At 39.2% G+C, this 103,300-nt stretch overlaps 3 protein-coding genes across 10 annotated transcripts; 2 read left to right on the forward strand and 1 right to left on the reverse strand.

The window, feature by feature from the left end:
* Positions 1 to 341: 341 nt before the first annotated feature.
* RCBTB2 (RCC1 and BTB domain containing protein 2) lies at positions 342 to 27,833 on the forward strand. 3 transcript variants are annotated; one of them, XM_053936675.1, is made up of 13 exons: positions 342 to 551; positions 6,684 to 6,744; positions 8,675 to 8,833; positions 9,319 to 9,469; positions 10,990 to 11,156; positions 11,862 to 12,020; positions 12,970 to 13,077; positions 15,186 to 15,328; positions 17,046 to 17,236; positions 20,125 to 20,251; positions 23,254 to 23,390; positions 24,002 to 24,132; positions 27,403 to 27,833. In XM_053936675.1, the coding sequence occupies exons 2-13, from the start codon at positions 6,706 to 6,708 to the stop codon at positions 27,541 to 27,543; spliced, it is 1,653 nt and encodes a 550-aa protein (XP_053792650.1). In that variant the 5' UTR covers positions 342 to 551; positions 6,684 to 6,705; the 3' UTR covers positions 27,544 to 27,833. The 3 variants fall into 3 exon arrangements, with proteins under 3 accessions (XP_053792650.1, XP_053792649.1, XP_053792648.1); XM_053936674.1 differs by lacking the exon at positions 342 to 551 and adding an exon at positions 3,225 to 3,385; XM_053936673.1 differs by lacking the exon at positions 342 to 551 and adding an exon at positions 5,249 to 5,266.
* A 4,763-nt stretch (positions 27,834 to 32,596) lies between these two features.
* RB1 (RB transcriptional corepressor 1) lies at positions 32,597 to 101,391 on the reverse strand. 5 transcript variants are annotated; one of them, XM_053936676.1, is made up of 27 exons: positions 101,303 to 101,391; positions 101,014 to 101,131; positions 91,075 to 91,187; positions 89,000 to 89,134; positions 88,059 to 88,097; positions 87,182 to 87,249; positions 85,603 to 85,713; positions 83,290 to 83,438; positions 82,460 to 82,537; positions 78,705 to 78,814; positions 77,715 to 77,792; positions 74,934 to 75,021; positions 74,365 to 74,481; positions 73,608 to 73,664; positions 73,488 to 73,519; positions 73,334 to 73,410; positions 72,917 to 73,119; positions 40,682 to 40,800; positions 40,141 to 40,286; positions 39,326 to 39,471; positions 38,673 to 38,777; positions 37,534 to 37,647; positions 37,283 to 37,449; positions 36,390 to 36,420; positions 35,922 to 36,067; positions 35,618 to 35,667; positions 32,597 to 34,653 (listed from the first exon to the last, which is right to left on the reverse strand). In XM_053936676.1, the coding sequence occupies exons 1-27, from the start codon at positions 101,389 to 101,391 to the stop codon at positions 34,580 to 34,582; spliced, it is 2,760 nt and encodes a 919-aa protein (XP_053792651.1). In that variant the 3' UTR covers positions 32,597 to 34,579. The 5 variants fall into 5 exon arrangements, with proteins under 5 accessions (XP_053792651.1, XP_053792655.1, XP_053792656.1 ...); XM_053936678.1 differs by lacking the exons at positions 32,597 to 34,653; positions 35,618 to 35,667; positions 35,922 to 36,067; ... (6 more) ...; positions 40,682 to 40,800; positions 101,303 to 101,391 and adding an exon at positions 61,079 to 61,293 and having other exon boundaries at positions 101,014 to 101,151; XM_053936679.1 differs by lacking the exons at positions 32,597 to 34,653; positions 35,618 to 35,667; positions 35,922 to 36,067; ... (6 more) ...; positions 40,682 to 40,800; positions 101,303 to 101,391 and adding an exon at positions 66,415 to 67,115 and having other exon boundaries at positions 101,014 to 101,151.
* LPAR6 (lysophosphatidic acid receptor 6) lies at positions 56,661 to 59,015 on the forward strand. Of its 2 annotated transcripts, none has more exons than XM_053936683.1 (2): positions 56,661 to 56,959; positions 57,055 to 59,015. In XM_053936683.1, the coding sequence occupies exon 2, from the start codon at positions 57,277 to 57,279 to the stop codon at positions 58,297 to 58,299; it is 1,023 nt and encodes a 340-aa protein (XP_053792658.1). In that variant the 5' UTR covers positions 56,661 to 56,959; positions 57,055 to 57,276; the 3' UTR covers positions 58,300 to 59,015. The 2 variants fall into 2 exon arrangements, with proteins under 2 accessions (XP_053792658.1, XP_053792657.1); XM_053936682.1 differs by having other exon boundaries at positions 56,661 to 56,919; positions 57,032 to 59,015.
* Positions 101,392 to 103,300: the final 1,909 nt, after the last annotated feature.

The following is a 103,300-nucleotide window of genomic DNA, read 5'->3' on the forward strand; positions in this document are numbered from 1 at the left end:
CATAGCAATGTTTGACACTCCCCTTTGACCATGTGTCTCCCAGTGTGTGGTTGACACGTGTATTTTGGCCCAGGCAACAGCCTGGAACGGAATCACCGTCCCTGGAGGTGTTTAAGGAAAGACTGGATGTGGCACTCAGTGCCCCGGTCTAGCTGTCACAGGTTGGGCTCGGGACCTCAGAGGTCTTTTCCAAGCTAATCGATTCTGTGATTCGGAGGCGGGAAGGGGTGGCGTCTCCCGCGACACCGAGCTCGCTCCGGGCATGACTCTTCCCAAAGCAGCCCTGGGAGAGCTCCAGCCTCTCCCGCAGCTCTCCCCGGCAGCCAGCACTGCCCCTGTGCCGCAGGACCCTATCCCGCGGGCTCCGAGAACAGCGACCGCCGCTCTCCAGGCGCCTGCTGCAGTGGGTGGATCCTGGGAGGCGCCAGCCGCTTCCCTCCCCTTCCCCTCTCCCTGCGGGCTCGGCGGTGAGGAGGCGCCTGAGCGCGACCGCATCTTCCCTTGGCTCTCCGGGGCGGGAGGAGGAGCCGCCGCCGCCTCGGAGAAGGAAGGTAAGCGGGGGAGCACGGGGTGGGAAGGGGAGGGAAGGGGCTTGGCTCCCCCCCCCTTCCCTGTGCTTCCCCTCCCTGGGCTGGCCGGCGGTGGGGAGCGGGGCCGGGGCCGGGCGCGGCCGCCCGCGCTGCGTGTGCTGGGCCGGGCTGGGGCTGCGCTCCCCGGGGCCTCGATTCTCAGGCACCCTGTCTGTAAATGGCCGATAACGGGGATGGCGGTGTGTGTGTCTGTCTGTCTGTGTATGTGTCTGTGTCTGTGAGTCTGTCTGCGTGTGCTCCGCTTCCGTCAGGAGTCACGTCTGTGTGGTGCCGGTGCGCGCTGCCCGCAGGTGCGCAGAGTTGTGATGGTGGCGGCGGCACTACAGGCGAGCTCAGCTTGGCGGCCCGGTTATGGCTTTAAGGAAAGAAGGGATACTTTGGAAACCAATCACCGTTTGTTTATTGTGTGGGAGATGGGAGGATTTCATGGTGTTTCTTTGGGCAAGTGAAATTGCTAGTATCAGGCACAGTCAGCAAAGAGGTTTTACTCAGGTTACGAATGGGGTAAGGTCTGTAGGGAGTGATGCTTGTGCACCATCAGAAATTATTTGGGCTGATGAACCGATGTGCTTTCCAGTACATGAAGGGAACTCACAGGAAAAAATGGGGCAAGACTGTTTACAAGAGAATGTAGTGAGAGGACAAGGGGGAACAGGTTCAAATTGAAAGGGAGTGTATTTAGGTTAGATGTTAGGAAAAAATCTTCACTGTGGTTGGTGAGGTACTGGAACAGGTTGCCCAGAGAGCTGTGGATGCCCCATCCCTGGAGGTATTCAAGGCCAAGTTGATATACAATATTACACAAGGAAGTGTAAATATGTGTGAGGATCGATTGTAGGAGAATAGAGATAGTGCTGAAGGCAATCTCGCCCCTGAGGAGTTGCAGCTGGACTAATTACCAAAGAGTAGGAACAGCCTTGCCTTTAATAGGTCACAGCTGTGTCCAATAGGATGGGCCGGTAAGGATGGGTGTTGTAAAAGAGTGGGTCAGCTGGCTGAGTTGGAGTCGGTTGGCTGTGCTGCTGTGAGGAGTAAGGGTTGTGCAAGGGACAGTAAGGGTTAGTATGTCTGTAAGGGACAGAAAGGGTCGGGTGTTCATGTTAGGGACAGTAAGGGTTACTATGTACTACTAGGGACAGGAAGGTTTAGGTGGTTGTGACAGGGACAGGTAGAAGTCAGCTGGCCGTGTGGAAGAAAGAGAATAGGAGTCAGTGCTGTGAGGAGTTGCCCATGAGAATTCACAGAGCGAAGGCATGAAAGTCTTAGAGTAAGATAATAAACTAACAGTGACAGTCAGTTCCCATGCTTGGCACCATCGATTGGTCCCAAGCACTGATGCCAACAATTGGTGGCCCATATGGGAATGGATCCTGACATAAATACTTCTAAGTGAAAATGTATTTTGATTGACATTTTCTTATCAGGCTTTTTTAGCTGTTGACTTTGACATTTCAGTAAGTCTACTTGGAGGCTTGTTTTTTTTCATAAGCATTACTGTTTTCATGTCTTTGTATTTCTGTCTTTTATTTGTTTGTTACATAGCTTCTCTTTGTTAGTAGTTACCAGCCTCTTTCTTCAAATCTTTTTTTAAAGTCAAGTAGATAGATAGCCAGAGGTGTGTAATTATTTTTTCCAGATTGACTCTAGAGTTTGTAGAATGAGAAAGGAAGTTTGGATTATTTTTTATTTCTGCTTTAAATATATTCTTTCTGGTAAGTGATGATGATTTTTTCCAGTTGCTTCCTCCCTTGTTGCTGGCTGGTTGGCAATCCACCATTCCGCATCAGTGATGGTGATAGACATTTCTCCACCATTCCGCATCAGTGATGGTGATAGACATTTCTAAAGGGGGAGAAGCAACTGGAATAAGAATGAGAAAAATGAAAAAACTTAATATGAGCAGTTGTTTTACCACCACTTAGAATATGCATATTCTGCATGTGAACCTCTGGAAACTTCAGTGGGGTCATGCTGGAGGTCCCTGGAGCCAAAGGTGGAACTGGATGTCATGCCAAAAGACAGATGGTGTCTGACAAGATGCTTTTGGCTGAAGTTTTGCCTCTAGAGATAGAGCCAATAATGAGTTTCTTAGATCTAGCCTCTAAACTGTGTGTTGATTTGCTTGAGTAATGAGTAGGCACACAGTGGGACTTGTGTCAGGAGCAAACAATTCACAGTGTGGTGTCATGAAGCAGGATAGGAAGGAGAGAAGATTATACTTCAGTTGGAGTTAGAAGTTTTTCAAACAAACACTCACTGTTAAGGTCTGCAATTTCTTGGTAATGGAAAATGCCACATCAGTGGAAGAATGAATGACAAGCTGAGTTCTGTTCACTTTATTGTCAGCACTGGGTGTAGTAGTGGTATTTCACTGTACATGAAGAAGATAATTTTGGAAATAGTCTTCCTAGAAAGGAATGTGACCTGTTCAGTTGGAGTCCATGTAGGCAATATTGCTGATCTGATCTCTCCTGCAAAATTGCTTGGACAAGTTAGCATCATGTAATGACTACTCTGCTAGGAAACTGCTGAGAAATCAGGAATATCAGAGAAGATTAGGTTCCTTTTCTAAAAGTCTTATCAAGTCCCTTTTCTCTGTGACTTTTTCTTTGTAATCTTACCTAAGCCTGTGGTTAGAGTCCTTGGGGAAGGAGCTGCAGACAGACCTTTGAATCAGCAGATGAGGTTCATAAATGCTCAAGTTAAGTGTGTGGAAATACTAAGTGGAGTTCTGAAAATTTTTGTTTGCTTGCCAAGTTCCTAGAGAGAGAATCTACAAGAATGTTTACATTCAGGTGAGTCAGTGAACCTGTTTAAATATGTAGAGTTAAATGGTCTTGGACTGCTAATGAAGCTTGGCTACCAAATTTAGTATTTATGTTCCTTAACTCAATCTTATGTGTACTGCAGAAACACGTGTGTCTTGCCCAAAGATCTGTCGTGGCTGGACCAGAAGGAGGGTCAAAGCTTCTGGTTTCCAAGACATAAACTCAGTCTGCCAGAATGTGCTGTCCAGATTATTAATTGTACTTGGATTCCAGATACGAGATTTGTGGAAGTTTAATATAAATACTTTTGCATCAAAAGGCTGTGCACGTCCTCAAGAAATGGATGTTTACAATAATGATGTTTTCTCCTTTAGATTTGCACTTCAGAATTTTTTTTTTGGAAAATATATATAGATAGTGAAAATTATAAAAAGGTTTCAGGCATGAGAAATATTTCTGGCTTACCTTTTTACTTTCTAAAATAAGTATTGCATTCTTTTTAAATGAAGTGGCTAGCTATTTTAAAGTAATGGGTTTTAGCAGTTGTGCACGTATTATAAGATTTTGTAGACAAACAATCTCAGTAACTTGTCTGAAATAGCTAAGATATGTTTTTCTCCTGTACCTACTTTACTCAAATATACAGGTTTTTCTCTTTTCATTTTTGATGAAAATACTGTTTATTCTTTGCTTGGCTGCCTTCACAATGGTTATTTTTCTGGAGGAAAATTTGTGCAAGTAGGCAAATATGAACCATTGCTAATATTTTAAAGGTATATGGATAGGAATGGTTCTTAAACAGGCTTAATTTTTTACTGACTTTATTTTTGGGATCCCCAAGTGGATATATACTCTTAAGTCAATGACAGGTTTTTAAAAAAAAACAACTTTGCAGATAGAGATATGTGGCACTCAGTATGTACTTTTATTTGAAGACATGAATTTGAATAAAAGAATAAACTGGCATAATTTGAGTCACCCCGTGTACTCCTGTGGGGTTGCTCAGAAATAAGGTGTCTATGTTTGCAGAGCAAACTGAAAATGGAGTTGCAGGGTAATTTTCTGATAGTTATATATAAGATAAAACATATTCTGAGTTGGGAGGGCATGGAACTGCTCTTTCTTATTGAAGAGTCAAGGGAAAGCTGTTGGGAGTCTGAAAAGTAATGAAGTGGAGCATTTTTTATTAACTGACTGAGGTGGTTAGATCCTTATGTATCTTTATACTAACAAATTAACTGCTTTTAAGTGAAACTATGCTTTTGTCTGAACAGCTGCAATTGAAATGAAATACTGGAACCTGAAGAATCATGGGTATCAGTTTCGTATCAAATGGCTTGAGGAAGGCAATATGGAATTCTGCATTTGTTTGAGCTAGAAAATTCAGTCAGTAATTATTCCCTTCAGATCTGAGTGTAGGCCAAAGATGGTCAAGAAGTGGATTACATGTCACCATTGCTAGGGAGTGCTGGAAATTGGTGCTGCAAAATATCGGATAGCCTTGACCATCAGTTTCACAGCAGGACTACTGGCATACTTGAAATTAAATGTTTCAGAACAGTTCAGTAGTATAGGCAAAGGCCTTGACTAGGGGAGTTGTTTTTATTTTAAATAGAGGTCATGCACAAAAAATCAACTGATTGCATTCCTGTTGTTTGAACAAGTATGTTGAAGAAAATAAGCAATTGCTTAACTGCAAGAGCTCAGCAAGTTCCCCCATTTCCATGAAGGTATAAAGCTTGGTAAAAGGCTCTGTGTGCTTATTCAGGGCTCTGCTCAGCTGCACAGACAGAACTGCCTGGTGCCTTTTAGTTCCTGGCTGCTGCTCCAGCTTGGCATGGATGTGTGGATAGCCCGTGGGTCCTGTATCGTATCTGCCAGCACCGTTCGGTGTCAGGGATCCCCAAGGTCTTCTAAAATACCTGGAGGTGCTGATGTGTAGGTGACTGAGTCAGCCCTTCAGTCTGTTCTAGTTGAAGGGGGCTTCCAGTTGTTTCAGTTTGGTTGTGTGTTTGAGCCTTAAGCTCAAAGTCACCGTGGACTTTCAAATATGAGCTGAATTCTTCATGTAATGTGTCAAACTAGCTGTATAAAATACACTGTGTGTGTAGATTTGTGGGTTTTATTAAAGCTTAAGCTTAACAGTTGTGCATATTTAGTATGGTTGAGCCAGAGCAGTTGTTCAGGTTTTTATTTGCTTCAAGAAAATATTTTTTGTTTGTTTATTCAGTAGATTACATGTTGACTTATTAACATTTATCATACTTAAGTCATACTCATTTCATTTATTTTGTGTAATTGGATTAGGTCTTATGGCATGAAGTCTTACATATGAGACATCTTTAGTAGTAAGTTAGGTAGTTTCATGCAGTTACATCTAATACTAATTTTAATGTGGTATTAGTCTGAAAATTAACTCAGTAAAATGATAACTTGTTTGTTGGATGCTATTCTGCCTGTCAGAATTTTATAGACATGTGATTTTATGGGAGAAGTAAACAGATTTTTAGCTATGTCTGAACCAATGTACTGCAAAGAAAATGATGTGTACAGCTTTCATCACTGTTCAGTGAGAGAGGCTTGTACTGTTCAGTGAAAGAGGCTCTTGCATAAAAACGAGAGCTGCTTCTCTCATTTTTATAGTTTTACTGAAAACAAGTGTTGCATGGCTTTGTTAGGAAATAATTTTAGGATAGTAGAGTTGTGCATATTTGTAAAGAAATATCTAGTCTGAAGATCTGTTTCTATTGATAATGTACTTCATAGAAATTATACAGGTAATTTACAGGGCTGACAATACTTTCTGAAGCAGAATGAGTTTTTAGCAGCTCTCAGTAAACCTGAAAAGACACAAATGATTTTCTAACATTGGTTTCAGAATGGAACTGGAATAAGGAAATTTGAAGGCTTAAGCCAGAAATTGAATTCTCTGAGCAGTGTGCTTTTTCTTTGCTGAAAGAAATGTCTTAAAGCATTATGTCAGGAAGGTTCTCAATTTATTTCTACTGCAATGAAAAGATATTGCAGTATGGTGCTCATAAAACATCCTTCTTTCCAGTCACAATCTGATTAATTTTCCTACTGTTTTAAAAAAATGTTTTGTCCAAGAATTAATATTTTAGGTAAGAATACAGAAGAGCAGAATCTGCCTAATTGATCATTGTACAGTTGTATGTAAAAGCAAAACTGAGAGAGCTTTGCATTTCTTGTTTTCTCACCCCACAGAAGAAGATAGTACTGGCTTAATATTAAGTGTGCATAGTTTCAGAAATTATTGTTGCAGCAATATGATATGATGATTTTAACAATGTCTCTCTCTCTGCAGGGGGACAGAAGCACAAATCCATATGGAGGATGAACCTCCTCCTCACGGAGTCAGCGCCAAGGTCAGAGTGTCGATTTGTATTGGGAATTCTGTACTGCTCTGCTTGAAAGTCTCCATTTGGCAGTAGCTCAGTACATGCAAGTACTTTTCAAGGTAGACAGAAAACAAAAACTATGGTTAGAAGAAATGATACTAGCAGAAGAAATCTTGCTTAAGTCATCCACAAAATATTAGAAGAACAATATATTCATATAACACCTGAAATTCATGTCTAAGTCTGCCTTTTATGACTTCGTGCAATATAATGAGGGAACTGATAACTTATGGGTTATAAATGTTGGTAGGCTAAGAGTTGAAGCTGGTTTTCATATTTTTGAAACAAAATATAATGTGGAACTGTGTGAGGGGAGAAAGTCTTGAAAAATGGAAGAGTATCTTTTACTGAGTTGAGTGTAACTAATAATTCCAGAGACAGGATTTAGATTATGGATTTTTTTTGTCTGATAAAGTTTTGGTTCTTTCTTTTATTTCTTTTTTTGAACATCAGTATAATAAGTATTTCCTTGGGTGCTTTTTATAGGAGTAATTAGGGATTTTTTCTTTCAGTGTTATTATTTTAGTGTTAAGAAATGCTACAGTTTGGAGGTTTTTTTAACCTGTTAATTATGAGGGGAGAACATGATTGCTTTGTAGAACAAGGTTACAGAAAAAACTTTTCTATATAAGCTGAATGGCTTCTGACCCACTGAGCACTTGGAATTTAGAGCCCACATTATAAAAAAACCAATATGTTATTCCAATAAAAGAGTCTGTAACATTGAAGGACGCCCTGAGTGTCCTTTTGAATTTCAGACTTCTTCAGTCTTGAGCAAAAGTGGGATGCAGTTTTGCTGATGTAGTTGGAAGAATAGTCTGTGATGCTTTCAGTATTTATTATCATATCTTAGGAGGGCCTAAAATTCTGTGTTGAATAAATGGTGACCTGTTGACATAAAAGAAATTATTCTGCAAGCAGCAGATGACCGAAGACTGATTCCATATGGATTCTGGTCCTTCGTCCCTGATAACCCTGCTATGTGTCACAGGGTAGGATTAGCTTGGACCTACTTGCTCACTGACTTATTTCATAACATAGTGTCTGTTTGTCCAGCTGCCTGCCAAGCTGATTGTGTCAGCAGAATCCTACTTCCCTTTCACTTGCAAATTTGGCTGAAATTGGTCAGTTATTTGCTGCAAGGAGATGGGGAAAGAACTGGTGTGATCAGAACTGCAACTTTTTTTCCTGTGAAGATGGCCAATCCTTCTTTCCCCTCCTGTGAAGTACATAATAAAGACATGTGTGATTAGCTGGTATTTGTCTAAAGAATTTAATTTAGGACTAATTTAGGATGTTGGTTTTGATTTTCTAATGTTACGTATATTTTGTCATAGTCAGTGATACTAATTGAAAAGTCAGTATTCTTATGGCTGATATACCATGCTTCAGACTCCAAACTAGAATTTATTCACATCTTTGTATAATTTGGAGGGCATATATGAAAACAAATATATATATTTCTCAAAGATAAGTGTATTCTTGGACAGAGTTCTTTTATGGTTTCTTTTTTTAACAGCAATTTTAGCACCAAGGGAAAATACACAGATTTCAAATTTTGAATATATACTTTACACTTTATATTGGATGCTGTCTTGCAGAGTTCAATGTACATTGAATTCTGTAAGACAGCACTTATGTTGTATGAATATAGTGAAAATACAACCTTACCGTTTAACCTCCTACATGGTACTTTTCTCCATTAATATAGATCCTTTATTTCTAGATCATGATATATTTTATGTGTTTATTTAATGTCTTCCTTTCAAGTATTGTTGTAGAATTAAAATACTGGTTTGTGGGTAAAAAAGGAGATGGTGGTGTTTATCTGTTTTTTAATATGCAAAGGCATATATTTTTCTGTGCAGGTATTTGATAGCTTTTTTTATAATACCAGGCCTTGGAGGCAACACTTTTGTCAGCCCTGAAGATGCTGGATGTTGGGAAATGGCCGATTTTTTCTCTCTGCTCCCCAGAAGAGATCAAATTAATTCGTCAAGCCTGTGTATTTGGCAGTGCTGGTAATGAAGTGTTGTATGCAACTGAAAATGATGAGGTAATTGTCCAAGAGTGTGCATGAACGTGACCTGTTTAGTCAGTTATGTATGAAGTTATTCTGAAGGCCAGTAGTATAATAGTACACCTAGAGAAAGTTGCATGCAAAAATGTCTGATTGTTTTGCTTGCTACTGAAACATTTTTGGTTTAAATTAAAGGCTTCTTACCACAATCAGAGAAGAAAGAGAAGGTGTAGTTAGGCATTTGTTGCAAGTGCATAGTGATAGGATGAGAGGTAGTGGGCACAAACTGTAAGATGGCATGTTCTGATCCAGTACTAGGAAAAATTGCCAAAAGAGGGGTTAAATCCCTAAAGCAGTTGTGAGATTTGTTTTCCTTGGACATGTTCAAGAATCTTTTGGACATGGCCTTGAGTCAACTGATCTGTTTAGATCTCTGTTGAGCACTAGTGGGGACTAGTTGACCTTTGGAGGAGGCTCTCCATTGCAACCTAACTTATGAGTCTGTGATTCTTTTGTAACAGGTTTTTGTGCTTGGCATGAACTGCAATGGCTGTTTGGGAACAGGAGATATGCAGAGCACTATAGTACCAAGGAGGTTAGATTCACTGTGTGGAAAAAAGATAGCCTGCCTGAGTTATGGAAGTGGCCCTCATGTCGTTCTTGCTACAGAAGGTAAAGTATGATCTGAATATTGCTTTTTCAGAGAGTCCACTTAAATTCATCCAGCAGGTGTGAAAGGTCTGGGCTGGTAACATAAGAGAGAGAGCTGAGTATTCTGGGCTGTTAAATCAAAAGTATTTTAATTGGCAAATATGATGTGTCAGCCAGCTTGTTATTTTCAAGAGTTTTTCAAGCCCTACTTTGATCTTGTTACTACTTTTGGAAGGTTTTTTTCTTTCACTTCTCAGTGAAGTTTGAAACTTCTGATTGCTCTTTAAATGCATTAGTAGCTACATTATGCCCCTATGTTCTTGTGCCAACGCTGTCGTTCAGCTAAAATGCATCTTTTCCCTCCAGTGCATACTTTTGGATGTGCTTTAAAGACCTATTATATTGCCTTCCAGCCTTCATGCTTCCTGCACTGACACTCTATTATCCACATTGTGGTGGTGGCTTTTATGTTCATAATTAAGTATGTTACTCTTGAGGAAAAATTAATATTGTGTTCCCAGTGAGGTTCTGTTAGAGCCTAATTGATGATATTCACACTTACCTGTCTCCATTAATGAGAGGAAATGTTTCTCAGTGTTCTAGATTATGACTAAAAGTAGGTGAGGGGAATTATGTTGTAAATGTGTTCTTTTACATTCAGTTGTGTTCCATGATTTTCTCCAGTCTTCGTGGTAGACTGTTCTGCATGCTTTTTTATGTATGCATCTGTATTCCTCTGAGCTTTGTTACTGGCAGATCCCACTGACACACTCATACTCCTTAACCTGATGATGAAGTACTGCCAAGGAACAGTTCAAGAACTGCTCTTTGATTTTTACTCATAACTCCATTTGCATTAATAGCTTTTCTTCAGCACAGCCTTTTTTAACTTACCTTTTAGAGGGCTGTTATATGTTACACAATTCTTGTGTTAATTATTGTCATTGCCACTTTGCTGTATGTTTCACATGTTTACTGAAATTTGTATTCACATGTTGGTGAGCTGGGGAAGAGGTTGTTCACTTAGGATAAAGTAATTAGATTTAACCAGTTATTATAGAGAAGTATTGATTTAGTGTAGCATATTTTGCCTTTGTAGTTCTGAGGGAATCCTCCTTAGGGAATATGCATATTGTAAGGGAATGAAAGCTTATATTTTGAATTTTCCAAAGTGGGAAACAGTGCCAGGGCATAGACAAGAAATTCTGATTCATTGTCAGTAACAAAGAAATTGAAGTGAGGACTCTGACTGTCATTTCATCCTTTTCTCTTCTGTATTACACCATCCCTTTCTTGCAGCAGTATGTTTTCCTTTGCTATGATTATGCTGATACTATCAGTTTGGATTTGTGGTCAACACTATGTGAGCCTGGTAGCATTGGTACATCCATGAGCTGAACAGCCCCATCGGTCATATATGCATTTATACATTTAAGTATGCATATTGTTACTGAATTTGACTTTTTAGTGTGTAATTTTATGTTGTGTACTCATTGGAAAAGTAGAGATTTTTCAACCAGCTCTTTACATTTTTCTTGTAGAAGGAGAAGTGTATGCATGGGGTCATAACGCTTACAGTCAGCTTGGCAATGGTACAACAAATCATGGCTTCATTCCCTGTCGAGTCTCTACTAACTTGGTGAACAAGAAAGTCATTGAAGTTGCCTGTGGCTCTCACCACTCCATGGTGTTAACCTCTGACGGAGAGGTGAGTAAGAGTGGGAACCAGTGTCTGTTTTCTCATAATGAAACTCACAGTGAAATTCTCTCAAATGTGAGAAACAGGAAAACACTCTGCACCTCTAGCATTAGACCTTGCTTCCTGCAGTCCTTACAATGCTGATGTGATACAAATGTTTCATAAAAATTGAAACTTCTGAGGGTGTAGCTGTTTTGAAGTATGTACAGAACACTGATTTTGTGCTACATCTGCTTGTAATAATAAATTATGCAGCCAATTCCTTCCTATGCTATACTCTACTTTAAATGCTTAGTGGCATTAAAGCTGAATGTTAATGTAAATCACATTCACTGTAAGGAATTTTACCTGCCAGAGTAAAAAGTTTCCTGGAATTCACCTTGAGGTGCCCTTGTGCCACTTAGATATTCTAGTTTGAGTTCTGGAAAAGTAGCAATGGATTCTTCCAGCATTAACTGCAGCCATCATGTTTCCTCTTACCTTTGAATAGAGGATCATAAAAGAATGGACTATATAAATTCTTAGGTTGGCGTATTTTTGTTAGAAACAGTTCACTTGTAAACCTATGTGTCTTCCTAGGTCTATAAAACAATACAGCCACTTTCACATAAAAAATGATTTTTTTTTTTATTCATACAGCTTTTTCCTCTCTTGAATATGTAATTTGAACTGTATATTATAAAGCCATCTTTGATGACAATTCTTTTGCAATAGGTATACACATGGGGTTATAATAACTCGGGCCAGGTTGGATCTGGTTCAACAGCAAATCAACCAATTCCTCAAAGAGTTACCAGCTGCCTACAAAATAAAATAGTCATTAATATAGCTTGTGGACAGATGTGCTCTATGGCTGTGGTGGAAAATGGAGAGGTAAGAAATTTCAAGTGAATATTTGGACTGAATTTTACTTCATGTAATAACTTGGCATGTAGATAATTTCAAACCTGGTAGTAATGAGCTATTATTCAGAAAGGAAGTTTACCTTTCCAAACTCCCTTGAGTCTAGCTGCTTATACTGCCTATAACAACCTTTGTTATTATACCACTGCTGTCTTTAGCATTCATAGACAAATAAATTATTGTCTATACTAGAATCTGAAGTATTCTATGTGAGATGTGTAATCAGTGAATGTGAGAATAACCACTGAATGATACTTTAATTTTCAATGCTCATATTCACACATCTTAAGAGAAAACAAAAGTACATTGCATATATTTTTGTATTGGAGTACCTCTTAAATCTCTCTCATACTTTTTTATCCTCTTTGCAAAGATACAAGGAGATTGTAGAGTTCTAGATTTTGTTCATATGAGGTGATGATGAGTTTAGAACTAAGTAGCTATTATAGTAGCTACTTAGTAAAATATAATGTCACTGAAATTATCAGAGATCAGTATTTTCCCTTTTTCTTATGTTTGGCATGAAGCTGCCTACTCAAACTGTTGTGCACAGCTTCCATTTTATAATTGTCCTAGTGTGTTTTCTGTTAGAAGATTTTGGAATGAGAAATCAGCTCTTTGAAGAAGGGAAGTATTGTGCTGGATTTATTCTGTGCTGGCAAGCAGCCATATGAGTCACTGATTTTCTGTTCTTCCTATTAAAATATTGTAGTCCTACATAATTTAACTCCTAAAGAGCATGAATGTGGAAGTTAAGAATTCTAGATGAGTATGTAACTGGCATTTTAAAGAAAAACGTGTATATATATATGTGTTTATATAGGTAGGTATATGTGTGAATATGTTTGTGTTTACCTAAAACAAAAAAAAAAGAAGTGAAAAATAGCAAACAGCTAAAAGTCCCTGTCTCTGTTTCAAGGTCTATGTCTGGGGGTACAATGGGAATGGCCAACTGGGGCTGGGCAGCAGCAGCAACCAGCCCACGCCGTGCCGGATCGCAGCCCTGCAGGGCGTTCGTGTGCAGCGGGTACGTCTGTGCTGCTCCTCCTCAAACCCTCCAGGAACCTCTGCAAGAGTCCTATAGGCAGCATTTGCTGCCTTTGAAGGAGATAGCCCTTTGTTTAAAGTGGCATCAGAATAAAACACATGTGTCCTAAAGTGGAACTCTCCCAACAGAGGAGAAACTGTCACCCTGTGGAGTTCGGTGGAAATTTTACCATTGACTTCAGTGAGGTCAGGATTTTATTTAGAGGGCTAGACCATTAAAAAGGTTTGTTTTGTTTTCTTCTTTTTTTCTGTGAAAGTTAATTTAAAAATATTGCTGTTATTTTAGTAAATAACAGAGTCTTTCGAAGATATTCCATTTTTCATTAACATCTACCTTTTTTTCTGGAAAAATGCTGCAGTTCAGCATTTTGTCTGTCTTGTGGACTGAATTTTGTTTTAGAACTGCACTCCAGCCACAGTGGCTTACTGGTGTTTGGAGTCTGAATAAATTGCCTCCACTGCGTTTGGCTAACATTTGGTATGATTCCACAGTTAGTCTTGCCCTTTGGAGGTTATTGCACTTTACCAAATAGCAGGGCTGCCACCAGTGTAACTAGCAAACTGATAACTTCTTTTGGCTAATAAGAAATATTTACAGTGACTGCAGACTGATACTGCAAGTTTTTTTTATTGATTCATGTGAAATAGAGGATACTGACAGGAAAATGATACAAACTGTTAGAAGACATCGATTTTGTAACTAGTGAGAATTTGCAAGAGCATTTTGAACTTTGGATCCTATTTATTGCATTTATTCAGGAAAGCTATGGATTTTTTAAATCTTTTAAAAGAAACTCATTTAATGACATCATTTTATATTCAGTGCCTGGAATGTAGACAGTAGCTTTGCTGGTAGCAACTACTGTTGGATAGTAACTTAATAAAGTGAGTATTATGTTCCCTTCTATTTATTCTTCTGTTTAGAGGGTGAATGCACCAGCAACTTTGGCTTAGATTCTATTTCCATCCACTTCATTTACTTGATATTGATTAATACCATGTTGTAGATCTCCATTCAGTAAATAACTTATGGTTTATTTCACTTAAGTTCATCACATGCTTCATGGATGTCAGTGGAGTATATGTGTTTGTGGTGTATCTTTGCAGATCATGTAAAGATAGGTGAGCTAGTTATGAGCAATGTAAATTGTTTTTGGTAGATGTCTATTTCTACCAAATTACACAAACCCCTGCAGAGCAAGACTGCTGCTGTTAGTGTTGCCACTGTGTATCTGTCTGTATGTGGGGCATGTGCTGCATATGTGAAGTGGATTTTTTGAACAATCTGATGTGAGGAGGCAGCTCAGCAGGACCAAGGGGGTTTCCATGAGAAGTTGTGAGTTGATACAGTTGTGTGCTGCCATCAAAATGGAGAGTTTTGTCTCTTCCCTCTCTTTCCTGGCTGTTTGCTCTTGTTGCTTATCTTGTGTGGTTCTTGGACTGTACTGTGAGAGTTTTCTTCCAGTGATGTAAGTTTAGGGAATGACAGAATGGCCTGGGTTGAAAGGGACCCTAAAAACCATCCAGTTCCATCCCCTGCCATGGGCAGGGACACGTTCCACTAGATGGGGTTCCTCAGAGCCCCAACAAACCTGGCCTTGAACACTTCCAGGGATGGGGTCTTACCTCAGCAGAGGATCCTCTGAGCACAAGAGCTGGCACAGGGAGGGGACAGTTTTGTGTGGCTGTCTCTCAGGGATGAGATCAGACAGGGAGACCTTAGCTGTTTTTCCAGTGCTGAAGCTATTCATATTGGAGCAGTTGTCCATGGAGCAAGGTCAATGCAAGACAGATAATCTTCACTTTTCTGCATATTGTTCAAATTTGTCATATAGATTTCCTTCTTTCTCAGTTTCTAGCTATTCTTTTTTCTCTGCTCTTGAAATTATCTGTCAGAGTTTCTCATTGGTAAATGTTTTTCCTCAAAATCAGCTCATCTACCTTCCTTCCATTTTTAATAAACTTACCTGTATTTTTAATTTTTACATGAGTATAGAATCAATGGCAGTAACCTATAGCATAAGCATCTATCTGTATTAACTTACTATTACATAAATTGAGATTTATTTTTTTTATTATTCCTTACAGGTTGCCTGTGGCTATGCACATACGTTAGTGCTAACAGATGAAGGTCAGATATATGCCTGGGGAGCCAATTCATATGGCCAGTTAGGTACTGGGAATAAAAGTAACCAGTCTTACCCTACAACAGTTATTGTGGATGAGGACAGGTAATACTTACAGTCTTGCAATCAGACATTGGTTGACATACTCACAGAAGAACTACATAAAATCATGGTATTTTTAATCTGTTTTTTTGGGGGAGAAGGAGCCTATAATTTTTGCAATGGTTCATCTGCTAAATGTGAACAGAATTTTCACTGAAAGTGCTTGAATCTGTCCCATAACCATCACTGTGAAAGAGAAACTGAACATTCTGAGCCTGAATATGCTATTTTCTGCTTCAGCTCACACTGTACTTTACAGGCCTTAATTGCAGTTTCCCTCCAATAGTATAGTTTCATTGCTTGAAATCAACAATAAAGACTTTATTGTCTGTGAATATAAATTGTATTTTAATATGCTACTTTTGACAAGAAGTGTACTCAGAAAAACTGAAGGGCGGACATCGGCAATTTGTGTTATATCTGCTATTAAATCTGGCTCATAATCCAGGAGAGAAAGGGAGGAGTTCTTTCTTGGTATTGTTGCCTAAAAATAAAGCTTTGATTTTTGCAAGTTAAATATTTTCCTCTAGGTCCTTGAGAGACACTGGGGCAGTTGTTTCTGTTGCTGTTGTAAAGCCATGTATGTACATGATCGGAAATCTTGATTTTGGGCTCCTGTTGTGAATAAGAAGGAAAGTGAGATGTCCCCCTTAACCCTGTGTCTGAGTACATCATTGTGAGGAAGTGTAATCTCTGCTGTGGTGATGAGACATGGCCTGATCTTGAACATTGCTATTTCTATGTGTTTACTTGTGGTTTTGCTTCAAATGTTACTGATTTTTTTTCCAGACACTTTTAAAATGTTACAATAAGAATTTAATACAAGTTTTAATTTGCATGATGCCTTTGGCTTTTGTTGGTCAGAATATGAATTCTTGGTGTCAGTGAAAATATTGCCTCACTAAAGCCTGCAAGATTTATGCATACAGCTTTAAACAAATTCTTTCCCTGCCATTATCCCCAGGCAGCTGAGAACACAAGTAAACAAGCAGTAGTTCAGACTGTAAAACAGTGGATTGTGTAATGCTGTACACAGTGGGAGTTCTGAAGTCCTAATCAGTCTTGGGATTAGAGACATAGCCTAGCTAAAGGACACTTAGAAACAGCTTTAAGTCCTGTTTGGTTCTAAATTTTAGTTTTCAAAATGAAAGTCCTTTAAACATAAGTAATAACAATTATATGAGTAAGAAGAAGTATGTTTAACTTGTTGGTTATAACTGTTACAAATAAGCAAACAGAAAAAAAGACTTTCATTGTCTTTCAATTATAAGCCAAAATGCAATTTTAATTTTTTTTAAATGCCTCCTTATTTCCTTCTTCATCGCTTCCAAGTATTTGTTCTCTACATCTTAATACAGCTACTCACCTGACTGCCCAACACTACCAAGGGCTGGTGGTGACTTGGAACTCATCATAGCTTTGCTTGAGAGAGCTGAGAGGTCAGCAGAGCACATGCTGCAGCAGATACAGGGCTCTGCTGCAGCTCTGGCTGCTCTCTCCCAAGATGCTTTTCCAAAGAGAAACCTGGAGTGCACGCTGTTTGCAGAAGCACTGCCAGCCCTTTTACTTTTGCTATGTATGACCAGAAAGCATTCTTGCTTACATGCATGCTTAAAAGTATGTCTTGCACTAGAGAAAGACAGGAGGCAGTGAGCTTATTCACTGCATTCTGCTCTTAAAAGTGACTTGCTTTTCTCCTTTTGTTTGCTCGTAAATTCAGGGTTGTGGAGATCGCCGCCTGCCACTCTGCGCACACGTCGGCGGCCAAGACGCAGAGTGGCCAGGTGTACATGTGGGGCCAGTGCCGGGGGCAGTCCGTCACCTTCCCCCACCTCACCCACTTTGCCTGCACGGACGATGTGTTCGCCTGCTTCGCCACCCCTGCTGTCATGTGGCGCCTGCTCTCCGTAGGTGAGCTTCAGTGGTTTTTATTCTGACACCTTCTAAGTGGAACTGTTAGCTCATAAAACAGTTGCCTGTATTTGAAGCCTAAACATAGTTCCTCACAAAAATTTACACTGGGAAGTGTAGTCATAATGACATGCTATGCATGTGTAAGTGGTAATATGGAATGGTAAAAAAAAAAAATTGCTAAAGCCTGAGGGCAGGGCTAAATAATTGTCTGTTTTATTGATGTGACTCATTTCTATGGAGAAGTGCCTTAGGTTTGGGGAGGGGTTTTTTGTGTAACTTCTGTATGTGACTGTCCAGTGGCTCTGGGTGGAAAATCTGAGTTTGAATTTGGAGATTTGAGTTGAGGAGCTCTGAAGCTTTCTTTCATGCCCTTAAGTAGACTACTAAGAATTGAGTTATCCAAATTCCCATGTTCTGAATTGGCCACAAGGACTCAGTCTCATCACAAGTGATTGTGACCTGTCTTCTGAAGAGACGAGTTGCTGGATCTCAGATGTTTGATTAGCATTAAGATCTGTCTTGCTGGCCTTGACTAGAAAGAGTTAACTATACAGCATTGGCTACCAGAGAGCTCATTCTTTAGCCACAATTTAATCCCATAATGGTTTCTAATGAAGTTGCTGGAGTGTTGTTGGATTTTTTGTTTGGTTTCTTGGGTTTTTTTAAATTTTTGTAGTGGGGTTTTTTTTGTGTGTTTGTTTTGACTTGTTGTGGGTTTTGGGGTTTTGTTTGTTGTTGTTCTTGGCGGGGGGGGGTGTGTGTATTTGTTTGTGTTGTTTTTTGGGAGGTTTGGGATTTTTTGACCTCGACTTCTGGGTCCCTTTGGAAATAGAGCTACAACACTGTAGCAGTGTTGTACCAAAGCACAAGGTGAAGCCTTACAGGAGGAAAAGGTTACTTTACTTTTAAACAAAACAAATTTCAGGTGCACTTTCAAAGCTACTTATTCATATGTGCCAAATAGTCTCTCCAGCATCCTGGCCCTATTCAGGAGGTCTGAGCAGGGTTCCTTGTGATGACACAGGAAGATGAATGCTGGCTGTCAGACCCTTGTCATGTCTCCTGAGTTGTTCTTAGTTAGGTGACTCTGTGCTGGTGTCAGTTGTGCCTTTTTACACACTCCAGGAGCTGAGGGTGCCTGGCCTCTTCATCCTGTCCCTCCCTGGCAAGCTCTCAGGACTGACTCACTGCTGTTTGTCATCTGATGTTTGCGTGGTGAGAATCCTCAGGCAGCTGTGTCCTGGGATCTTGCATCTGCTGACCTATATGCCATGGACATCTGCCATGCTTACAGTCCTTCTCTGCCCTTTTTATTCTGGTGCTTCCACAGCCAGGCATTCTCATTCTCTCCATGTTTGTGGCAGTTCTAACATTTCTTAGTACTGGCTGCTAAGGAGTTTTCTTGGCTTTGTGCCTTGTCAGTGGGAACAGCCTCTTAACTTCCTTCCTCAGGTTCCCCTTTCACTGCTGTAACAAATAGAAGCATCTGGTTTCCCTCTAAGAGTTTCAAAGCTGAATCCCACTATGTTCAGTTTTCCTCTGATGGCTCTAGAAGTCAACTAGTGATGTGTCTTGATGGACATCTGGGTTGCCAGTTAACTTTGAAGAAGAGTTTCACCTTTGCATTAGTTGCTAAAATCCTTACTTGTTTAACTAGCAGAGGTCTGAATAAATAAACCACACATTGTACAAAATAAGAACTAACAAGTATTTTACAGTATCATTGTTTCAGAAATATTTTTTTTTATCATCACTGTATTGGATTTCTTTCCCCCATCCATTTTACCTGTACCTACCCAAATTCTGTATACCTGACATTCTCTAAATGAAGTGCAAAATGACTGTGCTAAACAAAGTGTAACAGTATCAAAGTGTATGTGTGTGTTAAGCTTTTTTAGAGCTTGTGGAGATGGTCTTTCCATTTCCAGCAGAATACTATTCTAATTTCTAGCTTGATAGGTTACAGGACCTAGCATTTATGTGATTTTCTGTAGAGAACAGCTAATTACTTACCCACAAGATCTGTGTAAACCCCTGATGGGTATTTATATGATAAGAAGACAAAATGTTGTCACAGTTAAGAATGAGATTTGGGGGTAGAGTGGGTTGTTGATTTTTTTAGTAGTATTAAAGGAGACAGTTCTCTGAGACTTTGTGATGGAGATTTGGATGAGTTCAGGAGGTAAAAATTCTGTATGCAGATAATGGGTGACTTTTCAAAGCTGTTTAGTAACTTTATAATGCAAATATCATGTGCACTGTGGGATATACAGACATCTGACACAAACATGAATATGCAGACCTTGACACACTGTGCTTCTAACACCATTAAGTCCAAGGAAAGCTGTTCTTTTAGAATAAACCTGAAAGTGTTGGTATTTACTTTTAGGGACATTGCTCTGGGCAGTTTCACTGCCAACCAATATGTTGTTTCTGTAATAGATTCATTTTTGCTGTAATATAATGTCTCCTTATGGAAGCATTTCAGAAAATTTTATTATGATTTTTTAAATGAGCTTTTGAGATTCTTATAATAACTAACAGTTTTAATGTGATATAATTTACTCACTAATGGTTGATAGCATTTTCTATCATATGGAGCAGTAAACTTCTGAGACTTAACTTTTTTTTTCTGGCCTTCTATAGGTGAGTTAGAGGAGTGGAATTCACAGGTTTTTTAATAGGGATATTTGCTTGCAGCAGGAAACTAGAAAGGACTAAAGAAAGCTGTCCTTTCTTGGCTTTTCTGGCCCAGACAGAGCACATGGGCTGCTGGAGGAGATGTATTTATTAAGAGTGTTAATTGCTGACAGATACCCAGAATGTTGTAGTGGGAAATATTTGTATTGCTTATTACTTTGTATAAAGTCCCCTATTTATTCTAGAGCCTGATGACCATCTAACAGTAGCCCAGTCACTAGAGAAGGAATTTGACAACCCTGAAACTGCAGACCTGAAGTTCCTAGTGGATGGAAAACACATTCATGTTCATAAAGTTCTTCTTAAAATTAGGTAAGAAACAAACAGTATAAATTGTATAAACTAAACTGTGTAGTGTAGTCCACTGTGCTGAGTCATCACTGCAAAAAATTTCTTGACTTATTCTTACAAATTCCCTTTTCCCCGAGTCAGGGACTCATCTGCTGTTCTTCCCTGTTACTCTCTTTGTAATTATCAAACATGTTGCTCTACTACCTGCCTTTCCATCGCTGCCCTCCATCTGACATTTATCCTCCTTTGTGCTCCTAAATGGCCTTGTCCTTGATTTCCAATAGCCTTTTTCTGCCCACTTCCTTCTGCTGTCTTCTCAGTAGTAAGAATCACTTTTTTCCTCCTTTATATGCTTGACTTCCTCCACCAGAATTATTTGAGGAGGTTGTGTTTATTCTTGGCACTCCTTCCACAGGACCCTTCAGTTGTTCCAGCAACTGAAGGTGCTAACTGTAGGTGCTAACCAGATGATCTTTTTCCCCTTGTATGACAGATTTCCTGTTCTACATGTTTTAAACATTCTTATCAGCGAGTTTGACTTTTAAGGTGTTTTTTTTTTCTGTTTTTACAACTTTTTTGCAAGTTAAGACCACTTTATGGTGAGGTTTTACGTAAGCAGATCTACAGAATGATCTTATTATTATTAACATGCAGAGAGATTAATTTGTTACTGCTAATGTGGTTTCTCCTGTGATATTCTAGAGATGCTGCTTAAGATCACTTCTGCCTTGCTAACTGCTTCTGCTTCATCCTCCTCATTGTTATCATATTTTTTTCTCTTTGCTATTTTTTTTCTCAAAATGCTTGGCTATCTCACTCAGTTTATCACCACTTTGATCTTCCTACTTTTGCTCCTGAGTACTGTTAGTGATTTCTTGTATATTACTGTATAAAATTAAAATTCCCTGTTGAGTCTTGCCTGTCCTTGTTTTGTTGGGGCTTTTTTCTGCTCTCCTCTTACTGCTGTGATTACCTGTATTACTTTTCTCTTCCCTTTACTGGTTTCATTGCTTGTACATTACACTCATGCCTATAGTCCACCCTCTTCATTTGGAATGCCATGTGTTCTCCATCAGATACTGCATCAAATCTTGTGTATGCCCAAAATGTTCCTGAAGTTCATTTTCCTGATAATCAGACTATATGTAGCTTTCGCTTATTTCCTTTTTCTTGCTCTACTTTCCTCACATTACATGGCATTCTGTGAAGGAAATACATCTAATTCTAAAATGGATTTACATATATGGTGTTACCAAAATACTGTGAAGGAATAATAAAGCATCAGGCACAGACTGTAAAATTAATATTTTCTTTAATCTCATGCTGCAACTGGATCAAAGTATTTAAAAATGTGTTTTGCAACATTTGGCTTGGAGCATTATCATGAAAGCAGTGCTGGTAAAAGTTCCTAATTTTTTTTTGTTTTGTCATTTCTTTACTGCTCATGAGGACTTCTTTCCATCTTGTTTCATTCCTGTTCTTGAACTGGATCCCATTGTTGGTGGTTACAGGCTGGCAGTGGTGGAGGAATGTCAGGGAACACCCGGCTCTGTGAGAGCAGCCCAAGGCCAGCGCTGCCTGCAGGAGCAGAGACGTCCCAGTGCGCGGGTGGGATTTACCAGCTCTGCATTCAGCCAGCCAGAGCTGGGGGTCTGGGCTGTGTCTGCTCAGGGATACTGCCAGGGAGAGAGACACTCCAAAGGAGGAGTCACTCCAAGATACTTTGCAGACTGGAGGATATGTGCTAACCAATTTTTATTTTCATTTACTTATTAATTTTTCAGGGATCAGTGTGTGTGCCGCCTTCTCTCTGACTTTTGTGCGGTGCCATTGGAGCACAGACCATTCCCAAGGTCTGATCCATGCTGGATGGATAGCATGGTCACCACTACTTAACATGGGGCTCTGGGAAGCAAAACAATGAGGTTTTGTCTGCTTCTCCCAATGCCAGAATGTGGTAAAACATGTAGCAGAAGCTAGATAATGACTTTATATCTTTATGAATTTGACAAGAGGTTTCATTCTTTTATTAAAATCCCCCAAATACTAAGATAAAATTCTTTCATTAACAAGTAAAATGTGAAGAATTTAAGTCGTTAGTTAAATAATTATTTTTCATTTGGATTTAAGTGATACTGTGTTTAAGTTGTAGTTTTGTCTCAAAGACATTAAAAGGAAGCCATCTTACTTTTTACAGGAAAGTTGGAGTAAAAGAAGAGAAAATTCAGATGTGGGAGAGTTACAAATTAGTGTAGTACAAAGAAGTATGATTAAACTGTGGCTGTAGGAAAAGTTATTAGAAGTGGAGATGTTCATTTTTATCAACAAAAATTTTGAAAACAATGCTCATGTTAGGATGCTTTTTAGGGAACAGTAAGTTACAGTGCATTGTAAATTACTGTGAACTGGAAGTTGCAGATTACAGCTACCAAAGGCAGTGCTTTGTCCTTGTTTGTATCTGTCACAAAAGTATTCAGACTTGTAAGGAAAAGATGATGAAAGATCTGAGTGAGTGTGTCTTCATTTTCAATAATTTAATCCTTGAATGTAGTGATGAATGCTAAATTGTGTGTGGACTCAGACACTGGAATAAATGATATCTGAAATTATTAATGAATTCCCTCTTCATTAGGAAATGCTGGGGAAATCAGGGTCAAATCTCATAAATGTCTAAGTTGATTGTAAACTTTGTGCTACAAGACAGGTAGTAAAATCGATTGTTAATGTATAATGTATTTAAGAAAATGGCATCAAAACCAGATGGATAATCCTTGTAGATATTGTAAGTAAAAATGGAGCCTGCCATAAAATATTAACAACAGGAATAAAATTCTGAATTATATATATCAGGCTTATGAGGCTTAAAGAAATGAACATGTTCAAAGCAAGAAATCATGTAGCTAGAGGTTCTGCTTTTGTATTTAGTTTGTAGAACTGACTTTTTTTTTTTACCAACTTCTTGCTGCAGCTCATCTTTCAAGCTTAACTCTTTGCAGTGTACAATCTTTGTTCATGTTTTGTAGGTGTGAACATTTTCGCTCCATACTCAATAATGATGATGAAATTATAGAAATGAGTGAATTTTCTTATCCTGTTTACCGAGCCTTCCTGGAATATCTGTATACAGACAACATTAGGCTCCCTCCTGAAGATGCAATAGGTATTTGCCATAAATGGAAATTACTCCAGATTGTTGTTTTTGAAAAGTTCAATCAATGTGTCATTACAGAGTAAGGAAAGCAGGGCTTGTTGGTTTTAGTTTCATTAGCACTTTAATCCTGAGTTTGGCAGGTGTCAGGAAGAAAGGATGCTGTAGCAGGAAACATGCCCAAGGAGAATGAGTGGTGGGCATGCAATGAGATCAAAGGTGAAAAGTTTTCAGAAAGAACTCATTGCTGCTCTTATTAAGAACTTCCTTTTATTTAGGGAGGCACTAATGCCATCCTGAAAGTTTACTTGTTTGAGTAGCTGTAGCAGTTTTTGATCTTGAATGAAAAGGAAGCTCTTCCCTGCATGAATTTAAGAGGCTGTAAGTCAGTGATTGATGTCCAGAATGAGAACAAGAGAACAAGACTTGCATAATAATAATAAAATGGTTCCTTTTTTGATAGATCTGTAGGGGATCTTAAAAAATGCACACATCATCTATGGAAAAAAAGCCAGAGCAAGTCTTTGATTAATTCAGCCTAAAACAAAAGCGTGATTGATTAATTTGAAAAGACGTGAATATATTTTCCACCAGAATAGTTAAAACTGTATAAATTTTCACAGGGCTGCTAGATTTGGCAACGCTGTATAGAGAAAACAGACTGAAAAAGCTTTGCCAGCAAACGATCAAACAAGGCATTTCTGAAGAGAATGCCATTGCTCTCCTTTCTGCCACTGTCAAGTACGAAGCTCAGGTAAGAATTTCTCTTCAGGTAGGCAGTTGTTTTCTGAGAAATGAAGCTGCCTAATGTAAACATGACTGTATTTAACTGATGAGGCATGATTACTGTGTGTGGACTCAGTTAACAAGTGTTTTTTTTCCCCGTTTTAAGTTGTTAAATAAAAATTTTAAAACGCCCAGTTTAGTGTTTTCTTCCTGCCCTTTTGGCTTGTGCTTGTCAGGGTTCTTAATCTGCTTCTTTCCTTGTCATGTGGCATTGCAGGGCATGGCATGCAGATTTCTCACTGCCATTTACATCTCTGCCTTTGGATTTTGCCCTTTCACTTCCTCAGTTCTCCACCTGGTAATTTTGTCTGCTGGTGTCTGGTACAATCATTCTGGTGCTGATTTTACAGGTAGTGGGAGCAGTTTCCTGTGTAAAGTCCCTGCATATTTACACTTTTATTTAGAAAATCCACTTTTGCAGTACTGTTTACAATGAGTTATGCTGACATACAACAAATTATGTATTGTTAATAGTTCCCCCATATTCTGTCATCTGGTCTGCCCTTGGTTCTGGAATGAGTCACTAGCACTCAACCTGTTATCTGTGCTTTTTTTTGGCAAACAGGTACTTTCAAAGGTATTTTCCCTTTCTCATCTTCTTAATGCTGTGATGATTGTGAGAATAACTGTGTGGGGGGTTTTATTATTCAAAAAATATGCTTATGTATTTCAGATGTAGTGAACATTGTTATAAATACCTTTCAGGTACGGGAGGCAAGTAGAAGAGACTGAAACAAACACCGAATTAAAAATGTTGCAGTAGTCAGTGCTGTATGGAGACAGCAAACTGCAGGAGATGAATTTGTGTAGGAGTTGCAAAGAGGAGGCTGGAAGTCAGTGAGTTCTGTGCATTGAAAGAGGAGGATGACAAGAGATCAGTAGAGAGTAAGAGTGCCAGCTGCCAGTTACAAGGCATTTGTAACCCAGGTATCAGAAACAGGGGGCATGGAGGGCTGGGTCAAAAAGGACTTGTGCTTTCAGTGTGCTGTGCTGCTACAAGCCCAGCATAGCAGGGAAAACTCTACAGGAAGGCATGACCCAATGGTTTTGTTCTCTTAACAGCAGATTTTCCATTAAATTTTTTTTCTTTAGTTTCTCCTCTTACAAGCTTTCCAAAATTTTTGAACATTCAAAGCAGAAGTATTTTTGGTTGGTCTGTATCTGGTGAAGTAGTTAAAGATATGTTTAGGTGTGTTGTGAAGTAGTAAAACTAGCCTGAACAAAGTAGCAGAGTTCGTAAGGCCTGAGACGCAATAAAAGGGATTGGCTGGATAACTAAATACATGTTATCCTCCTCTTCCTTCTATGATTCAGTGTTTTGCTCTTTCAAAACATGTAACACTTTAACACAGTTGTCAGTTGATGAACTGTTTGACTTGCCCTGGCTGCAGCATGTGCCAAACTCAGGACTGTATTGTTGCCCTCCTCTCTACACCCACAGCGCAGAAAGGGGTGGAAGTGCAGCAAGGATTTCTTTATCAAAGACATGGGGATAACCTCTGTCTAAGGAATCATGGAATAAACCAGGATCTTCTGATGTACTACATTAATACAGTAACTCCTGGTTTCAGAACCATGTGCACTGTGTCAGGACTTCAGTAGAAAACTGCCAAAAGGAGGATTATGAAATGGGCCTCATATTTTGGAAGTTTGAAAAGATGAATTCCATTGTTTTGTCATTAAATGTAAACACTGAAAGTGAAAGATTACAGTGGTGTGTGACATGCCATTCACATTGCAAATTAAATGAAGACTGACTTGACTACTGTATACATCTGTTAGAATTCAAGATGTATGAAAATATTTTTTCCTATCCTCAGAAAATAGTTTCTGCTACAAGTTACTTTAAAGTGTATTTCTCATACACACTGTAGCAAAGTTTAGACTAATCATCTTCTATAAAACAGAATTAAAAAGACAGTATTTCTTGAAACTGCAAAATGAATGACTGGGATTCTCTATAATCTATGGTCCTCTTCATACCAGCACCAGAAAAATTAGCTGCTGATAGTTTTAGCTGGCATAAAAATTCACACATTGACTGTAAAGCAGCTCAGGTTCTGACAGTACCATTTCAGAAGTCTGCTGGAACTTAAGGTGTCGCTGTCTTTGATTGTTTATGTTTTTTATTTCCTTTGATTTTTTTTTTTTGCTGCTTCTGTTGTCAATCCTTTTCTGCTTTACTTTCCCAGTAGTTTTTGATGAGGGATACTTGGTATACCATATTTCTTCTTTAAGGATATCTTGTGCTTCAATTTACGCTTTAGTTACATCTTGAAACATAGAATTTAAGGAAAAAAATTTAAAAAGAAATGCACAGCTAGTCTGCTGAGTATCTTTCTACTATTAATCCCAAGCTGCAATGTTTGTACAGTTAACACAGAATCAAATTGGCATGGGTTACTCTTTTTACTGTAACCCTTGAAGATTTTTATAGTTTATGGATCAATTCTGACTTCCTTGCTGCTGGCTTCAGCTCTGGCTGCAGAAGGTAATAAATTTTTCTTCACAGCAAGTTGTTGCATAGGAGCCAAGTAAAGGAGACTGAGCCAGTGCACGGAGAGAAGGATTGCCACTGTTGAGTTTGAGTGGGAAGAATTTGCTGTGTGCAATCCTGGTTGTTTGGCTTGATGGCTTGTACCCATCCTGTGCTGAACATCCTCTTACAGTGAGACCAGGACAAGACAGAACCTTTTGTGCTATCTGGGAATCCCACAAGACAGAGGGATTCATTTCCTAGGTTTGCCGTGAAAGACACGTGTGTCCTAACATGCAGTTTGTGTTCAGCAAGCATCATCCCCTTTTTCATCATCTTTTGCTTTTATTTCCAGCATCACTAGCAGACCTGCTGTTTGTCACAGGAGCACTACTGAATGCAGTGCAGGGAGGACAAGAAATGAGTTATTGATGCTCTAGTAGTTCTCTTTGGGGCAATTTGATGGTTTCACCTGTTGGTAACTTTTTTAATGAATGTGTAGTAAATTCTAGTAAATGTGATGGAGTTCTAGAGTTGATTTAGGGGGCTACTCCTGTTTTCTCAAAGTGGGTTTATTGAATAGTTTGTATGAAAAAATGTCATCCTATCATTTGTGATCTCATCAAAAGGATCAGAAAAGGTATTGATAATGGACACAATGTGGTATATTCTCTGCTAATTAAATGACAGATTTAAAACAAAGTAATAATGTTAAAATTTTATCAGTCATTCATATTACAAATTACTCAAATTTGTTCCCAGGACTTGGAAGAATTTTGCTTCAGATTTTGCATAAACCATTTGACTGCTGTTACACAAACTCAAGGCTTTGCAGACATGGACCATGACCTCCTAAAAAACTTCATTAGCAGAGCCAGCAGAGTGGGAGCATTCCGAAATTGAGATCTGACTACTACCAAGCTGAAGAGCACATCCTCTTCCCTTCTGGAAATACTTTTCCTTTGGAGAACTCCTCCATGGTCAGAATGTGCAGTGGTTTGGAAGGACAGTCTCGGTGCCCATCACCTTAGGGAGTGTGTAGAAGTCCACTAACATGTAGGCTTTGTTCTAAGGATGGCTGCAGTGTGGGTGTGTGGTGACTGTTCATTGCCAAAAGCCAGAATTTAACACAAAAATCTAATGTAATAACTACCCCTTCCTACTCAAAGTCAAGTAAACCAAGCTTGTCATTATCTAGTCTAATTTTTAATGTTTTTTTAAACTGTGGATGTTATGGGACAGTGACCTGTTTGCAGCTAAAACTTTCACAGAGTATTTTTGTCTCAAAAGTCAGTTAATATGCTGTAGTGGGCTCCTTTTTATGGTCCAGTGTCACAGTGCGCTGTCGTATCGTGCTGGGCAGCGACAGCAGGGGCGCGACCTTCCCCCCGTGAGCTCTGCTAGTCCCAGTTACTGCTTGGTCTGGCACAGGAACAGAAAACGATGACACGGGGTAAAACTGGATGGATTTATTAGGTCCATGACCTGGGACCCCAAGACAAAGCCCAGGGGGGGTCTGCAGAGGTTTTTATAGGGGAGTGGTATAGGGCAAGCAAGCAATGAGGGCATGGCAGGGGAGGAATCTAGGGTAGGACTAACATTCTATAAACCTATCAGGGAGAGCAGGGGAGAGGGATAATACAAAGTAACAAATGGGGTATCAAATACTACAAGGTAGACAAGGAACACTCTGGAAAAAGGGGTAAGGATAAGGGAGGATTGAGAACTTGGAAGGGAGGAAGTTAGGGAAGGGCTTGGGGAGATTGGGGAGGAGATTAGGGAGGAGAATAGTGGGCAAACACATACTTAAAGCAAAAACCACACCACAGCAGTCCAGTGAAGATACAAACTTGTTTTTCTGGACATATGGTAAAATACTATAACTTCTTTAGGATGAGAGGCTTTCTGATTTGTAGGAGGGTATGTCTCACTTGGTATTTATTCGGAGTTAATTTATGAGAAGCTTCAGCAGGATATTACAGTTTTGAGTTCCCAGCACTTTTCTCATTGTTTAGCCAGAATTAAAAGGATCTCCCTTTCCATTACACCAGGTATGTCCCCGGCACCCCAATGGAAGCACTCACCAAGTTTGTCTGGATGTGAATTGTCAGGCTGTGAGTTTAACTACTAAGAAAACCACCTAGTTACAAACCTAAACAAGCTTTCAAGAAAAGGAAGTTCTGCTTGAGGCTTATTTATTCCTGTTTTACTATTTTTCCTCAGACAGATCAACTTCAGAAAAATGGAGAAAAAGGTGATTTTTGAACTTCAAATTAATTAAAATTTAAGAGTGAACGGACACTATATTCCAAATGGTGATACAGGTATCTTGTCCAAATATGGCATTTCACATTCTCCTGTGGTCAGAGCTGAGAGGTGACCACTCCACTTTCCTTTCAGAGCTGTTCAGGAGAAAGGAGATGCCCTCTGGCCATGCCTCTCTCCCAGCACTGAACATCGGTTGCTAAGGCAGAGTAGATGCTTCATTTGTAACTGGCTGAAGTGAATTAAGGTAAAAAACCCACCAGTGCTGCACAAAGGCAGGTTTGCCCCATTACAGAACATGTGGAGCTTATGGAGCCTTTACTTGAATTTTCTAACAGGTAACGTGAATTAACCCCGAGAATTTAAGATTTTGACTGAGTGAAGTAACTTCAAGTGCCTTTTGCAGTATTTTACAAATGGGGAAGACAAAAAGCTGGATGACCAGGCTCAGTACATGAATATAATTATGTCAGTAGTCACGCAACCTTCCTGCAGGTCCCTGCTGTGCCGCAGCATCCTTTGATGGCCTGTTCTAATCCTCAAATGTGGTTTCTAAGAACTTAATTCCCTTAAATTATCACATCTTCATGCCTAAGGTGGAAATAGCTGTTCTTTACTATAGTGGAGAGTCATTTCTCAAACAATCCTGTTCTTTGAGGAAGAGTAGGAGGAAAAAGAGGAGTAGGAAGTAGTATCCCCTTCACCCCAGGCCCTGTGTATGTGAGTGGGAAGGTGAAGCACACAGGTAGCAGAATTTACTTATGAAGAGGGTGATGAGCAAGTACTTTAGAAAATGCTGTGGTAAATATTTACTTGTGTTTGAGCCATTTGCCTCAGACCCTCACTAGAAATATACTGGATTATCTACTGCTAACAAGCACATTCTGCCACCCCCTCAGTGATGAGTACGACTTCCTCCAGCAGCGTTAAGTCTGTTCTTAGCAGCTGTGTCAGTATTTTGTATTCAAACAAGTGGTCAAAACCTTTCCAATACATAATACAGACTCATCAAAAACACAACTTTGCTGTGGGAGGAGATGGGTTTTGTTAAGTTTATGTTGAGAAGCACTTGACACCAGCACACAGAGAGAGGTTACTGCAGACAGTGAAGTAAGTGTCATGGTAGGGCACAATTTTACTGCCAACCCTGTGTGCTGTATCCCAGCACTGATCATACCAATGTGGACACAAGGGATTCCATGTAAGCCAAGGCTGCATATCCCTGGGTAAGTCTGAGATGCCAGATTCACCTGCCAGCACTTCCTTCAGAGTAGCAGCGCACGGAGCGAGGGTGTATGACCACGTCCCAGCCTTGGGGCAGCAGCTGCCACCAGCCCTTGTCCCACCCACCCCAATGGCATCACACTGGCACACATCCAGTCTCACTGAGAAATGGAACCAGCTGGGCACCTCCACCCCTGCTACTGGCTTGGCAGTGGTCACTCCAGCTTTCCTATGGTGTGTATTATGTGGAAAGGTCTCTCCACATGTTTCTGTTGTTTTACTCAGAAGAATCAAACAAAAAACTACAAATGTGACATGATGGGGGGGTTTTGACTCAACATCTGATCAGAAACTTCTCTGGCTCTCTGGGGACACTGCTGCATGGAATGATACCACAGGAGAGGGACACCACACTCCTCCATTAGCTCAAGTTCAGAACAAAGTAGATGAACAGAGAGTGCAGCTGAAATGGCATGCTGCTCAGAACAAGACATTTTTGGCTTAATAGAATTTTTTTTCCAATTTACTTCCTTTGTGCTTATTATTTCCAACCAACCATACAAATTAAAGCCTACTTGCAATTTCAGAATAATTGACAAAGCCTGTAATTTTGAGAAAATGCATCTCTGGACTGAATGAGAGTGATTCTAAAGGTCCAATGTGTCAGCTTGGCTTTTATTCTGTATCATCTGACCTGGATGTGATAGTGTTACCTTCATAGACACATTTATTTATTTACTTTTTAATTTTTTTGTTGCATGTGTTACAAAAACAAAACACCCTTACTGGCTTAGGTGGTTAAATGTGGGTGCATGGATGTAAATATGAGCTTGAAACCCACTGTGGGACAATTCAGAAGTTGTTAGGGATTTGTTTTACTGTGGTGAGATAGACTGCAACAACCTTGTGTTTGTGTATCTTGCAGGTTAAATACTTAATAAAGTATTGTTCTGTTTTAGGATACCACATAAAAAGGTATTTATAAAAAAGTGAAAACTTGGTCAAGCAGAAACTGTGTCTGGGGTTTAAATAAAGAGCAATGTTCCACTTGCCAGAAAGGAGTCTGGAAAGAAAAACAAATTACATGGGTAGGATCCTAAGTTACTGAAGCTAAAAGCCAGCACTGCCTTGTCATCTAGTACCCACCCCTGTAGAGTTCTGTTACAATGCTTGGTAACTATGTAAACTGCTGTTTTTCTATCTGAATACTTTCCATGGGCTTTCCTTGTAAAACAAAGCATTTATTTGCCCCAGAGAGGCAGGATTCATTGGCCACCACTCAATGATGTAGAAAGTTTACAGAAAATTTACAGCCTGATTTTACATAAATGATTTTTTTGTTTCTATATAAGCTTACCTGGTTTAATAGACCATTAATAAAAATGCCATAATATTTAAAACAGTTTGAGTGGGACTTTTTTTGCCTTTCTTTTCAGTAAAAATGAAGAAAGTTTGATGCTTGTAGACTGAATTGACTGTGTGTGGGGGAAAGAAAAGTAAACCAGATAATATTTCACAGAGGTACCTTGGAGGCTATTTGTATTCTTTGGAAATCACTATCACCAGATAACACATTTGTAAGCTGGAGAATTTCTTCAAGTGTATTTCCACCTTTAAAAGAAATCAATGCCCTGGTGACTTAATAAACTGTGATTAATAAAATGGTCATCAGAGCACCAATCATTGTTTCTTAAGCAAATGCATATTATGACAAGCTTGTTACATTTTAAAATATTTCAGCTTGTACTGTGCACTGGTATCACACAGCCATGATCTTCTCCAGCTGCTCCACATTTGACACAGGTGTCTTCCTGCAGCCACTCCTGTGCCTGAAAATGTGCACTTACACATTCCCTGTGGCTGTTCTGTGAGGAACCTGTGAGGAACCTGCTGTTTAGTACAGCCCCTCTGCACGAGCACTCCTCAGCACAAAATCCTCCACTTGCAAGTCCAAAGGCAGGGAAGAAGAAACAAGCTCCTATGACTTCTAAGAACAAACAGCATTTGGAAACAGCGGACAGCAGGAAGAGATTAAGGTATAAAACATCAAATGAAGAGGCTGGGAGTCAGCTCACCCACCTTCAGATGGCTACAGAGCCAAGCAGATAGATTCCATTCCCTTAAGCACCAATGGACAGAAACAGGCCTTTAAAGGATACAATTTACCTGACTGCATCTTAGACCCAGGGCTTCAGCTTTCTACAGAAATTGATGCTTGGTGTTAAGCACCTAAAATGGCCATCACATTTTGTGCTCAGCTTCTGCTGTGATTCCAAATTTTCTTTTTTCCTGGAACAGTTTCAATATTCCAGGCCATTTTTAGTACAGCAAGGTCTCACTCTAAGAAAAGTGCTGTCAAACACAGTAAGATTTCCATATCTAATAAAAATCCATTAGTTTCAATACGTATTTATTTGGATAGGTACCATTGGAAATCACCTCATATAAGAAAATCACTGACTATAAATCCTTTAAAAGCTATTTTATTTATCTTGAAAGGCGAGAAACTGATTAGTTGTATAAAATAATATTGTACATTTGATGTAAAGCCTTCAGTCTGTTTGAACAAGAAAAAAAAAAATCCATTGTCATAGTAAAGAATGAATCTATTTAGATACTGTACTCTGTATCATCCCTCTAGCCAAAGGACTGCTGTAACAGAGCTTACAGTCAGTGCACCCCAATGTTAACATATATCCTTTCTATAAAACTGCAAAAAGTGAGAAAATAAACATAACATACTCTGGAAAGTTCTGTACATTTTTCAGTAAGGAAGTTGAAGCCATATTGAGTCTAAAAAACCCCTCAATATTATTTTAAAATTAATTTATAGTTTTTGCTGCTCATAGAATTTTTAGTAGTTCTAGGGTTAGCTTTGAATCACAAGAATGGATCTTTAAAAAACTTCCTACTCTAAGTACTCTAGGATCAGCTAAACAATTTGTAAATAAGTTCTCTGGAAGACATTGGTTTAAAACATTTGTGTCATGAATAGCATGCTTTTTACTGTACCTGTTCTTAATTTAAGAAGCTGCAAAAGCTAATATTCATTAAAATGGGTAATTTAAAAGCAGGACAATTTATTTGCTTGTATTTTAATCCACTGGAAATAAAACATGTGCTTTTGTTAATTGGCTATTTTAACAAAACTTTCTTGTTGCAAGAAAAGTTTCAGTGTCTGAATCAGTAATTTACAAATACAAAATATGAAAAAAGTATTGGATGGTTTTGTTTGCGGTTTTTTTTTGCTATTTGCAACCATTCACAAGTTGCCCAATTAACTGCCTTTTCAGTAAAGGCAGATGGATTTTCCCAACGCGGGTTCACCAGGTTCAGGTTTTTGCAGATGCTGCAGCAAGGCCAATGGGGGATGCCCTGTGCTTTTAGAGACCAGGCTGCTCTTACCTGGAACCCAACTGGAGACACTCAGGTTCCAGCTGTTCCTCAAGCTGTTTGGCTTGGCTACAATTAGGTGAAAATTTGAAGAAATCAAGAAAATTCTGCATCATTAGAATTTTTAGAATTTTGAAATCTTGTGTATACCAGGTATGGTTTAGGTTTGTTGTTTTTTGGGGTTTTTTATTTTGGTTTTGTTTTTTTTTTTTTGGGTTTTTTTTTTTTTTTTTTTTGCAGGGTGGGGGAGGTTTGTTTTTTCTTTTAATACTTGAGATTTCCCAAGATAAGAAAGGGCATGTCAATTACTCTGCATATGGGAAGAAGCTTCAGCTTCTGGGAAGATTCATTGTGGGATTCTGAGATGAATCTCCTTGGGATTCATACTCCATGAAATTCAAACTGAGGGACAGTGTAACTGCCCTCCAAAATGACACTGGGGTGAGAACTGGGGAAGCAAAACAACAAAATGCCAAGTGTTGGTTTCAGTAGTAAGGCTATGAATTGAGTTCACTTTGAATTCCGGTACTCCTGAGGCGAGGCCCCTTCTCTGCAAGGCCCCCAGCTGCTGCCCAGTTGAATTTAATGGGAATTTGATGTGTTAATTATGAACAGAGACAGAAATCTTTGCAGTAATTGGCCCACCATTTTCCAAATTTGCAAGTAATGAAAATCTAAAAATCAAATCTAAGAAACAAAATTAGTGCATTTCAAATCATTCTAGCTAACATTTCATCTTTAGACATAAAAAACTCAATCCAATGAGACTGAACTGGCTTAACTCAGTAATGCTGCAACAGGAAATGCAGACACTTTCCAAGACTTTTTAAAAATCCTCAAAAAATATATAAATTAAATTCAGTGGCTTACATTGTATATATGCTACATCATAAGGCAAAGTATCATGGAAAGCATTTAACAATTTAAAAAGTAGAAATGCTTTCAACTAGCAGTTTGGAATAAAAAGCAACTAAAAAACAACTCTATTAATGAAGGCTGTAAAACAAAAACAATCTTAAGAGGGCCGGCGGTGCAGGCCCTGGTCCTGAGAAGAATCTCACTTTTCTTCACTGGCTGAGGTATCGTTTCCATCGTTCAGCTTCTGCTTTTGCATTCTTGTTCGAGTAGATGCTACAAGGAAAACCCAACAAAGAAAAAGAATGAAGTATTTTCTTCATAATTACTTTGGACTGATTATTGGAAAAGTTTTTAATGACAGAATGAATAGAAGTACATTTTTCTATTGTAAACTAACTGCACCCTGCATAGGATGGACACCTAATTTTGCACTGTTTCAGCCACTCTTGCTCAATCTTACAGATCTTATAAAATTCCTTCCACCTGTTCACTCCAGTTCTCATTGTCTCCTCATTGTGTCCATTTCCATCCTCCAGGTGGGCAGACGGTCAGTGTCACATCAGGAATCTCACCTTCTAGCCAGGCAGAGGCTGCGGCTGAGCAGTGCCCACAGCCCAGAGACAGCCTGCCCAGGAATGCCTTTTCCCCTCAGTGGCACACACCAACACCACTGGACAGGAGACAGAGCTCTCCTTCTTAACCCCTGCCATAAGTCAACACTGAAACATTTTCCATACCTTAAAATAGAGGTGCCTGGATCCAAACTCACACCTATCTTGATGAGCAATGTAAGAGTTTTTAATGGCCAAATCTGCTCAGCTGCAGAGCTCAGATTCTCAGAGAGTGAGAATGCCTGGCCAGACCAAGTCTGCTCCTTCTCACAAGTGGAAAATACAACTCAGATGTGGGGCTGGGGCCATTTTGCTTTTCATGAGCCAGATTTGAATTTCATTTCAAAACAGAAAAGTGATGCCATAAGATCTGAAAGAAATGCTGACCCACAGTAGAAGAAAAGCAGTCTCAGACATTTCCCTATAAAAGCAAAGCAACAAAAAACCTACATACGGTTTTCCTGTGCACATACATTTCCATTTTGTAATCTGCATTTTCAAAATTATATGCAGGAATTACAAAAGCTAAGCAAACTACCCAGATCACATCGGTGTTGAACAATGTTTTCATCTGAGTGGGCCCAAGCTCTCAGTGCTCTGCAGATTATAAGAAAAGTAATACTCACTCATTTCTGCAAGCTTTTGTTGGAACTTGGACTCCTGGGGTAGGTGTTTGCTACAGAAAGAAAGCATAAGGTTAAGTTAATAAAAATAACTATTTACCTTCATAACCTAAGCTTTAAATCAAGCGAGTTGCTTTTTGACATCAAATCATGTAACTGAGGAGCTTCATGCTTCCATCTCTCATTTGATACATCTGCTAAAAGCTCACAAATTAACACAAGATAGGCTATCAGGAAGAAGTTAGGATGAAGGCCCTGAGAACTCAACATATGCAGGATCTCTGAAAAGCCCAGGACAATCTCTCACCTTCCATCTGCCTCGTCTGTCCCCTCTATATCGAAGCGCAGCCTCTTCAGTGGCTTTGGGGCAGCAGCTCCTACTTCTGCACTGCGCTTCAGCTGGCATTCACTGTTGCACAACATCTGGTTTATTTTTTGAAACTTTTCAGAAGTCTGAAGTGACAAGAAAATAGGGAAAGAATTGCCAATAAATCCTGAAAACACTTCAACTTTCCAGATTATCCACAAAAAAATAGGAGTTCTAAAACTCTGGAGTTTTAGGAACCCTTACCTTGTGCTAAAGCAACTAAAATAAAATGCAACATATTTTGAAGGTGAAGTCTGGATATTTGAAAGGAGTTTACAGAACTTCCCTATAATTACTATATTAAATCAGGTACACTCACTGGCCTGCTCTAGAGATGTGAGCAGGCTATCCCATTCCTCAAAAAGTTACATGCATTTAAGACCAGACATAAAAGATGTTAAAACTCACCCCAAATGATTCTCCAATGGACACCAAAATTCTGCCAAATGAAGAAGAGAAGTTTAAGCTACACTTAACAATTACAGAAACATCAACTAATTTGCACAGGTTAGCACAAGGCATTAACAAGGTCTCTTCCTCTCTTTCTCCCTGCATTAACAGAGCAAATCCAAACTGTGCTTTACTGTGTGGAGCCAGTGAATGCTCAATCACCAAATGAACCGAATCACACAGACAGAAATGAAATTGTGGCTTGAAAGAATCAGAGGCCCCCAAAGTCTGTCCTGTATCAGCAGGAAGACCCTTCTGTGCTGGGTACCCAGACAATCATCCTCTCATCTCTAACTTTAGGTGTCTGCTAATGAAAATCATGCAGGACTTCAACCTAAAATACACAGTAACATTTAAACTTTTGTGTACAGTGGGACTCACTTGATCCTAGTCTGAAAAGCCACTGGAAACTGGTACATTTACTGTCATCCTCATCTGCTAAGAACCAGTAACCAACAGTTTGAAATGTTCTGTTCAGCCAGCAAAACAAACATTTTGTTGCAAAAAAAGTATTTTCCCTTTAAAGAAGCTGACAAAGCTCATCTGTGTTTTTCAGGAGTGTGATGCAGGGTCAAAGCCAACAACATTTAAGCAACCAGGCCAAGAAACTCCTCTTTGGTGGGGGGTAAGAAAAAAAAAAGAGAAAAAACCAACAAAAAACCTCCTTGAGCACAACAGAAACATGGTGAATGATGAATAAAGATTCCAAATACATGAAAAAAGCTATTAACAAGAAATTATATTATGGCCACAGACTACTGACAACCTAAACTGCAGTTTTCCAATTTGCTTCCACTAAAATCTCCCTAATACCTTAAATTTAGTATATAAAATGCTTGTCAACAACGTACCTAGACCTTGGAGTCATCTTTGTGGGTGACTGAAACCCATCAGAGAATTTGTATGGGCTCTTCAGAGGTGAGATGTAGATGTTATTGCCAGCAGGGACACGCCGAGGAGAGTTGGAAAACTGGTAAGGACTGCGAGGAATGTGTGGGATAGGTGACAGAGTGGGAGGCTATAAAAATAATAAAATAATCATAAGGTTTTACTGCCTATATATTTCTAGCCTGTTGAATAATGAACAGAGCTAATGGCTTACCCTGCTGGAAGCATACTGCAAAATGTTTGTTTTCAGCTTCTGCATAAACACTAAGTTGTAGAAGACTATGATGGAGTCATATTGTTCTTCTCGGATAAGAACACGTTTGAAAGTCTGCATAGAGTGAGAAAATCATACACGGATTAAAAAAATAAAAGGAATGAAAATTTTACATTTGACAAACTCATAAAGTCACTCGAAGTCTGTGTTAGATTAAGAGCTAGGATGGCACAGGAGTTGTATGTAAGCCATTTTAACTTCTCTAAACTGTTAGGGATTTTTCCAAATGTGTTTGAACACCAGTACAAGCACCTACTTCATTAACTGGCACAGCCCCTTGGTGTGAACACAGTTCTAACATTTTCCAAATTTAAGAACGATTTGCTTTCACACACATGTGTCAAAAAGTCTAGACTACTGTGCATGCCTTGGAAGGCTAAAAAACTCATTACTGACCTGATGGGGATAAAATAGTTCTATAGGCTTGGAGACAGAAGCCTGGAGGTTAGCCAAGATCCACAGATACACTATGAGAAATTCTGCTACTGAGAGGATGCTACAGTTCCATTAACTGGTGAGGGTTTTTCTATTGATCTCATTACTGTGCTGTGCAAAAATTTCAGTACACTGAAGCTTTTGTGAAGGAAGGAAATTCTTCATGTTAGAATTAAGCCTGTAACTTTAATATATACACAGCTGTTGGATATATAGCCATACATTTCTATTTGCTATCAAACCGTGTTTCTGTTGAAAGCTTCTGTAGAAAGTAATCTGCTTCTCTTCCCTTAATGCTCCAAGGAAGTTAGACAACTCATGAAGAAACTTGTGTTCCTTTTGAAAATCTTACTAGGTCTAGATATAAATTTTTCATCTAGACTCCAAATACAGTCATAAACCACTATTACATATTTTTCAAAAGATGGAATGAAATTTGTTTTCTGGGGAGAGTTACTAAACTATTTATGCAGGATGTTTAAGAGATATTTAGTATTAGAGTCAGTTTTCTCCTCCACAAAATGGAGATGCAGTGAAGCAGAAGTTTTCTTTTGTATGTTCAAGTGTCGTTTATTTTGATTTCAGGGGAAAATAATTAGTTTGTAAGATTTTTATGGAGGAATAACATTTAAGAACTTCCATACCTCTTGATTTGTGTTGCAAAGCTCCTTGTATGCTGAAACTATCATTTTAAATCGAAGATCTACATTCTTTACTTTGCATATGCCATACATGGAACACATCATGATCTATTAAAGAAACAAGACAACTGAAAATGAATTCAGCTTCTTCATTTCAAGTTAAGAAATAACTTCCTTTTACTGGCTGTGCTCTATAAACAAGCAGACAACTCAACTTAGAAAGGACTTCTAGAACTTAAATTAACAGAATGCTACCTCCATTTCTATGTGACAAATGACTAATTGGAGCTGATAGTAACTTCTCAAACTCCTATCATATGCTGCAATTTTAGGACAGAATAACAAAAAAAATTATCAGCCACACATGTTGTCTTCACAAAGAAAATCACTGTCTTTTTATGCAAATTATTAGAAACCATGGTCTGTCTTCATTACTTTGAAAAAGGGTGAAAATGGTATTTGAAGGTGCCATATCAAGTAATGCCAGTGCTTAAAAAGCTGAGATGACAGACTTCAGTCTAAACTAAGGCCTCCTTTCAGTGGTCAATACATTAATAAAAACCTCAGAGTACAATTTCGAATGGCTAAGAATGTACAAAGAACATTTTGTTCAGAAGAGTCTTTTTAACTTTTTAAAACTTTTCTGTCCATGTTACCTGGTCCAGGTGCCTGTCTCTCATTAGCTCATACTCATTTTGCAGTGTGTGCTGGAAGAGGGTCCAGATCAAGGGCTCCAGGTCAGGATGTTCCGAGAGAAGGTGAAGGAACAGTGTATGGAGTCGACGATAGGCCAGTAGATACACTTCAGAAACAAAGAAAAGTAAACTGAAATTGTTGTAACAGGAGTACACAAAATGAAAGGAATGCAGTGAAGGAGGGACAGCATTGTACTGTTCACTGTCTCCAAGAAAAAAAAACTACCAGACATCAAGTGAAGGTAGTGGAAGGCAGGCTCAAAATAAATGGAAAAGGCATTCATAGAGACAGTGGAAAACATGAAGGCCACAACCAAACAACACTGCACATGTATGTCTATGTCAATTCAAACAAGCACATGGAACATGAATCTGCTGAGAGTTACTAAGCAGATACAGCACAAAAGGTTCAGAAACCCCCCCAGGTGAGATAAAGATCAAGCCTGGGAAAGCACCGGCCACATCTGCCCAATTGTCCACTTCACATGACATCTCTTTATGGTCACTGCTGGGAAAAGGATGCTACAACAGAAGAGCCCTCCATCTGAGCCCATATGGACATTCTTACAGCCAGGATAGGGAAGTTTTCACTTCTAACTCACAGAGTGCACACAGGAACCACCTGCTGGCACCATTTTGCCCTTTCTTCCAGAGGTTTGCCTGGTGTTCACTACAGATTCCACACCAAACTTTTCAGAAATGCTGAGCGCTAAAACCAAAAAGGATAAAGAGCAAGAGATAACTCTGCAATATCAGCACATGCAGAAGGAACAAACCTTTCTTGTAGAACAGAGAGAGGGAGGTAGATTTCTGCGGTTTCGGTGTTTGGGGGGTCACAGCAGGTTGAGCATCTGGAGGGGAAGCAGCACTTAGAGGAGGTCCAGATGCCTTCTTCTTAGGAGATTTCACAGGAGAGAGATAGCTGGAGGTTCAACATACATTAAGAATTTAACATCACAGGATGAAGAAATTTCATTATTCAATTCTATATGAATAATACTTGCAAGAACTCTTCCCTTTTCCCCATTAGAAGAAATAAATTGCTATTGTGACCTGTTGTCCCCAACACCTGATACAGGGACTTGTTTATTCCTAGGCAAGTATATGTAACAGTTTACAATTACATATTTGATAGGGCTGGGGAAAATATTTCAACATTTGATTTAACTTTCAATGTATAATAAATATCTGCAAATACAATGGTTTAACAAAACTTAAGTACCAAGCCTAAGAAGTAGGAAAACAGAATACAGCTGGATTTGAATATTAAGGGTAATATCAACTTCACATTTCCCTAGACCTCAGGCATTCACTTACAGGTCTGCAGCAGTGTGGTTATGCTGGAAAGGCATATTGGGAGTAGAAGTGGGTTCAGGCTGATCAGTTTGGCCTTCTCGTTCTTTCGACTGCTTGATAAGATCAAAAAGAGGCGACCCCTGGAAAAATGACAGGAATCCTGCATCACACTAAGAACAGACAACAACTCTCAATAAATTTTGTTCCTTCTCTAAAACCAACCACCAAAATACGAACCTCAACAGAAGATTAAAGCTTTGAAGTACTTCAGAACACTCATACTTGTAAGATGAATTTTAACCATTTAACTTTATTAAATACATCAAATGCTTTTTTTTCTGTTTCAACAGTAGTCCATTAGATACAGGTTAACTGTGGATTTGAGACAGTTGTATTAGCTGTATTCTAGAGTCCCTTACTACTTCCTATTAAAGCCACTTCTGAAAAGAGGAGTAATCAATACAAGAAAACACACAAAAGGTCACATTTCAAAAAACACAGAACAATACAAACAAAAAATCCTCCCAACCAGCCCAACAAATCCAAAACCAAACCAACCAACACCCAAAAAACCATACCAAAAATAGCTGAAGGAAACCTCAGCCCATTGGTGACTGAAAGTTACTACTCTACCTACTGTCAATACATTTTTGCTACAACATCCACCCAATATTTTACATTTGATAATTTAAACCACAGTCACTTAATTGCACTGGGGACTATTTAGTCTCCGCAGTATCAAGTTCCAGAGGCATGTCTGGAAAGAGTTAGTGACTCTGGATACATTAAGTCTCTGCCCTCATGGCCCAAAGCAAACCCTAATTTTGCTTTGAGGCTTTAACCAAGTCCTCTGCAATACATCTGAAATGAAGAGCTGGAGGTAGGAGGTGAGAGAGCAGGAGCAGAGAGAATGTAAGTGGAATGGAGGAGGTTCTGGCTGAAACCACATCAGCCCTTCTGCTGATGTTAGTAATAAACAGCAGTCCTGCAGAAACAAAATCTCAGCCTGCTTGCGTGTCACACAGAGTAGAATTATGCTGAGACAGCAAGACTACATGGGAAAATATTTTGACACCATATTTATAAATAAATCAGAAAGCTGATGGCCTCTGTTTGTTTTATTTTCTTTAAACAGGAGACTCATCCTTGATTACAACACTGCCTCTCACCAGTGCAGCATCAGAACTCCTGACGGAACAGAGGAACATTTGAGTAGCAAATATGTGTCTTCTTGAGAGTGAGACGTGGGGGAAGCAGAGTCCATAAAACTCAGGGTTAAGTGAGCAAAACCAGACATGCAGCATTTTCCTCAAATGATCTTCCCAAAAGACAGCAGTAACATCTGTCAGCTCATTGCTCTGTACACAATGCACTGTTTGATGGTTCCTGGTATGTTTGATCTTCCACATGCACATTTTTAATATTAAAATGCACTGGCACAGATGACAAATCTATAGCTGTGAACAGGAGCACAGCACGCATGTAAAGCATGCAGCATCACCTGGCTAAGGCAGTAAGAAATAGCCTAGTAAAACTAGACTACATTTACTAGAATTAAAACTAGCATTAAGACATTCCTTCTTTAGACTTATTCCTAAAAAAAATAACACCTTTTTTTAAAGTGCATTAAATAGAAATTCAGAGTAAGAAGATGAGAGTGACAAGACTTACAATTTTTCACACTGCAATTTTTAAACTATGATTTTGGCAATACTGGAGCTGTTTCATCCACAGCAGAAAAAAACATCAGTTACTGATTCATAGCCACATAGCTGTTTCTCCATTTCTCAACCAGTTCAGCTCTTGGGCTGGTTTGCATCATTTTTCCCTTCATTTCCTTTCTCCATTTAGGAGTGCACACACTTCTCACTTGTGTCTCTCAGTGCTGCCCTTGCTGGAAACACAGGCACATGACCTCCATTTCTCTTTCTTCTGGCCACTTGGCCTCTTCCTTTTTTATTATTCCCACCAGCACTTCACTTTGGTCTGATGAATCCAAATTTTTTTTTCCCAGAGTAATCATTGCTGAGGTGTCTTGACTTAAGAGTGAACCCTGCTTCATTCACATCACATTTTAGTGACTAATGACTGGAAAAGTATTATTTTTAATGAAGGAGAAAAAGGGTTTGATAAAAGGGAATGAGAGGTCTAGAAAGAGAAGCAAAATTTACTATTCTTGAGTTAGCACTTGAGGCTAGCAGTTCCAGGTCCTCTCTCACTCCTGCTCCAATTTTGCTCACATTATTCCAAGTGTGATTCCATTAGATAAGGTATGTTTGCTACATACAGAAGGGATCTGCCTATTTCTACATCATTTCTACTCCTCTTCTACCTGCCAGCCTCAACAATCAGTCAACCACCACATAAGTCAACTAAACCATCAGAAAGCTAACAGAGAAAGCAAACCCAGATTTAAGTCTGCTCTGCAGAGAATCACAGAGCCAGAACAAGCAGTAAAAACAGACAAGGCAGCCACACCATGAAGGCTGGGAGCAGAGCAGAACACAAAGTACAAGATCCTGTGCATTTATTGGCAACAACATGTTGCATAACCTGATCAGTGTGTGGAATTTTATCTGACAGGAATGTACAGAACTGACTGCAGTTTTCCATCATTTAGCTGGGCTACCTTCAGGAAGAGGATATTTTTGTGTAGAAACATCTACCCATAGAGTCCAAACAACAAGATGCAGTGAGTCCAATACAGCTCTTTTGGTTCCCATAAATACTAATTGATGCTGTGGTTAAAAAGGTGGCAAGACAAAGAGGGTGCTGCAACCCAGCAGGGCAATCCCAGCAGTGCAGAGCTACCAGCACCAGCAATGGCAGGGTGTGAGAAAGCTGCACTCAGTGTATGTCCCTGGGCAAACCACAGCCTTGTCACCTCTGCTGGCTGCACAAACTTGTCAGCCCTGCGGCTGCACGAGCAGAAAGAGGTTCTCTAGCTTTCAGACCTGGTGACATTTAAAGTGGGTATTTTGCTGATCACCATTTCCACCTTCCTCTCAGATTCTAGGTGCAGCCCCCTCTGCTCTTTCCCCAGGGACCCATACCACTCTCACGGGTACTCTTCCAAGCACATGGCCACATAGTTGGAGAAGTAGGTGCTGCACTGACAAGACTGATGCCTCACAAACAACCTGCGTGTGCCACAATGCAGAAACACAGAGAGAGGGGGTTTCTCAAGTGCAACTACCCCCACGCTGTAGAACTGATGGGTTTAATTACAGCTGTGTCTCCTTTCTTTATACTTAAACACTAAAAACGCTTCCATTCCGTGAATTCAAAGTGCATTCTGCAGCTTGCAGGGCGTTTCCAAGCTTATCAGGGCAAACTTCAGCTTCAGTCCCACAATTTGGTATTCAACACTCAAATGAGAGAAATACAACATCATTTACCAGGCAATTACCAGTCCTCTAAGCAATAATCACAAAAGAACTTTAACCCTCGGGTTCAGCTTAATCGGACAGGAATGTTTATCAGGAACTCATTTCTAAAGCGATGTTATTCATGCTATCTTTTACGAACTTCATATTGCTTTTTAAAGCTTTTAAGCAGCACTTAAGGTGAACTGGTCACCTCCAATGCATTCCTTTAACATGAATGGAGATTGCAATTTTTACTTTAATTTAATGCTCAGTAAGTGATTAATATTACTAGATGCAGCCATTGAATAAATTTCACTAATTAAACAAAATGTTTATTTTCAAAGGAGAGTTCCCTATGATGGCTACAGAAACCCCATTTTATTAGTACAAAAAGTGAGAAAGCGAGAAATGAAGACTTAAAACTTATCAGGGTCAAAAGGCCACTGGCACCAGAATGAAGAATAAGGCTGAAATTTGACTCAGTTCCATCTCAAAATACCCAGAGCTAACTAATTCTCCAAGGCTAAACTCTGTGAATTAAGTGGGGTTTTGTTAAGAGCGGCTTTGCAGGATGCTTCCCTGCAGCAACACCTCTATCACAAGCATCTGCACTGATTTTTCCCCATCTGAAAGCTCCTTTTATGGAAAAAACAAGCAGTATTTTCTTATTTGCTACTCTTTATTTGGCTACAGTTAAACTACAGGATACACAGGTGCTTCCCTGCTTCCCAATCTTTGTACTGGCTCTATCCCAACTACACGTTTAACTGGACTTTGGTTTCCATGAAAAGATTAAAAAGACCCTAAATCCTTATAAATGGATTTATAAGGGTTTGGGTGTGGTCCACTGACCACAGAGGGAAAGCCCTGAGTAGTTTTACTCTAAACAGTGCTATTAGTAGTCCACTAATAAAAAAAATCTGCTTTTGTCCTTGTTTTCTATATGCATTATGTTTTTGTTCTTGGCAATAATTTCCTGATATATTTTCAGGTTTTAATTTTCTGTTCACATTAAATTTTAATGCAGTGTTTAGCACTTAACTATGTATATATCTCAATGCCAAGATCCCTCGGGTACTGGGGTTCTTTTTGCCTCAGGCTTTCTTTTTTTCTTTTGCTTGTTTTCAAATTATTAAACCAGTCAATACAACACATAATGTCATAAAAGATGGCAGTGATTTTGCAAGGCAAAACAGGGCCAATTTAGAACTTACAGCTTTGGAATGGAAGTGGAAGGACTGGATCAGCACAAGCTATTTCCAACCCTCTTTCCCAAGGGAGAACTGCATGCCCAGAAAGTTGCCTTTTGCTTGCAACTGCGTTTTCAGAAGCCACACGTGACAATTAGTTACCAGAATTCTGAAATAATTCAGACCTGCTAAAACAAAGTAGACTTCACAGTCTAAATTGAAATAGTATTGATTATGAAAAAAATTAACAAAATTAAGGACTGTGTCCTAATTTCACACAAGAGTTGTGTTATATAAATTATGTTCATACTGGGGCTTGTTTTTACAAAATTTATAAAGAAAAACATTAAAAACTACGGTGTTAATAGTTTAATTCATTTAAGAATACTGGCAGATCTGCTTTTAACTCCTTACAGTGTGTGTATGTTTAATACAAGTCCTATTCCTATCCCACTCATCTTGAGCATTTAAGAGTCATCCAGCTTTGTGAGGATCTCCTTTTATCTAGTGATAAAGGAGTTCAAATCTGTCCAGAGAAGGAAAGCCAGGCTGCAACAGTCTGAATATACATCTTACACTTTGTTGCTTTAAATGACGCTGCAAATCCATTCTCCTCACAGCTTTGCAATAATCTACTCTTCCTCAGAAGTCTCTGGAAAGACCTGGCAAATCTTGTTAGAAGTCAGACATTATTTCAGAATAAACAATACCATACTTTTCAGCCCCTCCACTCCTGAAATGACTCTTCACCAAATGAACACCAATTAACCAATTCTCTATGATTTAGAGCATCTCTTAGCAAAAGTTCATGGGACCTACCTCACTCTACAAGAGCAGTACAAGAGCATCATGAAAATACCCTTCCTAGCAATGCAGAAGGAATTATGTGAAAACACTTTTTAACCATAAAGATGATAGACCTTCTGTCAACATAGTGACTAAAACTACTGGTTATGTTCAGAAGTATTACACAAACCAGTGATAATGCTTGGCAAATAGGGAACTTCTGACCCAGTTACTGATTTGTGGCTCTGCAACCAATCACCAGCTGAATACTGAAGGGAAAAAAGAAACCCTGGTCATTAGGACTGCTCCTGTTTGCTAAGCCTGTGAGACTAACATTTTAAAAATCACTTTGAAAGGAATTTTGAAAGACAGTCTACAAGCAGAACTATATACAACTGTTTTGTTTACACTGCTCAGGATGACCCTGGGCAGGCTGCTACTACATGGTTTGCAGCTTTTGCACCACTTCCTTCAGCAGTTTTTCTGCTCAACTCACACAAGTGCACGTGCAGGTATACAAAGCACAACAAAATACAGAAACTCTTGCTTTTTTTTGCTGAACGTTACCCAAGAAAATGTAATTTTAGGCTCACTTGCCACACTTTTTTTTCCCAAAAACATCTTCCAGAGCATGAGCATCTTCCAGAGGGATCTGTGTTCTGCACTGGCAGTGCTGCTGCAGAAACAATCTGTATCTGAAGTAATTAGCAAGTTTATTATCCAGCTCCCAGGGCAGCCAGGCTTCAGTATGACTAATTCTTGGACATATCTCAAGATTCTTAGGCAAGAGACAAAGGTCTCAAAGACAACTGAATCAATACCAGTTTCCTGCCACTATCTGCACAGGAAATTGTGTACAATAAACCAAAATCCACCTGATGTGAACCACTTGACTGTTGGATATGACAATATATATCAACAAAATATATCAACAATATATAGACAATATATAATATATATATCAACAACATATTATATTGATATATATATATTGACAATATATATCAACAAAAACATCTTGAGGTTGAAATTTTTTCCAACAGCTTTAAGCTTTGCAAAATCAACAGGCTGTAAAGATTTACAGCACAGGAAGCAGAAGAGAGTTGCTTTTAGGGACCATTATGTAAACTAACATCACACAGTACTAGAAATAACAGTTCTGTAGTTATTTCTATGCAGGAAAAATTCTTACACTGGGGAGCAACTCAAGCACTTACTTTCTTCAGAGGAACTTCTAGGTCACAAAATTACTATCTTAGTAAAGACAACTTATTTACATAATTACTATTGTAACAATCAAATTGTCATAGTATTGCATCACATTTTCTATCCGTTTCATTTACACAGTCCCAGTCCCCAGAACAACAATTAAGAGTGGTTCTGGGAAACATTTTCACAAGTACAAGTGGAAACATGACAGTGAAGTGCCTCTGAGACTTTCGGTTAAAGCCTGTGATTCAGTTTCAAGTTTAGTGTTCTTTCCAATTTCTCATTAGCTGAAGAAATTTAGGTACAATGTACCATAAACAATTCTCTTATCAACCTAAGAGCAGTAAGAGTGCCAGGAAACTTTGTAGACAGCAGTTTTTGCAAGAGCAGGAGAATATCTTTTAGCAATGTAACCAAGGAGTCAACCAGTTACGGGTTGAACAAAAGAAGATATAACAGATAATCTGCAGAGGATGTGACCAAGCTGCATGCACAGAAAGAGCAATTCCCCAGAAAAGTTAGTACTAGGTAGGGGTTGTTACATTTCTGCAAACCATTAAGAGCAGACTGCTTGTGACACTTAAAAGAAAAAAAGGACTATAAATATCTTGCATTGTACTTCACATAATCTAGAAGAGAAAAATGGCACAAATTGGAATTCCAAAAGAAATATGCCATCTTTTGTAAGAAAACATGACAACATGAGCATGAAAACCATTTTATGTCATGGATTTATCAACCAATTCTGGAAAACATTTCAATATGAAGAAAATTAGACATGACAAAGAAGAAAAACCTGAAGCTGTAACAAAACTATCCATGTCACAACATTTCAGGCAGAAATCCACCCTCGGAGAAGAGTTTTGATCTCAATGTAAGCCAATACTTTTATGACTATCATGATGAGATATCTCAAGCTCAGTAGTCTATACCCTGGTATGAGCTCAAGGCAGACAAGACCTGGCAGCCACCCTGCTGTGCTTGGCTTTTGAAGCAGAAGCATATGCAGAGCTTCTGAGTGCTCAGTTGGCAGAATTTAAGAAGATATTACCAATTAAGCATTTCTGCCTTAAAAGCAGTTAGCTATTTAACAATCAGTCAAAATAACAGCACAACAGAGGTAAGGATGAATGCATTGGAAATCAAATTAACAAGAGAATGTTAAAAAAGGTCTTGGGTTATTATTTAGAGTTCATTAAAAAACAAAACAACTGAAAAAAAACCAAACCAAAACAAAACTGAAAAAAAAAAAAGTTAAATTTTGACAGTGTGATACAAAATAGTATAAAAATCACTAGAAACACCCCAAATTTTTCAGTAACTTATCAGAGCTGAAACAAAAATTTGGAAAGCACTTTTTTTTCCTGTTACACCTGTTTCATACTCACTTTTTAGTAATTGTACGCATCTGTCCAACTCTCTGCCATGGGCAGGGACACCTTCCACCAGACCAGGTTTCTCAGAGCCACATCCAGCCTGACCTTGAACACTTCCAGGGATGGGGCATCCATGGCTTCTCTGAGCAACCTGTGCCAGTGCCTCATCACCCTCACAGTAAAGAATTTCCAACTAATATCTAATCTTGATCCAACCTCTTTCAGTTTAAAGCCATTCTCCTTGTCCTGTCATTACATGTCCTTGTTTAAAGGGATAAAAGATACTACAGAGCTTTCTACTAAAATTTAAAAAAAAAAGGAAAACAACAACAAAACAAAAAAAAAACCAAAAAAAACCAAACAAACAAAAAAAAAACCCCAAAAAAAAGTGCTGATCTCCTTACCACCCCAGCTGTTTTCTGCTTATTTCTTCACTTCCCACCACTCATCTCAAGGGTAATTTCACTGATCTACAGCATTAGTTGGCTTCCATAATTACAAACTTGTAGTTATGTATACAAATTTGTATAACCATAGGAGAAACAATGCAAAAATGACTATGTCAGCAGAATTACTAGGCCAGCATTAGTTCTGCATAGATCTGAAGAAGAGAAACAATTCTAACTACTATTATCAAATGTAAGAGCATCTCTTAGCAAATGTAAGATGCGCTATTCAGTGCCTTTTCTCATGGCCACACAAGAATCTTTTATGAATAGTGATCAGTGATGGCCAGCTCAGGCTCTGGAAAAACACACTTGAAGGAGCAACATTTCCTCCTTGGATATTTAGAGCAAAATCATGTGGGATATTAGAGAACCACAGAATGGTTAAGGTTGGAAGGGAACATAGTAGGGCATCTGGTCCAACCTCCCTGCTCCAGCAGGGTGTTTAAAGCCCAGTGCATTTCTATTTGGATGCATTCAACGGGATGCAGGAAAACAACATTTATCTTCTTCAAGGTTTAAAATCTACAGCTATAAAAAGATAAAAGATCACGTTTGGTTGGGTTTTTTCCAAAACACCACAAACCACATCCCACCCCCCTTCCACATTTGAGTAGCACCAATGCAGAAAGCTCCCTCCCCACAGGAAACCTTTGTGCTATACATCTGTGCAGTGAAGGACCCATGCTCAGCATCCCACCTGCAGCCCCTCTGCCCAGCCACTGTGGAACCTGAAGCCAGAACTTGGGTTGGAGGCTTTGTGCAAGACCCATGAGGGCAACCAGTTGCCTCAGAGAGGCTCTACAAAAGCCACGTTGAGAAGCACACACCCAGCTGGGGACTAAAAAGCCAAATCTTGCCAAGGCACAGACATGTGGGTCTTGGGCCTGTGTAAAAATAATGAGGAAGCCAAGCCTCCTTTTAAAATGCCAACATTTCCAAAGAAAGGATTTGAAAGACTGTCAAGACTTTTGATGCCCCTCTGTTTTTTTGGTGCTCAGATTCTCCTGAGTAGGGAGTGGATTTAAAATCAAGAAAATTTGATGCCCTCTGCTCTCTCCTTCCTTTGTACAATGCTTGCTCCTTTTAATTATATGACCTTGGTGTATAATTAAAAACTGCACCATGTACATAGAAAGAACTTAGGAGACTCTCCCTAAAGCAACAAATCAATGACATTAGGCAATACATGAAGAGTAGATATCAATAAAGCAGTAAAACTGACTTAGGTGATAAGGTGCATTCAATTACTAAATGATCAAAACATGTTTCCCCAATCTCATTAAATTACAAATATCCTGCTAGAAAACACAAATGAAAAATGTGAAATCCTTCAATAACAATGTGCTTTTCTATCAAAGCTCTGCATTTTTATTGTGAGAAACTCTTGGTCATTTGTAAACAAAACAAAACCTAAGTTCAGTATTTCAGGATATGGGCTGGAAGGAAAGAGCAGTTGTAAGGGAAAGTCAGCTGAAGTATTTGTAATTGCTGTTTACCAGTACTAATGATATGCTAAATAATCATTTAAGTGATCTTATCATGCAGAATTTAAAAAGGTTATTTGCTGACTTACACATTTAGAAAGTAATAGTTCTTCACATTAATCAAGCACAAGTTCTGCTTTTTGGCAGCAGTTTTCCCCTGACAAGCATTTTCATGTCTGTATTTATCTAAACTAATTAGCTTACCAGCTTGAATAATTCTTATGAAACTTTTCTTCCCCCCCCTTAACTTCTTACATTCCAGTTTTGTGAAGGAAACCAAATTAATACCATGGGGTTTTTGGTTTTTTTAACAATATGAACTCACACAGATCTTACTGAACAACTATGGCAAACTCTTTCAGTAACTTCATAATGTTGTACTTCAAAAAAAGCAGTACAGGAATGTGACTGTGGCCTTCCTGCTGCCTCTGACAAATGGAAGTTAAAATCCTCTGTATATAAAGTCAGAGACCTCCATTTGGCCAAAACTGAAAGAGGCTGTAAACACTGGATGCAGTATTTACAAGTAATTTAACATGAAAATAAAACATATCCTCAAGAACCAATGCAGTAACACCAGTAATCCTGACACAGAACCAGACTACCTTAATCCTGCCCAGAGCACATATGTTGGGCAAAACCTTACACTAAAGATATAAAAAATAGTAAGCAATTGCTTTAGAACTGCACAAACTACAGATGTTCTTCTACAAGTTCTGTTACCCCGGCCATTTCACCCCCTATGCTTGGAAGAGTTTCCAAATTAATTCATGAGGCTTCTTCTTTCCTATAATTTCTAATATTTGTTTACTATAGCAAGTGATTTTTAAATTTATTTTAGGTTTTCTTAAAACAGTCTTGTTCTGCACTTGAAAAGTATTTTAAGTAAAAAAATTTAGCCATGGTACATCTGGCATATTTCTGCCAACTCAAACTTTGAATTCTTAATCCTGGGACTTAGAAAGTATAAGAATGAGTAGAGCCAGAACTTGCCAAAGTGTTTGGGAAAGGCATTTAACTTATTTCCTGCATCTACAGCAGACAGAAATGTCAAGTATTGATGTTATTTCAATCACATTTGCAGAGTAACTGAATAAACACATTTTTAAGTTAGAAAAAAAATGCAAAAGAATTTAGAAACTCAGGTATTTTGTTCTAGTTAAGGCATTTCTCTTCCTACCTGACATTTTAGAGATTCCTATCCACTGAAAATCATGCTGTTAAGATTGTTTATAGTCTTTTTTCCATTTTCCTTCCTTCTGAAGAACATCAACATCCACTTTTCATCATCCACTTTTAATCTTCATGATCTTTTCCTTTGCTGTTTAGTCCATACCTTTTAAACCAATCAATCCACAGATTAAAGCTCAAAAAGATTTCATGTTATCTAACCTCTACTAGCCTACCATGAGATCAGCTAGACTTACACCATCAACCCAAAAGCATAGGGGGAAAAAAAAGTACTCTAGCAGCCTAAAAACTCCTACCAAAGGAGAGAAATTGTTTCCTCTATCCACAAGCAAGAGAGGAGCAGTTGTGCCTCTTGTAAAGGAAACTGAAACAATTTCAAAGAGGAAAGAGAAGCATTTCAAATGCACAAGAAGGAAGAAGTCTGGAAGTTTATTCTGAGCTTCCTTTTCCCTTTTTAAGCAATTACACAACCAACTTTTACTTGTAATTTGTATTGTGATTTCATATGCATTAAGCTAACAAGTTTCCTGATATGGAGGAGCCTTTAACTGCCTCTGCAACAGTTGCAAGGGATTAGGCTGGCTAGATAAAAATACTCTGTTTATCCTAAGTTTTATAATGCTCATTTGATGACTTGCCTGCCACATCAACACAAAAAAGGGAAATTTTCAGTGCCAAAACAGCTTCACTCTATCTGCATAGGTGGAGACTGCTGCATTTTAAGAAGGCAGTGAGCCACTTCTCAGAAGCAGTCTTCGAGTGACTTCAGGGCGGCTGAGCAGGCAGCCCCAAAAGACAGCTGAGAAGGTCAAAATACCCAGCCCTGCTTCCTCTAAACCTGTTTTTCCAGAGACTTATGGAGGGGAAACAAATGAAGTCTCTTAATGGATCCTTTTGCTTGGCTGGAATCTAATCTAAAAACACAGAATTTTAATCTGTCTATATTTTTGTCACATTCAGTAGCCACTGTAATTATCTCAAGATGATATTTAATAGAGGATTCTCCATCCAAGGGCTCCGACTATATTCAGCTATCAAGACAGCCTCACACCGCAGTGTGGAAGTGAACGAGCTCTTATATGGAGGGAAGCTTGAGGACCAAGTGATAGAAAACTTTGCCAGGATTGGAACAGAAAATCTGTGGCATAGCCAAAAAGATTTCCTGGCTCTCAGCCCTACTTCTCAACCATAACAAATTCCTTCCAGTACATACACATGTTCAAAGAGAAACTCCAGTAAACAGACAAAAAAAAAAAAAAAAAAAAAAAAAAAAAGCTAAAATCCATTAAAATAACTAGATAAATAACAATATGTAGGTCAAAGAAAATATTATCCTGCCAAGGCTTGTCTTTCCTGCACCAGACAGCACAAGTTCTTCTGCATAAGACTGTTTAACCCAAGTAAGAACAAATGCCTGTACCATGATACAGGTGTGCCTCTAAAAGCAGTAAGAGTAGTTACTGTATAATGGTCTTACACAGACCATTTTGTGCACCCAACAACCCCCATTTAACAGTGCATATTCTGGCCTTGGAAACACTGTAAGAATTTATTACAATGCTATTAATGTTGAAGTCACTTTTCTCCCCTCTAAAGAACTTTCAGTATTAGCATCAGCACAGACTGATTGCAGTACATTAGATAAGTTCAAATGCATTTCACCTTGGACCACAACTTTGGTTTAATTCCAGCTCTGAAGGTGAGGGTACCACCAAAGGAACATACAACACTGGTCAGCACAACTCCAAAAGCTTGGAAAGCCTTCAAATACTTCTTTTATTTCAGTGAAATGTTTTTTGCCACTCGACTTGGACTTCTGAATTTAAGGGATCCTGCCCCCTGTGTTCTAAATGACAGCAAATAATCAAATCTGTGGCATCTTGGGGAAGAAAGAACAGTGTCCTACAGCCACTCTAGCCACTCTAGAACTGCTAAGGTTATAAGCACTTTTCTTTCTGAACCCCTGTGGTGGAGCAGGTTTGCCACACAAATTCAAAATCGCCTAAACAGGTATCTAAACTCAGAGAAGCAGAATTATGTGGTAACCGCCTGAAGCTGTGCAAAAAACTTGCTCGCTGCTGAAGTGAGAGATGATTTCAAACATCTCATCAGCTCCTGGCTTTAAGGAGCCCATTCTTACTCTGCCTTTGGTGCTTTTTCAAGAGCCACAGGAAGCCTGTTGATGGAAATGCAGGCTTTGCTCATATAGCACTAGCAACAAATGACAGGTCCTAACTCATTCCCATCTCTGATGCAGAAAGGCAGACAGACTCACATATGCATTTCCCTGCAGCAATAGCATTATTTCCTTTGGAGACAAAAACCCCCTCAGTGTACAAGGCCCGCCCTGCAGCTGCTTCCTCCTGCCTACCCCCTCCTTCCCATCCTAAAGGAAAATGGCCTGTGGTGAGGGACTATAAGCAGGGCCATTACCCTGTCTATTCTTCTTCCATAACTGTTAAACTTCTTAGAATTTAAGGTGTTGGGGGCTACTAAAGTCTTTTCTGGACCTGTAGGCACAAAGCCCAACATATTAAAACATGATCCAACACAAGGAGAGTGCAAAATGAGGCTTCCCCCGGCTCATGCTGGAGCCTGGCCAGAAGGGAAGCCACTCCTGACTCCCAACTGCTCCCATTATATTAACACAGGTTCTTCAGCTTGGACAAGCTCACAGAAATTAGAACACTGCCTGGTAACAATCAGCTACATCAAAATTAAGAAAGTGGATATACAATTCACCTCTGTCATTCACACTTTTACACTACAACAACTCAGACTGCCTGCTCAGTTGTAACTCTCCTTGCTGAAAAACAAAGGGAAGGAAAAACCTGTCAATTCAGGGGTTTCACATTTTCATTTGCAGGTGGAGAAACCTGCAGCTGAATGCCATTTCTGGACATACATAAATATCACTTAGGCCATCAATTAGCACAAAGTGCATGTACTGTACTGCACCAGAAGGGTTCAGGGGCAACAGAGCCCTAATGACAACACAACCATACACATAAAGCCCTAAAATAGGCTCTGAGTAGTATCCATTCTCGTAACAGGAGCAACAACAAGGAGCTGCAGCAAGGCAGGAACTCTGACAGATAGAGAGCAAAGGCTGAGGATGCACCTTCACCACTGCTTTAAAGCACTTTTACAGTGGTAAAATGGACCAGACATCCCACCCTGCCTCTGTGCACCCACACCTTTGTCAAAACACCAAATCAAGTTCTAATCAGTGAGATACACGCTCACTGCCATTAGTTTCTCTTCCTAAACATGAATTATTGCTTTAGGCTTTGACCTGTGACACCAAATTTCTGTATTGCAGGGATTTTCATTCCAGTAACTGAGCCTGCCCCACAGAGTCTTCATGTGCAAACAAAGTTGGAGCAGTAAAACTGAGAGCAGATCTCCTGCAACCTGATGCAGAACATGTGCAGGAAAACCCTATTACCATGCAAGGTTGCCAGGAACAGAAACAAAATGTAGTGTGTGATGACTGCTTTTGTGAGAAAAGCCAGGAAAACCTTTATGCTAAGGTACATGTTAAGTTGGACATGAGACAATCTGCCAAGCTCACATTTTCATTCCAATTTAACTTAAAAGTCCAAGATGCACTATGCTTTACATTTAAGCATGGATTTCAATAGTGAAAAAGGTTTCTTGTGGTTATAGCCTATTGAAGTTAAACTGCTTGATTTCACCTCAAAATCAAGGTGAAAGTGTTTCACAGAAGACTATAAAGAAAACTTGAAATAAAATAAGCAAGACCCACTTTTACATGTTTCTGAATTTCATCTGACATACCTTACACTAAGAAACTGTGCCAAAATCCTGTGAAGCACTATTATTTGCTCTTCTTCACAGCAGACTAGAAAGGTTTTGCCCAGAGCCTTGCTTAGGTGCAACTGATTAAAATACAGTACAAAAGAACCATGCCACCCAGCCAGATATGAAGAGAGTTGTTATTCTAAGATTTAGACTGGGTTTGATGCCAGAAGTGAGTCTATCCAAGTTGTTGCTTAATAAATGAGTCTGTCTAAACTGAGGTTTATCTCATACCTGCCCCTAAAGGCAGTAAGAGTTGCTTTTTTTTAATATTTACTTAACAATGCAATTAGTTACAACATGTTTTTGTTTCAATTATTAGTGACTAATGGGAGTATTTTGTGCGTATGTGGTAACTGTCCCCCTTGAAATTACCAGAACCAATTGCACAGTGCACTATATGCATTTTGTTGTATTGATTCTGCTTACATAGTCAAGAAAATGCTTTCTGTATCACAACATTTCAAAAAACCACTGGAGTACTTTTTTTTTAAAAAGAATCACCTGATTAGAAATAAAGCTTGAGGTGTGCCTTCTAATATGGAACAAGTTTTAAAAAAATCTCTCCTCCCACTGCAACACATCTCAGTCCTGTGAATATCCAAGAGCAACTCTCTCTTTTTCAGTAATTATTTGGTGCAATTATTTAATTACCTATTACTTTGTCCCTCTTGAGGTTTGTACTGGTGTATTGGGGGAATTTAGACAGAACCACTCAGCTGATTTCTGGTGATTAACGTGTTCTCCATTACAAGCAAAGCTATTAACAAAAGGCACAACGTTAGTTCAATCCTATATAAAATCCCACAATTACTACTATTGCCAAAGAAAAACAGGAACTTAAGGGCATGAGAGTTTAGACACTGCAAAATCTCATCATTAACTAAAGAGAAAGGTTTCCAGACCCCAGCAACATTGACAAAGGACCTCTCAGGGAGCATGGAAAGAGTTAAGAAGCAGCTGCAGCACTCTACAAGCTACATCTGCAAGGTACAGCAGAGGCAGGGGAAGGCAAACAAACCAAACTGAAACCATTCTTCCACGCCCAGCCTCTTCTTCCTGTGATGTCATGCTACAAATTGCCTGGGCGCTCTGCTCTGCTCTCCAGAAGGAGCTGGGCTGGCAAGAGCTGCCGAGGGCTGCGGGCTGCAGGAACGAACACGCTCTGGAATTTGGTTTCTGCCCCGGCAGGCAGCTCCCTCTGCTTCTGCTTCCCGCCCCATGGGGCCAGCCAGCGAGCCGACAAACTTGTTGTATGGAAAGAAGGGAGAGGGGGAAACGCAAGTGCCGACACTTCGCAGCGTCCAGGAAATAGTTTCCTAAAGCACACTCTCCCAGTAAATTCGGATGGACAAGGCTTTGCTGTCACAATCTGCAGCCAAGAGTAAGGCAGAAAAGTCCTACAATGGCTTCATTGAATCGAGGTGGGAAATGGAACTAAGCAAGCTTTGGGGCGACCTCATCTGCCACAAATGATGCGTTTTTGACTTTTGCAGACTGGCTATGTGATTACAAATAGCACTCGGCAGAGAAGAGACATTTCCTGGTGATTTCTGCTGGAGATGTACTCCCCTGCCACAGAGTTCACCTTCCTTCCCTGAAGCTTCACAGCGTAACAAACTTGCCAAAGCACACTGTTCAAATACATCTGACCTGCAAGTTCTTCTGGAATTTCAAAAAAGTTGCAATAAAAATACCAGAGAAGACGCCAAATCACAGGAATTCTTAACATACCATTATAATGGTAAGCTCTAATTGTTCCAGTGAGGACTCCTTTAAATATACTTTGTATGGGTGTATCTTTAGCATGGTGTTTGTTCTTGGCCTCATAGCAAACTGTGTAGCGATCTACATTTTCACTTGTACTTTAAAAGTGCAAAACGAGACTACAACTTACATGCTTAATTTGGCCATATCAGATCTGCTTTTTGTGTTTACATTACCCTTCAGGATTTATTACTTTGTAACCAGAAACTGGCCATTTGGAGACATTCTCTGCAAGATTTCTGTCACCCTCTTTTACACAAATATGTATGGGAGCATTTTGTTTCTGACTTGCATCAGCGTGGATCGCTTTTTAGCTATAGTACACCCCTTCCGATCCAAGACTCTCCGGACCAAAAGGAATGCAAAGATTGTTTGTGCTGCAGTATGGATAACTGTGCTAGCAGGCAGCACACCAGCAAGCTTTTTCCAGTCCACAAACCGCCGGAACAATACGGAACAAAGGACGTGCTTTGAAAACTTTTCAGAGGACACGTGGAAAACCTACCTATCCCGGATTGTTATCTTCATTGAAACCGTTGGGTTTTTTATCCCGCTCATCCTGAACGTGACCTGCTCCACTATGGTCCTACGGACCTTGAATAAACCGCTTACATTAAGCCGGAATAAAGTAAGCAAGAAAAAGGTACTCAAAATGATTTTTGTCCATTTGGTGATATTCTGCTTCTGCTTTGTGCCTTATAACATTACCTTAATACTTTACTCCCTTATGAGAACACAGACCTGGGTCAATTGCTCAGTGGTGACTGCAGTCAGGACTATGTACCCCATAACTCTGTGCATCGCTGTTTCAAACTGCTGTTTTGACCCCATTGTCTATTACTTCACATCAGATACCATTCAAAATTCCATAAAAAAGAACCGGTCCACCAGACCACGGGATGTCAGATTCTCTGAAAGGCCAGTTTCAGAAAGCTTCATTCAACATAGCCTTCAGACCATAAAAATGAAAATATTTGATGGTGACTCTACAATATAAACTATATTAAAAGACTATTGGGACTAAACTGGAATTAGAAGCCTGCACATTTCTTCAGTTGTGGACATATATTCTTATATGTAAAGGCTGTGCTTCCTTCACATCTGAAAAATTTATTACAAGGCTGTAATAGTGTTAAGCATAGCAGCACACTGAAAAAGTATTTTAAAAATCTGTGTCAAAGGTCTGTTCTGACAGATTGTATGTTAGAAATGAACTTTTGAGTTTAGAGGTTAACCAAAGTCCAAGGACTGTTTCTCAAGTCAAACACAAATGAAAAAGTAGGTTGTTTTCCTTCCTGAACTTAAAACAGTTGCTCAATTTAATAATGATATCAGCTTCCAAGTTACTGAGGTGAAGCTACCTGCTCCACACTGCAGGAAAATTGCCCCATATTCTCATATCACTTCAGCTATACTGTGTCTTCCCCAGTTTCCTCTTGCTTCTCTTACTCATCCCCTACTGTCTTTTTCCCCCGTGCACCTTCCTTCTTAGGGACCATTATGTTCACAGGAGGCTTCAATCAGTGGGTTAGGATAACTTTGTTTCTTCCAGGTTTATCTGATAAAAATAAATGCTCTCTCCACAAGGCTGGCCCCCATAAAGCAATTATGTCTCCTGGTAGTTTAGAGCATTTGGAAATGTCGCAGACAAACTGGTTTTTCTTCTCACCGCTGTCTCAGAAGCCTGTGTGATTAAAACAAAGTAACTTGTGATGACTGAAGTTAATGCTTTAGGTACAGTACCACTTTATTAAACTCTTTTGTGAGGAGTTCTTAAACTCAGCATGACTTTTGAAGAAAACATCCTCTGAAAACATACTCCTCTGAATAAGTTAATTTTATCTCAAAGTACAGTTTCTTAGTAAAACAAGACCTTTTCTAACAGAAATAAACATGTGCATCAAGTTGATTATTTCTTCCAGGAGACCATTTGGTGTCCCATAAAGAAATTCAAGATGCTGTAATTTTGGAGATCAACTTCCTCTCAATTTTTGCATCCTAGAAATCATTGTAACATGAGGATTTAAAACTTCAAATGCTATTTCCTTTCAAAGTTTAAAAAGTATAAAAATAAAGTACTTGGGGCTACATGCTGGCAAAATTAATCAAGACACTTGGAAAAGTCAGCACCATGTAAAAGGAGGAATCCACATATATTACTGTTACAAACCGGAATACATAGACAAAGCTGCTTTAAAACATCCTGCTATATATATGTTTCCCAGCTACTAGAACACTGTGTACATTTTCCTCAGAATTAATTTAACACCACTGTAAAATAAAATAAAATTTAAAAGGTAAAATAAGTGTTGTTCTTTCCTCCCCAAAAGCAACAGGGTCAAGAATAAGAACTGAGTCTAAACAAATTTGCACTTAAGATTTAGGGCAGTCAGCTGCAACACACATACAGCACTGAGACATTTTTACACCAGGGCTGTATACAGAAGAGCGAATCAATGTAGGGAAAAAATGCATATTGAGCCATCAAATTATATGATAACTTGTTATCTGAATGAATTTATTTCCCTATGCAAAGCTTCTGTTTAACTGGTATAAATCAACCATACATTGCCTCCTACTACTGGGAAACTGAGTTATTCAATGACTGCTATGAGCTAGTGTTGATTGAATTTTAAATTTAACAGCATTTTCAATCTTTATCCACATAATTTATGAAAGTAAACTTCATATAGTATGGGCTTAAGCTACAAAGATAGCATAGCTATAAATGTCTGCATGACATCTGAAATAAGCAATTATCTTTGTTGGGAATCCTAAACTCTTCTGACCCATTTCCAACTTCAAAAAAATGCACGAAACTCTTGGCATGAGTAGAAATTCTCTGTTTTCCATATGCCACTGACAAATCCAAAGTCCAAAATCAGATATGCATCTCTAAAGTCCCAATGCCTCTCTCTCTCTCTAAGGGGTGTGTTTAATATTAGACTCCCTCCAAGAAGTGTGAGACAAAAGCCCCTAATGTCCCTGCTGGGCTATGTTTCCAGGGTTCTACTCCCCTGAGCTTGTCATAGCTGTTACTCAATTGAGTGACAACTTGTTCAGCAATACCCCTCTGCCTTACAGCAGTGAGCACTCCAGAGCCTCACCCTGATAAACAGAACCTACTCTTACTGAGATTAAAAAACTGCAGGGGAAAAATAAAAACCCATCACTGACTTAAAAGCAGAACAAGCAGACAAAGCCACATATATGAATATTCCCCTTTAAACCAAAGTTTCCTTGGCATATTACCTCAAGTAGTCTGCAGAAGCAGAGACAGTAGAGAGACAGACAGCTTTGCACTCACTCTTCAGGCCAGCAACTTTGTATTTTTTATTATTAAACATTTTCACTTTTTCACAGGAAATAAAAAAATAAAAATAAAATTAAAAAAAAAAAACACAACAAATATACTAACAAAAAAAAAAACCAACACAGTCAAAATGCATCATCTATAATGCTGAAAAACAGACCATTACTTGAAAAATTCCTGATCTGATTCAGAAGAGGAGAAGTAAAACTGTACCTCCCACAACAAGGTGATATAAAGACAGGGTACCAGCTATTCAGGACTGGATGAGGTTTTATCCACCTTTTCTGGTTCTGCAACAAGATTATCCTGGAGAGCTGTGGATGGAGCAATGCTTTCACTGGTACATTCCTCAACAGATGCACTCCCTCTCTCTGCTCTTGACTTTGACACCAACTCTTCTGTCTCTGGTAAGGTCTTATGACAAAATTTAAATGTAAAATCTAGATAAGAAGTTACATTCCTAAGTCATGCCAAGACATTTCAAATAAAAAAAGGCTTACATTGTCAGAGCTCCTGAGGATCTGAATGTGTTGCAACTGGTACTTCCTAAAAGTGCATTATTTTTACTCATATGCCTAGCCAGGGAGAGCTAGCAGTTCAGTTTTAGAATCAAAACTTTAAAAATTGTTCTTTGTAGTGTGGTTTCTTCATCTACAGAATGCAGAAAATGCACATTTCCTATAAAAATAAAAGCAGGGCAAATTTAATTGATTCTGAGCATGATTTTGATCTAAAGGCAGCTAGATACTGATAACTAGTTAATTAACCAGCAGATTTAAAAGACAAGGAAAAGAATTTGCTATGAAACACCTTAGACTTACCTCAACAAATGGTACTTCAAAATCAAAATATGTCCAATTTTATACTTTCTGTATTCAGCTTAAAGTTTTAATTCTGGCTTTCACAGGAACAGAATGCCAGGCAATTTTTTTTTACCTCAGTATACAAGTATTTCACATTTGATGAAATACCAATACCACCAAGTCAAATATGTCTTTGTATTTTTCATCTAAAAGTGTGTAAAAAGAACCCTATAGAAAATGCTTCAGGCAGGTAAGGAAGGAATCTGTAAATGAAATCAACCTCCAAGCTTTTGTTTCTTAAGGAAGTAACCTCAGTCACAGAAATGCAAAAATTGAAGAAGAGCTCTTGAGACCAGGTAAAATACAAGAATAGCTGATCAGACCCCAAACATACAGCTAATCTACAATCCTGACTCCAATGGCAGACAAGGCTGGATGCCTGGGGAACAAGATAACACTAGAAGAAGCACACAAGGCTTTCTCTAGTGCTGTCTCACTTCATCAGTCATATCTCGGCACTATCTGGGTCAGATATATTTGTGTGTTCAGCAGAAATTTTTCTTCTGTGAGCTTGTTCTGTCTTCCTGTAAATGTATATAAAGTTTTTAATGTTCACAGCAGTAAAAAGTTCACATTGTGTGTGTGTATAGGGGCAACAAAACTAAGAAACCCAAACATCCTTTGTTTCAAATCTACTCGTTTCACTAGTGCCCCTCTCATTTCTTTGAAAAGAGGCATGGAGCCCTAGATTGTCATTCCATCTTTCCGTATCACTCCTGATCTGACAGTCTTCCATCATCTCTTGCAAGTGAGAAAGACTTTCACTTGCAATTTCAAGCACCATCATAACCAAAGGTGAGATTTCTAGAATTACACAAAGAACTCAGCTAAAATTAGAGAACCCTAAAATTTGAGACTGGTAATTTTGAAAATCCCATCTGAGCACAGTATCCACTAGCCTTATTTATTCTTTCAAGTTATTTTCTAAGAGTTTTATCAATGATAAGCAATTTGTTCATACTTTTCCAGAAGTAAATGTAATATTACAAGGTTCTTGCATCTAGGCAGGCCTGTGAATCCTGACAGGTTCCCTATTTTGCTAGACTACCATCATTTAGACCTCAGGGTTTCTGGCATTTGAGCACCACTAACAAAATGAAAGATGATACATTTCAAAAGCTGAGGCAAAATATAAATCAGAATTATTCTAAATCTAGAAGACAGTAATGCCTGGGCTGCATTTGTTATCCAATTACCAGAATATTGAAAATATTGTATAAACACAACTATCACTGCATTAACACATTTACAGAACATACTCAATAGGGCTCATTTAAGATGAGCCAAATTCAGAATGCCAAGCTTGCACAGTCTGACACTTCTGCAAGAAGCTGCATGGAGGAATTTTGTTTTCACAATTTTGGTTTGATACTGAAGCCTTTCATATTTATCACCTCATCCCCATCCAGTTCCTGTCATACAGCTGCTTCTAAAAGCAAGCCCAGCTCTTCCCATAAGAAAACTGAACTTACCACAAAATTAAAATAAACAAAAAGAACCCTTCACACATTTTCTGGTCTTTTATAAAACCTACCACATTGCTGGAAAACTAAAAATTCCAGAGCTGAGAATTCAGATTTTAAATAATTCTTTTTTTTTCTACTTAAGAAGCAGTCTGCCCACTCTAGTTCTATCAGAACTAAAAGCTGTCCAGCAATAGGAAGGGGTAAATTTTTTGTAGTTTAAACCTGAGGATCAAACCACAAGCAACGACAAAGGAAGGCCACTAGAAAAGAAGTTCTTTTATGATGAGATAAAAAGAACATTTTTGCACACACATAGTTTTAATATTTCCCCTAACTCTATCTTTTTTAAACAGTGAGTTCCTGTCTTAAAGAACAAAATTCTTAAATAACCATGCTAGCAACAGGAGGCACCCAAAATTAATGCAACCACCTTGGGAATAATATTAACTTTACCTCGCATGAAAACAACTGTGGCTAGGTTAACTCTGCTTTTCAGATGAATTCTGCAAATCCTGCTGCTTTATGAAAGGAAGTCGATTGGAAAAGTTTATTAAGCACATAATAAAACATGTACAAAAAAGAGAATATCAACAGTGAAGAAGTACCAAAATATCTACCTTTTCAACCTAACAAAAAATATGTTTCACTAATGAAATCAAATCTGAAAACTGCTGGTCTACTTAGGTTATTTCACACTTCTTACATGTGAAAGAAATTTTACCATATATACTGCATGTTATTGTACTTCACACGCTCCCCCTGGTAGCAAATGGGGGGGGGTGGGAAATCAGTGCTGACTGCTGTCCAGATAAGATCTCTGAGTTCCTCCCAGCTGCTGGAAGGTGCAACAGGCATGCAGAGAGCGTGCCAAGCACGGGCCCTGGTGTGGGCAGCACGACTCCCAAAGGGAAAGCACGGTGCTGGCAGCCCAGGGACGTGCCCGAGCCAAGTTCAGACCAGGCAGAGTCTACCTGGGTGAGCCTCCAGCCTCTGCTCAGGGGCTCAGCAGAACACCAGGGATGCAGCTGCAGAGGCTCCAAACTCAGCTGTACCACAGGCACTTACCAGCCTGCACCTACCCCATTCTGACAGGCAAACCCAAGCCAAAGGAAAGGCTTCCATCAAACCTAGAGGGATTACCTTTCTGGAGGGTGCTGAACACTATGCCCGCTCAGCACCTGTGAACAGGGGCATCCACATCCCCTACAAGGGCTTTTTATTACTGGAAAGTTACTGTAACAAACACATAAACATAAGTGCTATATATTTATACAGTATAAAAGCAGCCACAAAAACATTTATTTGGACTACAAAAAAGCAACTCAAACCCCATGCTTTTATGCATGCAATAACTTAAAGAAAGTGCAGCAAGAAAGGAAACAAAAATATCTTCCAATAATACCGAATCTGACAGTTTGACATGGTACTAGTATCACCTTAAGAGCTTGAAAATTGAGCACACAGCTGGGAAAAAAAACCCAAACCTCCACATAAGAATGTTTGTTTGGCACCCACTTTGCTTCTTAACATAAACTAATTTTGCTTTCCTCAGAAAAGTTTTCCTCAGCAAGAGTGAGTCAAATGACACAGCAGTAAGGAAAGAAAGAGTAATAAAAGGTTGTGACAATTATTCAGGACTTTGGCTCAGATAAAATAAGCCAGACCAAAACAAAAACAAAATCAACCAATCAACAACAACAGCAAAACCCCCAAAACCAAAACAAAACTTTGTTTTATTAATTCTACCAGTTTCATTACAGAGATTCCTAAAACCACAAAGTTGGAGAGCATAGTCCCATCCAAGGAAGGAGCAAGTCACAGAACTTAACCCAAGCTTTATTTACTTTTGTATTTAAGGAGACAGTTACATCAAATTTGCCACAATTCAGCAAGATTTTACAAAACTGAAGAACTGCCAAGACACCTCCCTGAATTCTAATACATTTTTCCCTCATGGGCAACCTTTAAACATTCCTACAACATATTTACAATGCAGATATAGTAGTGTTGCAGGATGAAAAGCTGAAGTTCAAACTACCTAAAAACATAGTAGAGCTAAAATCAAATTCCTACAGCTGGAATATGACCACCAAAACATTGAACAGTATTAAAATTAATTTTTTAAAACCCCAACAACTTGAGAAGCAAGAATTCCTAGAAAACTATTTCACTATTCCTTGTTACTTATAATCAGCCAACCTTAAAGAAAAACAGACTAAAGAAAAATCTATCATGTTAATGCAGACTTATTTCTGTGACTAAATCTGTACTTAGTACTGGTGTACAGACAAGGTATCTTTATGGTGCACCAGAAAGCTGGTAGCTCCACTGAGCACAGCCTGCAAGTCCCAGCTCCCTGTCACAGCTGTAAATCTATAATCAGAGCGATCCTGACACAGCCTGGGTACATGACCTCCACGTAAAACACAACTACAGGCAACATACAGCACAATCAGCCACCTAAAGCAAACCTAGGCATAATTGCACAACCACCTCTTGCTAATCTCCCTTTCATGCTTTAAGGAAGGGGGAAACACAGTTAAGAAAAGTAGAATTAAGCACATGATTTGCTTCTACTAACCTTAACAGACAAAACTATAACAGATTTGTCTATAACAGACAAATCTAGTTTAGGTTTGTCATTTGAGACAAATGACAGTGGATAATCCCTTTGTAAAATACCTGTTTAAAATAAATAGAATGAACTGCTTCCTGGAAGTACAGATCAGTCTCAAGTGCAGAGAAAACCTAAATATCTAAGTTATGGAAGTAGGACTCATATTCTCTTAATTAGAGAAACTCTACATCTTAAAGCAGTAGGAAAAAACTTAACATTCTTAATCAAGAATGGCATCTAGATGTCACAGAATAAAAACTCTGCATAGTTGCCATGTCTTAGGTAATCCCTTTGGTCATGTTTGTACTTGAAGCAAGAGCATCTTAAGGGCTGGGCTGACTTGGTATACTTACAACAGATAAACCTGTTAACACTGCTAACATAACCAAAATCCCCCAGTCCTAGTGAGTGCTTTATGCACTTTGTGAGTGCCTACCAAGAAGTGAACACACTGTCAACACAGACAAAAGCAGGAAACACAGGACCTCAGCTTTAAATGTTCTGGCTTCTCTTCCAGTAGCCTGGAGGACTTGCTCAAATGGTAACACCCAAGCATGAATAACAGCTTGAGTCATCCTCACGATAAACAGGAGTGGCAGGGAAGATTTTCAAAGTGATGGGAGAGACAGTGAAGACTGTAATTCACTATTCTTCCTGGTTTTTCAATTTGCCTTCAGCTGTTAAGGCAGATAAAAGTTTCAACCCTCAAAAAGCACAGCATGGTTTTCATTAAAGGAAACTCTTCAGGAGTACTAGAAAGGCAAGCATTTATTAAAGAGTGTGTGTATATAGAGAGGCAAAATAAAAAAGCATATAACCATAAATATATTAATATATTTTTATTACACTATGTGGTACACCCAAATATAAATACCCAAAAAAACCCCAAAAAGCAATCATCTTACAGACTCTTAAAAATGTGCCCTGTTATGATAAAGGCAAAATCGTAGAAGGTTTTCCAGCCACAGTTGTGACAACTGAAATGTCACAACCTTAAAAAAATTTAGAGCACATGCAGAAGAATCAGTATGAGCTTTAGCACTATCACGCTGACGAGCAGTGGTGGTCGTGACCTCTCTCATCCCACATGCTTCTGGAACACATTCATGATGCAAGCAGAAATATATTTAGTATGTACAGACAGAAAACCTCAAATATGTTCTCAGTTCCTTTCTGAAGGTTAAAGCTGCATACTCCTAATGTAACTTTGTTAAAAGGAGCATGGTGAGCACATGACAAGCCATCCTTTGGTGAGCATGTTTTGTCCCCTGCAGGAAAAGCCCTAGAAAATTCCATATTACAAATCACTGCCCATTGCAACTTCCAAGCTGAGACAAGATACCAGGTGCCTAAAATCCAGAAACCCACAAGACATGAGTGATGTCTGCATGAGCAATCTGATGCTTGCAATTCCTGTCTTTACACCGGTGAAGCTCCCTTGGTAGATTGCACCCTGCCAGCGAGCATGCTTGCAGATGTTGTCCTTCTGGACATACTCGGTGCTTTTTTTGTGCCTAAGGCTGTCCCTCATTGATAAATTCAGTATTCCTGTATCTGAGGAAAGGCAAAATTTAGCAGGCATGGAAGGAGTATACCTGACATAAACTAGTTTTCCCAAGAGAAGGCAGCTGCTGTGCAGAAACGGGCACGAGTCCCACAGCCCAGAGGGAAGACAGCGCAGGAACGCGTGACTCATCTGTCAGTGCTGGAGTCACTCGTGGTTGAACTCGCGACTACATCTGGGGGTGGCAACACAACGAGCCACAGCCTGTCCTGAGGCCTCATGGGCAAGTGGCAAAGCACAGCTTGCACCCACATAACTACACATTCTGCACTGCTAATCCATCCAGCAGCTGAAAATAGTCCCTGAGCTGCATCATGCCCCAACTCTCGCCTAGGCATTGTCCGAAGGAGAGCTGACAAATGCCAGAACAGGCCAGGGAACACGTTACCAAGGAAACATCCCTGATGACTGTGGGGCAATACTTAAGCCCGAACTATTGGCCCTTTTGAGGCCAGTAGTACAAACTCAGCCCCAAATACCCAGCCCTTGCTGCCTGGCCTTACTTGGCTGCCTATCAAAAAGATTTTAGATTCATTCTTTTAACACAACAGTAAACCACCTATCCAGTACCCTAATGTATCAAATGTTAACAGTGTGACCATTCCTACTTCCTGATTTAAAAGGAATCACTTAAGATGTCAAAACCAAAGAGGATTTTAAACTGCATGTAGACACCTACCTTCAGAGAAGCTGTAGGACTTCAGACACACCTAACAGAAATCCCTACTGAGAAAGATTCAACACACAAGAAAATATATTAACTCCCCTTTCTAGATGCTCAATTCCTCCTTACAAGGAGCACAGAAACCTAATTTGAAATTGTACAGCCAAGGAAACAGCCCTCAAGAACAGTGAACTCCACAATAACTGTGTCCTTGTACAATCAAAGACCAGGAGGTCACATAGCTAAGCCTGTACTATTCCAAAGTACTAGGGAGCACTTGATGACCTCTAACTGCTCACAGCTTTACCCTGTCCTGGATTTGCCTAATGCTTTTTATGCAAATCTTAAACATATTATTTAATATTTTTTTTCTTTAATGAATGATCAAAGTAGGTCTGCTGTTATTCCAGCTCAGCGAGTTTGTCATATTAATGCAATAACATATTCTTTGGGAATACATGGTTTTGAGCACGAAGGCACTCTGCTGCAGTGAGCTGCGTAATTTAAAACCAACAGAAGTCTTTGGTGTGGGATGAGGTATTAAAGTAATAACACAGACTACATAGTTAGTTGACAAATACTTATTGCAAACATCGAGTTATATTAAATCAACACTACGTGATAAAACAATACTGTAGATTTCACTGCAAATGTTGAATTGACAATAGAAACCACAGAAAAGAAGAAGCTAAAAAAGGAGAAACATTATGGAGCACAGTTTAGGCAATGCCACATGAAAGACATTATAAACAAAGCAAAGCACACTTGTCTACTTCTACTCATATTTTAACCATTAAGAGAAGTAACTTCAGGAAGCCATGTTTTTCTTGCATCAGACATAAAAATTCTAAAATATACTACAACTCCAAATCACAACATATATCAATACTGGTGTTCCTCCCTCCTTATAAAAATTAAAACACTAATTAGGACAGCATATATTATAAAGCAGTACAACCAAAGAAGGCTGCAGTGTCAAAAGCTGCAGTGCTTGGCTGCTTCAGTTTCACATCTGTTTGTTATTCACACGAAAACTACAGCTGAAGTTATCAGACCAAAGCAGGCTGGGAATTGAATTCCCTTTAGCCTGCCACAATGAACCCTCACACTCTGTTCTGAGCTGTTGGAGGTTTGCAGGTGGTAATGCAGCTGACCCTCATCCCTGTTAAGAGCAAGAGCTACCACATAACCTTTACAAACTCCAGTCCTAAGATAAATACCACTTAGAATACTCCTAGTGCTCACTTGGATGAGCTAACAAGTTAACAGAACACTATGATCTGTAGGGCTAACCAGGAAAGAGTGGAGTGCTTCTGTCTCTAACTTGCTTTACCTTCAGACAAGGCTGCGGTTGGCCTGCAGCTCCAGTGCAGAAGAACAAGACCCTTTTACTACCCCAACACTGTACATGTAAAAGGGCATTTGCAAGGAGAACATTCTTTAAGTAGCAGCATGAAAAGCACAGTACCTTGCTTGTACTTCCCCATTCAGAGCATGTGAGCAGAATGGAAGCTAGAGGCAGGGAAATACAGCTGAATTGCTTTTCAGATACAACAAATATACTCCACAGGCATCTACTTCCTTGAATGGCAAAACCAAAAACACCCCACAGGTATTTCACTCAAAACAGATGGAAAACTCAGAGACTTTTTGTTTGATTTGATTGCCTGAAAACCTGTTCTTCCTTGTTTATTCCTAACAAACTGCAGCAAACAGCAACAATACTTCAGTCAAAGATGCGACATGGCGCTTGACAGGGCTTTCTGTAAGGGAAATTCAGGTATTCTGAAATTTGTTCACGTAACCTTCATTTGAGATATTCAAAACAATTACTTTTTTGGGTGGCCACAAGGGAGGTCAAATTGATAGAATTATGGAAAAGGATGAACATAAACTCCCAGGCTGGCAGGTAACAAGCCATTCCTTTCATAGGAAACAGATTTTACCTGTGGAAGGATTTAAATCATATTTCTATAAGTAGGATAAAAATAAAGCAAAGGCTATTCAGCATCTTTGAGTCTAAAGTAATTTCAGTTCCCTTTAAAGTTACGAAATCAAAATAATGCTCAAAATACTGTGAGCACAAATTCCAAGTAAAGAATATTGTACAGTGTATTTCTATTTTGCAAATAAAAATTATGCAGCATTATTGATATATTCTAAGCTGATCTCCACATAATCTTCATCTAGAAGCATCATAACCTCATCGGTAAATATTTGAGTGGTTAAATGGGACTTCTCTCAGGGTTCAATAAAGATTTAAGAAAAAATAAGTACTTTTCACATTATTTAGTCAGTATGTATTTGCTCCTTTTTGAAATCAAGAATTATTGAGAAGAACCTTCAACTGCTTTCTACCCGTTATTTTGTCTAGCTATGCTTTTTGTTGTTAAAAGAAAGGATGACCTAGAAAAGTTTCATTTCCTTCCTAAAGCACAGATGACTAAATCAGCTAGCTATGCAAAAGCCATAAACATACTCACAATGAGTAGCTAAGGAGTAATATATTAGTTTCAGAAAACAGTAAAAACCAGAATCTTTTACATTCATTTGATGTAGCTTCCCAAGTCAGGTAAAGGTCAGATGCATTTGAGACTCTTTCTTCAGAGAAATTATACAAGGCATTCTTCCTCACAAAAGCTCTGTGACAAGTAAAACTGCAATAAATTCAAGCTATTTGGTATTAAATTGCTCAATCCTTTTAAATCTCTCACCAAGGTCCTGCTTTTTAAAGGAGTCAGGAGAATGAGCAACGACTGAAGCAGATAAGCCTTGTAATGAAACACACTACCTGGGGAGGGTGGAGGACACAAGAACTAAACAAAAATATAACAGACAGCAAGTAAGTGGGGCAATCAAAGTTGCATTAAGCAAATATTTGTAAATAAATGTTTCTCAGAAGTTTATATTCTTATTTACTAAGCTAGATGGTTTTTTTGGTGTTTTTTTGCATAAGTTTTACTCATTCCATGCTTTTCTTCTTCATTTTAACACTTTTTTGGGAGGGGAAAAAAAACGCCTAATTAAAAAAAAAAACATAAAACAAAACCACTGTCTAACCATATGAGGACACTTGAACTTTCTCAAGATTCCATCTTTCTTGGACTGTTTACAATTAACCCAAAGAAACCACTTCTGGTGAGACATTCTTTAGGAGCAAGAAGAAGGCATCTGGTTTTTCTCTACTCCTTTATCAAGTGTTTGGAGGTTCAGAGGTATTTACTGTTATGAACTAATTGCCTGCCCATTCTTGAGAGAATTGCTAATTAAGCAGACACTTGCAAACCTTGTACACCATTGCATGGAGGCAATACCCAGATAAGGAATTGCAGAAGAATACAGTAAACCATTCTTTTGTTCACCAGCTAAGCCTATCTGGGATACCTCAACAGCATCCTGAGTCAGCTGTGTAAGTATTTTCTCCTGTTTCTAATAAGTTAAACTTCTCAGCAAAACCAGCCAACATTCAGATGTGAGGAAGGGGTAGATTTTCTGCACTAGAGGACTCTAGGCTTTACATTTCTATGGGGGGCTTCAGGTCCCTTGCTGCAGTGACCCAAAGACTTAGGCATTTTGGCACAGAAAATGTTTCACTAATCCTCCTCCTCCTCTCCTGAGCACTCTGTCATTTACAGCTCACAGCCCCCTTCCTCCCCTCATGGGCAGCCAGAGGAGGCAATGAAGGCCAGCACAGAATCTTGGGGTGCCTGTCCTGGCTGCCACAGCTGCCCTCAGCTTTTAAGGGAAACCTGCTGTGCCCTCTGGCACCAAGCCTCCAGCAACAGGAGACACTCACTGTCTGGAGCCTGGGGAGACCCAGACCAGGTGATATGGAGGTCAGTGAATCAGCAGGGCCCCTGGATACATGTCATGCACATTTCTTTTCATCCCCTCTACTGGGCTTCACTCCACATCCTTCTCTGGCACTAGGTGATCTTTGTAGGCCCCTTCCAACTGAAATATTCCAGGCTATTAACACTCAAATCAGCCACCCCAAACTAGTACCAAACACGCCCCTCTAAAAACTCAAGAAGAGAGAGTCAAAACGTTAAAATACATTCAAGCAGAGCACTCAAAAAACCCTGGAATAATCCTATGCTTGTTGATGACATCATCATTTGTTTCACAAAAGCCTGCAACGCCCATAATTTTTGAAAACACAACTCTCTCGATTTTCCAGTCTAAAAGCCCAGGTCTAAATTAGATTATCCTGCCTTCCTTGGTTGAGTTATTGGGTAGAAACTGGTGGATATGGTATACTGCTGATCAGCAAGCTGGCTTCAAGCTGGTTTGTAGAAGGTAGCAGGAGCCACTTCTTGCTTGTAGAGAGTCAAACCCAGGTATCTGTACCTCTGTCTTTTGTCCTCTTAAGGTTATAATTCCCAAACACCTTTTGCATGCTTGCAAGTTTCCTAAAATAGTATCTGCCTCTCAAAATACCCCCTTCCTCTCCATAACTAAAAGATATGGGATCGGTTCTAAAATGGGTGCTTTATGTCTCTCTGGTCAAAATTACCAGCCTCTATAGTCTCCTGCTTTGTGGCATAAATAGCCTATTTCTGGTTTATAAGTAACAAACAATGAAAAGAAACAAATGTTTGATCTACTGAAATACAGCCTAAAAAAAAATAATCCAACCTTCCAGCATTTTATTTTAATGGCATCCAAAAATACCAAAGTGACTAAAATGCAAAGGACAATGCAAAACAGTATTTTAAGTACTATTAGCAAACATATCAGATGCCCAGAACTGAGGCCCTATTCCAAGAAGGAATAGCAGCTGGATAAAAAATAACTTTCAAATAAAAACATTGAATTTATTGCTGACTTTGGTATCAAAACACAATTAAGGTTATTGTCCTTATGATTTGTGCCAGACTAGTAAAATGATGCTGGCTTACAATCACATAAATCAGCAGACCTATGTTGACTACTTCTTCTGATACGCTCCCTTTTTCTAAAACCAGAAGACATTCCAAAACTAATCTTGTTTTGCTCTTTTAATTTATTTTTCTAGAACCAAATCTCAACAAGACCAGAACTTATTCTATAGAGCTGGGTGTGACTTCTTTTTTTCTAGGCAAGTACATTACACAAGGGCAAATTCTACTTTAAAGCATTACTTACAGATTGCCAAGCGAGAGACTCCATAATTCGATGTTCACAGCGCTCTAGATGCTTTATCATTTCCCGTGTTAGGCTGGGTTCTGCTTTAATAAAGCTTTCAATCACCTTGTAGAAGTCAAAAGCTTTTAAATCAAATACATTGAGAATCCATGGGAAAGACAAGTCTGTTTCAGCACTGGTACTGTCACTTTGTGAAGCATTTCCTGAAGGGAAAACAGACTAAAATTATCACATATTCTATATTCTTCCACTTTTGATGTTTTTTCCTTTTTGTATTTATTCAATCATTGCTAGCTCAGACATTTCAATGAGTTGTTTTTTGTATTTTGGGTGGGTTTTTTTGCTATTTATATTAGAATAGATAGTAGTAACTACCAATAAGTAACAATGCAATTAAGGACTTTAGATTTAACTTACTGCCATATGTAGCCATGACAACCTCAACAGCACATGCCAGGAGAGATGTGTGGAAGATGTTATCATTCAGAAGTTTGCTGAAGAGAAAGGAAGTTATTAGTACTTGACCAAGACTTCAAATAGCAGACTTCAATAACGAGTTAGGGGCAAGTACCTGAAATTCTGCACTGAGAGGCGCTCTTCCTCCTGAAATAAATAAATCAGACCAAACTTGTGAATATTCTTAGTAATTCCAGAGGTACTGCCAGTACTGAGATACCAGCACTAAACTTACCGACTTCAGCATGGACTCCATTACTCTGTAATAGAGACGCACTCCAAGCTTGTACCTCTGTTAGAATGAGAAATTCAGGAACATTACAAGAAGTTTTGACAGAATACAACAGGCAGACTCTTGTGTTTTAACAATCCACAACATTCTAGTTGAATGCTGCTATAAACAAGTTACTGATCCCAGTTCCAATGGTCAGTAACACTGGAGAGGCCTCAAGGGCTACTAAGGCGTGTGACTGCCCCAATCACGTGAAGATTTAACCAAGTGTAACAACATGAATTGTGTTCACACTGATTCACAGCTAACAGGATAAAAAAGCAGGGCTGACAGACAGGAAAGAGACTGTCGAGTACAAGCTTGGTTGGGTTTATTTTCCAAAATCCTTGTTGAAAGCACAGCTGCTCTCCTGACTTTATAAGGAAGTGAGTCACCTTTGGCAGTTTTAGGCCAAGTTAGCCTAATGAATGCAAATATACATTTCAATTAATGTACTTTGACCAAAAAATTTTTCTGTTCTTCAGTAAAGTACTTCCAACATACTTCCACCCAATTCCTATAGCTCCTCACATATTAAGAGCTTACATATTAAGAATGCTTACATGTTTTCTTTACAGTACTTCCTCAATTTGAAAAGCATACTGTTACTTTTTACCTTTACCGATCTACACTGAATGAGGACAGTCAGTAAGTCAGGTCTCACACCAGCTAGTGCTAACTAACAGAGCTCAAGTGAGTGATATTCAACCCAAATACCTACCTGTGAGCCAATTTCAGCCCATCCCTGTCCAACTGCTTCAGCAAATTTCTTTTTGAAGATGTGGTCAAAACTTTCCACCCTTTTCAGGATACTATCCTTAGGGTTCACCGTGCAATTCTAAAAAAGTACAGGAAACAAATTAGGGGAAGCAAAGACAAAGAAAAGACATTTTACTTCAAAAACATTTCAATCATTTAAATGATTAAAAGTCCTGCTTCCCTTTGTAACACCTTTCAATAAGGTTATCAGCATAAATAAAAATGGAGTATTCAAAAGAGTGCAGTACATTTTTTTCTCTTTTTTGTTTCCCTTCTACATCCCCTTGCTTTTCCATTTAATACACACCTAAAATAATTTTAATATGTTGCTCAGTAACTGAAGTATTTTAGCATTTTAAAGGTTCCAGTACACAACAGTTAGAGAGAAATGCTTTCTAAAATGACTGATTACACTTAAACCAACCCAATAAAAATGTACTTTTTCAAAAACATGTGCATCGGATCTACAGGTGTATACTTTGCTTGAGTGATAATTCCAAGAATCCTACACAAATCTTTGTAGTCACTTACATTGAAATACTTCATGAGAGTATCTGATGGTTTATCAGTCGCTGAGTTTAAAATCATAATCAACTGCTGAATGTTATTCATTGCTGCTCTGGAAAAACACAATGAAATGCACAATAAGCATTAAGGTTGTCTTGACAGTTTCCAGAAAATGAACAGCAAATCCACACACCATGTGTTCTCACTCCAGTTACCAAACAAACTGTTCAGGAGAATCTACTGCAATGTGGTAACAACTATGAATTCTAACAATGCAATTTATGTAATTACTTACACATGGACTGTGATAATTTTAATAACCAAAAGAATGGCTTAACACCTCAGAAATAGCTTGATTCTTCTATGGTATTGTTACTTCCTGAATTTTTCATTGCTGTTTTTGGTTTTAAGTAGAATTTTGTGTGTGTCCTGGTTTAATGTAGTTTAGTTTGTAGTTAAGGAAAAAAAAAAAATCCAGGAGTTATGGAAATGATTCCCTGTAAGGACATTGGCAGCTTCCTTTGGACCTGACAGAACCAATCAGCTGGCTAGTTTTGAATACTGACACTCCATTAAACCACCAGAAAGAGAGCTGAATACGCCTGTGTGAAATTGCATTTAAAGACGAACAAGCCCCAGGAAAAGCTCTCTTGCTTCTGGCCTTTGAACAGGTGACCGGACCCCCCAGCTGGGCCAGACCCCAGCCAGGCCCTGCTCTGCTGCTGCCGAGTTCCAGCCGCGGCCGGAGGGCCAGGCTGGCTCTGCTCGGCTTCGGGTGGAGCCGAACCAGGCCCCGCTCCAGTCGTGAGCTGCTGAGCCTTCCTGCTGGCACTGCAGAAAAGAGAACAGAGGCACCCGGCAGCCCCGCGGCCGGAATTGACCGTGGCAGGGGCCAGAAAACAGCCCTGCAGCCAGAGCAGCCACCACCCAGCAGAGAGCACATCACCATCCACAGGACCAGGTGAGATAATAACTCTCTTAGTGCACAGATGAAACTTGCAGGCATCAATCCTCTCTCAAGTGACAGAAAAAGGAAAGGGTGAAGACACGTAGAGAAAGCAACATGGAGACACCAAGGTCAGTGAAGAAGGAGTCAAATCCCAGATGGGAGGAGAATGAGGAGATGCCTTAGTCTTGGCTGAAATTCTCTTGTAAGGCTATGGTGAAGATATAATTGATACATCAGACTTTTCTTTTTCCTGTAACTCATGGAATGCATTGGGGGCATGTAGCATTCTAACCACAGCCATAAGCACCCATGTTGAAGCAAGCAAATGTTGAAGTAGCTGTGCTCCAATGGGAAGCTTGAAATGAGAGAGATGAAAAAGATGAGAAACCTTGCCCCACGACAGAAGAAGAAAACCTCTGTTCCCAGAGATAAAAGAACTTTTTGTTTCTATACTAGAACAGCTCATCCTTAAAATTGTCCCCCAGCAAGCAGAAATGCCCCATGGTGATAGTTGTGGGAGGGACCAAACCATGGGAGGGACTTCACCATTGCAGATTTTCTGGGCAGCTGCTAGTTGTGAAAATTAAAACCACAAGAGAACTGTTTCTTGTGGAAAAGTCTCCATGGCATGACAAGAGAGACTCCTCCCCCTAAGTGAACTGAAAAAAAAAAAAATACTATTTTAGAGGCAGTAAATTGACTGTAAGTTCCAAGAGTCAGCAGAAGGAGAAGTGTTCTGAAGGTTTATGAAGGCTTATTCTGATTTCTTTTTTTTCAGTTGTGTTAATAAAGTTTTCCATATAACCTTTAGAGTTTTAAGCCTGCTTTGCTCTCCTCCTAATCCTTATTTCACAGCAGAAAATGAGTAAATAATTCTAGCGGGTACACTGGCGTTTGGCCAGCCCACTATAGTTTGTCTGTTTCAAATTTCTGTATCATTTAACCTCAATTTGGCTCATATCCCCAGTCAAGTAAGTGCAAACCCAACAAAAATGTGTTCAATCATTGTAACATAATGCATTTTTCTTTAATCTACTTTTTACAAAGTATTGGTAAAAATCACTTCTGCCACAAGTCTCCTAGTGATAAGGAAAAGCATAAGAACACTGGAAAAACATAAAATGAAAGCATACAACCCATTCTCATTATGCTCATAACTAGCACTTACACCCTTCTTATATAATAGTTTCTACATAAATGACCAGATGCAAATCCACTGATAAAAATTATTAGATTCTCTCCAGTTTCAGGGGGCTTTAAAGCAGATGCTATGAGCCTAGGTTCAGAAATACAACACTATAAGGTAATTCAAAGGAATATGCATGGCACTTTCAGCATATACTGTACAGGGAGAGATAAGGATACACTTTCCACTCGAAGCTGGTGATCCAACCTCTGCTGCCATCTACTGATACTTCTGTGGCTTCATGAAAAATAGTTACGACAGCCCAAAATCAGCGCTGGTGAATAGGCCTTCACATCAACTGCCTTAAATAGCATCAGTTTTGGAAAAATCAGAGCAAAGTCCAAGTGTGGATGGAGAGTATCTAAACATCACTAGACTTTCTCTCAAGATCAAAGTTGGTTTAGCACATTTTGAATTTTTAGCAATGCAGAAACTTCATACTCCTGGACTTTCCTAATGTCAAGAATGTTAAGGAAGCATCTTTGCCACTGTTAGAGGGCTTTATATCTACTATAAATAAAAAGTATCAATGATCAGAACTATAGTATAGTTTATGGGAAAAAAACAACAAAACAAAGGCCACAGCTCCTTAAAAATTAAAAAAACACTACTCTAATATTTTTAGCTGTGATATTGAAAAAAGTAACACATTCAAGAGAAAAACTCATACCGAACAGGAGTCTGTGGAAGTATAATATTGATTTCCTCATCTGGATTGTTTTTTAGTGGTGTCCTCTCCAGCTGTGAGCTACAGAAACGGAAAACAAACTTATGAAAGACTAATACAATTCAAAAGACAATATTTTCTATAAAGACTTATTAATCTGAAAAGAAAAACGTGTAACAGATTTTTAGGAGATCTAGATGTTCAATTACTCCAGTTGTTTAAATTCCCAAGTAGACCTGCTTTGAGCAGAATGTTGGACTAGACAAGCTCTAAAGTTTCCTTCCAAGTTTTTTTCTTTTCTAGAATTCTATTTACAAACAGCTTAATTTATATGTAGAGATGGTATTAGTTGCATTTTAATCCCATTCTAAATTAGTATATTTTCATAGCATAGATAAATTCAGACTCAAGCGGTGAGCTTACATTAAATTATAGAGATGTTCAGCTGTCAGAGATCACTAGCATGTAAGTGTAAGACTGGAAAAAAAATTAAATCAAACAATCATAGAATGGTTTGGGTTGGAAGGGACCTTTGAAGGCCATCCACCTTCAATGACCAGGGACATCTTCAACTAAATGGAGGTCCTCAGAGCCCTGTCCAGCCTAACCTTGAACGTTCCCAGGATGGGGCAGCCACCATCCAAAACCATTCAGTGCCAGCTGGCTCAAAGCCATAACACCAGCTCTGGCAAGCTAGCATGACATGCCTCCTCCTGATGATTCCTCCGCTTTCCCTGGATGAAAAGGGCCTTGCACAGAGGAAGAGTTAGAGCAGAGCTTCCAAATCATTTTAGGCAGTCACAGTCATATGCTCCCTAATTCTTTCAGTGATGATGTAAAGCAAGTCTGGTGATGCCAGAAATACCTTAGCTGAGCTACAAAGCTAGAAGATCAACAGGATAGAGAGATCTCCATTTATAACACAAGGGGGCAGAGGGCAACACAAGTTCACATTCTCTGGTATGGAATGAAAGCAGTAAGTGGAAATATTACCATGCTCTGACATCAGGCTGCAGAGTCTCATCGTGATTCAGAAATAGTCTCGCGTCTATATCTTTGTTCTTGACATAGAGCTCGTCATACTGTTTCAAGATAACTTCAACCTCAAAAAGACATTGAAAAAACACCAAATTTATTTTACAGGAACAAGTTTGACAATCTACCGAATAACATAAGTTACTCCTACTTCATGACTGCAATGCTGAAATGCTAAAAGAATGACCTTGGAGCTCACAAAGTTACTTCTTATACAACAGCTGAAACATACCCAGAGGAAAATTACTCTTGTAATTCTCTTGTTTATAAGAGAAAACAATCCAAGATCATAGGAATTTTTTTGATGAAATGTAGGTCTTGACACTGTAAAAGTAGCTAGATTAGGAAACAGACCTGCAAAGCAAACTAACATTCCCACATTTTTAAATCTTTCCTTCCAGAAAAAGGTGTGTCTCTAAGAGCAGGAAATGTAAAACGCTTGTTCCTTGTTCTTATAACAGCTGTTGGGCAATTGGCTCGGTCCCTGTCTTTGCTGGTTTGCACAACAAGGCCTAAACTCAAGCCATCTTTTTCTCAGTAGGAGTTTCCTCATTTTATATTAATATATTTGCACTAGAATAGCTCTTAAGAGACACGCCTATTGCTACAAAAATAGATTTGTTACTTCATAGCCACACTGTAGGTTTTTTACTAACTGTTAAAAGTTTCTTAATTGACTAAATCCCAGACTGATATGAATTCACTTTGCATAGAGAAGTTTATTGGATTTTTCTGAATATTTTTAATTACTTCTTTCTATTTTTACTTTCATGACTATGAAAGTCATGAAAAAAATGAAAAATTGGATTTTTCTGAATATTTTTAATTACTTCTTTCTATTTTTACTTTCATGACTATGACTAACATTAACTGCAAGTCTGCAATTTTTTTATTTGGCCCTCCAAATCTGCTGCTGTGCTTGCGCAGAAGTATGCAGCCACCTCAATATCTGCTCCCTGAGCCCTTAAACTTATAAATGATGCTGTGCTCTGGCAAATTCCTGCTAGAAAAACAGGCAACAATGCATATGAACCTAAATTAGTCCCCCCTCAGTCTCAAGAGAGAGAAAGCTGCAAATACCTCCTATACAGCTTTGCTCCTTACCCTCTTCTTTACCTTTGCCAAATGGATCTGCTCCAAATTGATATCACAATTAAAACTTTGAGACTAGGTCTATTAAACCAAAGATTATATTTCAATTCTCATTATCACTATTCTTTTTATTTAAAAACTTAATTATATTTTCATTTTTTTGTCATCTTCTTAATGACTTATGCATTCTTTTCATCTAAAATATTTCAGTATTTCATAAATTTCTAAAAAAACCAGCAGGTCATAGACAAGATGGCTGTACTGGGCTAACTTGGAAGAAACCTTCAGTCAAAAATAAGAGTTCTGTATCAATCTATTTATCAGTGCATAAAGTCTGACCAGCAAACACGTAGGAAAGACAAACAAAATACCAACATTAAGCCTCAAAAGCTTTTCTTGCTTTGGAAGGAACATAAATATTTTTCAAAAGCTTGGTGGTTTTTTTATGAAAGTCAATTTAAATGTACCACATTACTAGCTATTGTACTGATGATCTCATCCATGATTATTGGTTAGCTGATTACATGTATGAACCAACTACCTCTGAAATACAGCTCTGGCACTCAAGGTTAAGGAGCAAAGATCATGCGACTCGACTTTTCTTCAAATGCATCCTTTTGCAAAAGTTTCACCAGCAAGTCTTATGCTAATAATTTTGATATTGTGCTGAAGTTGAGCAGCCTTGGATGAAAACCCTCTGATTTGAGAATAAGAGATATAACGACCTTTGCCTGGAAGTTCATATAGGGTTTCCCAACTATACATACACACATAAATTAAAAAGTCTAAACAGGCTACCGATACCATGAAATTAATTTAGGAAGAGATTAAGATCTCCAGTGAATCCTGTACTTTGTTCCCCACCCAACGCACTACGACACTGAACAGAAGATACATTTGATTGAGCCCTGCAGACTCATTGCTCTGATCAGCTTCAGAGCTGCTTATTTTCAGGTTACCACATCTATTGGCGACACACAGCTAAACTTACACTTTTAATAGTGATGAATGTAAACACACTGCAAGAAGTCACCTATTAAAATGCACTCTGGATGCAATTGCATAGAGCTAGAGTCTGCTGCATCCAGACAACAGCTCAGGAAGATGAAAGTAATTCTGCACAGACACAGCAATCCAAGCTCTGCCAAGTTGCGAAACTGAGACTAATCTTCTGGATATCTTTCCAACAACACTACAATAACATGTCTCATTTATATTTAAATTAAGGTGTGTAATTTAAGACTTTAAGCATTTATAGAGTGACTTCAGAGACCTAATATTGTAATAGTTGTATTTTAGATGAATGGTCTTACTGAGGTTATGGATATGCAACTCTTACGCTTGGAGCAAAAGCTTTTTGCTTTGAGCAAAGTCTGGCTTAGCCTCAGGTGATTAATTTATTAAATTCAAAAGTATAAGCTAAATATACTTTATGAATTCTGGAATCCCTGCTAGCCCACATTCCTAAAAAACATTTCATTTTGCTACAAGATTTTAGAAGAACCTATTAGAACTCCACCAATGGGTAAAGTGCATCTTAAGCAATTTGGCATGAAGTAAAACACAGTTGTTGAACTATCTGTATTGGGTTTGCATGGGAAGGTTTTGGTAGCTGCAGGGCTACAGGGGTGGCTTCGTGAGAAGCTGCTAGAAGCTTTGCCCATGTCCAGCAGAGCCAATCCCAATGGCTTCAGAAGAGACCCTTTACTATCGGTCAAGGCTGGGCCAATCAGGAATTCTAGTAGTGCCTCTGTGATAACATATTTATGAAAGGAAAAAAGTTATTACTCAGAAACAACTGCTGTCTGAAAAAAGAGGTGTGAAAGTGTGTGAAAGGAGCAACTCTGCAGACACCTTCACCAAGGAGAAGGAGGGTCAGAAGGTGCTCCAGATGCCAGAGCTGGGATTTCCCTGCAGCCCCTGGTGCAGACCATGGTGATGCAGGATGTGTCCCTGCAGCCCAGGGAGGTCCACGGGATTCAGAGATCCACCCACAGCCTGTGGAGGAGGTGGGTGCCTGAGAGGAGGCTGTGACTCCATGGGAGGCCCATGCTGGAGCAGGGTCCTGGCAGGGACTTGCAGACCCATGGAGAGGGAGCTCACCCTGGAGCAGGTTTCCTGGCAGGACTTGTGACCCCTTAGGGGGACCCACACTGGAGTAAGTATTGTGAAGAATTGTTGCCTGTGGAATGGACTCATGTGGAGAAATTCATGGAGGATGTTCTCCTGCAGGAAGGACCCCCCAGTGGAGCAGGGGAAGGACTCCACTCCCTATGCAGTGGCAGGAGCATGTGATAAACTGACTCTCCATCTCCTGGCACTGCTGACAGGGAGCAGGTTGAGCCTGGGAAGGAGGCAGGGGTGGGGGGAAAGTTTTTTAACATTTATTTTACTTCTTATTATCCTGCTCTGATTTTGTTGGCACTAAATTCAACTAACATCCCTAAGCTGTGTCTGTTTTGCCAGTGATGGTATTTGGTGAGGAATCTAAACGCATGAACCTTTTGTTATATTTTCTCTCCCCATTCTGCTGCAGAGAGGAATTAAAAGAGTGGCTTTGCTGGGTTCCTGGCACCCAGCCAGGGTCTGCCCACCACAATGTCTTAAATTCCTCCACTTACCTCTGGTAGTCCATTTGAAGCTAAAATACCAGCAGAATTCAGGAAAGGAATGAAGCTTGTGAAATACACATTTTTGACCTAAAAAAAAAAAAAAGGAAAAAAAATGTAACATTAGCAAGGTAGGGAGTCAGCCATGCATGCACTGCTTTTGCATCTTTAAATCAAGAAACTGAGACGGTTCTGTAATGCACTGTGGTTTGTTTTGAATAAAGCGATAACAAAACTTGCTATACATCCAAAACCCAGTGTAACCCAGATATGTAAGCATGCAAATACAATCCTTTGCTGGAATGCTAAGTGATTAAACTAGAAAAGAATGGCACTCTTTCCAGCCCTCTCACATTTCTGCTTCCATCATCCACTTGGATATTCAAAAATCGGTCCTTTTTACACAGAAATAGATTTAACAGCAGAGAGAAAGGTGAATGGGGTCCTTTAAGATCTCCCACAGAAGCAATGTGCTTTTTGCATACATTTTCTCATCATGGGATGCAGCTGTGAAACTCCATCAGAGCAGCCCTGCATCCATATGCTACATGCTGTGATCAGCCTGTAACTTCATATTGTATTCTTCATAAAACAGTTACACTGGCAAAATTATCACCCATACCAAAGGGCTTGTTTTGAGTGGTTTTTATTTGTTTTTTAAACTAGTGACTAGAGAAACTAGGTAAAATGATAAAATACCTTCACTACTGAAGGTAGCTACTTGACAGAATAGTTAAGCTGGCACAAATAAGGACATTTTTTTAAAAGAACATTTAAATAAATACATATTCCAGATGGAGTCTAGCAGCAAGATCTATCAGACTTTCAAGTGCAGGCATTACCTCATCTAAATTACAATCATGCTCTTTACAAAGGATTTCGATAATTTTTGTGTCGGTATCAAGCTGCTTTGCAGTACGTGAACTCCTGTTCTGACCTCTTCGAGGAGTGCGAGCTGAACCATTTACAGTCACTGCAGACACAGAAGATTCTGGAAAGATATTCAGAACCATCACAGGGTTAGGGCATCTTAAGAAAGAAGAAATTTAACTTATTAAACCTACAAGATTCTACTTCCTATATACTTTTTCAGGTCTTCCCCTTAAATATATTTTCTTTTTCATCCATTCAGCTAGGTATGAAACCTTCATTACAGAAAATCTATACAAAAAGAAAATTAATTTTTAAATTCCTGTATCTGTATTTGGACATTTTGTTTTTAAGAAGCTACTCTACACAGAATGTAACAGCACTCTCTGCAAGTAGCTTTAACTGAGAGTCTGTTTTGCAAAGCTAGGAAAGCCTTATCTTTTCACAGATGAATAGCTGTTTTTTCTATTTTTAAAGAAGTATAAAACAAGAAGCTGAAGGACAATAAATCAATGCAGGACTTAAGTGATGGTGGGAACCTGGAATATGGTCCTGGAGGGAATTCCTCCTTTTCCCAAATAGCCCCAGACACACAAGCAGTAACAAACAAGTCCTCCAAGAAGAAAGATCAAAAAACCTTAATACTGTGAAATAAAAATATTTCATTTTGTTAAACTCAAAATAGATGGCTTAAATATGTGAATTATATTAATAACATACATTAATATGATTAAATATTGTTGGTTTAAACCTGACACTCTAATCAGCATGCTGTTGTCACCTGTAACTCCATTTGCATTTGACAACTGTTCTAAGAAACTGACAAAGTACACTGCAGAGGTGGTTGCATCATAATCCCCTCAGTCTTAGTCAGATCCTAAAGCTTGACATCATTTATCACAACATGAAGCCTCTTGGTCACAAGGGTTTGAACAATACATTGTCTTATTTTCTCAAAGAATGCAGAGCTGTTTGACAGTTCATACACAGCTTCACATTAGAAACTCGGTGTTTTGCACTTAGGACATTGACATTCATATCTGCAAATTATTCTCAAGTGGCAGAATTTTTTTTCAAGATATGATGCACAGAACCAAACTGTTTCTAAAAATGAACTGCACGGTTTCACTACGAAAAAGTAAATCAGTGTGAACACAGAATTCAAAACCAGGTAGTTTCAATTCAGTGGTTTTTGAAAAGGAGCTGCTTTATAACATCTGAAATAATCAGCAGCAAATATGTCTGTCCTACTAGGAATGACAAATTTAAATTCAGAATAGTACTGGAGGAAAGCAGGGATCTCTTTGTCCTAAGTCCATCCTTTATTCACATTAGAATAAGACCAAGGTTACTTTTTCTTACCTGCAACAAATAATCACTAGGTCAGATAAATATCTCCAAAACACAGAATTTAAAGAATATAGTAGTGAATACCTTATCTATTGTACAACATTACAACCTAGGTGGCTGTTTAGTTGCCAAAGAAAGAAATAAACAAATATATTTAGGCAAAATATATTAGGGTTGCATCTTAACCCACCAGAGGATAAACTAATTACTAAAAAACTGAATCACATCCTGTGGCTCCAAATATTTCAGTCTATTAATTCCATAGCTTGCTGAAGAAAATAGTTAACTCAAATAGAATTCTATCTTTGAAAGTTTTTATAAATATTTACTTTCTCTAACTTTTTAGTGAGGTTTTCCAGGTTTTAGATATAAAAAAACTTAATGGGTAAAAGCTTACTGCTGAATAGAAGTTTTTATAGAGAAGACTCATATTTTTACTTAAAATAGTGACACTTGCAATAGCAAACAGGATGTAATAAAAGCAAAGCTGTCTACATTTTACCTCTACTCTTTTATTTTGAGCTGCTATCCAGTGTATATGTGTTTTAAATATCTGTACAGTCCAGTATCTTGTACATTTTTTATGTTGTCATACTGTTAGAGTCATACCACCACATTTCCCTTTTGTAACTCAAGACAAACCTAAATAATAGTTCTCAGTTATAATCTATCCAGAACCTGAATTCTTTTACCAAATTAGACTTGCTGTTTTAACAAGTCCCTAAACAACATAGCAAAAATTGTATTAAATATACTGCCACATTCAGGTAATTGAATTCAAGTTCACTATCATGTAAATTTAACTAAAACAGAAAAAAAAGCATTTTGATAAGCTTATGAAGTTTAATTATGTTAATTATGAATGTTAGCCTGGCTAATAGAAATATAATAAATTTACTTTCTACTTCAATGAAAAACCCAAAAAAAAATCTTACTGTATGGTTCCTTGAGCATAGCAGGAGGTGACAGTTTGATAAAATAATCTAAGACGCACAGCAACAACTGGAAAGAAATCACCAGGTCATCTTCCACTTGCAACACTTTACCTGCAAATATTTAAAAGCGTAAAGAAATCCTTTTTGAGAATGGTTGACTTAATTCTAGAAGTAATTTTGCAAAACAAAGATTTGGAAGTTCATATAGTAGAACACTACCTCTAGAATTCAGTAAGCATCATAGAGGATGCCAGTGCTCTTTAAAGGCTATTGATTTTATAACTCATGGCACTTCCGTTTGTGGTTTTAGAGATAGCATACACACAAACAAAACTACTGTGTACAAAATCCTGCCCCCAGTGCTCAGCCCTGATTTTTATTTTTACTGTAAAAGAATAACCTCTTACTTCGGTGTAATTCCTCCCTGCTTTCTTTTTTTGTGGTCTCATGCAAGCTTTTTGAAAGCTGCTAAATATTCAGAAAGCAGAAGCTGCTAGTATACAGTGAAGAGAAATTTAAAACATGATATCACACTGTAGGCTCAGCCTGTCAAATTTTTATGAAATTACTTAGAAGTCACACAAGTAATAGCATGAAGAGCACTTTTAGAGCTGCATTATTCCAGTTTTTCCCAAATTATGACTTATATGCCAGAGAAGATCTACAGGGCCATCCCAAGATAGCGTGCATTGCCACAAAAAATTCAGGAACTCGACAGTGATTTTGAACAGCTACAGATCTACCTGTGCTCTACTTACACATGCAATTTTTGTATTTATTTTCTATCAGAAGTAGCAAGCATCACTCAGGCTCTTCAGAAGCTCCAGCTATTTTCTAATAAATTTCAGCTTTCTCTGTTCTCAAGAAAAGGCAGGCTAAAAAAAATTTTGTGGGTTTTGCTTTATGCTTACGCTTGGAGAATTCTAGTGACAAAGCTCCAAAAAACTGAGCTGATCCAAGTCTGATTTAGAAAGCAGAGATGCATACACTTCAGTGATAACACACACCTGCAGTAAGCAGCACTTGAGATACACGATTCATTCCTTTTAGTAGGAGTACAATGAGACAGGAACTCTATGGACTACTACAAACATTTCATCACTCAGCATCAATTGTAACTTACAACTTTTCAAGAAAGATTTGTAGCATTCAAAAGACATGCTTACAGAGATTTACTATAATACCTTATCATGAAATTTGTTTTAAATATTATTTATTATATATATAAGCTTATTTTTTAAAATATGCCAGTTTTTAAGGTAATTATCCATTATTAAAATGCTGGCAGACTACAAAGCACCTCAGAATAGACTTAAATACAGAACAGCAAGCTTTAAAGTAAAAAAAAAAATCATAGAAATTTTAGAAAACCTAAGTATATGTTTATATACAGAAAGTTTATCAGTGAGAAGAACAGCCAAACTGTACATAAAGAAATATTATTAAGCAGTTACAAAAGCCAGGCAATCAAAACATTCTGGGTCTGTACAATACTTATTTGTAATAAGTATACTAGACTCATGTTGGACATGTAAACAAAAATATTCATCGAAATTACTGTGCTTTAACCACAACTCACCTTTTGCCAGCAAAAAAGTAATCCAGTAATTTTTTAGGACTAATACAGAACTGAGTTCAGCAGAAATCCTGCAGGGAAATAAAAATACTTCGCATTGATAGCTCTGTAATAATTTAAACTACAATGTTTGAAAACATGCTTCCATCTATGGAACTATTTAACAACATGCAATATTTCCCATGGAGTTAAGTTTACTAAAAATCTCATTCCAATCCCTCTGTAATTATGACTACACATTTGAAAACCTTAAGTCCCTGTAAAGCAATTCAAGAATCAGGAAATATCTGCATCATCCTCAGGAAAGAAACTGAGTGTGGACAATTCAACTGCTCTGAGCTGTCTTGTCTTGTGTCTTTGACTAACGCCCTACTCTCCAGCCACAGCATCAACTCCAGCTCTCTGGGGAGTTGTTAAGGCATCTTTTAGTACACTCGTTTGTTGCTGTGATTAGGAAGCTCACTCTCCATCCCAACATCCATTTCCACCATGCCAAGACATATGCCATTGGGTGGCAATATGTCATGGATGAGGGACAGATATATAAAAATATATATATATAAAATATAAATACAATATGACACATATCTACTTATATATACATACACATATATACACACTATTTTTATAAGAATATACTTATATAATATGCATTACGTATATATATACATACAGAGATATATATATAGAGATATAGAGATATATGTGACATATATATAATTTCTGCATGTCCCATCATCTCATTGAAATTCAAAATCCACACTAAATCTAAATACACAGCATACTACAACTTAGGCCAGTTGTGGAAGGTTAAAAAATAACATGCCATCATGTTTTACATCTCATCTTGACAAACATAATTTAGGAAAATCAAACTTACTCACTACTAGGTTGTTCCAGATAAATAAGGCCACACGTCCTAGAAAATCAAAATAAATTCTTATTTTTGAATGTGCTTTTGCAAGCAAACTATGCAATATCTTTGACTTCAACATAGTTAAAAAAGATACCAGTTCACAAAACATTTTTCTAACTTTAAAAAAAAACAGTTGACTCAACAGTTAACAACAGATCAACTACAGCCCTGCCAAGCCTGAAATAATGTTGTTGTTTGCATATTTATGTCAAAGCATAGACAGCAAAACAATTTTAGCTTGGTATAATAAAATTGCTTTCTTCCAGAAAGACAAGATTTGTAGATATATTGTTACTCAGTGTTTTGTACAACACAGCCAAGTGTGCTACAGCTGCGCAAAACATACTATAAAAAGGCATTTAAATATATTTTGTATTTCTTCAGTGTCACTGCAAGCCTTGTGGCATAAAGTTGTTTCCCTATTACTCTAGGTACATACCACTTCAAGAAAAAAATTCAGTTTACTCAAAAACAAACTAGGATATATATGCCTTCATTCTATAAACTATCGAAGGGTGATCTACCACTTTCAAAGGTTATTTAAGAGCTATTTGAGTCTTTTGTGATTCACAAGGCAAAATGTTAAGTAAAAAAATTATTTAGATAGTAAACCAATCCTCTTTATATCTGTAAAAAGCCTGAAGTGAGTAGCTATCACTTGTCATGCTACTCTTACTACTGTTTGTACTGTAACAAGGAGGTTGTTTAACATAGCATTGTTATACTTACGGAGTAAAAAGTAAGAGGTGTTTATTTAATGCATGTAAACAGCTCAATTTCACTGTTCTGCAAATATTAGCCCACACAGCATAAATGAGCTCCTATAACATACAATTTGAAAAATTCAAATACTTAAATGTTGACAGACAAAGAAATCAATTTCAAAATGAAAAAGCATACACTACCTTTCAAACTTGTGGTATAGTGCAAATAATACATCGTATTTCTTTTTCAGCCTTGATACAGTGCTATCAACTTTAGTGCTTACAGTATCCATGTTAACATCCACCTCTTTCAGAAACTGAAAAAATGTGCATACACTGAAAAAAGGGGGGGGAAAAAAGATGACACATTATCATAATTTTTGAAAACAGGTATTCTGAAATAGCTCTTTTAAAAGAGAAAATAAAAACAAATCTCCATGAAATCCCATTTCTTCACTAGACTCCAGCATGTTCTTACTACTGTTACCAGTGACTGAACTCTTGCCTTGGGAAATGTTACTTGTTTACCTTGAGCCCCACCTTCACATTTTCCAGAGAGTAGCAATACTGTTCAGAGGTATCTTACAATACAGGCTCTACTATAAAAGAAAAAATTTCTTGCCTAGTACAGATATTATGTCTGGAAGTCAGAATTTGCTAACTAGACACACCTTTGTTCTTGCTCTACTGGTAATACCACAAATATCCAACACACATGTCTCAGCTCTCCTGCTCTACTTTAAAAACACTCCTACCAAGAACGTGAACCTTGGCTCCATCCATGCTAAAGAAAGACCTAGGAATGAAAACTGAGATGGACGCCTTGAATTATATAGAATTTCAAGTCTTTCAACACAACATCTCCACCCTTTGGAAATATTATTACACAAGAGATCAAATTTCTCCCTACCCATCTATGTAATATTATGGCCACCAAGGAAGCCTTTTGTTACATTCATAACTAAAATGAGCAGATTCCTAAAAATTAAAGAGAAGGAAGCTATCAAATATTTTCAATATTTCAACTGTATCAAATATATTTTGATCCTTTATCAGAATATAATATTCCGAGAGATTTTTTGATCTTTGTCAGATTAAAGATATAAGATACAAAACCAGTCAGAAGCTCATTTAAGAATGCTTATCATGGAATAAAAGATCTTTCCAATATATCTGAAGGCTCTAGAGGATGACTAGTAGAAATCTCTGCCAATTTGACCTTATAGCTGAGAAAAAGACCAGGGCTAACAAGCAACTGAGTACTGCATCACAACCAGCAGAGTAATAGCTTACTCTTTGAAAACCTAAGGGAAAAAGTCTCTCACTTTTCAGCACAAGTTTGTCTGTGGAACTGGGTGGAACACGCTGCACAAATGCAATTGGCTTTCACGCGATTCCAAGGCAGCCAACACTGAAGAGATTAAGTCAAAACATTGCACCTGACCCTGCTCTGGGAGATGATGGAAGGTAGAAGAGGGCATGGAGAAGTCTGACCATAACAGATGGCTTCAAGGAAAAGGATATTCTGGCCCAAGCCTGAAGTTATTGCCAGGACTTAGCCTCCTGTCCTAGAGCAACGAGAGGCTCTGCTCCTGCACACGCTTTCCACACACAGGGGAAGATGGTACTGGAATTCTTTCCTTAGATGAATGCAACACAAGGCTGCTGTTCCCACCTAAATTTACCTTAAAAGCAGATACTATAATCTTAATTTCTGTATTATGAACTTAATTAATATACAGTAATATACTGTAATAACAGTAACACACCCTCGGCAAAAAGAGTGCATGAAAGTACAAAGTTTAGCCTGGCATTAAAATGTTTGAGAAAGAGCAGCATGCTAGTAAACTGTTTGAAGAGCAACGCTTCTTTTCCCCACTTCTTGATTTAGCCTAAGCCTAATGCTGGGAAAAAGGTTTTATAGAAAATCATCATAGAGGTAAAGACAGAAAGAAAGAAAGAAATATTTTAAGTGCAATTTGCACCAACCTAAACTGATGAATACTTCAGGGAGAGCAAGAACAAGAATGAGATGAGTGATACAACCAAAGCCAACCACAGATGAATCAAACAAGTATCACTGCTCCCTCAACTAAAATATGACAGCAAGACTTCTAGTTTACCAATATATTCATAATTTCCTTAAGTAACCTTCATTGTAAAATCAACTAGTCTGATATGCACAAAGATTCACTATGCTTTAAAAAGATTCAATTTATAAAAATGTTGACAAGTTAATTGTTGAAATCTAAAGTCACACACTTAAACTCACTTACCTTATGTTTATACTTTTCAAAAGCTCAGTGAAAGTAAATGTCACTTCATCCAGATCAATTGCTACAATAAAGATACATACACCCCATGTTTCCTTTTTCTTTGTGTTACAAGCCTTTTTGAAAAAAGAGAAGAAAGTTTTTATTAATCAACAGAAATGGGTAATGCATGGAAGGCAATAATTTGTCCAAACATGTTTAGAAATGGTTAAACAAAACATCCTCAAACAAACATTTGACAGCCAATTATTTTACAGCAGAAAACCATTCCAGGTTTCACCATACAGGTAAAAGACCGAACATTTCAACTCTTATTCCTACAATACAAGATCAATTTTACCCATATAATTCAGCAAACTTCGAAATACAAGTTTTGGTTCCATGGAATGTTTGTGCAAAGTAGAAGTCACGATTTTTTTTTTCCTAAATTACCATATTTGATCATAACAAAACACTGAAAGTAAAGGAATAAGAAGCCAAGTCATAAAAAATATAACTGAAATCTTTACAATGACAGGCAATACTCATAAATGAGTACAGCTGTGTCAACCACTAATCACTGTGGTTTGCTAAACCACAAACCCATCTCTGCTTAGTAAAATGTGATAGTAACAAGCACTTCCAGCCATTTTCCTACCATACATCTACATTTAAAGTCTACTTTCTGCTATTTAGAAGGTGAAAGTTATAACCAATCATCCTTCATCAAAAGAAGCCAACCCACAATGACAGACACATGGAGTAGAACTCCTGATGATGGTGCACAAGCCACTCACTCGAAGCCAGACAGACATCACTTAAGATTCCAATACCCTTCCACCAAAACAGCAACTCAGTGGAAAATCCCTGAAGAACTTGTAGAATTATGGACAAAAAACACTTAAGCAGGTATATCCCAAGTTTTGGAAACAAAGCTATCTTGAAGACAAAATTAGGCATGGGTGCAGGCCAAAACTGCAGAAACAGCAAACTTGTAAAATGCTTTTCAGACATCCAGCATCCTTGTAAATAAAACTGCAAAAGCACCCAGGCCCACAGCAAAGGCGCGGGATCTGAACGCATTTTCCACAGCTCTAGGTTGGATATGACATCTGTTGGAGGACAGAGGTGAAATGGAGCACCAGGAGCAAGTGAATAGAAACACTGCATTCCTGCCCTTCTGCACTCCTTAGCTTTAACCTACTCCCTGGCCTATGTTTTTCTCCTTTCCCTGGATCACTCCACCTAGCTGCCACCTAGACAACACCAATGTGAGTTGCAGGGGCCTGTTCACTCTAGAAGATGTTCCCCAAAGGCAGTAAGACAGCACCAGACCTAACTCACTCCATCTTAAGTGGTCTTCCAAACCTGCTCCGAAACCCTCTGCACTTTCAGCATCCACTCATGTCCTTGCTTATTCAGCAGTGTAACCATGACCAATAACCCACTCTGCCCATAAATGATACAATTTCACTATTACTGCCAACATTTTGTTTTGGTGATAGTTGTTCTGGGTCTTTCTTGGGAACAGTATTTATACATCAGGGAAGAGTGGCTGGGGGCTTTCTCCAAAGAAGAAAAACTTTGACTGGCTTGTGCAATTGTTAATAGTTATAGAACAGGCTTCAATACAAAACTAACCAGCCACCCTCAACAATGTGACAACTGACAATTATTTAAGTCACTATTTTCTTCCTGCATTTCTATTTGAGTGTTTCTACAAATCATGACTCCTTGCACAAGAGACAATTATTTTGAAATAAGCTGTTAACAGACTGAGATGCATTTGTTGATACACAAAGGGATATAAAAAATTATGAAGGTTAATGCTAGCTAGTGAACTACCAAGAAGGAAGACTACTCACCCTGAGCATACCCCTGCCCCTGGAGTCAGCTGACCTTGTTTATTAAATAAGTTCCTTTCACTCCATGCTCCTGCAAACTCAGGCCATGATGTTGTCCTGTAAACACAACATCTCATAGGGCAGGAGGACTGAGTGCTACCAAGCAATTAAATTGTTCCTGGTTTGTTGCCTATCCAAACAAGCCTAGCTTTCCTGGGCAGCCCAGCTCAACTCTGGCAGGATGAATGCTAGAAGGCCACAGCAATGCTTTATTTGATAGGAAAGAGGTCTGGTTTTGCAAGAACAACCTTTAAACTCCTTGCCCAGTATGGTTGGAGGTAACAAATCATTTGTTTCTACCATTAAACAAGAAAGCAGTCTCAGAGGCAGCCTAGCAATCCATGAGATTCAAACCATTACAAACAGCCAAACTCCAGTATCAGGACTACTCCCACACCCACTGTTGGTGGTACAGGATGCTTTGGACACCTTCTCCCCAACACAAGATGTTGGATGACTGCTGGCCTAACAAGAAAAATTACACACAACCCAAGATATATAGATTATGGGTTGGGGTTTTTTTCCAATAGCAAAGAAAAGGTGAGCAAGCAGCACCTGAGCATGCCTGCCTTATAACATAGTAGAGAGAGGAAGGAGATGAAAACATGAAAGAACACCAGACTGGGACTACCCCACCAGCTGCTGCTGGTTAAAACAACCAAAGACACAGGTGAACTGCAGTTTTCTCAGAAAATAAGGTATCTGCCATAGCCATGCATGAAAATTCCAGTGATTTTAACCCATAAATATTGTTGTGGTTTAACCCCAGCTAGCAACTAAGTACTACACAGCTGCTTGCTCACTTCTAGTCCCTGCAGTGGTGAGGAGTGTCAGAAACCAACCATCGCAGCTTGAGAAAAGAACAGCTTAATAGCTGGAACAAAATAAAATGCAGCAATAATAACAACAACACTAATAGTAACTGCAATGGAAATAAAAGAGAGAGTCATAAAACCCAACAGAAACAAGTGATGCTCAAGACATTTGCTCACCACACACCGAATGATGCCCAGCCCATCCCTGAGCAGCAATCAGCAACTCCCAGCACAACTCCAATGCAATTTATATAGTGGGCATGATGTTCTTTGGTATGGAATACCCCTTTGGCCAGCTCAGAACACCAGTCCTGGTCATGCTCCCTCCAGATCTTTGTGTGCATGCCCATTGGCAGAGCATGGGAACCTGAAAAGTCCTTGATTTAGGGCAAGTACTACTTAGCAAGAACTGAACACCAGCATTGTCAACATTCTCATGCTAAATCCAAAACATAGCACTATACCAGCTACTGGGAACAAAATCAGCTTTATTCCTGCTGAAACCAGACAAATATAAACATCATGGGGCAGAGGAAGGGGAGAAGAGATAAGGAGATGTCTTCCTGGTAAGTCACACTCATAAGAACTCTCCTCTTCACACCCCTTCCCTCCCCAAGTTCTCTTCTTTCCTATACAAATGAGTTAAAGTTGAACAAATAACACAGCAGAATGACTTCTTCCAACTATTTTGCTTTGTTTACAGCCAAAGCAGATGATTCATCTCACAGGGACTTGAATGCATGGGAATGAAATGAAGACAAATTCATAGCCAGAAATTGATTTCTGCGTGTTTTCTTCTTCACCAGTCTGACTCAAGATCTTTGTTGATACAGTATCACTACAGAAAATGGGCAGGACAACAGCTCCACATCTGCCCTTGGCTGCCCTTCAGTTTCAGTAAGATGACTTGCAGTGATCTTAATTCAAGTCATCATAAAGCAAAGCCTACCTACCAGTTACTAGCCCCAAGATTATTTAACATCTAGCAGTCCACATAGATTTCTTTCTCTTTTTATCATCTTTTATTTAGGATTCCAAGGAAGCTATGCTATAACTTTGGGCAAGGTAGGTCAGTTCTGCTGAATCAATATAGTTTTCTGAAGGAAAAGATCTAAAACTCCTACAAAATTTTTCAAAATATTTCTCATTCTGGACTTACCACTACTTTTATTCAATCTGATTTTTACAAGATGACTAGTTTATTTAAATCTAGTGAAAACAACCTGGGAAGAGTCATTAGCTTAAAATGCTCATCCAACACTTAATTATTGTAAAATGGGATTCGTGCTTCTCTTCTTTACAAATGCAGCTGAAAGGTGTTAAAGGCAATAACAGGAATAACTTCTGTTCTTCTGCCTCCAGAGGTTCTCCAGTGCTAAAGAGTCTCAAGGAGGAGATGGTCACAGGAAGTCTCAGCTCTAGTATGCAGTTAGAGATGCTTACTCTTCTGCCAACACTGATAACAATTTTGATGACAGCCTACAAAAGTGACCCAGAAATAAACTTCAAATGATGTGTAAAAAAAGGTCAAGGGAAATGTACATGAGAAATATGCAAACACAGATGGATACTTGAATCAAATGGGATATAGGATGTCTCACTGTAAATATCAAGCACCTGATTTTTGAAGAGGAAGATATAGAGCTTGGCTTCCTAACATAAAATCTCAGTTACTACATTCGAATCAATATAGAGAACTAGCTTGATGGCACAAGAACACAGACATTTGTTAGAGATAGTCTAAAGGTGGTTACAGAGATGATCAGGGGGCTGAAGAGAGTTGGGGTTGTTCAGCCTGGAGAAGAAGATCTTACAGCATGTTCCAGTACCTCAAGGGAGCTATAAGAGAGATGGAGAGGGACTTTTTACAAGTGCATGTAGTGATAAGACAAGGGGGAATGGCTTCAAACTGAATGAGAGCAGGTTTAGATCAGGATTAGGAAGAAATTATTTACTGTGAGACTGATGACACACCAAGACAGGCTGACCAGAGAAGCTCTGGATCCCCCATCCCTGGAAGGGTTCAAGGCCAAGTTGGATGGAGCACTGAGCAATCTGGTCTAGTGGAAGATCCCTGCCCATGGCAGGGGGTTTGGAATGAGATCACCTCTAAAGGGTCCTTCCAACCCAAACCATTCTGACTTTACATGTTTATGACTACAGCAGGTGAAGGTGACTGGAGAGTAGACTCAAGAAACTCTCACAATAGAAAACTATTCAGAATAAAAACCTGCAGGAAAAATATCCCAGTGGAAAAAAAAAAAATCTGTGACCATTATAAGCCCTGTCTACATATAAGAAATTCTGTGTAAAGACAGATCCTCCATTTTTCAGCAATACCAGTCTTAAATTTTCTACTGAACATTGGGATGGAAGATTATTATTAGCTCACAACAGAGGAGATCAAATTCAAATATAATACTAGCTGAAAGTAATCAAGTCAATGGAAAGTACTGAACTAGTAAAAGTAGTTCATCTGATATGCAAAGTTCCCATTACACTTTTACATGCAGCAAGACTGGAGAGGTCATCAATCTCTCCCCAGGATAGGCAGAAGATGAGTAAAAAAAGAAACTCTATACCAGTTGTCAGAGCTTTTAAAGTCCAAGGGAACATACAAGCAGTGCATCTGCTGCTAAGATACCAAATATCATCAGCAAGAGGCCATGGAGATGATTTGTTTGTTTTGAGACTTTCAGTAGCTCTTCTTTTTTTAATAACAGAGGATCTTACAATATCTGTATTTTGCTCATCCATCCAAAGCTTCAATGGATTCAGGTTCAGTTCAGCTGCAGTTCTATAAATTAAAGACAAAGTCTAGACAGAAAATACTTTGTTAGCTCATATGTGTTTCATGCTTTTGCTAAAAGCAAGAGGCCTCTCTGTCTTTTAACATGAGGATGAGGTGGTTTACCAATTAAAATATTCTCTTTTTAGTAAGAAACCCCAACTGAAAGGAATTTATTCAGTTTAAACGTGAAATTTTATGGACTGGGGACACTCGACCTGCTGAACATGAACTCTTTGGTCTGTGCAGACCAACCTTCCATATTTAAGTAGTCTTTATTTCATTCCTCAAGTTAAGCTACAGTTTACCTTGTACATTTTCTTCACTAAGAAAGCAGTTCAACTCCTGCACAAATCAAGCGCTCTGCAGCCATCTGCATACCAGTGTAAGTCACCAGTTGGGGAGAATTTCAGGATAAAAGAAAAGTAATTAGAGACAAGAAAAAACGCCTAGGATGTCTTCATATGCTAGAGAATTTCTGAAGGAAAAGGCAGCAGTAATACATCTCTCATGGGGTACAGAATTGGCTGGTACAGAATTTTACACCACTGGCTTGAATTATAACAAAAACAAGTTAGTACAGTACTTGGGGGAAAAATAAATGGGGCTTAATTAGGAAAACCTAACTATGCAGACTGCAGATCTTTCACCACGACAATTTTTTAATAGCAGGTTAGACAAATACTTGATAAAAATGGCTCAGGAATTCCTGACTCTGAGCAGCTGAGCTGCAGCAGGAGAACAGTAAGCCACATTTCCCAAACAGTGCTATGAAAAGCCAGCAAAAAAATGGAGTTCCTACCCACACAGCACATATTACAGCCAACTAAGCCGATGAGCTCGAAGCATACCAGACCACTATGCCTTAAGGTCCATGGCAGACTCCAAATTCTATCAATTTCTTAAAGCACTTCCATTTTCTTTGGAGAAGTTTGGTTCCAATTTAGTCACCATATCATCTGTTCCTCACATGGGTTCTTTCCAATATATTCAGCAACAATTTGCTCAAGCTTCTCTTTCCTGCTTATATCACCCCATATTCTACTTCAGATTCTCACTGTGTTGTTATCTACCAAAACAAAGAGTAGCAGAACATAACAAACACCCTGAGCTTCTTCATAGCAGTATTAGTATGGCTTCCTTGACTACTTCTAATATCCCTTACACCAACAATCACATGCTGCTCACCAAAGTACATTAGTAATTCCACTAAATCTATTCATTCCATCTAGAATTTACAAGTACTATTGGTTCATAATACAGATTTCAGGAGAGTTACAAAAAATTAAGAGTACAAGAGAAGCAAGGATCAAAGCCAATGTTAAGCCAACAATCAGTGTGTAAAAGTTTTGAAACTAAGACTGTAAAAACTACAACTCTAAGATTCTGTTCATCTAGGTAGCTCAGTTTATTAAAGAAAATAAATTATAGAAAGAACAGAAGTATTTGTATGACACCAATGAAAATCTCCCATTTAGATAAACACTTCTATGTTCACAATAAGCTTGTGTGGGAGTTCAGCAGATATGAAAAGATATTAAAAAGAAACATCTTTCTGATTACACATCAGACACCTTCCTTCATCCCACACAGCAAGAGTGCTGATTCAGCATTTGGGGCTCTTGGGGATTTTGAGTTACCATTTTATTGTAGAAGAATGTCATTAAACTCAGCTGTCACAGAGTAAAGCTTTAATGTTCTCCTACTATGAAGGAAAACACCACCATATTTAACAGACAGCTGTAGTGCTGTTAACCCCCTCTGCAGACCTGGCTTTTACTACTAGAGGTCAGCCACGTTTTCCAGAAAAGTTGTGTTACCATCTCTCTCTTGTCACCTTGTCCCTCCTCCACACCTCTCAAAGAGGTTCAGCTGTTTAAAGGACTCACAGCCCAGCTGCAATAGGGTGCACCTGTATATCCTTGACTCACATGCTGTGGAAACAGATAACTGGAGAGCACTGAAAGGAAAGCTACAGTGCATGGAAAGGAAGTGCAAAATAAGAAAGCTGAAATTTCAAAGTAGCATCACTAGTAGCTCAAATGCTCAAAAGAAAAAAATATCAGAGTGGAAAGTTGAGACATCCTGAAGGAAAAAAAGCAGTGGCTCCAATGGGCATTGGCATTCATTCCAGGGAGTAGCAGATAACAGGTTTTCTCCTCCTGGCTGATGCCTGCCTGGCCAGTGAAATGTCTCACTGAAGCACAGGCACATTTAGGCTAGGTCACAACAGTCTAGCCATTTTTTGTGTAAATGCCTGCCAAAAATAATTGCTTTATACTTTTAAGCCACATGTACCTGGTTTGCAGAGTCTCTGCACATGCACCCTAAGCGACTCAAAAAGGACAGTACTACAAGATGTTTTCCTTTCAAGTCACTAATGTTCACCGAGCAAGGATATGGCAGACGTTCAGACTGCATCCTAACCCACATCTGCTCCCTGAGTATCTGCCAGTTACCACGGTACCTAAAGTCTGGGCCACGCTGCTTCCTAGTTACCACTGCAAGTGCCCTTCATGTCCTCAGAGATTTGGCAGGCACAATTCTAGTATCAACGACAATAAAACAAGGCCAGTGAGGCAAGAAAGGCAAGGTTCCAGGTCTTTGTACTTTGTAAATGGTTTGAGAGGAGGATTCTTAGATGCTACCTCTATTTCCATCAGCAGCCTTATGATTTAAGCTTTCTCAAGTCAAACCAACTACATTGCTAAGCAGAAGTGTTCTGGTAAGTATTTGTCTCAACTGGTGGCCTGCTGTTTAACTTTTTGCTTGAGAACAGAAAGCTGCTACACAGCTTCTGCTCCAGTTCAGAATTGAACAGGTTACTACTAAAGCTCACACATGCTGCTGGTGCTTGCAGGACAAACCCTGGGACAGCCCCTCCAACATAAAACTTTTACCTGAGGGAAGAAAAGAGCAGCCTCCTCCTGAATCCCTGCAACTTGAACTGGAGAGTCATCCTGAGAAGCTAGGCTTACTATAACAGCTTGACTTGGGAAAGAAGCAGCAATTAGCCAGGCTGTTACTTTGCTTCAGATTCAGATGAAGCCTGCTCTCAGCTAGAAGTAGCAACTCCAGAGCCTTCCAGGTCCCCATGGAGGCACACACTTGACAGCTTAATCATTTCAACACCCTGCAGAAAGAACTCTAAGTTTGAAAGGCCTTGGACTGAAATATAATGTAGATTTATTTTTTCCCTGGACATTGAAAGGCTCTCAACAATCAATTTTAATTGCAAGACAACACATATTAGTTATATATCATAATGAAGGTCTGGTTCTGAATAGGTAAAGGAAGCAATCTCCAGATGCTGAAATGTTTCCAACACCATGTATCTAATCTGGCCACTGCTGAGTAATGATCAGTGAAAACAAAATTTTACCTGTAAATGAAATTTGCAGGATTATAATGCAACCTGCCTTGTTTTTTTTCAGTCAAGGGAACTGACTACTGTTTTCATTCTTATAGGGGAACTCTACTATGATTTTAGGTAAATGCTTCCCATGAACATCTACGACCAGAAATTGTATCTGTTACTGAAAGAGCTGTGCACAGTCTCTCTTCCATGCTATTTTAAGTCCATGATGTGAATGCATCAAGACCTGGTATATCCACACTGCAGTTTAAAAAACACAGATTACAAACTATCAGTAGTGACAGCATAGCTGTGACAGGTCAGCTTAAGTTGCAGAAGGGTAAGCAGAAGTCAGAACATGTACATCAATGCAAGTCCACAGAGTGGGAATAATACCCCAGCTAGGTATTATGAAACTGCATCAGGACTCTACAACAAAGCTTCTGCCATGATTTAGCTGTATTATAGCTGTCCTCTGAGCCAGCTTGTTGACACAGCAGTCATACTGAGGAGAAGGAAAAGCAAAAATCAAGAAAGGCCCTAACACTTTATTAATCTGTTTACACATGCCCAATGACTAATTTGAACGGAAATGCCTCAGTGATAAGGACAGGTTAACATTATGCAACAAAAAAGGAAATGTTCCTGTCTCTGCAATAGTCATCTCCATACCCTTTTCTGCAGCCTCATAAAGGATGCAGAGGGGAAAAAATACACAGAAACAGACAGTAAGACTACCTGTATAAAGCTGACTAAGACATATTTGAAATAACTTGTAGTTTGAAGAATTAGCTGATCGCATGGTGCTGTTTTCTACTGCCATTTGTTAGTAACCTAAAAGGACTCCTAAACACGTACCTTTATCACAAAATATTAAAAAAAAAAAAAAAAGGGCAATCTATAGAAGATAGTTTACACAGACGTGAACATGGCAACACCCCACTTCAGTCTACCTTAACTTGGAAAAAGCTAAGTCACAGTACGTGAGCTTTGGTTGTGGGACGCTCGGCCGCGGCTGCAGCGAAGTTACGGCTCAGGATCTGAGCTGGGGCACAGGACAGACTCTGCTGCCCAGCGACGCTACGAGCAGCAGCTACTCACTAGAGCTCCATCCGCTGCCGACAAGCTCTCGTACGTCTTCCACGCTTTCTCCCTCACGCTCTCCGACACCTTCAGCGCGTCACAGAGCACGACGAAGTCCTCTTCGCCGACCTCGACCCTAGGAAAAACATCGCACATCGCCAGCGGGGACACGGGACCGCGGGGCGACCGCGGAACCCAAACCACCCGCTGCCAGAGCCGCCCCGGTGACACCGCCCCACACGCCGGGGCGCTGAGAGCCCCGGGGCGGCCCGCCCGCCTCCAGCCCGCTCCCGGCCCGGCCGCTTACCGGGGGGCGGCGGGCGGCGCGGAGCCGCCGTCGGGGCTGGGGCGCTGCGTCCTGGCGGCGCCCGCCCTGCGCGAGGGCTTGGGCGGCATGGCGGGAGCGGCTGCCGGGAGCGCCCGCCGCGGGCGGCACTGACCAGGGGCCGCCGGCTGCCGGCCCCCGCCCGCCGCCCGAACCGCGGGAAAACGGCGTCACCGCCGCTCTCCGTCACTTCCGCGCCGGCGGCCGCGCCCCCGCCCCGCCCGCGGCCCCGGACACGGGGCGGGACCGGGCGGCAGAGGCGGCGCGGCCCGGCCTCGCAGAGCCGCCCGCGCCCCGCGGCCGCGACAGGGACGGAGGGCTCGCCGTGCCTGGCACTTCAGGTCTCAGCGAGTACAGCCGATACATCTTTTCCATGAGGTGGGAAGGAACGCAGGCATGTGTATAAGAATAACTATACAGAATAACTGTACAGGTGCAGAGCGGAGCAAGAATTGCAGCTCCTTTAGGATCTGTTGGTTCGCCCAGACCAAGTGCCGGGTCCCCTGCACTTTGGCCACAACAGCCCGTGGCAGAGCTGCAGGCTGATGACAGAGTGGCTGGAAGAACAGGGGAAAAGGACCTGGGGGTGCTGGTCAACAGCAGCTGAACGTGAGCCACAGTGTGCCCAGGTGGCCAAGAAGGCCGATGGCATCCTGGCCTGTATCAGCAATAGTGTGGCCAGCAGGATCTGGGCAAGGATTGTCCCCTTGTACTCAGCACTGGTGGAGCTATAACTCAACTGTGTCCAGCTCCTCACGAGAAGAAAGTCCAGAGAAGGGCAGGGTAGCTGGGGAAGGGTCCGGAGCACAAGTCCTGTGAGGAGTGGCTGAGGGAGCTGAGGGTGTTTAACCTGGAAAAAGGAGGCTTGGGAGACCTTACTTCTCTCTGCAACTGCCTGAGCAAAGCCTGTAGTGAGGTGAGGGTTGGCATCTTCTCACAGGTAACAAGTGACAGGACAAGAGGACGTGGCCTCAGACTGCACCAAGGGAGGTTTAGGTTGGACATCAGGAGGAATTTAATCGTAGAAGGGGTTGTTAAACATTGAAATGCGCTGTCCTGTGGGCAGCAGTGAAGTCACCATCCCAGGAGGTGTTCAAGAAACAACTAGACATGATGGCATTTGGTGCCACGGTCTCATTGACAAGGTGGTGGGTGACCAGTCAAAGGTTGGCCTTGATGATCTCAGAGGTCTTCTCCAACCTAAATGATTCAGTGATTCAGTGACCTCTCAATGTGACATTCATCCAAGTCCTAACTGAAATGTTATTTCTAACACTGTGCAGTAAAATTCCATTTAATGTAAGAAGTTCAGGCTGTGGGCATCTCCTGGATTTTAAGTCCTTGAGATTCAAATTGCCAGTGCTCTGATTCAAAGATCGTAGAAATCTGCTTTGTTGTCTGCAGTCGTATGCTCACATTTAGAAGGCTAATCTCTGCTGCAAACAAGCACGTTTATTTTCAGACTTACATGACAACTTCTTAGAAAAGGAAAAATATTTGTATGTAAGGATTCTTACTACCTGCACATATCTGTCATTCACCTGTAAAGCAACTACTTTTAGTGAGACTGTTGTCAAAATTCTGGATTTAAGAAAAACCCAAACAAAAATCAGCATGAACATTAATATGTTATACAATTAAAATTCCCTAGTATTTTTACATTCATACATTCTAGTAATTTGTTCAGGCTTGTCCTTTATGGTTCTTAACTTAGAACAGGAGAACAGTGTCTGACTTTGTGCTTTATAATTAGAATTAAACCAATTACAGAAAACTGAATACAGAACAAATCAAAGTACATAAACTCCAAATTAAACATTTGACTTGTAGACTGTAGTGGGATTTGGATATTCCTGATTATGATTCTAGTAAAACTGTGGCAGTAGCTTTACCCTGCTGCTAAGCACATTTAAATACTTTTTGTATTCAGATGGTACCAGATGCTGTGGACATTTTGAGGTAGGACTGTCTGTCATCAAC

This window comes from Vidua chalybeata, chromosome 2 (assembly GCF_026979565.1).
Source record: "Vidua chalybeata isolate OUT-0048 chromosome 2, bVidCha1 merged haplotype, whole genome shotgun sequence".
Lineage (NCBI taxonomy): Eukaryota > Metazoa > Chordata > Aves > Passeriformes > Viduidae > Vidua > Vidua chalybeata.

What these genes read in the sequence shown, in the direction of transcription:
- LPAR6 (XM_053936683.1), top strand. Translation starts at nt 57,277, where the DNA reads ATGGTAAGCTCTAATTGTTCCAGTGAGGACTCCTTTAAATATACTTTG.
- RB1 (XM_053936676.1), bottom strand. Translation starts at nt 101,391, where the DNA reads ATGCCGCCCAAGCCCTCGCGCAGGGCGGGCGCCGCCAGGACGCAGCGC. An exon ending in CTATACCACAAGTTTGAAAG is followed by an intron (nt 88,098 to 88,999) that starts GTAGTGTATGCT and finishes TTGATTTTCTAG; the next exon opens with GACGTGTGGCCTTATTTATC. An exon ending in ATGATTGTAATTTAGATGAG is followed by an intron (nt 82,538 to 83,289) that starts GTAATGCCTGCA and finishes TTTTTTTTTTAG; the next exon opens with GTCAAAAATGTGTATTTCAC.
- RCBTB2 (XM_053936674.1), top strand. An exon ending in AAAGTTCTTCTTAAAATTAG is followed by an intron (nt 20,252 to 23,253) that starts GTAAGAAACAAA and finishes CATGTTTTGTAG; the next exon opens with GTGTGAACATTTTCGCTCCA. An exon ending in CCCTCCTGAAGATGCAATAG is followed by an intron (nt 23,391 to 24,001) that starts GTATTTGCCATA and finishes AAATTTTCACAG; the next exon opens with GGCTGCTAGATTTGGCAACG.